The sequence below is a fragment of the Haemaphysalis longicornis genome, unplaced genomic scaffold (assembly GCF_048455015.1).
Source record: "Haemaphysalis longicornis isolate Haplotype H1 unplaced genomic scaffold, Haemaphysalis longicornis Haplotype H1 scaffold_1, whole genome shotgun sequence".
In the NCBI taxonomy this organism is placed as follows: Eukaryota; Metazoa; Arthropoda; class Arachnida; order Ixodida; family Ixodidae; genus Haemaphysalis; species Haemaphysalis longicornis.
The window spans coordinates 433,925,519-434,069,697 of NW_027526203.1; the positions used below are offsets into that span (position 1 = coordinate 433,925,519).

The 144,179-nt window shown below is 47.8% G+C and overlaps 2 long non-coding RNA genes across 6 annotated transcripts; one reads left to right on the forward strand and one right to left on the reverse strand.

The window, feature by feature from the left end:
• Positions 1-28,260: 28,260 nt before the first annotated feature.
• LOC144155752 (uncharacterized) lies at positions 28,261-113,475 on the reverse strand. 4 transcript variants are annotated; one of them, XR_013319626.1, is made up of 4 exons: positions 112,553-113,475; positions 97,494-97,592; positions 38,309-38,639; positions 28,261-29,014 (listed from the first exon to the last, which is right to left on the reverse strand). It is a non-coding gene; the product is annotated as an uncharacterized LOC144155752 (long non-coding RNA). The 4 variants fall into 4 exon arrangements; XR_013319624.1 differs by lacking the exon at positions 97,494-97,592 and having other exon boundaries at positions 112,553-113,474; XR_013319627.1 differs by lacking the exons at positions 97,494-97,592; positions 112,553-113,475 and adding an exon at positions 40,798-41,765.
• Positions 113,476-136,999: 23,524 nt separating this feature from the next.
• Positions 137,000-139,322, forward strand: LOC144172988 (uncharacterized). 2 transcript variants are annotated; one of them, XR_013323147.1, is made up of 3 exons: positions 137,000-137,111; positions 138,985-139,078; positions 139,162-139,322. It is a non-coding gene; the product is annotated as an uncharacterized LOC144172988 (long non-coding RNA). The 2 variants fall into 2 exon arrangements; XR_013323146.1 differs by lacking the exon at positions 137,000-137,111 and adding an exon at positions 138,631-138,772.
• The last annotated feature ends 4,857 nt before the right edge of the window (positions 139,323-144,179 follow it).

Here is a 144,179-nt window from a genome sequence, read left to right on the forward strand (position 1 = left end):
AGTACGTTCGTTACGTTCGTTACGTTCGTTCCGTTGCTACCGGGTTTACCGGGACCCGACTGCGCATGCGCGCGTACGTACCGGGTTCTTTCCGTAGAGTGAGACGGAAAACGTGTTTTAGCACTCCGTAGCGTCGTACCGTTCGTTCCGTGTGACGGCTGATTAGCCGAGTAGTTGCAAAAATCCGCACGCTAAAAATACGTAAATAAACAACGCAGTTTCCCCTAAAGCATTGCAAATCTAAAATAAATCGCGCTCGGCCGGACGCATTGTGAGGCAGGGGCTGCGGTGGCGGCGACGGCACCAGAGCGAGCGCAGGTGACGACATGGTCGCGCGCCGTTCACGTGGAGGAATGGCCTTGGCCTTGCCCGATTGAAGCGCTAGACACATGTACAATTGGTACACGCGATTCGTATGCGACTGATCGTTACGACTGTCACCACGACTAGTCGTACGCGTGAATTTGAGACACATGGCCCGATGCGGGTGTGCGATGCCTCGTCGGCGCCGCTCCGCCCACTGTTTTTGCACCATGGTCAACTACGACGATCGCTGAGCTGAATTTGTAGATTCCGCGGGTTTGTACGCAAGAAATGGATAAAGCAGGCAATCGTGAAGCGTTTTCTGCATCGGAAACAGTCCGCGCACACGCCGGTCGCGCCTGCCAGCTCGGCACACTCAGCGGCTCGAACCGGCGCAGACCACGGTAGCAACCGCTTGTGGCTGTTCTTCCAAATCAATCTGATCACTAAAACGAAGTTCCACCTGCGAGAAAGTAGGTGTTAGTGTGGTGAAAAATTGTGCTAGGGATTGTTCTCGGGGCTTATTTTAAAAGCGGCGATCAGATATATCTGCCGCGATGCAAGCATATGCTGACCGGCCATGGATGCCGCGGCGCGCGGTGCGGCGAGTGGCCGAGAGATGGCGATACCTGCCTCGGAAGCATCGAAACAGGCTACGCAGATGTCTCGGTCACCGGTCGCTCACGGCAGTTGTAGCTCAAATAAAGTTTCACATGCGAGAAAGGGGATGATAGTGAGGTGAAACGTTATGTTACGGAGTGTCATTCGCAGTTTCACAGATAGCGGCGATCAAATATTCGCCAGGACGCTAAGCCTAAAGTTTCTAACAGCCGAGCAAGCCGGTTGCGGGCTCAGGATACGGTAACACGGAAGCAGAGCGCCGGGAGAGACGCCGGTCGCGTACGGAACAAATGGCGCATGCGCAGTCGGGTCCCGGTAAACCCGGTAGCAACGTAACGAACGTAACGAACGGAGCATACGTACTGCTAAAACTCTCTAATAACGGCGGCAGGGCGTGTACACGTGATAACGGCGTGGTGGGTGCGTGGAAAGTTCGCGCGCTTGTGTACGGAAGTGTGCGCATGCGCGTCTCTCCCCCGTACTCCTCTCCCTCGAACGCGGGCGGTGTGTATATAAGCGGCGGAGCGCGCGTTCGGAATTCAGTCAAGGGCGTCTTTGCTTGGCTTTCGCTTGACGCCGGACCCCCGGATCTTGACCCCCCCCGACCCGGACCCGGACCTGGACCCGCTGCCGCCACCGTTCTTGGACCGGACCTGCTGCCTACCTCCGGGCCCGGGGAACACGCCTCGGGCCTGGAAAGTGGACCGCCAGCTGAAGCCCGAACCAGCGGGGAGCCGACCCCCGCGCGCGCGGTCGCCTTCCTGGCCCTCCTGTAGGGCCTCCCCGGCGCTTCCATGAAGTTCCGGGCCCCGCCTCCGAAGGAGCACTGTTTCGAGTTCAGTGCTCCGAAGGAGGCCACCGTCGACGACATTATCGACGGAATCTACATGACCGTCGGCCCTGAGGGCCTGCGGGCGCTCCAGCATCAGGGCGCATTTCGATTCTGCGCGGCCGTGGCCTCGGCTGCCGCCGCGGAGAAAGTCAACGTGGCCGGGGACTTCAAAATCCTCGGCAAAACCTGCCCGGTGACCTGCGTGGGGCCGCAGATCGTCTTTATGACGGCTCTGCGCCTCAAGCTTTTCATCAGCAACGACGACCTGGCCGCTGCGCTCACCCCCTACGGACGAGTCATCAGCGTGCACGACCAGACCTTCAAGGGCCACCCAAAGGTGGACAATGGCATCCGAGGCATCAAGATGGAAATGCGGAAGCCGGTGCCCAATTTCATCTTCGTGCGAGGGTGCAAGGTCCAGATGGAGTACCGGGGGGTGAAGCGGGTATGCTCGCGGTGCGGTCAGCCAGGCCACAACCGGGGCGACTGCCAAGCCCTCTGGTGCGACCGCTGCCAAGCCTTCGGGCACGAAGCGGAGCACTGCATCGCCGAGTGCCGCAAGTGCGGGGGCCACCACCCGACCGCAGACTGCCTGAAGCCCCGCTCCTACGCCGCAGCCCTGGACGAGTTCCCGGCCCTCCCAGGTGGTGCAGCGGAAAAGCCAGGAGTTAGCGACGACCCAGACAACGAGGTGGAGGGCTTCCAGGCAGGGCGCGAAAACCCAGACGACGACGACGACGACAACGAAGACGACGACGACAACTTCTCCTTCTCTCTGGACGACGTGTCTTCGCCACTCTCTCCCTTCGGGGAAAGTGACAGTGTCACTGAGAGCAGCGCGGAGCACACTGCCGAACCACCTGCAGTCCGAGAGCCCCAACCAACCAGCCAAGGACTTCAAACAACGGCCACGACAACTCCCCTTCCACCGAGGGGACGCGGGGTACCCAGCCGCATAAGCGCTAAGGCCGCCAAGCCGGCGTCGCCTGGCGCGAGTGCCTCCGGACTCCCTGCGACCCCGCCCTCAAAGGCCAATTCAGCCTCCCGCCCGTCAGAGACGCTCGCGACTGAGCCCCCGGACCCTGGCGCGCTGGCTCACGCCAGCGTGGTAGCCCCCACTGCCGACGTCCAAGACATGGACCTGAGCAAGGACCCTGCCAAACGCGGCCCGCCTTCGTCCGGCGAGTCGGACAGCGCAAAGGACTGTAGTAAGAAGCCCCGACCAACCTGATTTCTATTTTGTTTACAAGAAACAAATGTCAACGCAAGTAGCGTCATACCTTATAATAATGCTTGTGCATTTTATGTCTTTGAATGCCCAAGGCTTCCGCAGCCTGGACAAACAAAGGGAAATTATGCACTTCGCTCGAGCGCAAAACGTTGACATTTTGTTTCTTCAGGAGTGCAATTTTCATTCACCGCTCGATGTTTCCTTGTTTCGCACTCGGTTTTCCGTAGACGCTTTTTTCTCGCTTTCCAACTCAGTTGCCTGCGGTGTAGGTGTCGTTTTTTTGCGTTCAGCCTTTCGCCAGAAAGCGCATGTTATCTTCGGTTTAGACGGTCGTACGATCGCCGCCGAGTTTTATCTTGGTTCACGGCGTGTGCGCGCCGTAAATGTGTATGCGCCTGCGCAGCACAACCTTTCGTCTGATTTCTTTCGCTCGCTTGATGTTTATTTGCTTGATTCTTATGCTACGTTTTTGGTTGGGGACTTTAATTGCGTCCTGGACCCACAGCGAGACGTGAGAGGTCCAGGGCAGCGTAGGCCTTACTGGGGTGCGCGCGAGCTGCGCGAGCTCGTGTCTAACTTCCGCCTCACGGACGCGTGGGTTCACTTGCACGGCAGCCAATTTGCAGCCACGTGGGCGAGGGGGGCAGCGGGGAGCCGGCTTGATAAGTTTTTCTTTCCCCCTGAACTCATGCGCAGCGTGGTGGGCTGTGCGGTACTCGCGTTTCCGCCGGGGACGCCGCGCGTGTCTGACCACCTCCCGCTATCGTGTATGTTGCAGTGCGAAGCCAGGGTGCCTCGCCATGACGTGTGGCGTATGGACCTGGCCTTGGTGTCTGACCCCCTTAGCGCAGCAGGAATCAGCGCCTCGTTAGCTGCTGAGAACGCGAACTGGGTAAGGGGCGAAGGGTGGGACGCACTGAAGGCAAGGTGGCGTGAGTCGCTGGTGAACGCGGGGCGGGAACGTAAGGCTCGAATCACGGAGGAGCTCAACAACACGCTGAGGAGGCTGCGTATCGCCAAGGGCGGGGGCGACCTCACCTTCGCCATGCGCGATTATGTCAGCCTCCTTCAGGCCAGGTATGAGCGACTCCTGCGGCAGTCCTCACAGGCGGCTAGCCAGGCATACGTGCAGGGGCGACCTTTGTCGGACCCAGCGGTCCTACGGCACGTTAAGGCGGCCGCCACAGACAGGCAGGGTCACGCGTGGGTTCCACATGTCGAGCTCGAAAACGGGGAGCTCAGTGAGCATAGCGCGGACATTTCAAGGGTGTTTATGGGGTATTTTAAAAGCCTGTTCACGTCCGAGGTGTCCGCGCTTGACGAAGAGAGCTTTGAAAGGAGGATACGAAGCTTTTGCGGCAACCTACCGCGCGTGCCGAACGACTCTCTCGCGCAGCTGGTAGCGCCGGTTTCGGAGGACGAGTTGTGGGAGGCAGTAAATGGGGCGAATGCGGCTTCGGCTCCAGGTCCTGACGGCATCCCGGCGGCCTTCTATAAGGCGTTTTTTGTCGTAGTCCGCGACCCCCTGTTATACATGGTGAATCGGATTATCGCGGGAGGCGCGAAACCCACCAGTTTCTGTGAGGGCAAGGTCATCCTGCTCGCGAAAGAGGGAGGGGAGCCATCAAACCCCAAAGGTTACCGGCCGATAAGCCTGCTAAATGCAGACTACAAGCTGGTAGCCGCAATCATAGCGAAGCGGGTCAGTTGCGTGCTGCCTGACGTTGTCAGCCTTGCCCAAACGTGCTGCGTTCCGGGTCGAACGGTTTTCTCGTCTCTATCCCTGACAAGGGATCTTTTCACCTTTGCCTCACGATGTGGCATTGCCGGTTGCTTCGTCTCGGTCGATCAGGCGAAAGCCTTCGACCGGGTGGAGCACCGGTACTTGCTCGCCGTGCTGCGCTGTTTTGGGTTTCCGCAGGAGACAGTAACCCTAATTGGTGACCTTTACTCGGACCTGACAACTCGGTTGCTCGTGAACGGGCAGCTAAGCCCTCCCTTTGGCGTCACGCGCGGTATTCGGCAGGGCTGCCCTTTATCTCCCCTCCTGTTCGTCCTTTGCCTCGACCCGCTCCTTAGACGCGTCGCGGACAGCGCCGACATCCGCGGCTTCCCCCTACCCGGCCAGGGCCAGGTCAAGGTTTCGGCCTACGCGGACGACGTGTCCCTGTTTCTGCGGGACGAAGACAGCTTCGCAGCGTTTTTACGGCTTTTTGCGGAGTATAGCGAGCTGTCGGGTGCCCTGCTGAACAGGGGCAAAAGCAAGGCGCTACGCTTTGGCACGTTCGCGTCTGACCTGCCTGGTGGCGTCGACTGGGTAGCGGGCGTGAAAGTCCTGGGGGTCGTGTTCCACGCGTCGGGAGAGGTGGCGAGGAGGTCATGGAGGGAGATGTTAGCGGTCGCCGAAAAGAAACTCGCGGTGGCATCGGAGTTTCCCCTGTCTCTGACAGAACGGGCGTTTATTATTAAGTCGTCCGCGGCGTCGGCCTTTTTCTATGTTGCTCGCGTGGCGCGACCACCCGCGCGGGTAGCACGGAAACTTGCCACGCTTTTCGGTTCTTTCTTTTGGGAGGGAAAAAGTGAACGCGTTAAGCGTGCTTTCCTTCGCCTACCCCGCGACATGGGAGGCTTCGGCATTCCCTGCTTGCCGACCATGTTTAGAGTTTTGGCCCTCAGGGGCTTCTCGGACCTAGCAGCCGATGTCGACTACCGCGGAAGGGCTCTACTGCAGTATTTCCTGGGGACGGCGCGTCGCGATTTTTTTGACGAGAGAGTGGTAGGTCCCACCGCGGAGGAACCACCAGCCTTTTACAGGCACGTCACGAGCGCCCTCCGGATGCTGCGGGAGAGCGCACCGGAGTTAGATTGGAAGTCAATGCGACCAACGAAGGTATGCGAGGCACTGGCTATCAAGTCTATTGCAGAGGAGGAGGCCGAAAAGGCTCGGCGTATTCACTGGAGGCAACTCACCTCCCAGGTACTGCCCCCAGACGTAAGGGACTTTGGGTGGAGGAGGGGCTGGGGAGTACTCCCTACGGGAGATACGCTGGCTGCGTGGGGGGTGACGCGTAATGCGAGGTGCCCTCAATGCGGCCAGACAGAGACGATTGGGCACGCGCTCAAAGACTGTCGCGTTGCAAAAACGTTCTGGCGCTTGCTAACCCGTACCTTCGGCGTGGCGGTCGGCGCCGACACTCGTTCACGCGACGCCTTCACGGTGTTCCTAGTGTGCGTAGGGGCTTACCTAATATGGAAGAGACGGGGCGTGGCGGCGCTGCGCGCGCAGCCGCTGCGCGCTATGTTCCCACTTTTGTGGAAAATCCGATCGAGACTGATTGAGCACCTTGAAACCGAGTTCGCCACGCTGGGGGAACAGGCCTTTCTCCAGCGCTGGTCTACACGGTTTATTAGAATTAGCAATAAGCAACTGCAAGTAGGTATCGTGCCCTACTAACACACTGAGTGCGTAGAAGTGTAGGCCGAGAGGCCAGAAGGATGATCACTCCGCGAACATGTACTGAAGGAGCTGACTTTAAAAAAAAAGTGTGATGACTAGCGTGGACCAGTGGGTGCCATGTGTTAACACAAATCACTCACAGGTCGAGCGTGGTTTTGTTTGATACTTGAACGTAACTTTGATTACGTAAACGTGACAATGCGCGCCTCTGCCCGTCCTAGCGACGTCGCCAGAGCACCGATTCGGATTGTTTCCAGTCACTAGATGCAAGGTGTGCGAAAGTATTTGACACACACGACTTGGTTGCAATGCGTGTGAAGCGCGCGCACTTTTACTGGTTTTTGTAGTTGTCGGCTCGATTTAAAGACCTAACTCCGGTCTAAGCTCTGACGCGTAAAGCTAACGACGTGATTATGTTGGGCACATGGATCCATGTGTTCTCTGAGACTGCCGGAAAGTGTTAAGAAAAATTATTTCTTTGTGACAAGTGCTTGGAATGCATGTATATCTGTAACTTGGATTAATAAACTTCTCTTTAAGACTTGACGCTTTGCTTGACGGCACCAAGCAATAAAGACAGACTTTAACTTTACACTCCTTGCCTTCGCTTCTCCTTCATTCAATAAATAAGAATAATAAAGACGAAATAACAATTAAGCATTCCCAAACCATACCCAATTACGCAACATTCACGCGATACCCCCACCACTCTGCGACGCATTTACTCGAGTTCCCCCCGTGGGAAGATGCGGGCGGGTTTTTTTTCATTCAGTGCGGCCAACTATGTCCGGCAACTGGAGTGTTAAATAACACGAAGTTTCTGCAGCCCTAAACGTGCAAACGTCACTGATTACTTACGTTTCACCTACGAAAAAAAAATCAGTGATTTTCCACTATGTAAAGAACGATAAACAGCGAAGCTGTGGTGCGTAATGTTAGTCTTCGTATCGGCTAACTGTCGTATTGTTGTTTCTGAGTAGTTACGGTGAAACATCAGCTACAGCCGTTTTGTATAACCATATTCTCTCCGTAGATGGACATGCTTGAAAGCAAACAGTAATTATGTAACGTTTACAACTTCAGTATGAAGTATGTATCTAATAATGAGAACTAAATGAACCTTCGCGCAATGGCAGAGGTATGGTAGCGGGTAATTGTCATATAATTTGTTTCGGGATACTTGCGATAACACAAGAGTTAAAGCCGTTTTCTACAATGATATCCCATTTATAGTTGAACAAACGAATGACAATTTTTTTTCCAGCCCTGTTGCATGCATTCCACTACCATGACACACCTACCTTATGCCACAAGAAATTCCCACACTTTCGTGATGCCCCGATGCAGAAAGGATTATCGATTCTGTATGTTAAGATGCGTTGTGGCGATATTTTTGAACTTGCGTTTTGTCATGATTTCCGCACTGTCTTTTTATATGCTCCGTAGTCATTTGATTAACTCTTGATGCATTGTCATACCCCCCAAATAGATGTTTCAAATATATGTTCTACTCATTACGCTAAACCTTTTGTAATGTACTTGCATTTGTGCTGTGAATTGTGACCACATCCGGCAAGAAGGGGTGGCGAGGCCTGTGAAGCGGTGTCTTAACACTGCGTTTTTCTTGCTGCCCTGAGTTTTTTCGACGTGTTTGTTTGTAAAAAAAAACTGTAATAAAGAATTTCAATCCGCTGTGTTTCACGCAATATAGAAAAGCCAGCTTATGAAGACCAAGCTGACACCAGTTTCCATAAAGCGGCTTCACCCCCCAAAACACAAATGCATAGCTGAAAAGACATTACAGAAAAAAAGATGTAGCCCAGCGAAAGACACGGATGGTAAAAAGGACGGGACGGGCGCTATCCCGGGACGCTATCCCGACGGGTGCTATAGCGCCCGTCCCGTCCTTTTCGCCGTCCGTGTCTTTCGCTGCGCTAAATCTTTTTTCTATAATATGAACCAACTCGCCCAGCAACACGTATTACTGAAAAGACATCGTATTCAGGGGCAATATCACAATCACCGGTCTCATATCAAAATATTGTCACCAGTTCTTGGTACCTGCACTGCTCGCATTACAGTCATCATTATCATCGCACCACCACTATCACCATTATCATTACCATTATCATTATCATTACATTATCATAGTCATCATCAACCCGTCTACGCCCACTGCAGGGAAAAGGCTTCTTCCATAGGTCTCCAACTATCCCGGCCCTGTGCTAACTGCGACCAATTTATTCCGCAAACTTCTTGATCGCATCTGTCCACCTAACTTTCTTCCGCCCCCTGCCACGCTTGCCTTCTCTAGAGATCCACTCTGTTGCCCTTAATGACCAGCGGTTATCTTGCCTTCGCATTACATGCCCTGCCCACACCCATTTCTTCTTCCTAATCTCTACTAATACGTCCTTAACACGCGTTTGTTACCTGACCCACTCCGCTCTTTTCTTGACCTTTAACGCTACACTTATCTTCCGTTCCATTGCTCGCTGAGTCGTCCTCAGTTTAAGTTCAACCCTGTTACTTAGCCTCCAAGTTTCTGCCCCGTACGTGAGTACCTCCCATGAATACGTCAATTAACCGTCGGCATTACAATCGTCGATGACCAAATCCCTATTTTATTTCATGTCCTGCCAAACTGACCTCACGATACCATCCTTGGACTCGACTTGCTTTCTGAAACTTATGCGTTCATCGACGGGTGAAGTCCGACTTGCATTGCCAATTTCTCCCGATATCACTGATGAAGTGCAATGTCGTCTCCGCTCAGAGAAGTTCACCCGTTTGCCTCCCAAAACTGTCACATACGTTGTTTATTTTTCTACTCCTTCCGTTCCAGGTGGTTTGTACTTCCTTGCCCCTAGCCTTGACGTTCTACTGGTACGTCAAGCAGCGCGTAAAGGCTACTTGACGCCTGTAGCGGCTCAAGTAGAGGCCAAATAGAGACAAGGGCTCTCAATCCTCGATCGAATTCGGCCTCTGATCCAGAAAACCGGTTTTGGTGTGGAAGAAGCCCCTTTTGTATACGGCTTTCCGGAAATGGGCTGTAGAGAGCATGCACCGCTTTATATTACGTGACGGCCGCGATTTCGAGTCCGTCCTCGCTGTCATCGCGAGGGCCAAAGTGCCGCATCCCGTTAGAGTGCCTGGAGGAACATACAGGCAGCCTACTGGGAGCCCTGGAGACGGGCTTCCTGGAGCGTGAGTTCAAGCGGTTGCAGCCATTTTAGCGCGCTGGAGTTGGCGGCCCAATAGCTAGCACGCGCTTTGAATTACCGCATCCGTGAGGCGACGTAAACCGCCACGCGCTATAAGACATTGACCTGACGGGTACCAAAATGCTCCTTACATCTTCGTTGTGAAAAAAAAAAAACAGGGTTCGATATTATCATTGCAGAGAAATTTTAACTTTGTTAGAATGACGTTCTAAATACATCGGCGTCTATGGAAATTCCAAGGGGAACTACGATGAATTCGTTATATTCCGTTTCGCTATACAGAATTTTTACTGGAATGGCTAAACCGAGTGTTTTAAATGAACATTGGGGGGCATGTTGGAAATGTATGTCGCATCCGACCGTTCTAACTGGGTAAAATCCTTCTGTTTGTTACCAACGCATACGGCGATTGTCACTTAAAATGAAGGCAATTTCGTTTGTTTTTCTTTTGTTACACCGTTGAGGCTATTCCACGTTCATTTTCTGTTCTTTCGTTTGAAGAAGAGTATGTTCATTAGCCTCAGTTTATTTCTCTCCCAAAATCCAACCATGCAGTGTATCTCCTCTATTGCTGCGCGACTGCCTATTGAAATGTTTCCCCCTGACCCTTCTCCTACTCTTCTCACTTACCTTAGCGTTAGTCGCCCATCACGATCATGAACTGCGTTGTTCTCGCATTCACTGCTGGTTCGATGTCCTCGTGGAAACTGTCTCCTGCCTCTTCATCGTTGTGCATAGGATTGGTGCATAGAACTGTACTATCTTTAACTTGTATCGCTTGTTGAGCTTGATCACGACGACTCCGACTCTTTCGTTCATACTGAAGAACTATCCACGTTCCCGGCTATCTCTCTCCTTGTGGATCACGAATCCCACCCCGCTCTCTCTCTTTTTTGAGTTCCTCGATAGCACAGAATATGCCCGCTAGTGAACTCCAGAAGCCTTTTCCTATTCTTCTAACCTCGCTTTGCCCTATTATATCCCACTTGACGTCCGAAAGATCCTCTAATATACAGCTAAGCTTACCTCGCTACACAGAGTTAGCGCGTTGAGCGTTGCCAAGTTCAAGGTACAGAGGCGATCGTTACGGACCGAGAAATTCTTTGCACCCCTTGGTGTAGCGCTGGCCTGACCGCCGCCTTGGTCAGGTGGTGAACAGCTGTTGGGGACTGAGGTCCGAAAGAATTGTAGGCCAGTCATGAGAGGGGAGATGAGGGGTCAAAATACTACGCCAGAGTGCCCATATCCTTCCTTGGTGAAAGTAGTTTAGCCTCTGATAGTTACTTCCGTACCAGGCAGCACTCCATAGCTAGCGACATTCGAAGAAACTGAAGAAAATAAAAGCATTAAAAGCGTCGCTCGCGTACTTTTATACCATATCTGATCCACATCGGACGTTAAAATTGCTCACGATGCCTGTCCCTCCTTGCAGCCGGGCGACGTCTAGGTCTCCTAAAAAAACTGCGGATGAGTTTGTGATATTGTTTCAACATTCTACATGGTCTTAGAGCATGGCTAGGCTCCGCGAGAGAGCAAAAGAAGCGCGACCGTGGATCTTTTCCACGAGGGAAGTGAAGTGACATTTAGAAGCGATGCGTATCCCTTTTATAAAATAAAGGAGATCTGGCTCTTTCTTGTAAATTGGCGCTGTCCAGTTGAGAAAAACCACGGATGGATTGGCGATATCGCTTTAACATCCTACCCAGAATTTGAGCGAGCATAAGACCTGTAAGCAGGCTGTAGAAGCGCAACCGCGGCTGTTGCCCACGAACAATGCGAAGTGACCGCACAAGGACACAGTGATAAAAAAACTACCTGTCCGGATGTCAAGAACGCTTTTGTGTTGCAACGAAGAGCGGCGAAAAGACGGCGCCGATCGGCACACTACGAAGCACTGGCTATTGTGGCGACACAACCCCGCCCTTTACTATTGGTATCCTCCGCCGCGACTCTTCTAAGGAAAAGGTTAGGCTTCCACTCGTAATGCTAATGTGTGTGCAGCGAATGCGTAAAAAGACAAGAGATACAGTAAACAAAATACACGTCGGAAAGCAAGGTTGTCTTCTGGTGGCAACCAAGGCGGTGAAAAAGGCGGCGCCGATCGGCGAGCTGACGAAGCATGGCCACACGACTTAGCGGTGTACTGAAAAATGCCGGGCCCCTACTCGACGTCCGATTCCAGTTCTCCAAGGTCGGAATAGCAGATTATGTCCCCGCTGCGCAAAGATGTGTCCAGGACCATTGGAGCCTCGCCGGCTGATTATTGGCACTCTACGTCCCACTCGGGCGATACCGGTGTGGCCGCGGTAGCATTTATCGACGTTTCGGGAACGACGGGACACACACGGGCCAGCGAGGATGAAGGACTCGCGGCATGTTTGTCGGCGGTCAGGGGTTGGGGGACATCCTCGTTGGATTTAGATTCGTCGAAAACTTCCAAGTGTCGCCGAGGCTGAGTGTTTTCAGCCGATGCGCCTGATCGTGTTGACTGCCTGGTTGCTGTAGCATCTTGCTGGTTTTCGCAGCCTCGCGGGGCTAGCGTCCGGTCTGCGACGGGATTACATTGAAGATGTCCCAGTACTCGCCTCTTGCGAACGGTGCGCACAGCAGCACTTTCTGAATTTCGGGTAGGCAATTCAGTCTTATCGAGGTTCCTCGAGTTCTCGGTCGCGTTGCGCCTCGGCATAATCGAAGACTTTTTTCCGACCGCGAGGCTTGCCGCCTTGTGCAGGTATTATGTTTGCTGGGAGTCTTTCGTGGCCACCGTTCAGTTGATTTGCGTGACTAACTGCTCTACGAGCGGTCGTTGGCTTCTGGACCTTCTCCTGTGACTATTCAAGCCCCGAAAAAGCGATCTCGACGCAGCAGCCACCGCGGGATGGCCTGAAGTACGTCTGGGCTCGTGCCACATGCCACTGGCGATGCCGCTCACTCTTGCATCATTCGTCTTCCTCGCCGGTGCTGGTAGTTTAACTGGCACTGGAGATGCTACTCTCGCTAACAACCGCTTGTGGCGAACGCCTATTCCGCTGCGAGAGACAGAGAAGGAACTTTATTTGATCCCATACTGGAAGACGGAACGGGGCGAAAGGAAGGGAGGGAGGGAAAACGTTTATTTATATTTTTTATTTGTTGAGGGGCACTCCACCGAGGTCTATAGTGCCACGTGCGACAGTTCCCGACGGAGTCAGCAGGGGTGGTACCCTTGGTCCAGGGCTCCAACGGACTCTGCTGCTTTGCGTGCCCGCTGAATCAGACCGCTCTGGTCTTTACAGCAGGCGCTGGCCAGCAATGCCTCCCATTGCTCCGCATTAAGGTTTCTGATTTTGGTGTTGTGCTTTGGCAATCCCATGTAGTGTAGTAGAGGGTGGGCTTTTCTTGATGGCACAATGGGCATGCGTCTGCATATCGAGATGGATAAGGGGACAGGTCACCTGGACGTCTCCGTTAGATGGTGGCCATGAGCCCGCGTGCTCTGGCGGCATCTTCCGCCAGTCGGTCAAGCTGTTGCCGCCAGTCACGGTGAGAGCTGAGCAAAGCGGCTTCCCACTGCTCTTTCGTCCCGATGCCTAATGAACCAGGCGGCTGAGACTTGCTCTTGCACCGTTAGACATCCTTAACGTTTCCTCGGTACAAATAGGAGCCATCCTGGAGACGCAAGGGCAAGAGACGACAGCGGGATCGAGATGGGGCTTCAGACGTTGTACATGAACGGTGTCCTGGCCACGCAGCAGCGGCTGTCGGTGGATGAAGTCGCGAGCTCAACTAAATAATTGGTGGGCGACGTGCTCTCGATGACACGATAAGGTACTGATTGATTCATTGCGAGGTTTAACGCGCCGACGCTATACAGGTAATGTGGCGCGCTGTAGTGGATGGCTCCGGATTAATTTTGTCCACATGGGGATCTTTAACGTTGCGCGAAATCTCGAACCCACGGGTGTTTGCGCTTTTCCCCTCCATCAGTAGAGCGGCCGCCGCGTCCGGGAATCGAACCCGCGTCCATGGCTTCAGCAGCACAACGCCTTAGCCACTGAGCCATCGCGGCGGGTCACGAAAAGGTACGGAGTACCTTGAAAACAGTTTGCTGGACAACCCAGGATTGATGGAACTCAAAGCCAATGGAGGTCATTCGGCAAGAACACCGGAAAAGGATTGAATTTACCATGGCGAAACTTTTGACGCCTCTTTTCCTCTTATGTAAAGTATCAAAATAAAGCTTTACAACATTATGGGAATCCCAACTGTTTTTGCGACAAGTGGTTAATCGCTTTTTGTTTCTTTGACACGTGAGAGAGCCTGTCAGATGAAGTTGTCTAGGGTTCTCCCTGATGCGATAGTTACGTCTGCGTGTTTCTCTACTGGAGCACGTAGGGGTTATTTCGGTGAAATGGTACAGGCCACCAAGTTGTTACGTGCCCACTTCACGCCCGACTACTCGTCTGGCATGACGCGGAAAAGATTGTATCACGACCTTGCTGATAGTGTATTGTCTGTTCCGCTGTACAGATCAGTGTATCGTGCAGGGCCAGGACCAGATGTGCTGAAAAGAGTTAAAAGAATGGTGGTACCGCCTTGGGTAATCTAGGCGGTACCGATATCCTACCGGACAGCAGTCCCGGAAGACTTCTCGGTGAGGTCACAGACTCAGGCGGAAGAGCCGACCTTACAATCGCCAAAAATAAAAGGAAATGTTTAACCATTTGCCCACATCACGAAATGCCTAAACAAGAGAAGAGCAGGAATGAGAGAATAAACAATAATACTCATGCAGCCACCGATCATTAGCCGGATTTCACTGAGCCTATCGTACCACTTACTTGGCCACACCGAAGAAGATGGAACGAACACCAAAAGGCAGCCCTCCACCTCGCAATTTTTAACAGGGAAGCTTCTTTGCAAATCGTAATTTTTTTGTGTCCACAATTAAAAATACCCAGTGGTTGTTGTTGTTCCACGTCTTGTGGCGCATACCCACGCGGGGCAATGGCCAGGAATCGGGCAAGAAAGGGGCTAGTGCGCCCGCTAACAACTTAAAAGTAGATACCTATCCATTTGCATCCAGTGACAGCGCGATATTAGAAGAAAAAATTGGTTAAAAATTGAAAGTTACGGTTGAATTTGAGAAAACGTACCCGTAATACTTAAGGCTAACAGGGCAGACGCCTGGTATCGGACGCATATGCATGAATGGCTGCAGCCACCCTTCTGTGACAATATCCCAGTGATGTGGCCCCTTGCTTGAAGATAGGAAGCCCAATTCGTTGTAATGGCCTGGCAAAGGGACGCTGTCTGATTTACTGAAAAACCACGGCAATGTAATAGGAAGTGCTCTAGTGTCTTATGTTCACCTAGGGCGGAGGAGGCGAGACTAGACCCGTGCATATATAGTCAATGAGAGCTTGCTTCTGGGCTAGTTGGTACATTATTTTTTGTAAACACACAGCGCTAAATTGAAATTAACGAAGACGAAGGACGGCGGAACATAATATGCACACTTACGAAAGCGCAGCTATCAAGTGGCCTTTATTTTCCGACCCGAACGAAAAAAATTGGAAACATAAACATAGAAAGACAACCATTCAAACCCACCACACAAAACCCTATATGTGTCCAATTCTTGATAGTTGTTGTCGTCACCTCTTGTTCTCGCTGTCCCACTCTGAGCTGGCCAGACGCGCCGGCCTTCCCTTCTCTCCCGCTCACTGCCGCACGGGGAGCGTCTTTCTGCAAGAGGTTAATTTCCTTGTTGTTTAGAAGCACCGATGGCTGGCTGACGCATGCGCCATGGCTCCCCGATGCCATACTGAAGGCTTCTATAACCTCCCTGGTCGTTCTGCTGTGCGTTATAGAAGTTGGGTTATATAGAAGTTCAGCTGGGGAACCCTACATCTGAAGTTGGTTAATGTGACCTCGCATTGGCGAGATTCACACAAACGGGGATTCCAACTATGTTTTAAATGGGCATTATCTTCAAAATTAATGATGACCCCTTCCTGCGTTCTTGTTAGGCGTTGATACCTACGGAACCTTGCTCCTGCTGCAATAGCCGGAATAGGGCAAAGATTGATTGATTGTAGGGTTTAACGCGCCGGCGCAACGCAGGCGATGAGGCGCGCCGTAGTGGAGGGCTCCTGATTAATTTTGACCACCTGGGGATCTTTAACGTGCGCCGAAATCTCGTACACACGAGCGTTTTTGCTTTTCACCTCCATCAGAAAAGCGGCCGCCGCGGCCGGGAATCGAACCCGCGACCTCGTGCTCAGCAGCGCAACGCCTTAGCCACTGAGCCACCGCGGCGGGTAAGGGCAAAGATCAACCGAAGGGCCATACAAACACGATCGCGCCAAGGAGTCAGCCTCTTCACTAAGGAGTAAACCTTTGTGCCCGGGAACCCAAATGAGGCAGATGTCCCGCAAATGGGAAGGCACCAGAAAGTTGAATGCACGGATCAGGTGCGAATTTTCTGATGATGTCAAAGCGAAACCCACCGATAGAGTCCGTAATTAAAGCTATATTCAAGTGCTGCGGAGGTACTTCGTTTAAAGCCAGTACTACCGCTAGGAACTCGGCTTGAAATATTGGAGTGAAGTCTGGAAACAGGCAGCGAGACTGCCAAGTTAAACTGTGTGCTAAACATACCCACGCGTGCCCTCTCCTCACGTGGCGATGCATCAGTTTCCAAAATTACATAAACATTCAAACTTGCCAAATGGTCGTGCAGGAGTAATGTAAGTAGTCTGAACGAAAGCAAGAAATTGCCGAGCGCGCGAACGTGAGCGCGGGCCTCGCGGCGACCGCTTGGCAGTCAGCAAAACCAAGAAAATTCCTTGCGTTTCTGTGTGCGTGCCTCGCGGTGACCGCCCAGCGCCCCCGCCGCACATTTGTCAAGCCAAGCATACCGACTTACGGAGATTGACCAGGATTGCGGGGACCGCCCGGCAGTTAAACAAACCAAGAAAATGCCGAACGCTCGTGTGCGTGTGCCTCGTGGCGACCGCCAAGCGTCAACGGCGCGCGTTGGCAAGCCAAGCATACCCACTTAGGGAGATTGGCCAAGATTGCAAAAAAAAAAAATAAATAAATAAAAACTCCTCCGTTCGCCGTTATTGTGGCAACACGTGCTCGGAACGACAAAGGCAGGTGAAAGTGTACGCCCCTCCAAGGTGATATTCAATGATTATTACGTCAAAAAAATAAATGAAAGAAGTCCACACTTATAGCAATAATTATGGAATAAAGGTCGTTGCAGCAGAGAAGAAGAGGCAAATCGGCTGCAGTCATGGACTTAAACCGTTGTATTGGTCGTGAAGGTTGCGTACAGCTTCGCTACCTTCAGGTCTTACGCGTTAGTGTGAGCTTCCTTCATTTTTTTAGTGAGACGAGCAGACCACTGGCGGGCCAACCTGGTAACATAATGGACACCCAGAGACGGGTCTAGAAGAAGGGGAAGGTCTTTACCTGCATGGAAAAGCAAAATTCGGAGGAAAAGATAAAACTCAGGCAGCGCCACCCAGGGACGGCTGAAGGTGAGTTGTAGAGACCTTCGTCATGCCGTGGGCCTAATTTGGTTGTTCGTGATGTTGATGATGAATAGATCCTAAATTTGTGTCTTTCAAACACTTTTGAATAAATCCCAGAAACTGCTCTCCTGGCACCAAGAAATTGGGATGGCCATTATATAGAAGACAGGGTTGCTCCCCACAACCTGCCCGAACATTATCGACTGCCCGCCGTCACGGTCACGTCACCGATCTAGTGACTCCGCATAAAAACTTTCTACCAAAAACATGGATCCAAACTTACACATGGGGAACCGATATGACCGGATCAAGTTATTTCGAGAAAAGTCAAATAATATGAGGACGCGGACTCCGGGATGTGCAAAAGTGGGAGGCAGAAATTGTCGTAATTGACTACTCTGGCAATTTGTAGGGGCCAAGCACCTTAGGTGCTCGGGCTGCCGGCGTCTCCTGTCGTCACAGTAAATCAAGTTGTCAAACGATGTTCAAAAACAAGTGTGCAATTGATAAAACTGGTTGAAAATAAACTATCACGATTTAAACTAATTTCAAATACGGGAATAATCAGGATTTAATGGCATTTATAACAGGAATTTGTTAAATTAGGTCTCGAAATCGCTTTCAAACGCCAGGTATTCTCCTGTAAAGCATGCTTCTTAGCATGTTGCGCCATGTGACGTGAAGACAACTTACGGCCAGTTTGTCCTTCATTTAATTGCTTAAATCCGGATCAACGCTAGAGGGGCGCCACCGCCTTTGCAAGCGCGCGATTGGTCCTCCCACCGTTGCTTCTCCGGCACCCAATCAGCGTGCGCGATGTGGCGAGAGAGAGACTTACAATCTCTGAATGCACTTATACACTGCACGCTTCGCCTATCCCCAGGTTTCACGTTAATGCAGATGGCCCGGAATTTTTTGGGACTGCATGGCTTTGCTGCATACAGGGACAAAGAAGCGGAAGTTGGAGCCATCGTCTTCGCAGTCCGACTACCGAAGTGTCGAACAAAAGCGTAACATCATTACAGACACTCAAAGGGCATCAGACTGTTGGCTGCATACCGAATACTTAAACGCTATGTTAAGATACTCCCAGGCATAATGAAGAAGCTTTGCGATGTGACCAGGACACGGGGTACAAGGGTTTGAAGACATCGAGGCACCGACCAACAGACACGCGAAGTCACACTCCACGTTCCTTGCGACCACGACTACCGCACTCCCCTCCAAAAAAAGTTAGGACCGCCTCGTAATCATGCGCCTAGGGATACGATATTCCCCCGTGCAACAAGGGGGTGTCAATGCCGAATAATTGCAAAGTCTTTGGCGGATAAACCAACACAAGCATCTGGAAATAAATGCGGGCGAAGATGCTGGGTGGGAGCATCGTACTCCTCTCCCTCACAACCTAGGTATGTACGGGGGTATGTTCAGAGTTTAACAACTCTGCCCATTCCAATTCCATCCATCGAAACATGGAAGGCAGCTTTGACCAGCTCGTTACCTCAAGATTAGCGCGAGATGACAGGAAGGCAAGGAAAGGAGCTGCTGCATCCATGGCCCTAGACTTCAAGTTCCACGTTTAAGCTTTCTAACATCTCTTTGCCCCCATTTCCAAAACCCTAAGCATTTCGTCCTCATCAGAGACATTCTCTCTCTCTCTCTCTCTCTCTCTCTCTCTCTCTCTCTCTCTCTCTCTCTCTCTCTCTCTCTCTCTCTCTCTCTCTCTCTCTCTCTCTCTTCGCAAAAAAGCAAGAACGTTCAGTCCGGCACAGACAGAGAATAAACACTTTGTAAAACTGGCACTACAGCTTTTGACTAACACCCCGCAACCGCAACCTTTTACGTCTACATATTAAGCTACAGAAGTACAGATGGCCTCGGTCTCTCCTGGGCCACGACGATTAAACACCCTTGATGCTAGTTGACTTTCAGTGATCGTGAAGGATAGATCGTAAATGCAGCAATTCCGTTCCAAAACGCTCCCTGGGATTCCAAGTAACGCTATGGCGTCGGACATCCAAGACCAAAATGTAGATGTCATCTGCAACTATTTTTTTTAATTCAGTGCGGCCAACTATGTCAGGCAACTGGAGGGTTAAATTACACGAAGTTTCTGCAGCCCTAAACGTGCAAACGTCCCTGATTACTTACGTTTCACCTACGAAAAAAAAAAAAAAAAATCAGTGATTTTCCACTATGTGAAGAACGATAAACAGCCAAGCTGTGGTGCATAATGTTAGTCATCTTAGCAGCTAACTGTCGTATTGTTGTTTCTGAGTAGTTACGGTGAAACATCAGCTGCAGTCGTTTTGTATAACCATATTATCTCCGTAGATGGACATGCTTGAAAGCAAACAGTAATTGTGTGAAGTTTACAACTTCAGTGTGAAGTATCTAATAATGAGAGCTAAATGAACCTCCACGCAATGGTATAGGTATTGTGGCGGGTAATTGTCATATAATTTGTTTCGGGATACTTGCGATAACAGAAGAGTTAAAGCCGTTTTCTACAATCACATCCCATCTAGAGTTGCACAAAAGAATAAATTTTTTTTTCCAGCCTTGTTGCATGCACTCAACTACCATGACACACCTTATGACACAAGAAATCCCCACACTTTCGTGCTACCCCGATTTAGAAAGGATTATGGATTCTGTATGTTAATATGCGTTCGGGCTATATTTTTGAACGCCGCGTTTTGTCATGATTTGCACACTGTCTTTTTCTATGCTCCGCAGTCACTTGATTAAGTCTTGATGCCTTGTCATACCTCCCAAATAGATGTGTCAAATATATGTTCTACTCATTATGCTAAAATTTTTGTAATGTACTCGCATTTGTGCTGTGAATTGTGACCCCTTCTGACAAGAAGGGGTCACAAAAAAAAACTGCAATAAACAACTTGTTTATTGTTTGTTTGTAAAACTTTTGTAAACTTTTGTATTATTTGTTTGTAAAAAACTTGTTTGTAAAAAAAACGGCAATAAACAATTTCAATCTGTAGATGGACATGCTTGGCTGTGTTACACGCAATGTAGAAAAGCCAGCTTATGAAGAAAAAGCTGACACCGATTTCCATAAAGCGGCTTCACCTCCAAGCACAAGTACATAACTGAAAAGACATCGTATTCAGGGGCAATATCACAATCACCGGTCTCATATCGAAATATTGCCACCAGTTCTTGGTAGGTGCACTGCTCGCATTACAGTCATCATTATCATCGCACCACCACCATCACCATTATCATTATCATTATCATTACATTATCATCATCATCGTCAACCCGTCTACGCCCACTGCAGGGCAAAGGCCTCTTCCATAGGTCTCCAACTATCCCGGCCCTGTGCTAACTGCGACCAATTTATTTATCCCGCAAACTTCTTGATCACATCTGTCCACCTGACTTTCTTCCGCCCCCTGCCACGCTTGCCTTCTCTAGGGATCCACTCTGTTGCCCTTAATGACCAGCGGTTATCTTGCCTTCGCATTACATGCCCTGCCCACACCATTTCTTCTTCCTAATCTCTACTAATACGTCCTTAACACGCGTTTATTACCTGACCCACTCCGCTCTTTTCTGGACCTTTAACGCTACACTTATCTTCCGTTCCACTGATCGCTGAGTCGTGCTCAGTTTAAGTCAACCCTGTTAGTTAGCCTCCAAGTTTCTGCCCCGTACATGAGTACCTCCCATGAATACGCCAATCAACCCTCGGCATTACAATCGCCGATCACCAAATCCATGTTTTATTTCATGTCCTGCCGCACTGACCTCATGATACCATCCTTCGACTCGACTTGCTTTCTGAAACTTATGCGTTCATCGACGGGTGAAGTTCGACTTGCATTGCCAATTTCTCCCTATATCACTGATGAAGTGCAATTTCGTCTCCGCTCAGAGAAGTTCACCTGTTTGCCTCCCAAAAATGTCACATACGTTTTTTAATTTTCTACTCCTTCCGTTCCACGTGGTTCGTACGTCCTTGCCCCGAGACTTGACGTTCTGCTGATACGTCAAGCAGCGCGTAAAGGCTACTTGACGCCTGTGGCGGCTCAAGTAGAGGCCGAATAGAGACTAGGGCTATCAATTCTCGATCGAATTCGGCCTCTGATCCGGAAAACCGGTTTTGGTGTGGAAGAAGCCCCTTTTGTATACGGCTTTTCGGAACGGGGCTGTACAGAGCATGCACCGCTTTATCTTGCGTCACGGCGCGCCCCGTGAGCGGCTAAGTGATAGAGGGCATGTTGTCCTCTCGGGCGGAATAGAAGCGCTCCTCAAGCCAGGCATGCCGCACAGTCCACAGCCCTACTACTGCATACACCACAAAGTACAGTAAAACCTCGTTATAACGAAGTTGTAGGGGAAGTCGTAATTACTCCGCTATAGCCAATTAGCCAATGTCCACTTCTACAAGCAATTTACATGCAAAAGGGGATGTACCCACCACCGAAACTCACAGCATCCCTCGAAGACAAGGAAAACAAGCAAAAAAAAAAGCAGCAAAGAGTCGTTACTTTATTTACGCCAAACGGCTTATTCATGATCATTCGACAGCACACTAGATACGCAGAGAAACAGTTCTTGGTAAACTTTTTCCCCGTCTTCTTCAGACAAATGATGGCTTTTTGCTCCAGCCGCGATTTTGATTCCGTCCTCGCTGTCATCGCGAGCGCGAAAGTGCCGAATCCCGTAAGAGTGCCTGGAGGAACACCCTGGTAGCCTACCGGGAGCTCGGGAGACGCTCACCCTCGCGCGTGCGTCTAAGCGGTTGCAGCCATTTTAGCGCGCTGGAGTTGGCGGCCCAATAGCTATCCCGCGCTTTGGATTGCCACATCCGTGAGGCGACGTAAACCACCACGCGCTATAAGACATTGACCTGACTGGTACCAAAATGCTCCTTAAATGTTCGTTGTGGAAAAAAAAAGGTTCGATATTATCATTGCGGGGAATTTTAACATTGTTAGAAGGACGGCCTAAATACATCGGCGTCTATAAAATTTTAAGGGGAACTACGATTAATTCGTTATATTCATTGGTTCGTTATATCCCGTTTTGTTATAACGACTTTTTACTAGAATGGCTGAACCGAGTGTCCTAGCTGAACAAAGGGGGGCATGCTGGAAATGTATGTGGCATCCGACCGTTCCAACTTGGTAAAATCCTTCCGTTTGTTACGAACGCATACAGCGCCGCCATGATGGCTACCACGGGATTCTTTCCTTTTTACAGATGTATGAACGTGAGCCGTCGTGTGAACTCGGCCCTGTAATTCGGTGTGCACATCGGTCTTCGAAGCCCCACGACATGCAGACGAGTGACTGCAGCTGGCTCGATCGCTTACTTCGGTGGCCGTTTTTCTGATAGAGGGAAAAATGAAAACACCCGTGGGCCGTGATTTTGGCCCGCGTTAAACATCCCCAGGTGGTCAAAATAAATCCAGAGGCACAATAGGCCAGGTGTAGCTTCACCGCGTATGATTCCCATAATGTTATAAAGGTTAGATTTCAATATTTTACATAAGAGGAAATATGGCGTCAAAAGTTCCACCACGCTAAATCCAAGCCTTCTCTGGTGTTCTTGCCGAATGACCTCCTTTGGCTTTGAGTTCCATCAATCCTGGGTTGTCCAGCAAACTGTTTTCAAGGTACTCCGTACCTTTTCGTGACCCGCCGCGATGGCTCAGTGGCTAAGGCGTTGTGCTGCTGAAGCCATGGATGCGGGTTCGATTCCCGGACGCGGCGGCCGCTCTACTGATGGAGGGGAAAAGCGCAAACACCCGTGGGTTCGAGATTTCGCGCAACGTTAAAGATCCCCATGTGGACAAAATTAATCCGGAGCCATCCACTACAGCGCGCCACATTGCCTGTATAGCGTCGGCGCGTTAAACCTCGCAATGAATCAATCAGTACCTTATCGTGTCATCGAGAGCACGTCGCCCACCAATTATTTAGTGGAGCTCGCGACTTCATCCACCGACAGCCGCTGCTGCGTGGCCAGGACACCGTTCATGTACAACGTCTGAAACCCCATCTCGATCCCGCTGTCGTCTCTTGCTCTTGCGTCTCCAGGATGGCTCCTATTTGTACCGAGGAAACGTTAAGGATGTCTAACGGTGCAAGAGCAAGTCTCAGCCGCCTGGTTCATTAGGCATCGGGACGAAAGAGCAGTGGGAAGCCGCTTTGCTCAGCTCTCACCGTGACTGGCGGCAACAGCTTGACCGACTGGCGGAAGATGCCGCCAGAGCACGCGGGCTCATGGCCACCATCTAACGGAGACGTCCAGGTGACCTGTCCCCTTATCCATCTCGATATGCAGACGCATGCCCATTGTGCCACCAAGAAAAACCCACCCTCTACTACACCACATGGGAATGCCCAAGCACAACGGCTGTCACCAAAATCAGAAACCTTAATGCGGAGCAATGGGAGGCATTGCTGGCCAGCGCCTGCTGTAAAGACCAGAGCGGTCTGATTCAGCGGGCACGCAAAGCAGCAGAGTCCGTTGGAGCCCTGGACCAAGGGTACCACCCCTGCTGACTCCGTCGGGAACTGTCGCACGTGGCACTAGACCTCGGTGGAGTGCCCCTCAACAAATAAAAAATATAAATAAACGTTTTCCCTCCCTCCCTTCCTTTCGCCCCGTTCCGTCTTCCAGTATGGGATCAAGTAAAGTTCCTTCTCTGTCTCTCGCAGCGGAATAGGCGTTCGCCACAAGCGGTTGTTAGCGAGAGTAGCATCGCCAGTGCCAGTTAAACTACCAGCGCCGGCGAGGAAGACGAATGATGCAAGAGTGAGCGGCATCGCCAGTGGCATGTGGCACGAGCCCAGACGTGCTTCAGGCCATCCCGCGGTGGCTGCTGCGTCGAGATCGCTTTTTCGGGGCTGAAATAGTCACAGGAGAAGGTCCAGAAGCCAACGACCACTCGTAGAGCAGTTAGTCACGCAAATCAACTGAACGGTGGCCACGAAAGACTCCCAGCAAACATAATACCTTCACAAGGCGGCAAGCCTCGCGGTCAGAAAAAAAGTCTTCGATTATGCCGAGGCGCAACGCGACTGAGAACTCGAGGAACCTCGATAAGACCGATTTGCCTACCGGAAATTCAGAAAGTGCTGCTGGGCGCACCGTTCGCAAAAGGCGAGTACTGGGACATCTTCAAGGTAATCCCGTCGCAGACCGGACGCTAGCCCCGCGAGGCTGCGAAAACCAGCAAGATGCTACAGCAACCAGGCGGTCAACACGATCAGGCGCATCGGCTGAAAACGCTCTCCTTCGGCGACACTTCGACGTTTTTGACGACTTTAAATCAAACGAGGATGTCCCACAACCCCTGACCGCCGACAAACATGCCGCGAGTCCTTCATCCCCGCTGGCCCCTGTGTGTCCCGTCGTACCCGAAATGTCGATAAATGCTACCGCGGCCACACCGGTGTCGCCCGAGTGTGACGTAGAGTGCCAAGATTCAGCCGGCGAGGCTCCAATGATCCTGGACACATCTTTGCACAGCGGGGACATAATCTGCTATTCCGACCTTGGAGAACTGGAATCGGACGTCGAGTAGGCGCCCGACATTTTTCAGTACACCGCTAAGTCGCGTGGACACCCATGTTTCGTCATCTCGCCGATCGGTGCCGCCTTTTTCGCCGCCTTGGTTGCCACCAGAAGACAACCTTGCTTTCTGCAATACAACCTCCTTGGCTTTCCGACGTGTATTTTGTTTACTGTATCTGTGCGCGTTTGTGGTACACACATTAGCATTACGAGTGGAAGCGTAACCTTTTCGTTAGAAGAGTCGCGGTGGAGGATACCAATAGTAAAGGGCGGGGTTGTGTCGCCACAATAGCCAGCGCTTCGTAGTGTGCCGATCGGCGCCGTCTTTTCGCCGCTCTTCGTTGCAACACAAAATCGTTCTTGACATTCGGACAGGTAGTTTTTTTATCACTATGTTCTTGTACGGTCACTTCGCATTGTTCGTGGGCAACAGCCGCGGTTGCGCTTCTACAGCCTGCTTACAGGGCTTATGCTCGCTCAAATTCTGTGTAGGATGTTAAAGCGATATCGCCAATCCATCCGTGGTTTTTCTCAACTGGACAGCGCCAATTTACAAGAAAGAGCCAGATCTCCTTTATTTTATAAAAGGGATACACGCATCGCTTCTAAATGTCACTTCACTTCCCTCGTGGAAAAGATCCACGGTCGCGCTTCTTTAGCCCTCTCGCGGAGCCTAGCCATGCTCTAAGACCATGTAGAATGTTGAAACAATATCACAAACTCATCCGCAGTTTTTTTAGGAGACCTAGACGTCGCCCGGGTGCAAGGAGGGACAGGCATTGTGAGCAATTTTAACGGTCCGATGTGGATCAGATATGGTATAAAAGTACGCGAGCGACGCTTTTAATGCTTTTATTTTCTTCATTATCTTCGAATGTGGCTAGCTATGGAGTGCTGCCTGGTAAGGAAGTAACTATCAGATGCTCAACGTCTTTCACCAAGGAAGGATATGGGCACTCTGGCGTAGTATTTGGATCCCCCCTTCTCCACTCTCATGATTGACCTACCCAACTTTCGGCCCTCAGTCCCCAACAGCTCTTCACCACTTGACCAAGGCGGCGGTCATGTCAGCTCTACACCAGAGGGTGCTAAGAATCTCTGTGTCCGGTCAGACCACATCTGGAACTTGAACTTGACAACGCTCAACGCGCTAACTCTGTGTAGCGAGGTAAGCTTAGCTATATTAGAGGATCTCTCGGACGTCAAGTGGGATATAATAGGGCAAAGCGAGGTTAGAAGAATAGGAAAAGGCTTCTGGAGTTCACTAGCGGGCATATTCTGTGCTATCGAGGAACTCAAAAAGGAGAGAGAGCGGGGTGGGATTCGTGATCCACAAGGAGAGAGATAGCCGGGAACGTGGATAGTTCTTCAGTATTAACGAAAGAGTCGGAGTCGTCGTGATCAAGCTCAACAAGCGATACAAGTTAAAGATAGTACAATTCTATGCACCAATCCTATGCACAACGATGAAGAGGCAGGATACAGTTTCTACGAGAACATCGAACCAGCAGTGAATACGGGAACAACGCAGTTATTTAACGCAAAAGTAAGTGAGAAGAGAGTAGGAGAAGGATTAGTGGGGAACTTTGCAATAGTCAGTTGCAACTGTCCAGAAGATACGCGGCATGTTTGGATTTGCGGAGAAAAATAACCTGAGGGTAATGGAAATATTCGTCTGCAAACGAAAGAATAGAAAATGAACATCTTTTGTTACACAGCGGTGTAACAAAAGAAAAAAAAAAGCAAACGAAATTGTCTTCATTTTAGGTGACAATCCAGGTGTTGCGCAGGACGCAGAGGTGCTAGGCAAGATTCCTAGCAGCTATCAGAGAATGGTTAAGTGCAAAATGAGGCTGAATCCCAAAAGGGAAAGTGGGAAAGTAGCGAAAAGTGGACAACCAAACATGGAGTCAATTACAGGAAGGACGCAGGAGTTTAGAATAACCCTTCCGAACGGGTTCACAACTTTAACTGGTGAAAGAGAGGGAAGTGTGGACATGCTGAATGACAACTTAACTACGGCAATTCACAGAGCCAGCAGCAGATGTGGAAGAGGCAGCACGTAGGAAACAAACTGGCAAAATAACGCAGAAAACGACGAAACTTACTGTGAAACGTAAGGAAATGAAATTGAATCCGTTGAACTGTCAAAAGCGGTTAACAGAAATAAAACGACATTCGTGCGTACAACATGGCAGTAATAGAGGAAGTGCTGGAGAGGGGAGGAAGCTTAAAAGCAACTAATAAGCTAGCTGTTGGCAAATACAGAATGTGCTCACTCCGACGTGAATAAGGTAACCTTACGCACAGCATGGACAAGATAATAAATGTAGCGGAACGATTCTACACCAGGCTATAGGCTAGCGACGTTAAACCATGGGAAACTACAGAGTGTAGAAACTTAGGTTGCGACGTTCCACTTTTAACTAAAGAGAAAGTAGAAAAGGATGGACAGAAGGGTTCCTCGTTTAGTTGACGTAAAAAGTCTGCGCATTTAAAAAGGAGGAGGGGTATAGTAGTGTTGAAATATTACGGGGGTGCATAGAATAAAGCAGGAGAACCAGTCAAGGGATTGCACACCAGCCAATACATTGGGCATAGGGTGACGACGCAACAACGCAATATTGATGGCGAGGCAAGCTCATCTGAAAACCTTTGATAAGCTTTTCGCATCCTTGTAATGTGAGTCATGCAAAGTGGCCGTCATACGAGCCACAATATGCACTACCTGTACGAACGTCGCTGAGGAAATTGCCATTGGCCTAGCAGCCACAAAAAATAGCGGATACGCCACAGCCAGCACGAACTCGCAAGCCGCATGCCGCAACTACAAGCTCGGCCGTATATCAACTTTCGCCCTCAGGATCCTCAAGAAGATCCCGCGTTTTCCCGATCCAGTTTGGACTCCTCGACGCGAGCTGAAGGAGGCGGCACACGCCGCTGCCCGAGTACGTACCCTGCGGGTGATTCCCGGAGACAGCCAAAGAGAGTCGAAGAGAGACTATGTGTACACCAGTAGAAGAGTCCCCACACACTCAATGGTTGCGCGGACATCCTCTTCCACTGCATACCCGATCGTTAACGGTTCCCGCCACCCCATTCCCCCTTTTCCCGAGCCGAAGCGACGACACTCCGCCGGCTCAAAACCAAATCCTACCTCCACTCAATCCTCCTCCGCGATATCTACCCCCCCCCCTTCCTCTTTCTCACTATTATAGCACCTGCAACTTTTGCCCCCAGTCCGGCACCCTGTGCAATCTGGTATGGGAATGCCAGCAATCCCCATCCCACGTACGAGCATTGGATGAACCGGCTGCCCACCTCGGACGTCTCGCCCCCGCACATGCTGATAAGAGTGCACGAGCAGCCAGCAAGGGCCAGGGCATCCCGGAGTAGAGGACGCCCCCACAGGTCTGCTGCTCTCACCATCATGCACTTATGGGCTCGCAATTAAAGATGTTTATTCTCTCTCTGAACACAAGCGTCTTAGCCTATTTCAGCTGTTTCTATAGAGGAAATGCGTCTTGCGGGCATTATGTTATCATTAGATTGAGTTTAGGTGTACGGGGTTATGCGCTTTATGGATGGCAATCTTAACAAAAATCTAAGCCAGCTTGCACAGCGGTGCAAGCCAGATGTCACAGCAGAGCTGACTTCGTCTCAATGCATTAAGCTGGACAAGCGCCATATAAGTCACTAGAACCATTTCCCTGTGCTTATATATTTCACTCGTCACCAGTAGACCAAATCAAACGCAAATATAAGTCACAGAACATCTTGCACACTTTCATCTCCGTGATTCTCAGCGCACGGGAAGGCTTCGCGTAAAACAAGCGAGGCCACCTCCTTCTGCACAGCGTTGCGCACGGAGATCGTGGTTGACAGGTTCACGTCGAACGAAAGCCCGGCGCAGCCGCGTCAGCTGGGCCCAAAGTAGAAATTGTCACTCGCGTCGCCCAGGGATCGACGGATCTGACGCTGAAAGTTCTCCATGACTCGGTGGGCGGGGTCTTGTCGGCGACGCTGTTTGCTCAAAGGCACACTTACACGCACCCGTTCGGGGTCCTCGGCTCGCCTTTGCCGATTACTTTCTCCTCTCGCAGCGTGGTGCGCTTCCTGATAAGCCGCCTCTTCTTCGGGCGTCGGAGTCCGGATCTTTCATGGTCGCCGCATCCCTCATGTGCGCGGCACAGCGTCGGAGAGAGTTCTGTCGCCGCCAAATGGCACAAGAGGTGTTTCCCTGTTGAAGGAGCTTCTTCAAAAGCGAAGCTGCAAGTAGAAGAACCAGAAGGGAGAATAAGCCCGCACAGCTGAGTAGGCCGAACCGCTTCTATTTTAAACAGAAGGATCCGCTTGGCGGCAGTACCAACTAACGAGATCTCGGCCTTATTAGTGTGGCATGGGACGTCAGGAGAAGGTGACAGGCGGCGCGCGCGTTTCCGTTCATTGACGGCGCGACCAAAAGTCGCTTGTGATTGTATGATCTTTCTTAATTCAAATGCTTAAGTTTCTAATTTACAGTTTTGTGTAGCGGGCACATAGCCCTCCTAACGCCCGATTCCTGTCCAATTCCCCTAGTGGGTGCGTGCTATGTTACGAAGAACGTCACGAGACCCACGCTCACGTGCGCTCGGCATTTTTTTTTTTATTTTTTCTGCGTATGGACGGCGCAACCAAGAACTTAAATAGCTTTGCTGCTAACAGTTATAGTTGTTACACCAGGAGCAGAAAGGTAGCAGGGTTCGGAGTCATGGCTTACCGGTTCGGCGATGATGGTATTATTGACAAGTTTTTTTCACTGTGATGGTTGTTAGGCGCATACCCTCCATTCTCAGATACAACAATAATTATTTAGTTATACCTTTCAAGTGTTTGGAGATTATATGGGAACATTTACGTTTTCTTGAGTAAACAGCTGTCAATAGTTAATTATATACAGGACACGTTTAGTGGGGCTTTTTATTTAGGTGTATGTCTTTCTGGTCCCGTGGTCACGGTACCGTGCGTCCGTTGCCAGTATGACGACGCAAGTGGGGCTTCACATATATATCTCGAAAACAAAATTGTCTCGCCAATTCGGAAGTTTTTGGGGAATCGTAGCCAGAACCCATGGCTTCTGAGGCGAGAATTGTGACCACTCGTCCATGAGGCCTCCATGTTTTTAAAGAATTTAATGCCCGTACACGGAATAATATGTACAAGGTATGTTTACAAGGAGCGGTAGTTTGGATACAAGGTTAAACTCTATAGCTGAAATTAGCTGAACAAATTAAACTGGAAATAATTCCTCCCTGGGAGAGTAATGGGTAATGATAGATTATAAAAACACGCGCACGTTGGACAGACACGTTCAACCGATGGTATCCTTAAATTCTCACTTCACTCAAACGATAATTCATTTAAAGTTTTCTGATATCTAAGAGATTTCAGAGCCCATTGGTGTCCTGTTAAAGGGACACTGAAGTGAATTTGTCAAGCTCCCGTTTTTGCTTGCACTGCGTAGACTGGCTCAAATTAGCACACTTTTAATCGTTTATCCGGTTGAAAAGTCGGTAATTATTTTACAAAGAGCGAAAGAAGAAAAACTACCATGCACGGTTTGCGGCGGCCGCTCCAACTAAAGGCTGTGACGAACGGAGGAGATGCACCGTGATTGGACGATGCCCAAGGTTAGCAACCAAACAAGTTTCGGTTTCGGTTCTGTAAAACAACGTGCTTGACATCCGACGGCATCGTCGGATGGGCATTCTCAATACCTCAGTAATCGTCGTTCCGCGCTTCTAGATCTGCCATGTTGTCGGCTGTAAAATGCATAAGATAAGCCTCCCAGGACGGCTTGGAATCGTAGCAATCACTAGCCGAGGCCTACGCAGTGGATGAACGCCCTCCGCGTCCCCGCAGACGCTCAAATGCCATGCGATTTTCCCCCATATTTGGAGCTTACCTCACTCATGCCTGTATCGAAAAAGCGTGTTCGCACCAGACCAAGGGTCTATGGATTCTGGCCTGTGCCCACTGCCCGCAAGCAGTCGGTGCTTATGGCAACAGCGCGCCAACGAGAACTCGCAAGCGCGCCAGTGTCAGCCTGCGCGCGTTCTGTGAACTAGTTCGTGGAACAATGAACGTTGTGGCCCCAAAAAAGGTGAACTCAGCACAGAAAACATCGGCGAAAACGAAAGAGTTAACTTATAAAAGGGGATTCGAACTCGTGACTTGCAAAACACTTGCAATGACATACCTAGCGCTCGACCACTCAGCCACGGGCGAGCGCTGCCAACCTTGGGAACATAAGGTATATAATGTATAACCAGTTTACCCTTTTATTTAGTTTTTGCATTTCAAGCAGCTTAGGTGGCTATTTGTTGTATTGCGCTCGTGCAGTAAGCGTCCCCCAAGTTTCCACAATATTTAACGTCTAGCAAATACATTTCTTAGACGGAAAAGCGTTCGCAGATGCGTAGTCATGCTGCTGACCGTTGTGCTTGTTCGCCCAGCACAAGAAAGTGCTTCCCGCAACCTAGTTTTACGCTGTACGGTAAAAGTATCAGTTTATTTTACTTCCTTAGTACCTATATTGACTTCGCTGACTCTTCTCCCGCCTTCAAGAGGCCTTATATTTTCCTACTGGCGTACAAGTTAGCGAAACGTCGCATGTGCGCTTGTGCAGCGCTTGTGTGAAGCGACCTTGACTTGGCGCTAGATACAGTGTACAAACTAACGAAGTAAAGAAAGGTACATTCTTCCATTCACAAACGTGTCCTGGCTTCGTTTCAACTGAGCGAACGAATTGCGACGACCCATCGGCGACCGGCGGACGAAACGCTGGGCCGACTGACTCTGAAGGCCGGGGAGCCGTGCAGTAGCGCAGCCAATTGCCAGCTTATCCCCTCCTGACGTCACACAAAAACGCCACAGAAAATGGGCGAGGGTGGAGAGAGGAGGACAGCATTTTCGAATTGAATTTTCTACTAAATAAATTCGCGTAAACGCGCTAAGAGTGGTCGAAACAGGGCCTAGGGACTCCGGACTACAATTTGCTCTCGTACTCCCGCAATGTTTACAAATCACTTCAGTGTCCCTTTAAAGGGACCTTGCAACACGTTTTTAAACTTTTTTGAAATATTAAATGCTTGCAGAAAGTAGTCAACCAATCCATCCAGTACTTAGATAAGGGGGTCGCAAAGTGCCTCAGCCAAAAATTACTGCTATATGCACATCAGATAACTTAGAAACTTGCTCAAAACATTTTTCTCTCCTTCTCCCTCTTGGCATTCTTCGACCGCTGGAATTGCGTCATTACGGCGATGTAGCGGCCATTGGCCGGCTTTCCTTCAGTTGGAGCAATGAACGCATTCGATAGCCACTTTAAAAAGAAAGCCACGAAAGCAAAGCACAAACGGAAGGCGTATCTGCTGCGAGGAGCAAATCACGCACTGCCGCTAGACGCGAAGGAAAGAGTGAAAGCCCCTTTGATACAAGGTATAACTGCATTTTTTTTTTGTTCAATTTGTGCGGCCTGTTTTAAGTAACAGGAGGCAGAAAAAATGTTATCTGCAAATAAGAACACAAGAAATACACGCGGTCACTGCTATTCGCCCCGAGATCGAACACAGTCGGCCCCTGGCGGCGGCGGAACGAACCGCTCCTAGTGTGGATGGCGTTCTCGCGTCGTCTGCTCGTTCACGTTGAGCGGGGCGCAAGACGCGCGCTGCACAAATTAAAAAAAAAAAAAAAAGACACGAATATGTGAACTTGTTTGGCACTAAGCAGTGGCATAGTTACCTCTGCTTGCGGATTTTATCTAGAAGCGCAATAATCAGCGGCCGTTGCGGGATAATGCGCGACTTTAGTTCCACGAAACATCGTCGCCGTAGTCATCGCTTCAGCGTGAAACGTGTTACAAACATTGCTTCGCCAGATTGCACTTCTCTTTGATGAGTGCAGTCGTCGGCCGTTTCAGGAACGCCAAAGGGTGCTTTTTGAAGGTGGTGTGGGGGTTATTTAAAGGATAAACGTTTACTACATGTGCACGAAACGGGTAAGAAGAGACAAGGCCCATGCATAACCGTGGACATTTGCCACACCCGTGTACAATTGCGCTCTGTTTTTTAGAAAGAAAACAAACAAACAAAAACAATGACACCGTGCGCACGACCCGTGCGCTATCGCCCATACATTAACGGGGACGTATTTTACACACGCAAGCGCCTGTGTTATCGAATTCTTCCCGTACCTTGTTCGAAAATAAATACCATTTTTGGACAGTCCTTGCTTATACAATGTTGCTAATTTTATTTATTATTTAAAATACGTTTCTGTGGATGCGCAAAAGTATTTTAACGGGATATTTATCGGTAAAATTCAGCAGTTGTGAGTTTGCGTCTGTCCTGTGGCATTTCGCGTGTCATTTTTCCCGACATGGGTCACCTTGCCCAAAAAATGTTTCACTCAGCATAAGCAAATGACTAATATGGTCAGTTTTCAACCCCTTAAGATGTACCTAAGTTTAAAGAAGTAAAAATCGCGTAATTTATTGCACGGTGTTGCCTAAATGTGTGGAGGGCGTAGGCCACGACTTGCGGGATATTTTTTATTTTTCCTACAATGCCCGCTTCAAATAAAATTTTGAAAAAAAGGCGAACCACAATTCCTGGATAATATTGGGCCAAAAGGAAGGCTCATCAGTTTTCAAAATACTGGCGTTTGTTGAAATACTGCTTTTTCACCGCTACGAAACACGACGCCTAGCGTACTTCCAATTGCAAGTAGTACTGATCGCCAACGTTTGCTCTTTACCGTTACATGGTTTCTCTTCTCGCTGCGCTTGGAACGTTGGCAGAGCCGCCCCCCTCCCCTTCAAGAAAAGAAAACGAAAAGCACATAAAATCTTTATCCGTGCCCTTTTTAACCAATCCTCAAGAATTAAATGCCAAGACAAAGGCGAGGTTCAGTTTACAACACAAAGCAGTTACCGGGAACCCGTTGCGCTATTTCGTAACAATAAATAAAGACGAACGTTTTACTACATCTGCAACAGGGTAACTTTATTTGCCATATTTATAGTTCGTAAGCGAAATTACGCAAGAATGGAAACACGTCTCGCTCTTCTAGGCACCTGTTAAATTTTAAAAGGAACACGAATGGTCAACAGCGCAGCCGTAACAAAAAATTCTGTGCTCACTGTAAGGTCTCAGAAGCTTGGTTTACACACTGTAAACCTGCTTACTTTGCAAGTGTGGCTAAACATGAGGTGTTGATTGTACGCGTGTTAGCAATTTAATTCGTAAGGTAACTTGCGACGAAAGCCGTAAATAAGTGATCCGACACCGTTATTCATCAAACCTGCCTTGAGAGTCGCTAAAATTTAATTTAACAAAAACTTTACGCAAAAGACCCGTTTGAATGGTTGCATTAATATCTTTGCGCTGGTTTAAACTCAGTAATTTTATGTGCCTTTCGAACACAGAAGAAATATCGTTAGCTCTTAAAAAAATGCCGGGGCAGTTAAGTGGTGTTACCATTTCAGGGCATCTCACAAATGCAAGAATGCGTCATGCTACCAATGAAAGCGATCGAAACTGTTGTAAACTGAATTCCAGAGAACGAGGTTTCCTGATTCGTTTCTAATTATGCTTTTATTGAAGGCTCAAAGTCATAGTCGGGAAAGATCGAGCTTGCTACGAGCCACGGCGTACAAGTTTATTGTCATTACTTCGGCCGTCCTGAGATTTCCTATGGGTCGCCGCTTTTTCGGCGTAGTGATGAAAACTTATTGCCGCTTCCTTGCAATACATTGAACGTTGAGGAACCGAACTACAATATACCACTCTTGTCCGCGCTTTTCATGCTCACATACGGCGAGAGAAAGGCACGAAGCGCGCCCACAGTGTGCATTCTCCCGGGCGGCTCAGCGGAGCATCCACACTAGCAGCGCGACGCTGCCGCCACCTACATGTCCACCTCACGGCGAATAGTTGTTGCCGTCGTCGCACCTTCGTTTAAGGAACATACCAATGCCTACGGACATGCGACACATGGCGCGTGTCCACATGGGGGAAGGCGAAAAAGAAGCAGCGCCGATACGTAAATAGTATATCTGGAGGGGAATGTTTCCCGGGTCAATATCCGTACATGGACACAAAACACATGCCCACGCTCGGTTTTATTTTATCGTTTTAGAACTGCAAATGCAGGATGTACCGCATAAGTAATCGTCCTTGAAGAACCATTCTAGTCATGTAGGTCGTTTCACTCTACTACGATCGTATGCGAATATGTTTTTTTTTTCTTGCCAATTAGCATTGAAATATTCCTTAACCCTTCGTTCGGCTTCTATAGGAGCGGATTGTTTGTGAATGCTAAAACAGAAGTGGAACAACAGAATTTCTTTTTTCGAGAGTAATGACTAGCTAAAGATAATGCACAAACAGTAAAGAAAAAAATGAGATGTGGTATTGACTCCGCTGGAACGCCTGAGCTTGAAATAACTAAAACGGAGGATCGGGCGAGTTGGTACATATTCCTAGTAACAGCGCAAACAACACGAGACAACAAGACGAAGAGGGCATCGCTGTGTTTGTGCCCTCTTCTTTTTGTCTCGCTGTTCGCGCTGTTACTAGGGGTTGAGATAACTGTTGGACGAGGCGGGTTTTCTGCAAAGCTTGCGGAAGGGTCCAATGGAAATGATAAAGTATACACCCTATTTTTAGAGTAACGCCACAGCATACTAACAAAGTATTACCATTTAGTAATTACACGTGAAAGCTAATTTAGCGACTTACACCAAAACGCACTGCAGCAAAGCCAGCTTACAAAATGAGCGCCTCAAGAAAAAAAAAAAGAAACGCTTCCCGTCGTCGGAGTCAATCCTGGGTCTCTCGCGTTATGAAGCCGACGTCTATCCGATTTTGCCATTCCAACACGGTCGAAGCTGTTTGGAATTTTGACTTTGACTTTTACTCAGGTTGTATGGGAAAAAGATTGGCGTTTTGGCAATCTTTCTCTTCAGAAAGGGGCCTTGATTTGTTTTTGTTTTTTTCAGTCACGCGATTTCGGAGTTTACATATATTTTATTTTAAAATTCAGTTAAGTTTACAATGCCGTAAATTAAAATGAATACCACCAAATACATCTTTAGTGCATACAAACACGGGGTATTACGATGTCAACTTTTCGCGAAAAGAGTACGCTCAGTTTGTTTCATGTGCAGCTTTCCCGCTCATGGCATGCCCTTTCGTTCCAGAGCCATGAAAACTAACCCATACAAATGCATGGGGAGTAAGATTTGACAGCGAATTGCACCAAAAAATATTCAGAATCATGGAAACTTATTTTAGTGCTTCCATCTTCACGTTGGCTTCTTGCTGTATGCCAAATATCACTTTCCTGATGCCATTTTGCTAGGTTCCTGAGAGGTAGGAATTTTGTGCGAGAAAACTGGGTATGGTCAGCTGTCTGGGACGTAAGCTATGCTGTACCGTCGGCATAAATTCCTACAAATAAAGAAGCTTCAACTTATCGTCTGCCGCGCGAACATATCACAGCAGTAGCACACGTATTCTGATTCCAATCAGCCCTACTTTAGTTTAAGTTCGTTGCGTTTTCGAATTCGATATGCTGGTTCGCGACTGTTACACACCAGCTGCGATTTTTAATCAGTAAACGCGGAATCACGTAGTATTTTCGTAAATGCCAGTAAGTGATCTTGCTGTAAAGCTGCTATTAGCTTAGGCACACCTGGTACAGACTAAGTATCAATAAGATCATGCACCCCTCCGTCAAACGACGACGATAGTTGAACGTGAAGCTTTCTCGTGACGGATTCTTTGGTTGTCGTCTAAGTTTTCCATACCGCTTCGACCGAGCGTTTAATTTTCGGTGTGGACATAGCTATGCTATTCTGTACTATGAAGCCTTTGCAATCACTCCATGTGGCCCTGCATGTATATTTTTAAATAAAGTTGACCCAGGTTTGATTACGGCCCCGGGAAGCGTTTTATTTCTTTCCCTTCGGCGTTTTCGCGTTACAGACGCCATCAGTGAGAACACTACAGCTTCGTTTAAAAAAATTAAATTGTTCTCTTCTGTACTTTATTACGGCGAAAGGTTTACAACCAAATAAATAACAAACGGGCGCTAGACCCGTCGCACCGGAGCCTTTGTTCTTATCTCAGCTGCTTATTCATGATTAGCAGCTTTTTAAATTGGGGGGTAGAGGTGCGGAAAAGGACACTACGCAAGCAAGCGTATCCAGGTCCTGGAGTACGATCTTGAAGTTCTGCTTTGCTCGTGCTTCCGGTTCTCGATCTCGATTTAAGAAAAAAAATTCCTGCACATAATTACTATTGATATCATTATTACGATAATTGTTATTATTATATTATTTCTGAGATATTTGTGACCATTTTTTGCTTTGTTGTTTTTTCCCCCTATAGGTATGTGGTATTTTGTATGTTGTATCGTCTTGATTTTCGTTTGTTTTTAAGAATGTTTAGTGCATGGTGTACCTGCAGCAAGACCGAAGGGTTGTTCCTGGGCACCCGAAATTGATTGATTGATTATTATTATCGATTAGGTAGCGGTAACGTACGTGTGTATGTTACAAAACAACCCTTAAGTTGTCCATTTATTATGAAGGCAGAGGAAACCTTTGAGCCAGAAACTTCAATACCCTCAGAATGTTTGCTCTTCATTCAAAGGGCACACTTTTCGAAAACGATAAATGCCGAGCATGTACTCGGAGGCAATCTATACTCGGCTAAACACACACCGTCGGCGGGCGTATAACGGAAGAAGCAGTCCCATTAAATGGTGGAACCGCGGACACAGTGTGTGTCGCAACATTATCTATTATCATCAACTGGAGCCCCAGCAAACGTAACGGGGCTTCTGTAAGCCTTCTGTAAGCTTCTGTAAGCCAAACTCCGAGCCGAGTTCACACATTGAACCTGTACGTTTTAATTTCTGCTCCATGCCGGGCGCGCTGGCATTTCTAGAAATGCTGTGCCATTCTCACTGTGGCAGGAAATTGCGCGGTCGGCTTGGTAGTAGTATACAGACAGTTCCAAACGAGCCTGACCTTGCACTATAACAGTCACTGGGCCGCACCTGTGGCGCGCGGTCGAACAATGTCGGAAAATGTTCGAGGTCGCATGCGCGCAGGGTGTTATTTATATTATCAAACTCGATTCTCACTTGTTCGCTAACTCATCTTCGTCGCATGAGCGCTAAAACTCTTGTTCGGGCAAGCAAAAAACAAGGGGCCCTTCCCCCATCAGCCGTACGAGAGCGCTGGCTTTATTGGCTTTTCTTGTGCGCGTCTTGCGGCAGTGACAGTATTGAATGCAGAATTCTTTAAGAGATGGCAGCACGAGTCCTTGTCATAGGCAACAATACCAGAAATTACATGAAGGAAAGGAGGTTTGGCAGTCGACAACGCTTGGCCCCCGTTGCACACCCTAGGCGACGACGCGCCATCCGCGGCCGTTGACAAGTGCTGCTAGAGCCGCCTGGCAACCGCCGCTAAAAGGGCAGCCATGGGAAAGGCAAAAAACACAGACATACGCGGAGCCCGAGGGGCAGTGGCCTTGTTTTCGAGCTTGTCAAGTGCGTCGACGAGAATACAAAGCTTGCGTTCGTTTTTTTTTCCTCCGTCGTTCCCAGCAGCTGTCAAGGCTCGTCGCGTCGCAACACCCTTGCCCAGCAACCTGGCAACCTGGCGGGGCTGCCGCTCGAGCCCGCCTCCCGAGGAGTCGCCCCTTTGTCTACGCCAGCCGCTCCTCCTTGATGTACCAGGCAGACGCGATTCGCGCCGTCATCAGGTCGCTCGCCAATGGCGCATCGCCGGCTTGCTGCCATTGTGCGCCCGGGCCCTCCCCTTTACGCTGGAACGTTGCTAGAAATGGCAAGAAGAAAAAAGACAGAACCGAGTAAATACGAAAAACAGCATGGGGCTGCGTACGAAAACCATCATACCGCAAACTCCGAGCAAGCCAAGCGGGGGTGGCAGGGTTATGCCAACTGTTTCTCCCACTGACTGCCGACAATTTGTCATCATCAACGGCGCATTACTAGACCGGCCCAAAAGCATTGTCCCAGTATCGCGTATGGCCGGCTCTCTGTGGTCAGAAGAGTGTTTTAGCACGCTTGCATAAAATTTTTACACCTCAGCTAAATAGGGTGAATTTCTGTAACAAAGCAGTTATGGTCTGCGCTTTATGCGATTGATCTGGATACTTGATTTCGAGCTAATATGTGCCTCTAATAGTAACTGGAATCACATGATTCCTTAAAATAAAACAAGCTTAGTGGATGGTAATTAGGAAAGTAGGAATATTTGCCTTATACACCACGAAGTAAAGTAACCATATGAAGTAACCACATGTGCATGCTGGAAAGTGCCCCTAATGGCACTAGCGCGACAATAGTGGCAGAAGTAATGGGTTGATGGGTTGCAAGTTACAGCCTCTTGGGGCTTCTAATAATATTCATCGATGATCGTTCACAAGATCTTAATTGTTCTGCAAAGTTCTCTTGAAGGCATAACCTTGGTTTGGGTTCAACGCTACGGCTAGCGGTCCTACCAAGTTCCAAAGAAATGGAAGCCTTACGGGGAGCCATCGGTTTCTGACAATTTATTGAACAAAACTACTGAGTGCTTCTTTAACGTTTGTCTTGCTAAAAAATACTGTGTTTGAGCGCCGAAGCTACACCTGGGCTATGAGGTGCGCTGTAGTGGAGGGCTCCGAATTAATTTTGACCACCTGAGGATCTTTCACGCTTTGAAATCTCGACGCAGGGGTGTTTTCGCTTTTCGCGACCTTTATCTTGCTAGTTAGCACTCTAGGTAAAAGTTCGCCCAATGAAAAATTCCATCTTTGTAGAGCTGCGCTTCTTTGCGGATCCCAAAAACGCCGAAAAATCTGAGTTGCAGAGTTCGCAGCCTCTGTTAGTTCTTGCTTACCCCAAACGGAGTAGCCATGCAGTTCGCACGCTTGACTGGTTTCAGGTTGTGTGGCACCAATACCGCAAACACATCGAAGGCGCCTTTTCGAAATGGTAGTACGCAATTATTTGAAACCACAGGCACGTTGGAAGAGATCATCCGATGACCTATCTTTGAAAAATACCTGCTTAGGCCTGAATGCGCACCGAACAATGGCATTTTGTTTTTACGTCGTAGGTCGCGGTGCAGGTCCTAAGTCATGAAATAATGGCAAGTTTGCACAGAAATGTTACTGAGCTTTGTAAAGCTGCTTTACAGAGTAGATGAATGCACGAAATGATTATTTTCTGAGACGAGACCATGAGAGTGATGCATAAATTTCTTTTGCGCAAAACGCACAGAATTCATTACTACTCTGACCTTTTTAGCTGCAGACAGACATTAACATCTAATACGTTCGCGGCTTGAATAAAGCGCGTTGGTATAACGATGTTAAGGTCCCGATCTCAGAAACTGGAAAGAAACTGCGGGCAATATACGCAGTTTAGAAATCGAGCTTACCTTAATTAAACTTCGGGAAAAATAAATTAATAAAAATAACTGATGCATACAGGAACTGAAATCAAGTTAAAAGTTAGGGACACCTATCAGGTAACGGAAAGGGAAAGCGTCAAATTGTGTGGAACATGTACTCGCACGCGCGGTTACTTTATGTTACCACCTACCCGTCTTAGAGGACTTATAAAAAGAAAATACAACATATATAAAACAATACCAAAAGTCTCATTAGATATAACATTAAAGTGTAAAATACGAAGGCTGCGTTCTGTGTTTCTTTGGCCATTAACGCGAATTTTTGTCGAGAAAGGTGCGTTCGAAACGGCTGTTTCTCTCGCAAAATCTTTCCCGGAGATTTTCTGACTTCAACTATGACGACAAACAGGCAGGGAGGTTAACAGGGCTAAATAAACGGATTGTTGGATTATTTAACCTATATAGCTGCTGCGTGGACATAGTCGACTAATAATCGTAAAATGAGCGGAAATGAAACTTTTGAATGCTGAGATAGCATAGAACAGTGCAATGCACACAGTTGTGGCGTCCTTACCGTAGTTGGTGTGGCGTCCGCAAACAAATCATCGCGTTTTCTCTACTGCCTACCATTACAGAAGAACTGAGGATCTAGACTTTCGATATACACTGAAAAAAAAAAAATCATTACTTCAGTTATCCTGCTCAACGCAGCCACAAGACAGACTTCGACAAATTTTGCTCAGCGTACGTTTAAAGACGTTGTATACCTTCGAACGCTTTGTTGCTGCAAAGAATGTGTGCATTTTCCCCCTCAATCGTTCACACATTAAATCTAAAAAGACTAGTATTGCGTTTGTGAGGTCGATTCTCACCAAATGATTGTAACGGTTGAGCTGATAAGAAAGAAGCCTATTGCCGTTAAAAACGGTTTATAGGAAACTTGATCATGTACCCCTATTTACTCATGCGGTTGCAAACGAGGGCTCGAGAATCAGCAATCGATAACCTAGCTGACCTAGCGCATTTGAACCGCACTCGCTAATCGCTCGCAGCAACATCTGCCTCTCACAAAGCATGCTTTTTTTAGACAGACTGTTCGCCCACCCTGCTCTCTTACCTGAAAGTTAATCACATCCCGGTCTGCATGGGATCTTCCCAAATAGGTAGTGTTTTTGAGTGAGTAAGCTACTCGAACTAGCACCTTGTCAGGCTTTTGCTTGGCGTGCATATTTTTTCAGCTCCCCCTTGAGAACTTGTGCAACAGAAGGAATAAAATTCTGTTAGATGACATTATATGAAGAAATCACTTTTCGCAGCCTCAACGTCGGCAACTCCTATGATCGAAAACACACACAGACACAGAAACATTCAGACGCACATACACAGGCAAGCGGACACAGGCCCACACAGGCACGCGCACGCACACAGACATGCACACACAAGTGCGCCCACACGCACAGTCGCTCACACGCGCGTTCGCGCACGCACACGCGCGATCGCGCACACAGAGGCCGACACACACACCCACACAGCCGCACACGCAAACACACGAACACGTACACGCACCCACAAACATGTACAGACATGCAAGCACAGGCGGGAAAACACAGATACGCACTAACATGCACGCCCACGCACGCACACAGGCACACACAGACATGCAGACAAACAGGCACACAGACATGCGCACAATGCACGTACAGACGTGCACCAACAGGCACACAGAGACGCACACACACATGCACGCGCACGCACACACACACAATCACACGAACAAACAGCCATGCGCACCACACACAGACAAACACGCACACACGCACATGCACACGCAAATACGTAGGTGAACAGGCACGCGCACACACAGACACACCCATACAGACGCACGCACGCACACACACACACACCCGCACGCACGCACGCGCACACACACACACACACACACACACACTCACACACACACACACACACACACACACACACACACACACACACACACACACACACACACACACACACACACACACACACACTTGCCTGCATGCACACGCACATTCTGTAGATATAATTTCACCCTACATACCATGTTATTCATATTCATTCAGTAAGCAAAACACATTAATTTGAACAGGGGAATTTAAGGGAGATATCGAACAGCAGTGTCTTTCCGAGATTTAAGAGTGGAAATAAAGAAATGTAAGCCCAACGCACGCTCCACTGGTGGTTGTAAAGCGATATAAAATGGGGCCCTCAATTTGCGGAGATAAGCACTTTGACGATAGTTCAGCATATCTGTAGAGGGTAAGTGGTCGGCTCCTCCTCCTCAAGTTCTCCACTCACCGGAAATGCCGACATCACGCTAGCATTATGAGACTACTGTGAATGGTTATGAAGGGGCCACCGTTGGCACCTTCATCCTTTCTTTCAAGAGTCCGAGATGTCGGTATACTCCGGCCACCCCATTTTGCTGGGCGGAACACGCACAAAATTAAAGTCGGAATGCGGGAAAGCTATGCTTTTCTGTGTCCTAGAGAATCTGGCTTTTTTACCTAAAATAATAATGGTTGTATGGTAGGACTGAAAGAGGACCTGAAACTTAATTCTTCTCACTTGTACCAGGCGCATTCGAAAGTGCGCATGCCTACTCTGTTTTTGTGCTCCCGTTTTTTATTTAACTGGTTTTAATTTGTTGAAATAACAAACCAACTGGCCCAATTTTCAACACTGTTCGTGCTTTTCTATCAAACTCTGGAAGTTTTAAAAATCCGATATATTGAACTGGTATCCGCACTTACCAAAGGCCACCCTTCTCGCAAATTCCGGTGGGTGCTGGTGATTACATGAGTGGCTTGTAGTGTGGCCAATGAAAGGAAATAATGATGAAAAGGGAAAAGAAGAGCTTACATGCTACGCCGTAACGGATCTATCAATTTTGCCTTCTGTGTGCTGTATATATGAACTTACTAGCTTGAAATTAGCAAAGGCTTCGTTTATTTCATTCCCGGCCGGCCTCAACCTGTCTGCACGAACTACTGTTTTCTCCACTCACAGTGTCTCCTGAAAACAGCGCGCAAAAAAAGAAAAACTGTCCACGCATTGGTCCTCCAGAATTCGTTGTCGTTTAATCGTGTATAGCTGACCGCATTTCCCAATTTTACTCTGAATTCGCGAAAATTTGTAGTTTGCCTTAACATGTTACAATCTGCAGGTGGCAGTCCCTCTTCACAGGCGCTCGACGCTGTGCCGGGGTGTGTGCCCCTCGCATTGTGCCCATCCTCGGTGTATATACGTTACAGTATGTTCGCCGCCGGCGAGGCGGTGCATGGGCCGCCCAGCTCATGCCATGTTCAGACTACCGACGCAAAAGCCGTATCGGGAGCTATGGACGTAAAAAAACGGCGTGTCACGAAGTTCAGTCGGCTGAGACGTAAACTGACGTCATTCTTTAAAGATATTATGACAGTTGCGGCGACAGTCTGAACCCGGCCTCAGGTATGAAAAACGCGTGCTTTTGTCAGTAAGCAAGTTCTGCTTCCGGAGTGCGAATCATGCCCATAAGGTAACGGGAGGTATGTGATGTACCTATTGAAGTTAAAGTCCCATACTTTCTAATGAAATATTTTTCATCGCGTCTGATAACGGACACCAAAGCGTGAAAACAAGTTGGCCTTGGCCGATAGATTGCAGCGCTGGAAAATCAAACATACCATCGTGGAACAAAAATGACGATCATAGCGCCAAAAATGGCTTATCTGGGAAATAAATGCCATCGCCGTTCCAAGCACTTTTCCGCGCTGAGATTTTTGACGTCACCAAGCATGAGTACTGAAGCGCGATTGATGGTTTTTATGAAAAACAACAACGAAGTAGGGGCATGTAAATGTTATTAGACACGAAGTAGGGACGTTGAAATGTTATTACTGTTGTCATATAGAATGACGTGCCCTTTTTTCTTGGGCTATCTATGGTTCGCTGTATGTACTGAATACAAAATAAAAAATAAAATAATAAACGAAGTCTATGCCGCAACCTTCGCTGAACGCGCGTTAAGACAAATTTTAGCTATACTAAACATTACCAAGCAGGAAGCTTTCTTACCATAGCCGGTGTAAAATGTGTCACTTTAGTCTTTGGCCAAGTGGTTTTTCTTCTAGTATAACTGCTGCTAAACAGTTTATACGGATGAACGCTGGAGCTATAGTCCCCAGTGCTACGGCATGTGTGGCAGCCAGCGGTTGTAGTCGGAGATTATTACCGCCATCGACAATGGGACCTTGCTGGCAGCAATCGAGCTTTTCCGCTGCCAGTTTGAGATACTTCTACAAATTCTCTATGGTGATAGCACAACATAAGCCTGGTTGGGTTTTTCTGAGTTGGCTCGGAGCTCGGGGGCACTTACTGCAAATTGTCTTCGTGCTCCGCCGGCTTTATGCAGAAAATACGCCGCGATCTACGACGTGCTCATTTAAGCCGCACGAAAATAAAGGAATGCCAGACTGCATTACTTATTTCCGAGCAAACGCAGCCGCTTTTGTCGTCGAACAAGGCTCGAAAGAGGTACGAACGGCGTGATCTTTGAATCTAATTCAGCTTGTTTTTTTTTTCTAGAAAGGTCAAGACGAATTCCTGGGCAAAAAGCTGTACATGGCTGCTCGACTTAGTCCCAGCAACCGGTATACGTGGCATGAGACGAAGTAACATCACGATAGTTGGTCGTGAGTAACATATGTCGCTTGAAACACGTAAATAGGGGTTGATTATGAAAAGAAAAGGAAAACAAGCACAATAAATTTCGCTTATTTTACCATGATACCAAACAACAACACTTGTGACGAAGAAAATGCAAAAGAACCAACTAATATAAATGGTAATTTTCGTTTTAGAGAAGGACGTCAGGGCGCATGCGCCGCCGAAGCTGAAAACTCACTCGTGTGAATTCTGCTGATGCTTTCCTGCAATGAACTTATGTTTGCGATGGTGTGCACAGTCTTGGCACACTTCATTTCTCTTTTATTATTTGATGTTTATTTCTTCTTTTATATCTTGTAAGGCAAACAAATTTCCCATTCGATCCACAGAGTTAGCCTGTGTTGAAGCAACAATTTGAAAACCCATCCCATGGCAAATCGCCCTTGAGGAATCGCATAATCGCATAGCCGCACATCAACAGCGGTTGTTGCACGTTGTACGCCTTGGGGGTGATCCTCCGAGGGTGATCCTGTGACCCTGAGGCTAAATAAACAAATAAATAAATTTTGCTACATACTAACTTACCGATGCGTTTGAGCACTTTCGATGCCATTCGAGACTGATGCACTCTCTTTAAGGCTGCCAAATTTAATAAAGAGAATCAAGGATCTTAATTACTTTTCTGAACAGCATTTCTGTACGACCCGATGCATTTATCGCACACACGCAAAAAGCGTGATATCAGAACCATACATCAGGGAAGGCGCGACAAACTTCGAAACTTCCGGCATCTAAGCTTGCATTTTAAGTATTTGAAGAAGCGGCCCGTAAAAGCAGGCCATTTTGTGGAACAATGTCTTGGCGGCTGAGAAAGTATATCAGACGTTATGCTTTTCCTTTTCCCAGACTGAACTGTATCTTTCCGGTTGCACCCCAACCAAAAACAGTGCGTCAAGAGCAACAACACAAAACTTCTGTATGAATGCACTAATTTCTTTTTATTTTGTAATTATATTACGTATTCCCTTTTGTGTATTTATTTTTCATCTCAACCATGAATTTAGCTCTCTTTAGTTTTTAGTTGTATTCCAAACTGAAGCACGATTCCTCGCTGCCGAGAGATTGGCGACTAGAGTAGCCGACGTCCGTACATTCCAGATAAATACGTTGTTCGTGCCTTTTCAGGGAAGTGACATGCCAGGAAATATAGCATTATCGATTAAGCGAACGCGTTCTATGCTGAAAGACGAATTGCGTGCGAGTAGCAACAGGTATTTGCGGTTCATCCGTTTGGGTAACCAAGGGCGGCTGTAGAATGTAGATAATATCGTTGGTAATCATTTATTTGTCCCCTCTACGGGCAGTGAAGGAGCACTACAAATTTTAGGTCATTAATGTTGTACACATCACTGATATTCAAGGCCACTCAATAAATTCGTTTGGGCGAGCTTATTACCAGCGTAGGCAAGCCTATTTAAACGCGCAATAAGGATGAGGCAAAAGAAAGAAACCACACAGGACTAGTGCAAGTCAAGTAAGGAGCGGTTGTATAGTGCGAGGCCCTTGAAGTAAAACTAAGTGGTGAGAGAGGGGGAGGGGGAGATAGAGATAGAGAGAAGCAGAGTATTACACTTTAGGGGTGCCATGTAAATTTAAACGTCTCAATAGTAAGTATGCCTTCCTGGTATGTAAACAGGTTGCCAAAATGGCAATCTTCTTGAAAAAAGAATATTCTTAATGAGTTTTAATTTGGATAAAACTAAACAAATTTTAACTATGAAAGAAATTGACAGAAAAGGCCTGGGTCACTGCGTTTTAGCGCCTCCTGTGTGCTGTATATACTGTAAGCGGGCTGATGAGCCTGCGACGAAAAAAATAACAAAAACCAATTTGCGAGGCAAGTCGCGACCGACCCAATAGTGGATCATTGGTTTCCCGTTACGGGCTACGGTGCAAGCGTGGTGCTCGCCCATGAGTAACCCGAGCCCCGCTGATGTTTACCTTGGCCGCATCAAATGCTCACTATTGTTCACTTGTGTTACCACTGCGGTAACTATCGAATGCGTGGAACAGGACGCAGCAGAAAAGTAGAAAGGTGAGCCAAACGGGACAGAAGAAGAAGAAGAAGAAGAAGAAGAAGAAGAAGAAGAAGAAGAAGAAGAAGATAATGATGATGAATCGACTTTGTTGGTCTGAGTCGAGGTGCAGGCATTAGGGCACCCGCCCGATGAGACGCGCCCTTAGGCCGGGATGCCTTGGACCGTGCTGAACATCCATGCCCTTTCCCCCGATCGTCACTGGTAACAGAGGTCGGAACTGGTCAGTAGCTCCACCCACTGCTCATAGGTAAGGTTGGGGTTAGGGGTGAGGGTTGAGGATTGCTGGCACTCCCATACTACGGGGCACGGGGTGCCTGGTTGGGGGCAGAATTTGCATGTGGCGGTGTACAGCGAGCAATACATGGCATATAGAAGGGTTTTATGTGGGTAGAAGTTAGTCTGTTGTCGGTAATTTGCAAATTACCGCAAGTAAGTTGTGCTAACATTGCACAAACTAATGATATAAGAATGTTCTTTACCGTCTGCAATCTCTTTCACGAAATATGAACAGGCTGTGCGCAGCTAAATGAAATAAAATGGCTATTTCGAGGTGTTACTGGTGTCTCTATTTAGTTCACCCGGTTTGAAAGAAAGACACCAGGTAGAGCAAAAGGAGGCGACTCTCCATATTTATGCCCTCGACTCAAAATGCACCTTTAGTATGGCCGAAGGTCTACCCAGACGAAGCGAGGGTGTAATACGGCGCCTGCACCCCAGTGTTCCGTTCACAATAAGCTTCATATTCATTATCATCGAAGAAGCATCTCTCTCCCCTCCGGCGTAAATCAAGAAACCGGAGCGTATGTTTACAGAAGAGCCAATTTGAATGGTAATAGAGAGCTCCGCCACAGCCTTGGTCACCGTCCGCGTGTTTCGCGCTGAATGCACACATAGCCGGGCGCTCTTTCCCCCAAGTCCCCTCCCCTGTAGGCAGTACATTGCGAGTCATTTTACCTGGCTTGAGGTGACTTGTAGCCATTCTGTTTATCTCTTTGAATAAATACGCTTTACTGGTTGCCCTCCAAAAGGAGAAAAACAGGAGTATTTGAGCGTCTTTTTAGCTGAGCCTGCAAACAGCGATGTTCCGTATTAGGGAGAAAAATTCCAGTTTTTAATTCAGAAATTCCCTACTTCTAGCATTTTCCCCCGCAGGTTTCTCAAGAATTCCCTGCAAATTTCCCTCCATTCTCTTTTTCAGCTGATAGCATGGAGTAGGGCTGATAGATCTTTACGTGGATTCTTGTTCTATTTTGGGCGTTAGCCAACACCACTTATGTCTACTTTTCGTAGCCTTCCGGGCGCAGACGCCGTTCAGAAAATTTACCGCTCAGAAGCACTTGACTATGCATTTCAATTTTTGTACTAAACAGCATGCCTAGTTCGCATGTTTAAAGCCGTAAGTTAAAACTGTCCGTATGAAAAAGAACAAGAAATTGTTGGGTAATTGAGGTAACTTTAGCTCGACGTTGAGGCTGCTGGTGCCATGTCTTGTTGACAGTACGCGGACGAAGGCGCATCGGAAATACCTTTTTTGTATATTGCGCACGAATACATACGAACAGGCTCCAGCGCGACAACCGCCGCCGCTTCACGATTTACTAGCTTTCTCATGGAGTATTCTTTTCTCTATGCTTTCTCCTGTTACGGTCGCTGGAATAGTCTGGGGACCGTACTCCTGCTTTATGAACTGGCTTGGAAGCGGTATTGGATGCTTGTGGCTTGAGGGAACACGACAGCGGATATTTGAACATAAATTCAACGTGATATTGTGGAACGTTTTAAGAGAAAACAAAGTAATAAATGATGCGATGTGCGGTTTACTGACTTTTTTTTTTCATTTTACTCCACGACTCCTAAAACTCCCTGCATCTGTTAGATTCCTTTTTCCCTTTTGGCCATAATTACAGCCGAACATCCCCCGAAAAACCGAAAATTCCCCACACGGAACGTCACTGCCTGCAAGGAGCATTTTCCGTGCTTATGTCGTCTTTAAGCACTTTATCGTGTTGTTCAGTAAAACTGTGTCGCTTGAATTCGAACTAAGATTTGTAACGATGTCCTTAGCCCGAGCGTATTTAGGCATATACGCCAAAGCTGAGCGGCAACGTCGGACGCTTTCCAGTGCTTTCAGCATACCTTTGTCTCTCCAGTCTGTTCCATTAGCTTTATTTTGTATGTTCTGACAATTCCAGACGATAAGGCATTGTACTATGAATTTAGTAGCAAGAATACCTTTATAAACACGGATTTAATCCTTTTCGGTCGTGTGAATATCGTGTGTATGCCCATGTTTAGAGCTCAAATAAATTAAATTCTTCGTTGTAAAAAATAAGGCGAGAGACTGGAAACCTTCTACGAACTCTTCATAATGCACAAAGATGCTTGCTTGCTTGATTGATTGATTGATTTATTATGATGTTTAACGCGCAGACGCTACAGAGGCGATGAGGCGCGCGTAGTCGAGGGCTTCGGATTATTTTGACCACCTGGGGATCTTCAACGTGCGCCAAAATTGTACAAAGGTGTGTGTACAATATTCTTTTGGCTCAGCCGGCTTTCCTTCCTCCTCTGCATACCCTTAAGAAAATGGTGAACAACGTGGGGCATTATTGAATATTTCGTGATTGGCATGCACCGACCGATTTTTTTTTTTTACTTACACTTCGTTCACAAGTAAAGACTAATTTTACATCACTTGAAGCTAGAAGGCAAAAACACAGGCTGATGCACACAGTAAATACGCCTGGTACAGGCACTTTATTTCTCGTGAAGCATCGGTTGTATCAAGCAAAGGTCAAGTGATAAATCACTTTCATCCTGCTTTTTCCAGAATATCCGGATTATAAATCGAGCTTTCTACGCTGAGACAAGTAAAACAATTTTCAGCATAATCTGTACTGAAGATTGTCAGCACCTAGTAGGAAGGCAGTAGAGGCATTTTTTTTACCTGAACTGGTGCAGATTAGCGCAGTGTCGTGCAGACCAGTGCAAAGTGCTACTAGGAATATCAATTAGTAATATAAAATGAACATATGCTGCACTGCTTGCACCAGTGCAGCCAGTTCAGGTAAAAAAAATGCCTATTATCTCTTCGACAATTGTATTGCATGGAAGCCTAAAATCAGACTGCCAATGTAACTACTAAAGTTTCAGGGTTACTTCTGATTTTGAATGAATGGGTGAGCACACGGAATATCATGAGAGCCGATGGGTGCATTCACCTGTTTCTTGGTTCAGCTTCACCGCAATGCCTTCGACTGATTAATCCCTGCTGCGAAAAAAGCGAATTCGGCTAATGGCAGAAATGTGCATACCGTTTGACTCAAAACCATGGGCTGCGCTGTATCACTGCTGCGCAGTGCTGAACGTCATGCATGCATTGCGTAATGCCACATCGCAGAGAGAACGTTTGAGTTAAATCGTGGGCTCGACATCGTCATTCGCCAAAATTTTATTCTTGGGTGCGTGTATTGGTCAATTGAATGTGTAGTTGTGAAACTTAACCACAGGATTGTCTCAGAGTGTGCAACGTCTGGCGTGGAGCCAGGATTAAATCGTATTTTATAGTGAAAAGCCGCCAAGCACTAGGAAACCTAATGCATTTCAATGTCACTGCAGAGGTTCACTTGTGCTTAACTGTGATTTAGTTGCGGACGTACTTCTAAAAGAGAACGTTATACACACTGGTGCTTGACCATGATTCGGACGATAGCGATGGAGGGGATGAGGCGGACAGTAAGGGCTCTTGTACGTTGATCCTCGTTGACACTATTTGGTCAATTTAGCTCGTAAGTATCTTGTACAAAAAATGATTTCACTGCATTCATACTCCGCAGGAGCTGTTCTTTAATTTAATACAAGTAGCCATTGCTGCAATTCATCGGTTTGTATTTGGTTGAATAAACGTTTTTTTGTTTGTTCTGTTGGTGTTGTAGGATCCTGCTTTCAGGACACATTTTTAAGCTGCTTCGGCTGCACTAAAAGCCCTGTCCGGTATGCGTTTTTTGTACAGATGGCACAAGGAAACATGTTCGCGTGTTCGGCATTTCTTAACATCCCTTTCCTTCTGCGTACATTACGTACGCGACGGCATGCTCAGTATGCAGCGACCAACTTTTGATGGATTATGAAGGTGCGTTAAAAACGCGCTTGTGCTTAGTCACGAAATTTGCCTAATTTTTTCAGAAATAATTTCTCTAACGCCACGATTACGTCTCGTCGGCCCGTGTAACTTTCCATATGTGCTTTTGCAAATGTTGCAATGGGCCATCTAACTGGCTCCCTCTTTTGAACGCTTGTGTGTGTTTGTTTAAATTTTGATGTACTTGTTCTTGCCCTAATCTTCGTATCTGCCTCACTATGTAGTGTCCTCGTACTGTCGTTATGTTTGAGCGTATACACCAAAGAAATAAACAAAGGAAGAAGTGCGGAGTGAACTCAGTAATAACGCACCGGGATGCAGCTGTAGAGACCGAAGTTCAAATCCCATCGGATCCCACGTTTGTCTTTTATTTAGTTCGGCGACAATTTTCTTGGTTGGACAACAGCTAAAACAACAACGCAGACGACTGTTTTTCCCAGAATGGAGCACTTAAGGCTTTAGCATTAAAAAAAATTCTTTTAAGATATCCGACCACTGCTATTCTTTTACTGCAATTGCTTACACACTGTATTAGGACGTAAGTTTTTATGAAATAACGAGTGCACATTGAGGCAATGTCTTCCAGTAAGAAATTACGAATTATAGAGAATTCGTATAGGCATGTGCCTCTATGCATCAGGTTCAATGAATCTTCATTGTTTTTGTTACCGCATTGCATTACTCAGCATGAAATGCCGGATTTTATTAATGGTGTCGGCGGTGGTTCTGGTTTGCCTGATGGTAGTTGAAAGACGGAAACTATCGTGTCACGGGTGCAATTTGAGCCCACGTGAAAGATATCCAGGCGGGATAAATTAAACGTAGCCGCTCACTATATCATACATAGTACTTTTGCGTGTAAAACCGTATTTTGATTTATACTGAAGCTTGTTACTTTAGTGAAAAAGATCCCATTACGTTCCAGAATGGTTTTTGTTATTACCTACAACTAAGTAGACAAGAAAAAAAAAGTGACTTTACACTCTAAAAAATGTCCGTAGGTGTGCTTTTCTACAACGCACATGAGTCACCACTCACGGCACCCCCGGGGCCGGGAACGAATTGTGCAAATAAAGAGGCCCGGCCAATCATCTGACTCAAAGACGTGATCTGTGCGGTGATTTATAGCGCAATGCAAATCGTCATGCTTGCATTGGGCGGTTTTACAGCGCAGACCACATTTTTCGACTCAAATCCACCACGGCAACTTGCGCGCACTATACGGAGACAAAACGAATAAATACACAAAGACCAGCGCCGACCTTTTTCTTTGTCTTTTTTCGTTTTGTCCCCCGTTTAATAGGCGCAAGTTACCGCCATGAATGCTAACCAGCTATTCCGCGTTTGTGTGTTATTGCAGGGTGAAATCTTATACTGAGTGCCGTCATTGGCCTCTTTTACCGCCTTATCGCAGTGATTGGCCTTCTCTGTGCATTTTGGCGAAGCAGTCTCGCGGAATTTTTTTTGGATTTTATGCTGGCTTTCCAGTTTTGGTGCCCATGCTACTGGTTCCATTTGTGCCATTGACTTTTGCTATTTTTGTTTCAGTGAGCGTCTTCTTCCTGCCCAGCCGCAGATACCGACAAGCCCTGTTTGGGACCGATACTTGCATTTGACGATCACAAGTACAAGACGAACAGCACGCGTAGTGCGCACAATACGGCCAGTTCTACATTTCACCTGCCATTGGAAGCGTTTGCAGCGAAGTATTGGTGGCAAACAAGAATCGTGATAGCCAGAGCATTTCCGGTGGTTACTTACGCAATAGCAGTTGGCCGCCATCACTACCGAATGACCCAGGCTGTGTGCCTATCTGCTCCGTCTTCCCGACACGTTATAGTGCGTATCCCATGCGTTAACTTCATCCGAGTAGTTGACGACCGCCTTGTGCGGTGTCGTGTCAGTAACTAGCAAAAGGATTTGCCCGAAATTCGCGTTAAAAAAACGCGAAGTTCAGAGCCTCGAGAGCAGGGGGAAAAGGGTGCGGAACAATCGGCTTCTTCCTTCGGGGTCACCTGCGCCGGTATATCCTTATGCTTGAGTCAAAATGTGGTCGCGCTTAGTAGTGCATGGCTTTTCGTTCTTTGTATCATATGGCACGCGTTTATTCCGAGGGTTACCATTTGGCCGAGAGACCTCGATCTGCAGAACAAGCAAGGGCTCATGTCCTTATTCAACAGACCCCTCGAAAGTCACCACATTTCGTGTGTGTGCGCGCGCCTTTTTGTGTGCCTATAGGTAAATATGCTCTCATTTACAATATACCTGTAGTGGCGAGTCAGCGCTTGCGGCGGCTGTTCCACTGTTCGCATTTAACTCTAGTTTTACACTTTTTTGTAATAAAAATGCCAAGCAGCTTATAAATTAATATGCTATTAAGGGCAAGATTTTTGTTCATCGCTACTAGTTCTAAGCTGCCCGGCATTATATTTGCAGTAACTCAACCAAAAGTTGTTTATTGTTAATGACAATTTGGTACAGCTTGTGTTTTCGCTTGGGTCTCTCTCCGCCAACGTCTTTGGGCATTGCATCTGCAGCGATATTGTAAGTGTCCGGGAGATCGAAAGAAGGGTGAGTGGAGTCGGTCGGTGGAGTGGAGACCCTGCTTCCCCTTTTGCCTACGTACCCGTATATAGAACACAGAATTCCAACTACTTTTTGTGAGAATAAAATAATATGAGAATAAAACGCGCTCAAATATGAGAATAAAAGCTCATATTTGAGCGCATATGTAAATATATAGGCAAATTTGTCCAAGCCTGATGGCATGTCGAATTTACGTATAATGTACGCTGTATTCCCTTCTGTAAAAAAAAAATGCAATGCGTGCTTTTGGCTGACTTCACTCATTTGGATTGTGTGTGAAACGTGGAGGTAATATAAGCCCGGTTCCGGGAGATGGTACGGATCTTACCGCCGCGACTCTTGCATGCCGGCAACGTAAAGGCAGCCAGTGCAGAGCACCCCCCCCCCCCCCCTTTTTTTTTTTGTCCTGACATTATGGCTCGCAAAAACAAGCACTCACATTTCCTTAAGGTCTGCTGTGACGTCACTGTATAGGGTTACACTAGAGCTTCTGCTTGCATTGCGAAGTCATTGCTCTGCCAAAAATTCGCATGACATTCTTTATTCTCCCCAACAAATTTATTTGAGCAAAATATTCAGTAAAAAGGAATGAAAGCACGGAATAGCTTGCATTGGTCACTGCCACAGGGAGGTTTTGAACTGCCGGCGCACCCACAAAGCGCGGGCCTATCGTAGGCCGGCCACTTTCACGTCGGTCACATTCTCATGACCTACGTCATGACTCGCCGTTGCCTCTGAACAAATCCCGGTCGTCTGGCAATGATCGGTCAACAACGAGCGCTGAAAATGTCACTCCGAACTTTCTGTGAACTTCGCTAAGATGGGGAGAGTTCGAGGAGGTCCACGATCTCAGATAATGAAGAAAACATTTAACGTTTTTAACCTGTTTCTGTGCAGCGTACATACAAAAATAAAATATGTATGTTACAACTGGGTAAAACAAAAAGGTCGTGCTGCCGCATGAAAAAAAAAAAAACCAAGAAAAATGACTTGGTAGATGCACGACCATCTCACTACACGAGCGCCTTCTCACCTTGGCCCTTCACCCAACAATTTCTTTTAACGAAGCTATATATGGCGAGGGCACCGTGCATTCTTTCCTGTGCGCGCGCAAAGGTGCCTTGCGGCAAAGCCAACTTTATCGTGAACGATCAGCAGAAAACGGCTGTAACTCAAATTTTACCAGGACTTTTTAAAATAAATATATGACCATTGGCCGCTCAAACAACGTTATCATTATTCCCAGTTTTATTTACTTGTCATAATTAGTTACTTCGCAGTGAAGTTGTAAATGCTACAGATTTCGGTACATGAGCTTCTACAAGAGGGAAATGGACAGCACCATGTTTGCCTAATAGAATCCTTCCAAGTTTCGCTAAGTAATCACAAAGCCTTGCGCACTCCTATTATTAAATAATGAGAAACATAAATATGCGTACATTCTCTAACCACGTGAGTGATGTGCACTTTATACAGCTTCGATGGTTATCCACCTTCATCGAGTGGAATGGCTCAGAAATCATTTTTTCGCTTTCGAAGCTACCTCTGCAACTAGCACTGCGTAAAGGGTTAAAATATCCTAAAATACCAACGTGTTACTGCAGCGACACCAAATTAAATAAAAGTCTACAATGGCAATAAGCTTACACGATGCAACAGCGCCAAAAGAACTGTTGAGGACAGAGGTATCAATAGCCCACTTAATCCCGATTTAATCCCCCAGCGTGTCACTTTCGAGTGCGGGAGATCGCTTCATTGTTTCCTAACATTCATTTGACACTCGCGCATATAGGAAAAAAAGGCGGTCTTCACGTTGTTCGCAATATGGACAAAGCGGGAACAAACCGGGACATTTGGGGTATAGGCAGAAATGTTCCTGAAAAATGTTCCCGAAAATGATCCAAGCTTCAGGAACCCTGGACTGAGGTGTTCTCCCCTGTTGGAGCGTGAACCTTCTTCACATGAAATAGTTTCACCGCCCGCACCCGCTACATTCACGGGCAAGGAGCAAAAATGTGCTGTCGTGGCGTTGTCACTTCCCTCGTGCTGAAGCCATTTCGATGACGATTACGAGAATAGTGACGGATGTGCGCACGGAGAAATTTTATCGTAATGTATGATCCATGCCTGCAGGGAAATATTTGTCCCTACGTACCTACGCCGCGACGCTTCGTCATTGCCATCATCACTCGACCCATATCTCGCCAGCGTGAGGATCTGAGGGATCGTAGCGGTTCCTACCGGCCCACGCAAGGGCAGTAGCGGACGAGCACAGTCCAATGAGGAACGGGATCGGTGCAAGGAAGGACAGGGACAATGGTGTTGCGTAAGCTCCCCACGTTGGGAGGGAAGGGCGGGGTGGGAAGTGCGCACGAATACACCCATCGCTTATCATCACATTCTACGTTCATAGGAATTCCTTGGAGAGAGCAATTAACTTCGACTTTTTTTTTCTGTTACCCACACAGCTGTCAATAGTTCATTATTGAGGCGCTGTTATGGGAGGTACTCCTCTTCGGCATGTGTCTGTCACCGCGTGTCCGTCGGTGGTATCACGGTGCGTGCGCTGCCGTGCGTTCTCTGCTTCTGTGGCACCAGTCATAGCTCGTCGGCACCGAGTCTGGCCACCAACCACTTTTTTTCTTCTTGAATAATTCCCACCAACCAAAGAGATGTCAAAATAAACATGTACTCAAAGCTTAAATTAAGGCACACAAACACATTCGTCAGGCAGGTAAACATCAGGGCATGTTTCAGATGCGGCAACCACACTCGTTCTCGGAAAAACATTTCGTTATTCCCAAAAAGGATCTTACCATCACATCGCACGCGGTATAACAACACCCTCTGAAATCTTGAGCACTGTATCCCCCCACCCTTCTTCTTCCTTTAGGCCTTCTTTTTTTTTAGGTGCGAAGCCCCTTAGGGGCTTCGGCGTTTCCTGTCGCCGTCGTCGTTTCATCTATTCACGGTACTAAACACCGGTACACTCGTTTTCCAACGCCTCGCGCTAGAACGCTTCGTACTTCAAAGACACGAAAGTTTTGCAGCAAAGCTGTACACCTCTACCCCCCAAGGGTTTCATCTCCATGGGCAAAAACGCAAAGGCACCAAAGACACGTTTATACACTGCACGCTTTGCCTATCCCCAGGTTTCACGTTAGTGAAGATGATCCGGGATTTTTCGCCCGTGCTATTTGCACAGAGCATCGATATATTCAAATGTAAAAAAATAATGTAAAAAAGCGGGTGTTCTGGTTACATGCGGTATCAAAACACCCGCCGAAATTTTTTAAGAGCTGCATTCCACCCGTCCACCCTCCAGTAGGCTTTTTTTGCCCATGCTGTTTATACACCGCATCAGTATTTTCAAACGTAAAAAAACTAAAATAAAAGGAGTATTTATTTGTTGACAAAAATGGTTTCTGTTCTCAGTACCCTAACCCTAAATAAACTGTCCAGGTTCATTAAAGCATAAAAATGAGTAGAATGTTGTTTGAGCGCAGGCTCTCTTTCATTTTGGCTACGCAATTTCCCCAGGCTGTCCATAATTAATGCCGAGGTGAAAGACTGGAGAAAATGGAACACCATGCAAACAATATAACTGCAGGGATGTTCATAAAAAAATTCCAGTTGGTGTAATACCGATAGTCGAGAGCAGTGCGATATACTGAGGGTATACGATTAGCTTAAACCTATGCACCTTTATGAACTGGTAATATGAGGAGCCGTGAATTTATCTGGAACAGTTCGCAATGTCATGCGCCAAGCTTTTTTATTTCCTTCTTTTATTAAGCGGTGACACCAGGAAGAAGCAATTATACTGCACAAGTTCAGTCCCACATCCACTTATATATGGCCCTTTTTTGTTTAGCATAAAACACACCATACAATTTCTGTAGCTTTCTCAGCTCGTCCTATGGCCGCATAAATTTAAGATTGGTGATGCGTGCACATTTAGCGATGTCCCGACGTCTTCGAAGCGCCTCTCAGGAGCCTATACTCTGCTGAGTGCATAAAGAGTCTGTATAATACCATGCGTGTATCAGCCGTAAACCACCAATCGTTGTGCCGAAGGAAATGAATTTCAAAACAACGAGACCTTACGTGAAACTTCCTATTGAAAGTGTGATTTTCTCCGTGACATGATGCAGTGCAAAATGTCATTCTTTGATTGCGTAGTGCCATGACGCATGCCACATTCATTGAGCTAAACTGTATGCTGGGCTTCGACAGATCTATTGTGCTCGTTAATTCGAGAGCAATATTTAAGAACTCAGTGTTGCGGTGAAGCAGATCCATGGGGGTTTTTGCGAATGTGCCTCCCGTCACTCACTCACTCACTCACTCACTCACTCACTCACTCACTCACTCACTCACTCACTCACTCACTCACTCACTCACTCACTCACTCACTCACTCACTCACTCACTCACTCACTCACTCACTCACTCACTCACTCACTCTCACTCACTCACCGTTAGCCCTAGAGACGTGAAGTTTGGACATTTCTTCCATGAAATAGAAGTTTTATAGGGTTGTACTTATGCAATCCCAACCGTGACCAGTGTACTGTAAATTTGCTTAACAAAAGCGGCACAAATAGGCACTTTAAGTTTGGCTGTACCGCAAATCACTTTCTGCGCCATCATAACCATAACCAGCATCATAATCAGCTCATTTGTGCCCACTGCGGGACGAAGGCATGCTCCTAGATTTCCGGCCACTCCTATCTCTCTTTATCCGAATTAGTCTTTGTCCCGAATTTTCTCATCTCACCCATCCAGCGCATCATTTTTACAACGAAGCCGTCAGCCCCTATATAGGTAGGCGTTTTTGTTGTTGTCCGTATGCGAGCAAGGAAAGCACTGCACACCCAAAAGGAGCACATACCAGTATGAGTATATTGGCAAACGCTTTCCCGAGATTTTCCTTGATGTTAGGCCTAACGTTATGCTTCGAGGTGTAACGACGTTCATATGAGCTTTATGTACAATGAGATTAATTGAGACGTCGTTAGACCCATCGTTATGGCTCCCACCGTTAGGCCTGGCAAGGTACATGGCACATAATTGCATAGGTGTATTGTCCAAGGATTCCCCTGGTATATTCCGTTCGTGTGGGGGTTACAACTCGCGCAGTGTTGCATGCGCATGGAGGCGAAATACCCGCAGTCATGCATTGCCCAATGACTACTCCTGGGTTTTTACTATTTCTTGCAAGTCCGAAAACTCACATCGTGTTCCATACCCATAGAGCTGCACATAACTGCGCAGGTGTTTTGGCTGACGCTTTCCAGGGGATTTTCCATTTTTTGTTAATTTCAAAGCTCCAAGTGTGACCAACATAGCACTTCAAAATAGGCATTGAGAACCTTCTGCAAAATCACTTCGCATGGGTCACACAAGAAGATGACACAGCAAGGGTTATCGTCGGTGGCCGCAATCTTGAAATCGCGACACCCGACAAGCCGAACTCGTTCTTGACCTTTATTCAAGGTGAACCCTAAGCTAGAGGAGGCGTTGCATGGAGGTACGAGTTGGGAGTCCTAGGGCTAGATTGGTGGCTTGTTGAATAATTGCATCCATTTTGGTGCGTTCATGCTGTCGGATTGAGAGGGGTTGCGGCATGGCACAAGGCTGACGAGGAGGACGTGGGCAGTGTGTGAGGTGTCTTTTTCCTTGAGTACTCAGCATTATCTCCTTTTTCTGCGAATAAGGCAAGCCAGTTGTGAAACAGCGCGGTTGAGTTGATTGAGGATGTGTGCTCCGCCCCCGTCTTGTTGCAGTATTAGATCGAGGGCTCGTAAGGTTGTTACTTTAAGTGGCTTTATTTATCGTTGGAGACGGGTCGGGCGTAGGAGTAGTACGTCGCCCGGTAGTGTAGGTACGTTAGTGGTGTTGACAGCTTCTTGAAGTGTCTTATTGGTTTCCTGGACAGTCGGGCGGAAGCCTGAAGGTCAGGTCATCCGCGTATAGTGCTTGAGCACAAATAATCGCTTCAAAAGCATCAGCCAAAAAATTAGGGATCATAATTACACATAAGAAAACATAGTGGCTTCGCGTTGCAACAGTACAAAAACAATATGAAAGAAAAATAAAGAGCACCGAATCTGGCTCGGTAGAAGAGTTCTGAGGCGTCCTCCCAGACGAAAGATAAACACGAACCTTACCGTAAGCACGAGTTTTCGTGTAATGAGGTAGTGTGGCGAAAGGAACGCAAACATTTGGTTGCTAATACGTTCGCTGCAGCTTGGGCAATATTCTGGCTTTCTCAATGTGTACGTAAAGGTGGGAGTTACGCAGTAATTCGTGGAAGCGAAAAAGGGAAGGCGTACGATGAAATTCAACAAGTCAAAGGGTAACGAAAAAATTCAGAGACACCTAGGACTGCTTATGTGTTGTAATGCGAACGCATTACATTTTGGCTTAAGCAATTCGATGATGAAAGTATTTTCACTTTTACAATCATGGCGGGACGTCGAGAGTACATTGCAGTGGACACAGCATCGACGAAAGCATTTTGTGCTCTCATTATCATCGTGCTAATCCTTTCCCACTGGAGTCGTTTTCTTATATCTGCTAAATTAATAACATGGCCAATGGCCCTTGCGCGCCATACAAATAGGCTATCAGAGTAAACGTGCTTCATTACTTGCGTCATTAGCATGCGTAAGTTATTCCTGTAGCCCTTAGTACATGTAGTTACCCCACATGTTTCTAAATCAAAGTCCAGAACTCATTAACCAGGTCCACCCTTTGTCAGCAGCGCTCGAGGATAGGTCGGCTGAACAGTGACGTCCTACGGCGTAGGCATGAGCTCCCAATTCTTACTGACTCGAACGACGTTCTCTTCTGCTTTCACACAGGGGTTCTACCTACTAAGGCAAGACAGGGGGAGCGAGATTTCCTACTTCCTGGAGGGGCCATCTGTCTGCTGCGTGGAAGGCGGGAGACGCTCGAGCAGGCTTCTGTAGAGCTTAACACGGCGTTGTATTTCAGGGACGCTGGCAGCTCACCTGGATGAATTTGAGGTTCTCGGATGCGGACTCGGAGTGACCACTCTTCCATGACTGCGTTCATGTCACAGTTCTCGATGTTGCTAACTGTGATGGGCGCCCTTGGTAGGCGTGGAGAAATTTGGTATAGAAGGCGCAGTGGGAAGTGGCCGCCCTTGACCCGCCTGATTTAGATGCGAACTTCGTGACGCGCATCGCGGGGCTCGCGAGCTCTCATGGAGTTCAACGTATATTTGAAGGATACAGCGGGGAAAGCACCACACTTCATTTTTACCCTCCAACGACTGTCGCCAAGAGCCCGCTTTGCTATCCCTCAACTCATCTCCCAGACACTTCGAACTGTTCGCAAATGACATCGTCACCCATTTATCAATATTTCCAGCACAAATTTCGTCAGGAGTGCGGCTTTGTTACTGTTACCTCTGGACCATTTTACACTTCCTTGGCAAAACGTACTGTCTCTGGGCGCTCATACTTCCAGAAAGCGTGGATTGTTCTATCTGCGTAATTGTTTTTTGCCTACTGAAAGCTCTGCAATCGCTCTAAGAAGCTCTGTTACCTGTATTTTTAAGCAAAGTTATTGTTAAAAAAAAAAGAATCAGCTGTGGTGCAGAGGATGCATGTTAGCCTCATATTTCGAAGGCGGCTGACTCAAGCCCGACTACCAAACCTTTTTCACTTTAATTTTATTCTTCTTGCCATTTCGGCCATATTTAGGCTTATATTTCGGCCACACCGACACAGGACGTTAATTTTTCGCGTAACTCTGGATTTAAGGCTTTTGCCTTAAAATTCAGACTAAGTGCTGTGTCTTCCCTCTGGTTCAGGCTAGTAGGAAAAGTAAGAGATACGAGGCATCGACACACTTCAACGCGACCACTTCTAGTTCGAACGATGTGCACTGCTCGAAATCTGCCATTTCTGTGCAGTTAATACTCGCATTGACATTTACTCATATTACAAAGCAGCAAAGAATAAAGCGTTTTGGGAGAAGCAATGAAACCTGAAACAACCGTCATTGTATTTAACAATCCTCCGTACGTTAACTTGCTTGTCGGTTTCGAAGGATGTCTTGCGAACTATTGGCGCGCGCGTGGGCGTGCGTGCGTTCGTGAGTGTGTGCTTGAGTGAGTGAGTGAGTGAGTGAGTGAGTGAGTGAGTGAGTGAGTGAGTGAGTGAGTGAGTGAGTGAGTGAGTGAGTGAGTGAGTGAGTGAGTGAGTGAGTGAGTGAGTGAGTGAGTGAGTGAGTGAGTGAGCGTGTGCGTGTCTGTGTGTACACAGCACGCAGGCCGTGTGAAGACATACGAGGCATGTTATGGTGCTACACACTTCGCTCTTACGAAAGCACAATGCCATCAATTTGAAGATTTTACACCGTTAAAGCCTGTGGGCAGTTACTGGCCTACCTAGGGACACCCGCGTGTAAAAACTTTACCGTTATGCACAGCTGCCCTCACTCCAAGGCAAGGTATAACTTAGAAGGCCGATGGACACAACCGGAGACGGGCGGCCACCCGCTCCGGGTAGGTCGTTCGCAACTTCTTTTCGGGCAGGGAGCAAAAATATGTACCAAAACGGCCCATTGCGGCTGGCACGGGTGAGCGACCAGATAATGCCACAGTGAAAACCAATGCGGATTACAAAGCTTCGTAGCTGCGACGGCGATGGAGATGGTAGCGGCACCTGATGGACGAAATGATAGCGTCCATAGTTCATTTCGGGGCTACGCGGTAAAATTCGATACAGATGCGTCTGCCTCAACCTGGGCCAAGCACTTGTGACGTCATCTGGCCTCCCTGGAAAGCACCGCTTCCCCTCCTGTCTTGCTCTTGCTCCGTGTGTTCTGGTAATAGCGACTTGCTTCCCCCGCAACTGCCGCCTGTCAGAACCCCTTGGTAAGACATCTTGGCTCGTGTTTCAGAGCCTCTGTCACACCTATGCAGCCACCACCACCAAGAGCGCGCAGACGCGACCGCACGCGCCGACCTTCGAGGTGCCATCTTTACTGCTGCGCTCCTAAACGAAAGTATAGTGCGTGTCACACTGGCGTGTGTTCACGGACAAATGTGAACGTCTCCTAATATTCAATTTCTTAGCGCGCCAAGCACGTGCGTACAGAAGTCGTACTCGAAGCAAGTCTCTTCGCTGCAGAGCATGTCGATGCAACAACACACGGCGCGGACGAGAACCGGCAATTTACAATATTCACACACAACCAAGAAGCTCTTCATCGTGGTTCCCTCGCCAGACGCCATCCGTGTGAACCACGGGTGTCCTTGCAAAAACCATTCGCCGTAGAATTCAGGACACCCGCAATATATCCGTGCGGGTAGACTAGGTACTGGGACACGCATGTTGAATCGGCAACGAGACCGCTCAAGTGTTCGCGAACGAGCCCGTAGAACTCCGCTCCAACTTGGCATTCCCTGTCTCAATTGCATGATGCGACTCCGACCGCGCACAAGCCAAGGCCGAAGCTAAGTACGCGTATAGCTAGCGCTGCGGAATTTCAGACAACCATATTCCGCTTTATTGCCCGTTGGATTGCCACGTGGTGCTCAAGTGCTTGGGTACAAGGCACGGGCTGGCGCCGCGCCGCGCTCACCGAGGATGTGCTCGCCAAGGGGCGTGTCTATGTGCGGAGGCACCACCAGTATGTGCGCTAGGTTCGACAACCTGTGACCGGTGGTGCTTGCACCTCCTGCTCTCCTGGAGCTAAGCCTTGTGTGCATCACATTTATTTTTTCTTCGCTGCTTGAAATGATTGACTTGTTATTCAGCCGTTTTACAAAGCTTTGTCCAATACACGTACGCAAGTCAAGGGTTCCTGTAGATGCTTTCCCGCTGTAAAGCCAAGCCGACGGAGGTGCAGCCTTTCCAAGGGGTCAATTTTTTTAAAGGCTCACGTTTCGCATTGTCTGATAGACACTTCTTTCGTCACGTACTTCCTATGTTCCTCTCAATGACAGCGGTTTTCCAGAATGTGGCTACGTAAATGAAAATACACAGATACTTCGATGTGTTTTTGAAGTGTTTTAAGCATTGCAGATTTCTAACTTCTATTTCTAACACCGCTAATTTGCCAACTTGAAGGAAACTGAGCCTTAAACTAATTCTTAAATGCCGCATTAATGTAACTATCGAAACACACATTTGCATAGTTTTGTGTTTTTCAGTCGACAGAGAAGATAAAGGTTTCTAGTACTGAGGGAAGATTAAAAAAATGATTTTTTTTCCCCTGGCGTTTCGGAAGAACGCAGACCTTTATGACTTTTAACAATGTGCAGAAAGACGTTTTGAAAAGAATCTGCTTGGGCAGAGCGATAGCCGGCCAGCCTTGCAAGGCTAAGCCTCTCTGTTCTCTATTTTTCGATCGTCTGGAGAGCACAAAACAAATTCTCCCCCCATGTACCGTTTTTATTACGCTAGCCTTAGTGTCATTTCGCGAAAACCCGGCTGCATTCTCGTCGTTTGTGTGAAGCATCCACGCAATTGGGTGGGAGGAGGTAGTAACGAGGAGGCTGTAAGAACTTGAGGGGTAGTGGGAGGGAGGGGTAAGGGGTGGAGGGAATTTACTTGGTCAACAGCTATCTGTCACAACCGGAAGCACAATGCCAGCGAGAGCCAGCAGCATCAATCAAAACGATCGCCCATCTAATGTTCAAAGGTGTTTTCCCTCGCCTATTGCAGCTATCATAAGGAAGAGACGACTCACGAAAAGAAGGATGATTGAAGGAACGGTTGGATAAGCTCGGGTGGAAGACGTGCTAGCTTAGATTAAGAGTAAAAAGTGGGCTTGGGATGGACATGTACTGCAATGAAAAGACAACCGAGGGACCAGACTGGACTAGAAGAAGGAGAAGACACCTAACTCGATGGAGGGAAGAAATAAGGACATTCGGGAGCAGATGGAGGTCAATGGGCTGTTGGGCCTTCGTGTTGTTTTTGATTCAAGTTTTACTTGACACCGAAATAAATACCAACGAACTATTGCAGATTTATACTTTAGGAAAATCTTTAAAGGACGAATTTTATTTAGTTTATTAGAGGCAAATTTCATTTTACTGCGCTAGCAGCAGTAATGTGATTTCGTAAAAACCCCGTGGCGTCGGCGCGTTGTCTGTGTAAAGCCTGGGCAAAGGTGGACAGGAGAACAGACTCCCGTCTGTTCTCCTGTCCACCTTTGCCCAGGGTGGAGGAAATACGAGGACGTGGAAGGTAGGGGGATGTGGGAGAAGTGAATTCATTTTTTCTTGAACGCACAGATGTGCATACTTTGTTCAACATATTAGGCGTTGACAACGCGCCCTTGAATATTTCAGTGTCGTAGTACTCGTGATTTATTGTTTGTACTAGAGGTCACGTGCGTCTAGTCTACCTTCCTCTTATTACCGTTTGTTTCATATCATTGAAGACACCTCTGATGTGACTTCCTGTGGTTTCTCTCACATACAATAATGCTATAGAAAACAAACAAAGGGGCTGAACCGTTAGGCGGAGAAGCATTTTATGCACTGGCTTCTTGAAAGTGGGGCCAGATGTACGGTAGATTTTTAAGCAAACCATTATTAATTATCTTAGATCTTTCTGACGTTCACGTTGGCAACCTTGCGTGAAAAGGACTGAAAAGAAGAAACACTGATTGAAATTCCGTACCCGGATCTACTCGAGAAGAATACTGGAGTAAATTTATAAGCTGAAACAAGCCTCATCGTCACTGTGTTCAACGTGTGGTGTTCAGGCTGACGTCGGACATCTTAGTAGGGCGTGCCCAGGTATTGCGATGTAACATTCAGCCCCCCCCCCCCTTTCTTCTGCTTTGGCGGATATTACCGTATATACTCGATTGTAAGAACCCCTTGTTCCCCCGACAGCGATGCCCAAAGTGAGGGGGGTGGTTAGATTCGAAAAATATAAGATGACTCCCTCTCGCCCCTCCTACACACACACACACACACACACACACACACACACACACACCCCCGCACGCACACACACACACACACACACACACACGCACACACACACACCCGCACACGCGCGCGCACACGCACACACACACACCCGCACACGCGCGCACACACACACACGCGCGCGCGCACGCACACACACACACACACACACACACACACACACACACACACACACACACACACACACACACACACACACACACACACACACACACACACACACACACACACACACACACACTTTTCGCGGTGATATCTAGACGAGAGAGGTGCAAGGGGTAATTTTTACAGCCCATTAAAAAAAAGGTACGAACGTACAGTGAATTCACTGCTTACGTCTGATACTCAGTCACTCTTACTACCACTCGGGTATGTCGCTTGAGCCGCTGCCCTCAGTACCCCCACAGCAGGCCGTCTTCTTTTCCGTCTAATTTGTAATCTAAAATGTTTTAAAGGACTTGGCACAATGCCAACTTGAACCTGCGTCCACGCGTCTGAAATCAGCCTTTAGGTTTGACGGGTACCCTTTCTGCAGCTTTTCCGTCGTGTTAGAATGCAGGAGAAACACGAAACACTGCTGAGCTTGCCTCAGCGGGATAGAGTGCACGCCTCCAGCCTAGACTAGCCGTGCATGAAAAGACAGACTCGGCGCCACTCCGACAGGTCAGGCTAATAACTGAGCGTACAAGCGCGGTTGGCACCGTGGGCAACGAGCGCTTCTTCACAGAAAAGAGAGTGCTTAGACTCGCATGCTAACTTTGTTTCCATTTTTTTTTCTGAAAGTAAGAGAGGGTGCTAACAATCGGGCGGGGCTTAGAATCGCAAAAATATGGTATATATCCGAACGGATTCTTCATTCCTCAGCGAGATATCTCGCGCCTAGTACTCCAGTTTCACAGGGATACAAAAGCGCGTGACTCATGGTGATGTGCCGCGGGTAGTCTTGAAATGGTGCTGCTCGGGCCGTGTAGTTTCCGGCACACAGGGCGAGGCTTAAATAAGTCCGGCTGTTCATCTGCAACCCTCTCTCTCTCCCTCTTCTTATCTCTTTTTCAGTAGGCAGGGAACACTAAAAAATATACTCTGTATTTTTTTCTGTTTTATAATGTGTAGGTCGCTTTAACTAGCTGTGTACTGATACGCCTTCCTTTTGGCCGATCCTTATAACAAAATGACAATCAAAACCCGAGCTATACGTTTACGGTTGGATCGGTAGTACGCCGCACATTCCTACCCAATCTCTGAAGGAATCACCCAAAACCATTTTGAAAGTGGCACACTCCAGTCGCGATGACATCAATGATTATGTCGTACACCATTATTGAAGACCGTTAGCCTTGATTGTAGGAACCCACCGTGAACACTACACCCACAGCATGCACGAATAAAGCGTTTAATCAAATTAGGTCTGAGTTGCCAATCGCAAGAAAAAGGACAGGGATACCCATCCTTTTACAACGAGTGGAACCAACGTTGAGTGTATGGAGGAATAAAATGAACTGAAAATTAAAAAAAAAACAAAAAATGCGCCGTGTGCTCAGAGTAGGGGTTCCCGGAATTTATTTTTTCCTGGATGAGGGGGGGATGCGGTGCTTGTGCTTGCCTGTTGCGGTTCCTGTGTTGTTTTTGGTTTGGTTTTTTTTTACCACATGGATATTAATAAATGGATACTAACAAACGATCGCGAAACCATACTTCATGGAATTCTTTAGAGATTGTCGGGAAGAATTTTATTTTTTCTTAAGAGTACGTATCATCGGGGCAGATTTCTTGTGTATGCTTCCGCAACCGTCCTCAAGAAGACTAGGTTCAACATCTTAAGCATTGAAAACGCGCTCTGAATATTTCGTGACATTTACGCATATAACGGGGCTTGCTTTTTCTCCCATAATTAGGCGGCAAAGTGCTCGTATTTGGTTGTTTTGAGCAAGAGGGCGAAAACAACCAGTCCCTTCGCTCTCCTAAGACAATTTCTGTTACATCAAGCTCTAAAACCCTAGCCCAATAGCGCCACAAACGGCTACAGTTACCGCCACTCCATCCCAATCTATCCAGAGCCGAGGCGACGGCCTTTCGCCGGCTTCGGGCGAACTCCTATCCGCAAGGCACTCTCCTCCCTCTCATGTACCCCATCCTCTACTACACTACCTGCAATTTCTGTCCACAACCTGGCACCCTGTTCCACATGGTATGGGAGTGTCAGAAAGCCCCATCCCTCACCCCCAATCCCCACCCAACCTACGAGCAGTAGGCTGGCCAGCTGGCCAGCATCGACCTCTCGTTCCATCGAAGCCTGCTTGAGAGGGCATGGCCAGCCAGCGCGGACCAGAGCTTCCTGAATAATTAACATACCCCCCTCCCCCCCCCCCCCCCTAAAAAAAAAAAAAAAAACCCGTGCAGGCGCCCAACCATCAGCGTCTGGAGCTCGTCTAAATAAAATTTATTCACTCGCTCCCAGCCGCTTCCTTTATTTTATGAGTGTGGCTTCTTTAATTTTTTCCAAGGTGTTATGAAGACCCGATTTGAGGGCCTTTTTTGGTGACGGTAAAATTGCGAGGTTGAGGGCTACCTTCTATGCTCTCCTGATGTTGGGTTTATTTGGTTTTATGCGGTGTGGGTAAGTTTGTGTTTTGGCAGGCTGTAGGATACCCGGTCTGTGATCAGTGCCTGAAGTTGTCTTATCGCTCCTTCATCTTTAATTTTTTCTCTTCCCTTGGTTAGGCGTTTTATAATGTCTGCCAATCGGTTCTATATTTTTTGTATTTTCTGTATTTCCACAAGCGCAGAAATGATTGTGATATCGGCTCTGCCGCTTCTCTGTAGGGTCATGCCAATGATTCTTTCCTGGCAGTTCTCTGACAAGGCATTTTTACCAATTTTAGGGTGATCTTTTAACTTCAGAGTTCCTCTAAATAGTTCCCACAGGAACTCTACTAACGTGGCTTTGTGGCGCCATCTGTCGTTTTCCAGACAGAGTTTACTCTGCTGAAAGAAGCCCGGGAAACTGAAAAAAATATTTTAGACCTATTTTAAAAGTATTCTGTTTTATTTAGGCACACATTTTATATCTTTCCCGCTCATTATCTAGGTTGCCCTTGTTTTTTGTGAGTCTGGCGATCATTTGTCATCATTCCTATCATTCGTCTTTGGCTGAGCTTAATTAAATGCAAGCCGTGCTTTGCGCAGATTATATATCTTGGCAGAAGCGACAACACTGTGGGCCAGGAGTTTTTAGAAGCGTTGTATATAAATAGAAAGACCCAGCAACACCTTTCTATAGAATGGACACCGCTGTTCCCCTGCGTGACAGGGAAGTTTTTGTAAACTTCGCTCTCAGTGTGTCTGTTTCACCCTTTCGGTTGTGCATTTACACTGCCCATGCGCCTTCCTGTGAAGGTATATGAGGAGATGCTTCGAATAATCCAGCTGCGAGTGAGCGCTTGTCCTGTCGTCCTTTTACGTTGTCGTTGGGTTCTTCGGGCTCCAATTTTAAGAACACATCGTCCTTGATTAAGCAGTTTTAAGTTCTCCCCTGGCTCCTCATCGTCCGACCGGAGTAAACTCAGACGCAAGGACCACGCCAGTCACGCTACCACGACGCTAGCCGTCCACGGGAGGGCCAGGTCGAAACCTCCCCTTTGTTGTCGGTGTAGAAGCCCAGTCGAAGATGGGAGTGGCGATGGCTGGCGACTGCCCGGGCACGCAGCCGTGATTGTGCTCTTCCCGCATGGCCCAGTTGGCGATACAAGGCCACGCGTGCCTGATGATTAGGGCAGCCACGGTTCATGCTGATGGTAGCGAACGCTCCGTAGGGGGGCGATGGTGATGTTGCCGGAACAAGGCCATTATAGAAATGGCCGTGGGCGAGCCTGTGGCCTCGTACATTTATTACAGGTACTGAAGGTAGGTCGAAATGAGGAGCGACGATAGCCATCTACCCAAGCTCGAGGACATGATGTGTATGGTGTGCGCGTGGCTCGGCGCGTGCGCCAAACACGCGCGCGGTTAACGATGAACGAGAGGGCAGAGCACGATTCGGGTGGAATAGTTCAGGGTATGATGATGTTGCTGCTACAAGTAAAACAAGATTTACACATGTTTAAGGCTATCATAGGCATCTTTCATGTCAGAGCTTGCGGATGGGCTACAGCTGGTTCATGTTAATAGTTGTAGTAGCTTATAAACTTTCTTCATGTTTTTCATTAGAATCAGCGACTACAGGAAACTGGAGTCAGTTTTACTTATCTTTGGTAGGCTCTCTAACAGCTGTTCTGGATGCTTCACCGTGTAAAATTCACTCGTTAATCCTTACGGCAGTACACGTGTAGCCTACCATTGAACTGAGCACTGTGACTTCCTGAAAACAGCGGTTTCGCATGCAACGTGGAAGAAATAAAGAACTACTTTTTAGGACGTTGCCAGGCCGCGGTACCTCAGGAAGCCAGTCTACCTTTAGTGGAGCGTTTCACAGGATTTCTGGCCATTCCAGTATGCCCAGGGTCCTTTCCACTGCCGAGGTAAGAAAGATGGGACGGTAAAATGCAGCCAAACTCGGAAGTTTGCCAGCCTTCAGGACTGCTGTCATGATGGCCGTCTTCCACTCCTGGGGGATGAAGTCAGTCCTCCAGGCCTGGATGAGACGCCCATGAGGTACAGCTGCTGGTCGGCATCAAGAATCCTGGTGCAGATGGCATGCGTCATCTGCGGATGGCATGCGGAAGCACAGCAGTGTTTTCGGACTTTTTTTCGCGGGTGATGGGTTAATGTGTTATCGTTTGAAGTCTTCGGGACGGTGCACGAAACTACAACTGACCTTAGAGTTCCAGGAAACAGAACACATAGAAGTACCTATATTTTATGTCCGTTTCCTGCTAAGAAAAGAATCGCGGTGTTGAAGTTAGCTTAAAGATTTCATTTTAAAATATGAACAACCTTTTAACAACGCAGTTGAACCACGTAAACAAACAGTCGCGCTAGCAGTCCCGCCTAGGGAGAGGAATCGAGCATCTTGTATCAGAGAACTTAAACTGCGCTGGAATACAGTGTCTCAAATCAATGGGAAGAGGTGAATTTGGGCTGGGCATGTAATGGGGAGAACTAATAACCGTTGGACTATCAGTGTAACGGAGTGGCTACCGACTCCAAGAGGCGGCACTAGAAGTAGGGGGAGGCCTTTAACTGGATGGAGGGCCGAAATTATTATCCGCGCGCAGAATGAACTCGGGCAGCGCAGGGCAGAAATGGTAAGTCTAAACAAGCGGCCATCTAAAAAATCAGCAAGTGAACGCAGCATGCCACTGCGGTGGGACTGAGGGGCCGACTAGCGCTATTGGTTGAAGCGGCGCGGGCGTGTGTGGACACAGCTAAAGAATTGAGTGGCCTCTGTAAATCTCGCATGTAAAAAGGCTGCCAGTAACGCCGTAATCTGACATTGGGGAAATTTCCCTCCACCACACACCATTTATGCTTTTCCCATTGCTCCATGCGTGCGGAAGGCGCACGCCACAGATAAACAGTAGCGTGAAGGTAAGGCGAGGGGGGTTGGGGGGGGGGGGTATTTGTGTAAGACGGGAGCACTCTCCCTGCACACGGATCAGAGACTGCGCGGTAGCACTCCGTGCTGTACCTCAGCACCCACTGCTTTTCGTGGTGATGGACATACGAATCTACAGCCCGACCGAGAGAACCAGACATAGAGCTTCTTACAAAAATGTACGAGGAAACTAGCGTTGCAACGGCGTGTCATCGTGGGGATTATGGCTATAAATTTGCAAAAAGCTTCGTAACTGGCTTCACTTGTAACGTTTTAGGGAACGTGAAAATACCTGAAGTGCTGAGCAAATGATGAGGAAAGGTATCTGCTTACATAGCCTAAAAAACTGGTTGACGATTCCGATCCTCCTTAATGCGAAATTTGAGCGCAGCGTGAACTGAAGCGTCTTCTCGGCAACGGCGCATTGCTGCTGCTTTGGCGGCGCACACCTCTAGATTCTGGTGTCTGCGGGGCTGAACCTCCGCTTTGGCAGCATGTTTAGCTGCCGCGGCATACGAAGCACTTCCTTCGTCTCAGGAAGTGACCGCGTCATCGGTGAACGCACTGGGCGTGCGCTATCCTGGCGTTATGTTGTAGCGGGTCGCCGCTACGGAGCACAACGCGAAGGACACAGAAGAGACAATGGCGAAAGTATGAGGAGGAGGGCGGTATGCCGAGAGTTGCCGCTGCGGAGCACGTCTCGCGCGGCCCCCTCGGCATACCGCCCTCATCCTCCCATTTTCGCCCTACTGCCCTTCTCCACTTCCCTCTTCGCTCTCTCTTGGGTATCCTCTTCGTTCTCTCGGTTACACCGACGGGCGACGGCGAGGGACGACGCGAAACCACAGGAGCGGGCGCCTAGCTGCGCTCTAAAACACGCTGTAGCAATGAGAAATGAAATGAGGCACAATTTCTTTCGTTTTTTATATATAGCAGGAGGTTTACTAGAACATTTATCGTCTGCGATCCGTCTGCGATCGTCTGCCGAACCAACCGTTACAAATAACTTTTAACTTTGTCAATGTTGTATGATAAAGGTTTTAATCGTTCCACCATCAATTTAAAAAGAATAAATTACGAGAACATTCCGTAAAAACTTGCATATGTACGATAAAATATCTGAATTGTGGTCAACCTAAAGATAACCGATGCGCATTTACTGATGACAGACGAACTGCGTCAGGTGGGTTGACAGCAGTGTTGTCGTTTGTATGCAACTTTTGTGAAGCGTTCTGACAATTTATTCTCTAAAATATTAGGGAAACAATTAAATGGTGTTTTTTTTTTGGAGGGGGGCGGGGGCCTTGCGAAAGTTGGAAGTCCCTTGTTACGGCTGCTTTGGGCGGTCACATTCGCAGAAGAATCGCAGATGAGAAATGTTCACGTAGAACTCCTGCTAAAAAACAGTGAACCATAATAAAGGCGCCTTATTTCACTTTTTGATTTCACAGCGTGTTTTTATTTTTACAAGAGAGTGAAATGCTGGGCTTGTTGGTTCATAATGTTGCAAAAAAGAAACCAGCGGCAAGAACACACAGGACAAGAGAAGGAGGGACACAAACACAACGCTGGACTACCAACTGATTTAATCGGGAAAAAACGATACACTTATATGCAAAACCACGCGCACGCGCACACCATGACAGCATGAAGAAAAAACTTTATACAGCCGGGAGGTGAAATTCTTTATCTGTTAGAACCACCGAAGGAACGCTGACACATGTCTCCTTGTTTTTTATTATAAAAAACGCCTCAAGTAACTCACGCTCGCGTCTTGATTTGCCCCTCCCCACAGTTACGGCATGGTGAAATTTTGGAACACAATCCTGGCAGCTTTTTGTATGTAAAGCTAAATTGCTACCCGTGCCCGAACTCCTTTGCAACATTTTATTTTTACAATGTTAATAAAGACCTTTTCTCGTCATTTTGGGGTTCTTCACGTGTTTCCACACTCACTGAAACGTTACAAGCCAAGACAATAACGAAACTAGTGGAGGGAACGCTATGGATTCTTCGGCCTGCAAAACAGCGGAGGACAATTGACCCCGTAGACCTACGGTAGTAGTAAAACGTAGGCCCTCGAGGTAGACAAAAGCTGCAATGTGCTTGTATGGGCTGCGGGAGATAAGTGGCGTACGCAGGATTCAATTTGGGGGAGTGCCAGACACCCCGAAATAAGACAGGGATAATACGAAGGGAGAAAAAATAGGACAGAAATAAGCAGAATACAAAAACCCCAAACAAGAAAAAAATTCAGAACCAAAAAACTTTAAAAATGGGGATTCTGTGGGCGTACTCAACATGGCAATTCAACTGTGTCGTTCATTTTTTTTTTTTTTTGCCTCGGAGAATTCCAAAATGGCTGATCGTCGTTGAGAGCAGACACCGAAGCCGCGTAAGGTTGGTGCGTGTATACATAGTGCGTGCATTAAGGCAGAAAAATAATTACGAGTAGTCGTTATTTTAAGATAGGCATTTATAGTGATCTCGTACATTACCCCCCCTCCCCCTGACACACCCCCCGAAAAAATATGACCGGAACGTAGGAAATGTCCCCAGCCAAAACCTGAATATGTGTTATGACTACAAGTTGTTCAAATGAAATCGATTTTCGTTCTATCTTGGCGCGTTTCGTGAGTGAAAAGACTTAAGTAGACTTTGGGACCATTTAAAAAGCTTGTACAACTAACTTTTGTTCAGCCAAATGGGGACTGCATATATTTTTAGCAGTACATATCTGAAAGGTGGAAGGTTGGGGGATCCAACATGTGGCCTGGCATGCGCGATGCATTATCGTTCACCTCAACACTATACGACACTTACATGGGTTTGATTCGCTAGAACACACAGGAATGACGCATCACAGCGAATAAATGAGAAAATTCGGCGAACTGCGGGTGCCCTGTGTGTGATCGCAACATAAACAGGGCCGGTGGCATGGTAAGGCGAACGCAAAGCGTAGATTCTATTTTTGAGTCATACTCTACGCGAGGTTCACCTTTACCCGATTTTTTTTTCGCAATTCACTGTGATAATTCATTTTTCCGCACTTTGCGGAAGTAGGCCTACAAGAGTTCGTCGTAGGGTACCCAAAACAAATTTTACATGGCCACGTGTAGGCGTCTCCAAACAAAACTACAATATAAGAAGTGTTGTTGCACTCCGGTTCGCGTAGATTCGAAAACTATTTGCAGTATTTCTAATTAAAATTAAATACTTGTCTATAGCTAGGTTTCATGAAAATTCATTATCATTCCCCTTTCTGTATTTTCACAGTGGAGTATGACGCTGAGGTTCAGTGGTCTGCCCATGTCAGTATTATGGAGAAGGAAATTTATAACGTGTGCACTAAGCAGTATGGGTGGAAGATGTTTGTAAAATAATTAAACAGGCAAATTTCGATGGTTTGTGTAGCGGCGAAAATAGGCCTAAGTGCAATCATGTTTCTAGCAGGCTCAAAAGAAGGTCACTAGGGGGAACTACTTGTACTTTATAAGAGTCAACGGCTCACCGATATTCCCAAGCAGGAAAGTAAGAGCAGAAGTCAATGTACGATGGGTTTCCAAGCTCCCGCTCTTGTGGCCTTGTGTAGAAACGCAGCCGGAATACCATAATTATCGTTTAACCCTCATCAGCGAATACAAACTCTTTCTTTCCAGAAAAAGAACTAATGCTATTTAAAAGAATGTAGGTAAACATCAACAATCACACCGCGCAATGCAGGTGAGTGACCCCTAATTCCACATAAATTTCGCGACCAACATAAGTGATCGGAAGGCATGGTGGTAAATAACAGAACACACTTGTTTTACATATATTAAATGACAGTCATTCCCAGAAAAATTTTCCTAGCTCGGATTTTTTGACTGGCGGCACCGGTTCTTTAGCTGCGTCGGTCAGGGGCCGGGAAAGTGGCATTTTTGCCTTGTCTCAAACTTCTACTTCAACACTGTTCTCCGTCCACTACCTCCTCCCGCCTCCTCTCAACCCCATTTTATTCTTTATTTTTTTTTGTAATGGGATATCGTTAAAGTTCGGGTGCGTACAACGTATTTTTTGAAGGGCGCCATTAAGGCCACGCACTCTGAGGTAGTTGTCGTCGGTGTCAATGGCTCCTTGGAGGGCCCCATGTCGTTGACCAGTTAAACCATCGGTGGTCCTGATCGTGAAATTGTCACCGTGAAGTGCGCGTTGTATGTGTGGTATTCGTTGTAGAAAGGGCGCTTATTATACCATACGGTGAGATTAAAAAGGAGTGTGAAGATGACTGATCCCGGGAGAGAAGGGGAAAGTTGGGGGGGGGGGGGGGGGTGGACGTGTACTGCCTGTACCGAGGTGTCGGGCGCGAAAGGAGGCTGATCGGCTGGGAGGGCAGGGGTACGGTTAGTGAGAAAAGTTTGTACGGAATGGAGATAAAATGTGAAATACTCGTATAGTGACTACAACTGAAATCGCGCTTTTGTCTTGTGAGCTTTGTGGTTAGAGTATTTCGTCTTTTATGAGTAACCGGCCATCTTGTGAGGATACGTGCGCGCGGAAGCTAAACATGCTTCGGGGTATAGGCTGGGGTCTTAGAGGTACACGCTGTGACTCGATTGCGCATTAGATGTTCATATAGCTCGCCGGCACACGACATTATGGCGATGAGATTGATATCTTCGAAGGTGACAGGCTTGCCGTGGGCATGAGTGGGATTTCCTCCTGTTTCCATTTAAGGGGCACACAGTGGCCCAGCACTGATTGAAGTAGTCGAGCAGTGCGACTTGGTTTGCGGGGTCGAGGTTACGGAGCAGTTTGCTATGCAGTCGATCTTTACATGTTGTAGTAAGGTGGCGGAAGGCGAATTCGAGTTCGGTGAGGGGGAAAAAGGCGTCAAGGTCGGGCTTGTTTTTCTTGGTAGGGATCTGGTGGAGAGTTGGGTGGTTGCGTCACATGGCCTGCGCACTTTGTGAAGAATTGCGCGAGGAGCTGTGTTTAATTTAGGGGGTGATTGTGGATCAGGCGGCGGACGATGCGGATGGTGTATGCTTTGCCAGGCTTAGTACTCAGCAGAGAGCAGAGAATATTTCACGTAGATTTAATTCTGGGAGTGCCCTCAAAAGGCGGTTACAAACTTGTGTCCAGCTAGGGGGGTGGTGCGGGTGTGGGCTTCCAAGGTTTAACTGCTGCAAAATCTGGGCAGATAGCAGGGGTATGTAAATCACTGCGAAAACAAGGGATGGATTCCATGGAAAAATTTTGAAGTTTGTAACAGCATGCATGATGCATCCTTCATCTGTCTCTTAGTTAGCTTCAACATCAATAAAGATGCATCACTGAAGTTGGAGAGTTAAAATAACTTCAATGACCATCAAGCTTTGCTTCCTGGTATCCTATTGCACATCAGTGTGAAGTCGAATTCCTGAAGGACATCAACAAGCCTGCTCTAGTTTTAAGAAGAAAGGCGCGTTCGAAATATCTGTCCAACCGTGTACCCCTACACCGATTGAGGTAGTCTCTGCGAAGCCTCGGGAATCACAAAGACATTAGACCCGGTGTCATACAGACAACAACAGTTTCTCACTCAAAACCAAATTCCCATGCAAACCACCCTTTGCAGACTGTTCTTAACCCTGTTATTTTTGCGGGCTCAAGGAAGTACATTAAGGCACTGCACCATCCGCAAAGCAAGGCCCATTCCAAGTCGACATCCTTAAACCTAGCAAGCATTCACTATAAATCCGTTGGGCAAACTGCTCAAGAGGCCTCAGTGTGCTGACGGTATTGGGCGAAATTTGTGTGGCCTAACTACCAATCGAAAAGCCGATTTGTTTTAGTTTCCAGTGCTAGAAAGCAATACTCATGATGATGGTTTGCTGCACTTGCACCCGCGTTTTTTTAAGAATTGCAGAAATTTATTACACATAAATAAGTATTTGTGCAGCGCGCTCAGGAGACGTGCCTGTTGGCTGCATGGAGGAATTAAATTAGTTTCAAACAAATATATTTCTCCATCTGGCTACCAAAGAAACGCTAAAAAAAAGCTAGAAATTAAAACGTCACCAACAGACGTCACTAACAAACGTCACCAACACAACACGGCTCAATGTAAATGAATAACACATTGCATAGCGCTGACAGTGCGTTATTTTCTTCGCATTGTAAGAAGGAGCCGCGGACTCAGTGGTGTGATATGGCCTCCTACATTCATTGAGGGTGCGTAAGGCCCGGCCGGAACTGGCGAGCGGCGCTTACATGCGACCGCCCAGGCACACGGCCGTGTTCGATCTCTGATGTCGCGTGGCACCGCTGACGCAGGGGGCCATGCACCGCTGGTGATGTTGGTGGCTGGATGTGAATGATAATGGTAGTGGCGCTAAAGGCGGATGACGTTGATGCCACTACAGCATAAACAATTGGCTGCATTTCGTTGACAACTTTGATAGTCACAGGAGTCTAAATATGACAATATACAGACATACCAAGAAACGACTTATAGGTGATAATGTGCGACCATATGTGTACGTATACGTCCATATTTAGACCTCAGAAACAAAAACGTATCAACCAAATGCAGTTAAATGTTCATGCAAGGAAGGCAGGTGCACTGCTGTCACGTATCCAATATGTTAAACGTCTACATTCTTCGGTCTGAACGTTGTGCTAACGAATTTTCATTTTTAAAAGATACTTTGTGCCTCTCTTTCGCAGCCAGATGAAGAAATCATAATTAGTTACACCAGTTCACTTCCGTTTCCGAGCCAGTTGCAGCAAACATAATCTATTTACGCCAAATAATTTTCTGCCCTACTTGAAAAATTCAGGCACGAGTAAAATTAAATGCTGTTTTTCAAATCTGTAGTTTCTAATTTTAATGGGCAGAATTCCTCGGTTTTGGGGTTTTGCGCTTTTCCTGCTGCGTGAAACCGCTAATGCCACCTATCTACCTCCCGTTATAGCGAGCCTGAAGTGAAGACTAAGTATACATAGGTCACATTTTTCCAAACTGCTGCCACTGGTGGCGCGGTTCATGCATGCCAACATGGCTTAACACCTCGCATTGCGCCCATTTAGGGAAAAACGCAAGTACACAAACAAGCCTCACAGTGTTTCTTTTTAATATAAAAATTGGCATTAATTTCATTGTTACAGAAATATAATAAAAGGTGTTTGGCCGAAAGGGTCGTGGCGTCACATCTTGAGCGGCGAAAAATAAGTGAAACCCCCCAAAAATCAGCAAAATTACAAAGGTCTAACAATTCACCGCCCCCACGGAAGCAACCTTAAAAAAAAAAAAAAAAGGAACTGCCGATTCCTGCCGCGGCCGTTACTTGCTCGAGTATCGCTGCTGACGTGGCTGAGGCTACGTGTCTGACCTGGCTGCTACTAGTGATTTCGCACGTGTCGTGCAAATAATCGCGAACAAAAAGAGGAGGAAGCGCGACAACGATAATTCACCAAAGATACGCACTATATATGACTGACAATTCCGCTATAGGGAGTATCGGACACAATATTTATGACGAAAACTATTGTTTGATAGCATTTGTAACTACAGACAAGTTGGCGTATCTAATGATGCATTAGCCATGTATGTGGTGCAAACCGACGCGAAACAGCGGACACACAAACATCGTCCTAACCTGGCTGCGCATTCAGTGGGAGGGGGAGCGCCAGCTCAGCGGGGACAGATGCGGCATTCCGGCGTCCGACGAACAGCTGCCCTGGGAATGCCGGCGCTGCAGTGCCTTACGACAGCGACACCTCAAAGAAGTCCTTTCGCTGTGGCACATGGGCGAACTTCTATGTGCGGAGACGACATTGCACTTCATCAGTGATACGGGGAGAACGTGGCAGTCCAAGTCGAACCTCATCCGTGGAGCATTCGATGAGCGCAGAAGTTACAGATAGGAAGTCAAGTCCAAGGATGAGATAGTGAGGTCAATGCAGCAGAACATGAAGGTAGTTGGCGATCTGAAACTGTAATGCGAGCGGTGCACGTACCAAGAACGGGGGGTAATATTTTGATACAAGACGGCATATATTGCCCCTAAACAAACCTTTTTAGCAATGCATTTGTGTCTAACGGCGAAGCGGACTCCAAAAATATAGGAGTAAGTTTGGCTTCTGTAAGCTGGCTTTTTCACGCGGAGAGTTGCACAGTGAAGCACAGCCATCTACGGAGGAAGTGCGATTACAGAAAATGGCTCTAAGTTTCTAACGCTTGCTTTCACAAAAGTATCTCGAAACAAATTATGTGATACTTAGCCGCTAAGATGCCTCTACCGTTACGCCGAGTTTCATTTACTTGTTATATTTAGTTGAAAGTTAAGTTATAAATGCTACAGCATTACTGTCTGCTGACAATACATGGCCATGTACGGAGGGACTATGGTTCCCTAAAATGGCTGTAACTGTTGTTTCCCCGGAACTATCTGGAAATACATTGTATGACAATTAGCCGCTAAGACGACTCTGACATTACGCACCACAGCTTCGCTGGTCACCCTTCTTTTTTATTTAGCCACTTTTTGTGGGCGCGCAAAGAGTTCTCGAGCGAGCACCGCGATATACCAGCAGCAGTCCCCTTCTCTTAATGTTGCCGAAAGGCGTGGCCTTTCGCTTGCTGCGGAGAAGTTCACCGGTTCAAGAGCTTGATCATTCTGTTGATATCACGCACAAAATCGTTGACGTATACGTACATGCACGAGCGAGAGCTTCGAGTACATGCATGTCTGCCAAGACCCACCTTGTTGCTAGCGCACTTGAAAATGCCCGTGGAACTCCCAAACGCGGGTAAATGGCGACTGCAATAACACTTGAAAAGTATTCCAATGACAAGGCCCGCATACGTTCAAAAAATGACATAGCAGGAATGTCGATCTGAATCGGGCTATGTGACAGCGCAGATGATGTTTATGGGTCAACGCATGTGTTGGGGCTCCCTATTGGTAAAATGTGCTCTCTTGGGCACGGCTGTTTGACAGATAGGTGCATTATGGGAAGGGATACCGATATTCTACAATGCGGAATCCATATACCCGGCGTTGTCTCAGAAGTGGAACAATTCAAATTTATGTCAACAACATAGCGTAAAAATACACTCCTAGACGTATTAATTGTCCAGGATAATACATAAATGCGGGTAATGTCACAACTGCGACAAAATGTTTCATGTTGTTACACTACTAATGACGTAAAGCCTAACCAAGCCAGTTTTCATCGGTACTAAGTGTTTGGTTTGACATGCACGCAAATGTGTGGCAAAGCAACTGCATGCTGCGGGTGGCCCTTTAGAAGCAACGCAGGTCTGAAAGTTTACTTTACTATAGATTATCTGGACGGCGGTGTAGCTAAGCCAGTGTTCTTGCATGCCGCTTCAGCGGGAAGGTAGCTTCAAAAATCTCAACCAGTGAATTCGGCATGGTAACAACAATAACAGACTGCCTTTTTTTAGCTGAGCCTTCCAGCAGTTAGGTCGCTAGTCGTTATGATCACTAGTAAGAGTACTCGAGGGACTCGTCGAGCCATTGGGAGCATATACGTAGCGACCTAGTCCGTTGAAAATCAGGGTAGTTCCTGAAATTATCTCCGTTCCAAGATCACGTGAAGCTTGTTCCTGCGACTTCTGTGGGCATAAAATGACTTTTACACGAGGCTGGTAATATGGCTGACGTATCTTGTTAAAAGAACGTACTGAATGTGTTGCCCATCGCTTACACGGTCAAATGGAAGTTTTAGAGTCAGCGCCCCGCCACCCACCCCAAGAAAAAATAAACACTGTGGCTTCGCTTCTAATAAGACACCCTGTACGTTTAAAACAATATTCATCAAGTTGGTTTTTGATAATCGAGTTATTTTTATTAGCATGTTCAAATACAAATTTCAGCTGTTTTGATGGGTTGGCTGCAGTGCAGACTAGTGCGCATCAGGATTAAGCATGTTTATTGTGGGATTAAATTCAAAACAAATACAGCCTTCTTGCCTGTCTATCTCCCCTAAGGCAAGCGGATATCAAGACGACAACTTCTCCAAGTGTCTCCCTTGATTGATAGCCGCGGTGTGTATATGCGCATGTCTGAACACAATCGGGAGACTGCACCATCAAAACAAAGTTCAGCCCGATTGAGTTCAGTTTCTAGAAAATATGTGGGCGCGCGAGATGACAGATGCTGGCGCACGAGTTTGTCAAGGATCCCACTCCCGCGCATCTTGCGAGTAGCTGTTGAAAGCAACAGCATAGACAGAACATTTGACTATGGGCGGGTTCGAGCCTGGACGAGATTGGTCTTTGCGGGCGGTGACGGACACTTCGCCTTTGACGCCGCCTCCCGCTGGACACGCCGGCACTCCGACAAAAAGTCAAGGCTGTGCGAGAGGCGCGTGTTGTGGATGCAAAGTCGTCATAAGAGCAAAATGCCGCCATCCTTCTGTGAAACATACTATGACCGGGTGACTGGCATTTGCCGAGCATCCCGCTGGACATGCGCTGGCATTCGGTCGGCTGCCCTTCTGGAGCGCACGCGATGGACTGGCCAAGAACTGGTTGCCTGCCATTTTCTGGGGTGGTCTGCTCACTTTGTTGACAATAGTGTTATTTCCGGCTGGCGACAAGACGCGAACTTTTAGGGCTCAGACGATGTCACATCGGAAAAGACTAATGGGCGCCAACTAGATATGCAAGCGCGATTCTCCGAAGTATACAATGGCCAGTTTGATCCCAAACACAAAGCTCTATTATTCCCAGGCTTGTAAGAAGCACGTTTTTTTTTTTTTTTCATTTTCACGATAAATTATAGTTCAGTATTCTCAAAAACAAGCTTGTGACATGTGCGAGCGACTTTGTAAGTGCCTGTGTCCGGAATACCCAAACGTTCCTGTACTTTCGCGCTCGAGACTGTTTTGATCAAGTAGCAAAGCGACGAATAAAATACTAACGAAGTCCAAAACGGGGTTGGTGACGGCGTGCCAGTTTACAAAATATTATTTATGTGGGCATATCGCCGGGTTTTTTCGCGCAGCTTGGAAAGTAGCAACCATATCGAGATATGCGGTACGTGAAATAGGGCGTGCGGCGTTTCGGACGCTTGCTCTGCACTTCACGTTGCAAGTTGCTATGAGTCACGGAGCCACAACTTCAACGTCTCGGTAGCTAAATATCCACTATGTGATGTCCACACGCAGTTTTTTCGAAACGGCCGAAGCAAGTTTTTTTTTGGCAAGTTTAAGGAAAACCTTTTGGACCATGTGGTGTCCCATATGCTGCCCGCTAATGAAGAAGCTATTCGTGATCCGGCTGCTAGTACTTAGGTTGTATAAGAACAGCCACCCAGATCTAGGCCGTAAGGCATGCAAACTCAGGTTCTGGTGATGCGCAGAATCGATGCATTTTGAACGTAAACACAGGATTGGCGCAAATAAACGACGGACACAGAGGAAATACGAACGTGGAATTGCACTTCTCCAGTGTTTTCTTTTCTGTTCGGTCTTTCTTTGCACCAAGCCTCTGTTTACAGGTACCGCTGCCGCACCTAGGTCGACCACTTTCCTGGCCACCTTCGATATTTATTATTATTGAAGTTTATTGACTCCTACAAAAAATTAAGTTTACAGGAACAGATATCTCCGGACGAGGGTCTGCATGGGGACCCCCGACATTTGGGAGGGCACTCCAGGCAAACTAATAGTGCCACGACCGGAAACTCAAAATGCTATAGCTCTAGACTTAAAGCTTAAAAAAGAACCGGAAAGTTTGGTTGCTAACCTAAATAGTGGTCTCGTCGGCAAGTTACATGCCAAATGACGTTAAAGAACACTTACAGCGAACAGTTAGGCTCGCCGTAAACAGGTGGCGCTAGCGCTGCGCTCGCCATTAAAGGCTTTTAGCACGTGACAGTTTAGGTTTGAGGTCTTTTAGCCCGTGAAGTTTTAAGTGGCGTCGTTAGAAAAACGTGGAAGGCAATGGGGAAAACATGCGCGGTAATTGAGAATATGAACAGCGAACGCAACCTCAATGTGAGGTACAAATCACCACGCGAGCCTCATGGGCTCAAACTGCTAAAGATATGTTTGAAGCCATATGCAATGCATCGGTTTACTCGAGGTTTTCGCGCAACACGGAGACCCGGAATTTATCGATTGAATCCGTTGCTCAGACCACATGTTTCTCAGTCAGGTGCGTCCGCGAGCGTCACGTACATTACAAAGGCCACTTTCGCAAACACCAACATCTGTGAAATTTTGAGGGCAACATTTTGTTGCGCGAGTCTTGTTCCTGTTGGAACGTATTTGCGGTTCCATTTTCAGCGTAGTCCGACGTAGCGCCACAACTGAAGGGCTGCCACAAAAGGGAAGTTCGTCTCCTCAATTCTCAGTGAATAAATCATATGTGGGTTTCAGTCCGCGGCATGCATGGTTTGCCAGTGGGCCGGAAATGCTTTAAATTTATTATTACAAATCATAGCTATTACATTTGCGCACAACAAAAAAGCCCGCCTTTCAGTGTTATTGTTATTATTACAAATTTTGGAAAGATTACGACATGGATATTTGAAAAAAAGTGTTTTTTATTATATAATCAAAAATAAGTAAAGAAAAAGTAAGGACCGCCAAAAGTTGTCATCTCAAATGTGCAGCCGAACCAATTCTGTCATGCATAATACGAAGGTATTAAAAAGAAAGGTTCACGTCAACGAGCTCACACGTAGCTCTGCAAAAAAAATTCGCACTTGCTACCAAAGTATGATGTTTCGATTTGCGCTTTCAGAAACCTCACTGCACACGCAAAGTATTATTTCGAGATTTGCGCACACGTGCACCTTAGTGGCGAAGTAAGTTGATTGCCACACCTATCCAATTTTTTCGGCGACTACAGGCGATATGTGGCTGCTCAAACATGCATATTATATGCCGCAAGTTTTCACGCACGAACATGCAACAGCTGATAACGCGACACAGCTATCACACGTACGGATAGCTGGCCCGCGCCAGCTATTACAGTTATCTCACAATTAACGTTCAGTGCTGCAGGTTTATCATCCGACGTCGAAATATTACACAGGGCTCAAAAAGAAACGCACAACCGTTGTAGCCGTGCAGGATTATTTTTGTCTTACATCCTTTCAAATTCATAAAATCGTGCGATCACAGCCAAGCGTTTTTGCGTACACTGGAAAGAAACTTTATTAAAATAAGGCCTAGAAAATCATAAATCGTGAATAGTTGTGTCATAATTTATGATGTCACAGCCCCTTATTGTTTGCTGCTGTAAGTGAGCACGTGGAAATATTAAAAAAATATATGATCGAACCCGCCGCGGTGGCTCAGTGATTAGGCATTGCGCTGCTGAGCACGAGGACGCGGGTTCGATTCCCGGCCGCGGCGGCCGCTTTTCTGATGCAGGCGAAAAGCAAAAAACACCCGTGTGTACGAGATTTCGGCGCACGTTAAAGGGACACTGAAGTGATATGTAAACATTGCGGGATTACTTGCGCAAATTGTAGTCCGGAGTCCCCAGGCCATGTTTCGACCACCCTGGGCGCGTTTACGCGATTTTATTTAGTAGAAAAATTAATTCGAAAATGCTGTCCTCCTCTCTTTACGCTCGCCCATTTTCTGCGGCGTTTTTGTGTGACGTCAGGAGGGGATAAGCTGGCAATTGGCTGCGCTACTGCACGGCTCCCCGGCCTTCAGACAGAGTCAGTCGGCCCAGCGTTTCGTCCGCCGGCCGCCGACGGGTCGTCGCAATTCGTTCGCTCAGTTGAAACGAAGCCAGGACACGTTTGTGAATGGTAGGATTTGCCTTTCTTTACTTGGTTAGTTCGTACACTGTATCTAGCTCCAAGTCAAGGTCGCTTCACGACGCTTCGCTGACTGGTATGCCAGTAGGAAAATATAAGGCCTGTTGAAGGCGGGAGAAGAGTCAGCGAAGTCAATATAGGTACTAAGGAAATAAAATCAACTGATATTTTTACCGTACAGTGTAAAACTAGGGTGCGGAAAGCACTTTTTTGCGCTGGGCGAACATGAACAGCGGTCAGCAGCACGGCTACGCATCTGCGAACGCTTTTCCGTCTATGAAATGCAATTGCTAGACGTGAGCTATTGTGGAAACTCGGGCGACGCTTACTGCACGAGCGCAATACAACAAATAGTCACCTAAGCTGCTTGAAATGCCAAAACTAAAGAAAAGTGTAAACTGGTTGTACAATATATACCCTATATTACCAATACCAGCGGAGCCCGCTCCGTGGTCAAGTGGTCTGGGTTGCTAGGTATGCCACCGCGAGTATTTTGCAAGTCGCGAGTTCGAATCCCCGCGGGTACGTGCTTTTTTTTTTTTTTTGTAAGTAAACTTTTTCGTTTTTCGTCGATGTTTTCTATATTTCGTTCACCTTTTTTTGGGCCGCAACGTTCATGGCTCCACGAACTAGTTCACAAAACGCGCGCAGGCTGGCACTGGCGCGCTAGCGCGAGTTCTCGTTGGCGTGCTGTTGCCATAACCACCGACTGCTTGCAGGCAGTGGGCACAGGCCAGAATGAACAGACCCTTGGCCTAGTGCGAACACGCTTTTTGCGACACAGGCATGAGGGAGGCAAGCTCCGGGGGAAAAGCGCATGACATTTGGGCGTCTGCGGGTACGCGGAGGGCGTTCATGCACTGCGTAGGTTTCGGCTAGTGAATGCTACGATTCCAATCCGTCCTAGGAGGCTTATCTTTATGCATTTTTACAGCTTACAACATGGCAGAAGCGCGGTACGATGATTACTGAGTTATTGAGAAGGCCCATCCAACAACGCCAACGGTTGTGTTTTACAGAACCGAAACCGAAACACCTTGGGCATCGTCCAATCACGGTGCCCGCTCCTCCTAACGCCACAGCTTTAGTTGGTGCGGCCGCCGCAAACCGCGCATGGTAGTTTTTCTTCTTTCACGCTTTGTAAAATAATTACCGATTTGTCAACCGAATAAACGATGAAAAGTGTGCTAATTTGAGCCAGTCTACGCAGTGCAAGCAAAAACGGGAGCTTGACAAATTCACTTCAGTGTCCCTTTAAAGATCCCCACGTGGTCGAAATTAATTCGGACACCTTCACTACGGCGCGCCTCATTGCCTGCGTTGCATCGGCGCGTAAAATCCTACAATCAATCAACCCCCCAAAAAAAGGCAGCATTTCCACTCCGTGGATGATGGCGAGGGTGCGGAGTACGGGTACTCCAAATGACATCCAAGTTGCACGCCGAGTGACATCCGATTTCCGCCCCGACCGTCATTTGATTTAAGCCGTGAGTTGCACCTTGATTATTCCCTAAACGAAACTGCAACTCACGGCTCAAATCCAATTTCGTTTGACCTTCGCTTGATGGTGGTGTACGCACGGATGGACGCGGACGGACATTGGGAGGTGCTCCGCACCGTTACAGGCGGTGGAGTAAGCCGTTTGACTCTCGTGTACTAACTCACAGTCGTAGCCCAATAGGTAAGACGACTGACACGAACTATGTCTGGTCTACCAGACGCAGGCTCGAATCCTGCCGGTGCCTGTGGGATTTTTTCCGATTGTAAATGCTATGCGCACGGACTCGGACGGACATTGTGCGGTCCTACGGTGCCCCGCACCTAATACGAGCGAACAGCTTCATGGTGAAATAAAGGCGTGAACAGAGAAGTATGCGACGCGTGCCAATGAAAACAGCGCTTAAGCAAGCTTTATGTGCAACGTTTGGTGACTTTGATGTAGTCTATGAAGCTTGGCCCACAACATATAGTCGCTCGCTAAATCAGCGTTCACAGGGACAGCGAAAAAAAAAAAGGTAAAATTCGCCCCTCAAGCTGCGTCGAGGCTCGCCGATGCGCGCGGGCACCAGCGAAGGCAGCGGCAAGAAACGCCTTCCAAAAGGCCTCCATGGCGAATGACGTCACGGCGTCCGATGCTGCTGCGCTGTAAACGGCCTATACACGTTTCGCAGAAACTAGGCAAATTTCCTTATACAAATATACGTCACTGTTCTGGACTTTGAGGCTCAGTTTTAGAACCACAGTACACTTGGGGTCATTCACTCTTAAAACAGCTCTTCGGCATCTCTCAAGCGCATTTAAGCCGGCTGAAATGAGCAAAGTATATATCTATTTGCAGGCACAGTGGTATTCAAATGTGGCAGGCCGCTACCTATTTTTTGCAACCGCTGGTTGGCGATCTTTGCTGAGGCTCCATGTGCAGCTTTCCCGCTCATGGCAGTCCTTTCAACAGTGATTACTCTGCAATTTTTTAGCGAAATAAAAAGTTATTTTGCACAGCTAATATTTGGGCTGAATACTTGCTTTGTGCACAGTTTCAAGTCGCGCACGTTGCACGACTGGGTTCCTGAGCCATGGGAACTATCCCATAGAAATGCATGGGGAGTTAGATTTGACAGCGAATTACACAAAAAAATATAGAAACCTGAAATGTTCTTTTAGCGTTGTAATCTTCACGTCGACTTCTAGCTTTATGCCAAATATCATTTTCCTAAAGTGGTTTTTCTACGTTCCCGATAGGTTGTAATTTTGAGCGAGAAAGCTGGGTATGCATAGTCTCTCTCTCTCTTTCACTAACGGTCACATTTCCTTTTATTACCGCGTCATTTATTTAGGCCCCCAATACGACTGCACACAAAGCTATTCACCGTGCGGTTGGTTCTTCGTGTCATCCAGCGCAAGAAACTGTCTTGTCGTGTTTAGAGTCTTGGAGAGGATAACGTCCCACGAAAGGCGAGAACAATGTAGAAGAAATAGATAGAAGAGATGTTAAGAAAGTATTTTTCATGGTCTCTGTTTTAGGCTCTTACAGTTTTTCTCTACGATGCAAACACGTGCAAGGGCACACATTTTAATCATGAAAAGCCTTCAGAGGTACCGAAACTATCATCAAGTTTCGTGCTGGCCTGCGTACATGCGTGCTGGCGGGCGGGCGTGCCCGTCTTCAACCCATATGTCATAAATAAGCTTCACAGCCCAAATCCTGAGTCTTAACTGTTTGCAACCACGTGTGTGTTTTTTTGGTTACGATTCACAGTCGTATCTCATCACCCACAATCCCCAGAGGAAGTTCTACTGGGGAAGTCCCAGAGGAAGTTCTTCTGAAGTTGTCCGTAGGGAAAGTGGAATCCGGAGCCCACAGTTTCAGAAGTGAAAACCACAAGCTGTGTGCTACGAGTCTCTTCGGTTTCCTTCGCAGTATTTTTGACATGTTGAAGTGCATTATATTTGCTAGAGCTAATTGCAAAACAATACGGATCCGGCAGTGACCACTCGGTGCAAAAGCGTGCAAGTGCTAATAATCATGAACGGCCCACACACACAAAAAAAACACACACACACACACAAAACACAAAATTAGAAAAAGGTATAAGCAGCGAAAAGAGGCTAATTAAAGAGAAGAGTCTGTCTTTTTCCACTTCCTCCGCGCAAATTTGCGAAAGCTCTCGTCTCTCTGCTTTAATGCCTACGCACCGGTTAACTGCATGAACGCCAACGCTACCCTCTTTCCCTGTCCACTGATCCCTTCGCTGTGCCAGAAAACATAGAGCCCATCTCGAAAACAGGCGCGGAAAGACGTAGACTAAGAAGAGAAATACACAGGACGACGCGCCTCTTCTTAGTCTACGTCTTTCCGCGCCTGTTTTCGAGATGAATCAGCTCCAACTCGCCCAACTTGCCATCCTGTTATAGAGCCCATCTTCGTTGTGTGCCCATTACAAAGTGAAAGGCGTTAGGGCTTTTACGGTTCCTCTCAATGCTCCAAGTTTCCGAGGCGCATTATCATTTGTTCCCACCTGGAGTCAGGAGCCTCACTATTTAAAACGTGTCCTGGCTCTCCTGCACAGCACCTACACGGCATTTCGATTTTAGCAATGTTATGGCCCTACTACTATTTTACCTGTAAAGGCGCTAGAAGCGCAATGAGCGAGAAATACGCCCCCTGCAGAAATACATTCTCTCCTGAAAGAACGCCGGGCAAGAAAGAGCTTATGCATCTTTGTTTCTGGGAAAAGCTGGGCGCAAGAATGGCGAGACAGCAACAAATACAGAGCGGCGTATTGGGACTGCACCCCGCCATGTCTTTCCCCATCCCTCGCCTCCATCACCTCCTGGGAGCTCTGGCTGTCTCCCCCGCCGACAGTAAACATCCAGGCTGCCCAGGAAGCTCTCTACAAACACGTGCACCGGATCCGCACGGACATTCTGGAGTACTACGTGGATCCGGTGAATTGAACTTTCAAATTAGTACCTGGACTTAGGTTCATGCGGAAAATAAAAGCTTGTTCTCTCTCTTTCTCTCTCTCCACGTTTGTGGGTAACGCCCAGGCAAAGTTCACGGTAGGAGCACGTTCGTCCACTATAGAGGAAGAGGAAGCGCTCTGTGGTGCATAGTTCGTGCTGCCATGGCCACTCGTTAAATCATCGCTACACCCGTGGCCCCTGGCACAGAACGTACTTGATTAGTACCTAGACCGCACTGATAGGTTTCAATCCGCTCCTTCAGTATACGGACATCATAGCAAACAAATGAAGGGCACTGGCACCACATCCGGCCGCTCAAACTCGTACCGCAACCCCGTTTGCAGCTTCCCGATTTAGCCCTAATCTCAAACTCACCGCATGAAACTACGCTTTTAAGCGGAGCTTATATGGCTCGGGTTGTGGGTATTTTTGACGTCCGGGAATGAACACTAGGCGAGGTCCCACGTGTCTTTGAAACACGAGGCGTTGTAAAACGAACGTTGCAGTGTGGGTGCTATGGTTTCGACCTAACGGTATGAACCTTAAGCTTCTACGTCTTATAACTTGGATATGCATAACTTGGATAGGCACCATTTGCAAGATCAATAAATGGCTCCTACTTCAAGATTGTGCGTTTCTCGAATATGCATTCTGAGTTGATTAGTTATCATTAATATGCAACATTAGCAAGATCACTATAGTCGAAATAAAATTTCGTGTGCGTCTATGTATGTGTCTTTCTTGGGGATGGCAACCGTCAACGCTCAGGAGAAATAAAATTTGGTCATACCTATCACCTAAATTTCGTGTGCTATAAAGCTTCGCTGGTCGTCCACTTTCAGAGAGTGGAATGTGTCCTGATGTTAAGTGCAGAGCACTTTAGGGGCTCGCCTTGTCGTCGTAGCTGGCTCTCTGGACCCAAGTAGAGCGACACGGTGTTCCGTTGTAGCGGCTGTCGTCGCGACGTAACCCAAGAAGCTTCGAAAGCCAAGCGGTTTATATAGTCATAAACGTTAGAAACTCGTGAACCGCTAGCGCTTGTCATACATCTACCCGTTGTTTAGCGCAAAGAAAACTGTGCGTACATTTGAGGCAAAATATACGTAATTAACCCGCAGCGCCTGGCGTTCATTTAGTTAGGAACGCTCGTTGGGTTGGTTTTTACGATTAAGCGAAAAAAAAAAAATGTGGCAGTGCAACGTCGGCACGTGCGGGAGGAAAAGCAAGCACACAAAGAACAGAACTCCCGCTGGCTCAGTTTCAGGCAGGGGGCGTGCGAGCACTGCGAAGGCGGGAAATTTGATTTGTATTGGGTGGTAACAGTGAGCGGATAACGGCGCCACAGCCCATTATGACGAATCACTGCTCTGCACTTCCGGCAGCTTTCACATTGAGTCGAACGGCTTTAATTTTTTTTCTCCCATCCTCTTCTTTCTATTCGTCCTTCTTCCCAAAATTGGGGTGCTTGTACTTACTATGTGTCTTTTCTGTCCCACAGGCTTTGAATTTCTGCACTACGCATTCAAAGGCACATTACTTCATTATCTTTACTCTGGCGCACAGAGTAGGCCATGGTGCCAACTGTTAGATACAGTCGCTTGTGTCGAGACCTTTGTTATTCATAGGTGTTCAGCAGAACCAGTGCGTACTAACTAACGGGATATTTGTTGGGCTCAACAGAATTAAAAATTCGGACAGCACAATTTTATGTCCGGCCCTGAATTATCTTAACCCGCCTATCGAAATCGTGAACTTTTGCCATCAGCACTTAAGCTCAATAAATGTTTATTCTCCTCCTCCTCCTCCTTTATGGTCGCGCAATGCAAATTTCGCCAAGCTTCAGCTTCGAGAAACGAAAAAAAAAAAGAAGGAAACGGAGACAAAATGCCAATCAAATTTTACTAAAGTCATTCATTAGGTGTTTGAGGCGGCTGAAGGGCATATCTTGACTGGCATCGCACCATGCCCCGTCAAATTAACATTGAGGCGTTTCAAAGGGCTCTTAAACGAAATGAATACTTGTAAGCAAGGAATAATTGAAAAAAAAAAAGCCAAGAAGGGCGTCATTAGAAATAAGAAACTGCCCATTCCATGAGCTGTGGGGCAATAGCCAAAATATGCGAGGGATGGATCATGGGCTAGCAGAACGCGTGTAATATTTGATCGAGCTTCGGGAAAAAGAAAACCTTGGCTCTGCACATCCGAAGGTCATGAGAGTCTAAAAGATTGGGAGAATCCGCCTTTTTCTCGAGGGACTGCGCATGCGCGTGACCCTAGCGGACGAAGCCAGAAATAGTTTGGTATAGGGATCGGTGTCGCGGTGACCTCATTGCTGCCACTGAGCTTGTGTAGTTCGGCAGCCATTGAGAATACACCTATAGGTGGTTCCTCGCAGTAGTGGGATGCCCCTGCCTAGAACGTTCTATAAATGCGACTGTCACGCAAATCATAACATAAAGGGTGAAAATTTCGTTACTGTCGACAGAAATCTAAAGCCAAAACATGAATGAACGGATCGGTAGCTGTCGCTCACGGCACCATGCATGGGCGCGCGTTCTTCGTACCGCTGATCGATAGAAAAGTATTTTGGGGATTTCTTGTAAAAACACTGCGCTAAATTGAAATTACGAGGACGAAGGACGGCGGAACACACGATGCAGACTTACGAAAGTGCGCTTTCGTAAGTCTGCATCGTGTGTTCCGCCGTCCTTCGTCTTCGTAATTTCAATTTAGCGCAGTGTTTTTACAAGAAATAATGTACCAACTAGCCCAGAAGCAAGCTATCATTTATTTTGGGGAGACTGTAAGCCTCTTAACCGCAAAAATCATGATTTCTTTTACTTATTGCAGTTACTAAACTTATACGCGCTCGTATAAGAAAGTGATCACTTTTTGTTCAATACAAGCGTTCAGTTGACCTTGATACAGTGGAAGCGTTTTGATCCGTTTGGTCCATGTGTTTGAATGGGTTGGCGAGTGATAGCTTGCTTGACGGAACTGCGGCTGCATTTAGGTTCACTTTGTTTACCCAACCCTTGGTACTAATATCTTAAAAAACGCAAAACACATTAACTGCTCAGATGTCCCAATAACGACCCTCATTTCCCGTAAATCACTGCTCAGTCAGGGCTTTAAATGTTTGCAGAATTGTAGCGTCACGCCTCACGTCCTCACGTGTTCGGCGCTGTGTCCGCCGTTAACGATACGTGGGTGTGATGTTCATTGTGTTTATAATAGTTTAAATGACTGAACTCACATAAGTTTTCACCGCCGTGTCTTTTTATGTATTGTTCTAATAAAATGTTTTTCTTTTCCTCGTGATGGTCTAGCTAGAGCCCGACAGCAGCATTGCAGTCTCTCAAGGCGAAATGCAGGCAATGCTAGAATACCCACCTACGTGAGCACAAGAACAACCTAGGAGTGACACATGTGTACGCATCTGTCCCCGCACTGCCTCGCGTGTTGATGCTTTCCGAGCTCCAATGTAACAGAGCTTGTTTTGCAGCGAAGCCCCCAGTGATTAAATCGCACTTGCCGACAGAGACTGCTTTCTGCGGAGGAACGTTTGACATCCACCTCAATGCAGCCATACGGCTACAAATTAAAGCTATACAGCTTTCACAGAAACTTCGCAGTTGAAGAAAATTCGTCTTGGTCCAACATTTGAACCCGGGACCACCGCTCAACCGGAGCAGTCACTCTACCAACTGAGCTAACCAGGAGGCTGGTCATTTGTAGCGCGAGAGCGAATTGATCAACAACTCGACGTGATGGACAGGTGTTAATCGACCAGATTTAGGGGAAATCCCCAAGGTGGAGTAAGTTTCTGCGAAGGAACGTTTGACTGCTTTGCGACGAGTCAAATTTCCGGCGGATGCTCTGTATCTCTCAATATAATGCAGATTTCTATAAACAAATTATGTGACAAGTTGCAGCTAAGACGACTCTATCATTACGCCGACCGATTTTCATTTACTGGTCCCAATTGGCTACTTCAGGATAGAGTTGGAAATAATTAGGAATTCCCATCTACTGTCAATACGTGGGCTTCTTTTAGGCGGGAGTATATACTAATTACCGGAAACGGTCGTAACACTTGTTTTACCAGGACGATCTCGGAACACGTTATATGACGCTGAACTGCCCGCACGACTACATACCCGTGGGAAGTTTTATCTCAACTTACAAAGAGCATAAAGGCGCTGCTTCTAAGCCATTTCAGCAGCATCGAAAAGCCACCGCGAACCGGCCAGACCCATGTTTGTCGGCTACGATAAAAATGCAGTACTTCCGAGTTTCATTACCCGAAGTAACTCGCAAGTACGCCAAATATAAAATTACAGCAGGTGAAAAGCGAAAACGCCCGTGTGTCGAGATTTCGGGGCACGCTGAAGATCCCCAGGTGGTCGAAATTATTCGGGAGCCCTCCACTACGGCACGCCTCATTGCACAGGGCTAGCTTCCGTGCGTTCAACCCCATAATCAATCAACCAATCAAATCAAATTACAAACAATCGTGTTTCGTTTCTTGTGCTCGCCTTTAACCATTACCAACCATACTGCGCTCACTGCGACCGGCCACCCTCCACCGGTATCCACTCATTGGTTATACTGCTTGAAAAAAAAAAAAAAAAAGAACTGCGAATCTAGTCCCCCTCTCAATTATTTTTTTTTTCACAGCCAGAACCTAGCGCCCATTACCGCATAAATTTCGACGTTGCTTCTAATTAATTAGTGACCAAATCATCGCAGGCCTTACTTAGTCCCCACAGAGAGTTTTCTGTGGCATTTGTGCACCCCACAAACGGTATCAAACAACGGCGGATTTTTCACCTATTGTTATAAATTTGGCATAACAAACCGTTTAACGTACATGGGAGCAGCCGAAGCAAAGAATACAAACTACCCCGCGCACTTGCAGAATTGCATTTACGATGTCAAGAGAAGTGAGAAGTTTTCTGTAGCTGGGTGCGGATAGATTTGTCTGCGATGACATGGGAAAACGCAGGCGACATTTGTCGCCAGCAATCTAGGACAGGTTATTAGGTAATACTGGCAAAAAAAAAAAAAAAAAACCCGAAATGGTTGGATGACAGTAAAATAAATAATAACAAGAACGCATTTGAAGCTGGAAACCGTGTTTTAAGTTATTTTTTGATGCTTACTTAAATTAGTCGCTTAAATTAGTTCGGAACGAAAGAAAATAAACTGTCAACAACAGACGCTAATATGTTTCCGACATCACTAAGCGGAACGTAATGAATTTATAGGAAAGAAAATGGTGGTTGCAAAATAAAAAGCTGCTGGTAAATTTCGTAAAATAGCGGAGCTTGGCAGAATTAAGCGAATAATTCGAGTAGATCTAGGGGTCAAGAAACCGACTGTAACCCTTGTCGCCATCGATGCATCGGGAAAGGTACGATATTATGTTAACGAGTTTGACAGCCCTCCCCGAAATACATGCTAAATCTAGCGTATTGATTTGGGGCACGCAAAAGGCCACCTCGGACGGTGTATTTGTTTGTTTATTATTATTTTTTTGACAGAAAGCATGCTGCTGATTGCTGAACTGATGCATTCAGTTAAAGGCTGCCGCATTCTGCACGTCAATACAGGGCTCGGGACTCGTTCGATACGTATCGAGGAAGACAAACGACTTGTACGACCACCGTCTTCGCAGAAGAGTGTGAATAACTGAACTTAAGCCTTACGAACAGTCGCCGAAATTTGAATGATTTCATCTCGTCTGTGTCGTGACAAGTGCCGGCTTTTCGTCAGAGAATGGAGCTCCCGGACTCTGGTCGTTCGACGGGCATTCTGTCATCTGGATACATCCACAGTAATCATCAAAGCCGTAGCCGGTTGCGAACGAGCGCTATAGCAGCCAGTCGGACCCCTAGTGCCTCGAAGCAGTCACCTGAGTGACAGACGAGGGGCAAGCGAACCCATTGGGCGCTGCGCGACAATCGCGACGCTCCGGGCGGCTGCTGCGATCTTGACGTCCTCCACTGCGGTCATTCAGCCCACAGTTACGGAGGCGCTCCGAAATGTGACAAGCCGACGACAGCCTCGACAAAGCGTCCGATGGCGTCGGGATATAATTTTTCAACGCTGACAATCATTGTTTGGCTCCGCTGCCGCGGCCCGGTAAGGTGCCGGTTTATTGGCTCTTGACGGATGCTGCGATTACTTTGTCACCGAGGAGCTTGATTTGTCATCGCAATGGCCTCGCTAACTCGCCTGTAGGAGTCCCTGGCTGAACTACTTGCGTGCGAGATCTCGAGATCATTGCTAGCTAAAGAAACTGCGGAGACGCGTTTGTTTCACCTGCGATCGGCTTCGAACGGTGTAGTGAGATGCCCTAAAGTAGCGATCAACGTCCACGGATCTAAACAAGCACTTTCATGCGCGACAGCGCTGAATCAACATACTTTTGGAGTTTTTATTTGTCAATTTGGACCGCATTGCTAACCATTTGTCGTTGCTCAAGTAGGCCACACTTTATTGCCAATTTGCACTTGGTGTAGCAATGCCGTACTACGCTCCTCGTGGCTAGATTTAGAGCACGACGCAGGACCCTCCTACAACTCCCCTAACGCGACGCCGGTTTGCATCGACCGAGCGAGGGTACTAAGCTCACAGAGGGAGCGTTGCACAACTTCACCCTCGTTGGAGCCTCTCAATGTAAACTGTTTATGACAGTGATTCTTCCCTTTTCGTTTTTGTTTTAGTTTGAATAATATTCGCACCTTTTCGTGTAATTTTTACGTGCAACACATTCACTGCGCGCTTGGAGGACCTTTCAACCGGAAGATTCTGTAACTACTCGCGCATATCAAGTACGTCGCGTAGATGTTCCCAAACCATGCTGCAAAGCTTGTTCGCCTCTCCCCCTACACCTGCTAGAGGGAGACAAAACTCACATCACGAGCATAATGGTACGGCCGCCATTGTATCCTTTAAATCACTCGTCATCTTCTTTTCGATTTTTCGAGTTACTTTTCGATTTTTTGTGTGCGCCGTTGTGTCCTTTCAGTCATTCGCCATCACTTTTCGTGTGACGCACCACGAATAGACACAAGGCGTACGATTATCCCGTGCCTCCTTTACGCTTGTATCAAATGGCACATCACAAGCCAGAAATTTAAAACCCCATTTTATCCGAGCAACAAATTTTACTCGCCATGCACAGATTGGCAGCGGTTCAGTAATTATCTTAATTCTTGGCTCTTTGAATGTTGCCATGCCGTTTTTACGAACTCAGTTAGCCTGAATACTTTAGCTTTCCTCCCACTTTCTTTAAAATTCAGCTTTCGCGTAAAGCCCCGACGACCACAGTGCCTCCACCATCATAGCGAAGCTCAATTCGGCAACCGATATCTCTATCTTCCTGATAAAACAACGTTTTTAGTTACCAACGAAGTATGTAACGGCTACCATTACTGTTTTATGATCGCAAGCTATTAGCTTATTTTTTGGCTATAACCCAACAGCAAAAGACATTCTCCTGTTACTATAATCAGTAAAACAAATTGCGTGCAAAGGTTGGAGAACGCAGTGTGCTTCTTATGTTCTTTGGGAGATCATAAGCTCGAGAAAGATGGACCGGAAAAAGAATTAATCATGCCGTATCGGTACACAGAACAAGCAACCTGAGTGTGTTCCGAGCATGGGCATTGCACATGTGTCTAAGGGGTGGGAGGAGATGGAGGGGGGGGGGGGGGGGGGGGGAGGTACTGGCTTAGGACGGATCACCCTCCTACTAGTGAGGAACTTTGCCATTTTTGATTAATCCCCTTTGGGAATGTGCGTGGTGCGGCATTTGTTCGTAGGCAACCGCCTGGAACTGCAACGACATGTAGTTTTCGTGTTATTTAGAGTTGGGGCGGAATCTACAAACGATTAATTCTAAGTCGGCCCCTAGAATTTAAAGCTGGCGACGAAACTTATGTAGGAAACCCACATTATGACCTGATATCAGCAAATACTCACGGCCGAGTTGGAAAAAAGAAAAAAAAAGGTTCGCCAGGTCCCAACGCCCAGCTTATGCCGGTATTCCGAGCACGGCGAGCAGCAGGATACCACGATTTCCTGCAATAAGGAAACCACGTATCTGGTACTAAGGCAACGCCTGGCTATTAAATAAAGTTTACACCTCCTCTCCCTTCTCATCGTGGTAGATTAACTATGGCTTAATAAAACTTTCTGCTGAGCTATTTGGCTCCTAGAATTCGCAAGAAAATGTTAGCACAGAAAAGACAAAACACAGGAAAGACGGAAACAACTTGGCGCTAACATTTTGTGCGAGTGGTTATTATTTTCACGTCAGGGTCACAGGGGCCTGGGTTTGATGCTGAGATCTTTCGTGGCTGGCAAAAGCATTGTTTTTACCTCGGGTGTGCATGCATCGTGGTACCACCGACGGACACACGACGATGCATATGGTGCTACAGACATACGTCGACGCGGTCCCCCTTATAGCAACGCATTGGCAACTGCTGCTGTTTAGCGGGGAATTGTGTGGTGCAGTTTGCAAGCTAAAATAACAAGTGTTGTATCCGTCAGAGCCACATTACCTCGATCGCAAGATTATTTTTGCTAGTTATCTGTATTCACTTTTGGGGGATTTCTTGCTACAGCGTACTCGGCACTTCAGCGAAAACTCTATCGGTTATTCCCATTATTTCCCAGCCGACCACTCCAAGTGAGTCGCACACAGAGTTACTGGCATTTCGGCTTTTTGACATTTTAAAAGCTTGAGTACGAACCACTCGCTTAAAGCCCTCGGCAAATTCGTTGGCGTGTGTCAGATGAAGCAACCGTGGTATCGATGCGCGTGCTAAGGGGCACCTTGGATCCTGATGACGCTTCGCGAGCGTAAATGTTAAATTGTGGTAAATGTCGACGCTACCCCACGCCGAGAACAGCGACCACAACGAACCGCCTCTAGTCGGCACCTTGTAGGCCCTCTTTCCCTCATCCTCCGATGACCCTTCACACTCGCCTGTAGCTCGACGTATAGTTGCTGTAGGGCTAGAGGGGATTGTTTCTGCATTTCCTTTCTTTTTCAATTTGTTTACAGCCTAAAAGAATACTCCCCCCCTCTTCTCCCTCCCTCCCTCCCTCCCTCCCTCCCTCCCTCCCTCCCTCCCTCCCTCCCTCCCTCCCTCTCTTTCTTTCTCTCTCTCTCTTGTTCCCACATCCCGGTCCAATGAGGCTGACCGCTTTCGTTTTTGTCCTAACCTTTGAAAAAGTTCGCGGGCCCCACTGAAGTCACTAGGGCACTTGCGAAAATACCGCAGCCATGGCGCCTTTCACAGGCTACAACTCTTTCCTGCGCAACTGGCCTATCCACCACATTTGTCGATGTCGCCACAGCACTCGTGTGCGATATCTGCAGTTGGTTGGCGTCTGGTTGGTATTCCAAAACGCTGAACAAGAGTTTGATCGAAAGGGTCAACCATGTCTCTAATCAGATCTCCATTCAACCCGGTGGAAAAGGTAATATTACTTGAAGGAAGGATGTTGCCATTAAACTAGAAAGCTTCACGTATCACGGCCGTAACTCTATTTTATTTCATGCACGGGCTGCAGTGGCCTTAGGGTTCCCTGAGGTAAGAACATGGCGGCGTTCAAACGATTTCTTACGCCCTAAAACAAGAATGTCTGTTGTTGCTCGTCTTGTTGGGAATTACAGCCTACAAAGGCCTTCCTCCTGTAAAAAGAGGCTGTTCATCGTCATTTATTCGCACAGCATCCACCCACAGTAGCGACAGACGTGGTTAGTATGAACAATGACAAGCGCAAATAAAAAATACACCCTCAACGCATCATTTCGCGTGTTTATTCTAAGCATTAGTTGTCGTCACGTTTTCGAATAACAGATATTTACTTCCGTACGCTTAGAAAACCACTTTCCTGCTTTCGCGCGCTTCATTTACCGGACATACGTAACTCTGCATAAAGTTGTAACCTTCCTGTTATATTTATTTCAAACTTCAAAGAGAAGGTTGCTTTGTTTATATTTTCGCCCCAAGCCAGACATATCCATAAAAAATGCCCTTGGATCTGCTCCAGTGACCATGCCACTGCGGTGTCGATGTCTAATGAAAATTTTGTCACATCAGCTTCCGTTAGTTCCACATCAGTGCTGCAAAAAGTGTATGGGAGGTGTAGTTTGTAGCGGCCGCGAAGATAAATGCCAAAGAAAGACCACGGTTCTTGTAATCCCGCAGCATTCTGCAGCAACAACCAGTAAGCGCGCTTGCCACTTTGGGTACCTACTAATTTCTTGTCTAGCCATGCTACCATACCGATCAAATTAAAACTTCAGCAAGGAGCAGCCCTTCCCGGTTAAAGCAACGCCATCTTCGTTGCAGCAAATCTGTTTTGGTAAAAAGCCAAACTTCCCTCATCAGGATCACCCGGCAACTATGCCAGGTGAGCTATCTGGAAGATATACCGTGAAGAAAATAATCCGTCAGCTGGTCGCTGCATTTAAGCACAAAATAAATGCCTGCCAACCCCCCAGAAAGCAAAAATAATTAAGCTTGCATAGTTGTACGCAAGAAAATGCTCTCTGCTTAAATAGAGTCTTACAGAACATGTATAATGTAATTGTTTGTCTGAAAACTTAAGGGAGCGAGCGTTAACGCACGTGGGTTCACCATTATGAACCATGAAGGGTTCAATCACTAGTCCTGTATCATGTCAGAGAGGTAGGTTGGTCTGAATTGCGAATAAGAATCTTCACATTGACGTGTTAGAATCTGTATTGTTTTTGCTGCTTTTTTTTTTAGTGCGTCTTGGGAAGTATGCGCGTTCCACCCTTCAAACACAGCAATAAGGCTGTCTGCGCGTGTGTGTTCTCCTGTACCGTTCCTTGCACACCTTTTATCGAATTATGCAAGGGGGCAGGGCAATCACTCCTTTACTCCCACGCTCGTTTTGATCCACAGCACTGTGGCCGAGGCCGCAGCGCCCGCCCTTTTCCCTTCACTTCCGATTGTGCCCTAAGGTAACCACCACGCCCACTCGCAGAGGGCCCCAATGGATCCGCAAGTGCTCCGAGCACTCGGTCTTTCCACTGAAAACCATTGAATTCAAGAAATTGGACTCCAAATGTTATCGCCGAAGTCATCTTAAGCCAAATCGTGTTGTCTGCATCCTCATTCGCGAGATTAACTCCCCCAGTCTGAGTGATTGGTCATTCGGGGTGTTGGGCGGAACCCAGAGCGGAATTCTAAGAATGCGTACAAGCATGCGCAAACCATTTCACCGCATCACACCCACGCCGCACTAGCGCTTGCAAAGTTCCGTCTAAGCCGATATACTACGGCTGCATTAAGCAGCCATCGACTGTTTTCTTTCATCAAACGCGGCGGTAGAATTCCAAGCCCAAAAAATAGTGACCGAAGATGGGACTATTCTTTCTCGCTATATGGCAGCGGCGTGCCCTCTGGTCAAAGGAATTAAAATGACAAGGCGGACGACGATGAACCCTGAAGCCCCCTGATTGAGAGGTCAAAGCCCGTGCTTTTTCCACTCAATGGATTCCCTCTTTTATTTTTCGACGGTGCTTCGAGCAGAATATGAGACTTTGTGGTATACGCAAGAGTGTGCGCGCGGCCGAGGCGTGATTGAAATTGGTTTTTGCGAACCTGAGCGCACCGTATGCTTCAACTGAACCCAATCGTGGCTCTTTCTGTTTCGTACGGAGTTGTTGCATTTTCTATGGTCGCCTTTAGCCGAGCATTGCGCCCACAACGGCGTCGGCGCTCCAAACTAATCCGCTGGCGTACCTATTGAACGGTGTGCGCCCACGGCGCTCCTCTGAACTTTGCGCAAAACAAGGTGCGACGGATTAAGCCGCCTGCTCGGTTGTCGTCCTACACAGGCTGCCATAAGTAACCTTCCCCTTTTGTCTATTCTCGACAAAACGATGAATAAAGGGCGAAGGGGTTAACCGACGGCGCTCGTCTTGGTCTGCGCTCCATTTGGCCGCAAGGATTTTTAAATTAATGCAAGAAATAAGGAAGCGGGGAAAAAATAGAAGCTGCAATTACTTATCTAAACAAAGCACCCGCTTTGACTGACCAGTTGCCGGATCGTATACCTTCAAAAGGAGGCTTCTTCCTCCCGCTAAGGTTGCCGTGCGTAGTTCTGGCAATTCCTCTTTTCGGCACTATGACGAAATACTGGGTGTCCGTAAAAAAAGTTCATTTTAATTTTGCCGCTTCTTTCTACAAACAAACCACCACTTTCTTGAAATTTTGCATTCAGTGTGTGGGATAAATCCTACTTGTCGACAACGCAAACTTATTTTAAGATGCCTCAGAATTAAAAGCTGGAGACCGGTGAAACGCAGAAGGTTTTTCCACGAACAAGTGTATTTGTCTTGTCCCTTATCTAAATGCGATTCAGCGGGCGGCTGCATTTTTCGCAGAAAATGTTGACACCGAGTTCCTACCCGAGCATTTGGCGCGAGAAAATACCGCGCTGTGGAGGTATTCTAAGCCCTCGCAACTCCCCCTCCCCCTGAATTCGAAAAAAAAAAAAAGTCTAAACGTGCCTGTATTTGCATTTTAGCGGGTTTCGAGGCCCCTCTTATTCTTTCTAACCATTTTTTATTGTTCGCACTTTGTGCATGAAATGATTATTTTGACAATGTTTCGTAGCTAGTTAGCGCTACGGTTTACACAATATCCCGGTAAGTTGCGTTATTCAAGTGAATTTTTTCGTCTAAATGCGCCACGATGCCCGTTAAGCACAGCTTTTCTTTTTGCAAATTCAGCATCAGATAATAATTAAACAAATTAATTAAGCCGGCAGCAATGTCTCCTCAGAGCAAATATTTTCCTGATTGCAACGTACGCTTGAACAAAACCTAAGACGCGGTACCTAGAGAACATAAGCTGGCTGTCCGGTGGCGCAAAGCTTAGACGTCAAAGTCAACTCTCAATATTCTAGAGTAACTTACTGGGTGCGGCCACAGAGGGCTGATATCAGCTGGCTGCTCTACTCTTTAAATAAATTTATTTGACGGTAGAGATGCAACCAGTATATGCGGCCGTTAGGCTGCAATTAATGGCCCCATTTGCTGAGTTTAATTGCGGCCTATATATATTATCCACAGGAAGTACGGTATGGATTTCTCTTGGTTCAGTCACTGTGAGGTAACACGCAGGTCTTGCCTTCCGAGACGAAAAGATACTTATGTACGGATTCACTCGTGATTGTAACAACACTTCCTCGAAAGGATAACTGAAATGAATTATTCGCAACCTGAAAAACCCGCCAATGTTCTTTCAGACCTCCACTGATATATCAAAATAGACAAATTCAGAGATTGGTGTCTACGCAATGTAAGGTATATATGTAGCCCTGTATTAAGCCCGAGTGTGCCTGTCACTACTGATAAGTTAATGGCGTGATAAGCGAATGGCGTGGACTGTTGCTTGCTCTGAACGGGCAGTGGCGTTTGAAAATGTATTGCATAACGCGTACCGGCTGTGCGAAGCGGTGATGTGCTCGTGTCAGAAACTCGACGGCAGATTTCGGGGCACACTGAATTCTACCTCGCTCCTGTTCAGCAGGATACAAAAAAACGGTCAACTGAAACAGTCTAATCAAGTGTTTACATGGCAGTTAGCATTCAAAATGCTATACTTAGCGTATTTATCCCCTTCGTCTTCCTTTCTAATCTCACCTTCGTAAGAGCTGATATTACCGTATCACTGCTTGTGCCACTTGAATTTTTCATATAGGCATTTTGATCAAATTCTCCATGTTGTATAGGCATTACGCATGGCCGTAGCTAGAACTTCTTCTCTGGTGGGGTGCGGGTCATGGGAAGGGAGGAGTTTTGCTGCAAGGAACACTGGCGATCGCTTAGACGGTGCCGGGTACGTCCCTGGCATTACGACCAAATCCTCCATGTTGTAAAAACGTGCTGCCGCTACGCATTAAATCCCTTATTTGAAACTAAGTCATGGTGGTTGGGTTTCTATTGGAAGTGAAAAGGAACAACGCCCCTGTACAGATGCCGTCAGTAGTAATTAGAACACGGGAGCTGTGGCCGAACCGCATAGGAGCGCCGTGTAGCTGCACCGCCGGCCAACGAAAGGACGAGAACTTGCATTCGCGCCTGGCGACGCCGATAGCCCACCTATAAATCTCAAAACCCTTCTCTTAACCTGGCTTCGAGCATTCTTTGCAGAATACTGGTCTCGGCGATGACGCTGATAGCAGAGGCACATCTGACAACGTCTTTGACACATTTACAGCGCACGCGAGCTGCTGGAGAAGCGGCGCTCTCGCAGGGATCAGCAGTGACAGGTTTTTTTTTTTTTTTCATCAAATATTTTTATGTGTGTATGCTGTCAGCGCCATCGCCGAGACCAGTATGTTGTGAAGAATGCTCGAAGCGAGGTTAAGAGAAGGGTCTTGAGATTTATAGGTGGGCTATCACCGTCGCCAGGCGCGCATGCGTGGTCTCGTCCTTTCGTTTGACGCCGGTGCAGCTACACGGCGCTCCTTTGCGGTTCGGCCACAGCTCCCGTGCTCCTATTGCTTCTGACGGCACTTGTGCGTGAAACGTAAGGCATGGATATCTCCCGCGTCGGATAACTTAGGCTAGAGCTGTTAAATGCAGTTGGCCGTATGGCTGAGTTGCTTCTGGAGTTTTGTCCAAGAGCACAAAACCTACGACCACCGTGCTTTGTAGGAAGATGAAGGGGAACCTTTACAGCAATTTGAGTCGCTTTCACTCCCGTAATGTTATCGCTAATGAAAGGCCTGTCATTAGAACAACTTCTGTAAGGAAATACACGGTTCAAAAGTTGATTGAACAGTTTTTCTGGGTTCACAGTAAGACAAAAAAAAATACTGAAATTCTATTTGGACGCAGTTTTGTGTCTTAACACGGAGCGACACAGTAAAGCTCGACTGACCGAGAAACGAAGCCGGACAGGAAGCTCCTGCTTCATTTCTGGGACGTGTCAGCTAAAACTACTGCGTAGCCGCGACCGTGCGCCGCGGGCGTCGGGCTTGAGGGTGCCTGCGGCCACGCCAGCTCTGGCGTGGAGACAATCGGTGCACAGGAATAAAACAGGCTCGCAGTTTATAACACTCTTGTTTTTATAATAAGCACAAAGTACCTTGCGAAATTTTTTTGCGAAGACCCCATTGGAGCAACGACCGCATGCACCTTATCTACGTCTCATTCGAGGCGGTCAACCTGCACTAGACAAGATGCAGCGCGCACAAATTTACCTGCTCGCTGGTACATCCGGGAGGTCCGACCAGAGTGAATTTCCTCTTTCAACCACTGCTGGGAGTGTTTGGCAGTGCATACGAGGGCCACAAGAAATGGCGAACGTCTCTTTCACCGCGACGGCAGGGGGCCATCAAATATCTAGTCCAACACACGAGGCGGGCGCTCCTAAGAACACGGGCACTCGCTGCTGAAACGAAAGCAGAGTCAGGTGTGCGTTTTGGTGGCCCCTCCCCCCCAACCCAACCGTGTGCCGAGAACTCGCGAAACGTCGGTACATTCATCAGCTCAGCTTCCAGTTGTCCTTTCCCACCTGTCGAGGGCTGTACCTTCTTCACCGCCAACTAGTGAACCAGGTGCGTGCCGGGGATTCAAGTGAGCGCCACCCTTGCTTCATCTTGGTAATCATTTTGAAAATGTTGCATACACAATGGGGGGGGGGGGGGGGGGGGGGGGAAGGGGGGATGGCGTGAAAGTGTACGTGCACTTGTATACAATCCTGTAGATCAGCTTGACCAAAATGCGTTTGATTGACCAATTCACGCCGCCAGCAATTAAATTTCGGCGAATGATGATGTCGAGCGTACGATTTGACACAAAACTGCGCGCTGCGCTGAGGCACCACGCAACGCAGGAGTGACGTACCTCATTGCATATACATAGTGTCACAGCGCAGATGATATTCTCTCGTCAAATCGTACGCAGGTTGTTGTCATTCTGGAACTCGAGTGCATTGTAGTTAAGCCTAACCTTGAAAGAGCGCAATTTTCGAACTTGCAAATCCTAAAGGGACCCTGCAACACTTTCTTCGTAGTCACCCACACATCTAGTACTTTGATTAGGGGGTCGCAAAGTACCTCAGCCAAAAATTACTGCCCTATGCCCATCAGATAACTTGTAAACTCGCTCAAAAGATTTTTCTCTCTTTACCGGTCTTGGCGTTCTTTGACGGCCGGAATTACGTCACTAAGGCCATGAAGCGGCTGTTGGCCGGTTTTCCTTCAGTTGCAGCAATGAACGCTTTTCGATAGCAACTTAGAAAAAAAGCAACAAAAACAAAGCAGAAATGGAAGGCGTATCTGGTGAGACGAGCAAATCACTCCGTGCTGGCGATAACTACAGCTTTCGCACTAGTTCCAGACGCGAAAGGAAGAGTGAAAGAGCTTATCGAAAGTGTTGCAGGGTCCCTTTAAAACAACGCAGTTCCGTTCGTTGAACCTCTTTCTGCGTGGGTACTTGAAGTTCAGCTTGGCTCTGCATTTGGCTCTCGCGTTTGAGGAATTCGTCTACGTTTCAAGTCCGTTAGGAGGCGTGACATTAGCTTTTTTCGTACGATATGGTCCCGTGGTTCAACTTCACCACCAGGCACCCAAGTTACCAGTCCATAACGCCAGACAAAGTGAATTCGGCGAATATCAGCAACGTGAGCACATTTGACTCAAAGGTGGAAACTGCGCTGTGGCACTGCGCAATGCAGAACGTCATGCCGGCATTGCGTTACGCCGCAGCGTTGACCGATCTTTCAACGAGCACGCGATGTCAAATCGTATGCTAGACATCGTCATTCGCCGAAATTGCCTTGCTGGCTGCACGAGCTGGTCAACCAAACGCATTTTAGTCGAGGTGAAAGGGACCCTGCAACACTGCCGAAAAACGCTTCCACTCTTTCCTTCGCGTCTGGAAGCACTGCGAAAGCCATATTTTTCGCCAGCACGTAGCGGCACGAGATTTTCTCGTCGCAGCAGATGCGCATTCCTTTTCCGCTTCGCTTTTGTGGATTTTTTAAAAGTCGCTTCCGGATGAATTCATTGCTGCTACTGAAGCAAAGCCGGAAAATAGCCGCTACACTTCTATAATGACGTTTAATTCCAGCGTTCGAAGAACGCTAAGACCGGGAAAGAGAGAAAAATATTTTGAGCGAGTGTGTAAGTTATTTGACGGCCATAGAGCAGTAATTTTTTCCTTTGGCACTTTGCGACCCCCTGATCTAAGTACTGTATGTGTTGGTTCACTACGTTTTGCAAGCATTTAAGATTTCGGAAATGGTTGAAAAAGGTATTACAGAGTCCCTTGAACCACCGGATATCCTTCAGTGCATCTCGACTGCACCTGTCAGCCTTCATCTCTGTGCACCATTCGTTTCATGCTGGACGTTAAGCTGCTCGTGCACAAACTTCAAATTCTGCTACACCTTTAGCCGACCATTTGTATGCTGGAAGTAAATGCAACCGCAGTGTTCGCGAGCGACCGTTGGTCGTCAAGTGGGGTAACTGTTGGGGCGTGTATGCCGTGTGTATAACTGGCGGAGTAAACGTTCCTCCCCATCGATCTAGAGCCCAACAGGAGCGCAGCATTCAGTCTCCCGTTGCTGTGCCGTTGGTCCCGCTGTAACGTCGTCGCTGCTATATTCGGCGCCTATGTGTGTTGACGGCTTCATAATTGGCAAATAGAAACAGCTAGTTTTTATGTTGTTGCTTATCAGTAAATCTTCATTTACTGTGGTTTTTGGTTCCTTTTTTTTGTGCTGTCTTTTGCGCTGTTTTTCTTCGTATTACAATGTACCAACTGGCTCTTCAGCAAGCCCTTTTGCAAATCTCCATTGCTAAGTGTAGCGACTATGCATATATTTAACAGACGAGAGGAATGCATTAGTAGATGACAACAACGACAAATTAAAAACGCACGTATAGCCGAACGCATTGCTCTTAGTATTCATTACTTGAACATAAATGCCTTGTGTGCAAAAATAGTCAGCAACATCTGTTAAACCCGCCTGCTGTTTCCCGCACCGACCGTCTATTAATGCCAAGTTAAATAAGTCAGGCTAAGCAGCTCCCAACTTGGTTATGTCTCTGCAGAAAAATAAGGCCTATTTCCCTATTATTTCACTCACACGGATGACCACGCACACATTCGGGACCGAAGACAACCAAGATACGTAGCGAACACCTAAAAACTGCTTAGTAGGCGCTTATTTGGGCCGAAACAGGTGAGTCGCTAGATCACCCAACCTCCTGTCATAACTAGGGCGATATTTGTACGAGGGAAACTACGCTTGTGACGGAAACTGTGCTTGTGAAGAATTCCCAGAGTTACTTTATGTATATCGGAGAAGAGGAGTAGTGCTATATGCAACATTCCTCAAAATTATCATCCCGTGCAGGGCATCGAACGAGTAATGTCGTCGTAGAGCCTTTAATACTTTCTTTCCTGGGGCGGTATTCCCGTGTTTTGTCCCTTTTGTGTCCCTTTCAAAAGTGTCCCTTTTGAGCGAGCCCTGATTTGCTAAAAGCGAACACCCGGATGTGACGCCATGCAAGCACGGCGGAGCTATGAGCCGTGGCTACTCGGAGCAGACGATTTGGAGCAGACGATTTTTCGTCGCCTTATTGTTGGTTCGCTCGCGGAACGATAAACACATAAAAGATACTCTGATACGGTTTCAGTTCTTTAAAATGCGTTTGCAAGAACAGTTACGGTATTTGAATCAAAGGCCCACTGCTTAACCGGAAGTACGTCACGATGAGAGGGACGCAAAAGGGACGTTTTCAAAAGGGACAGTTACGAGAATACCGCCCCAGAGCTGGTATTTCACTGCGGCTGGCAGTGGGAGCATAGAGTTTTGTACGTTCGGACAAACGCTTTCTAGAGCTGGGAATATATGTCTCGTATGTATGCCCGACATGCAAAAGAAAGATAATTACATTCAAAATACCCCTCTCGGTATAGACCTTACTATTCATGAAAAGGTGAAATCCGACAGCCTAGGGTACCGGACCGTTCTCCATTTAGAGCTTGCCTGTGTACCGTACCAGAAACGTTACGTGCTTTCGGCTGTTCACGCTACAGGGCCTTTTCCATTGAACACCGATGCAGATGCCTGAGCTGACAGTGTGCGAGTATGACGTACCACTGAGGTTGCGTATTAATTTAGTCTTGGCTATAGCGCGTATGACGTATGTCTATGGTCGAAGGACTACAATGAGTCTAATCGAAGGAACGTGTCAGCGAGTGCTAAATACAAAGACGTTCAATAAAGTATGTTCGGTTTTTTCTGGCCTGCATAACTGGTTCAGCAGGCATAACCAGTGTACAGCATGAAACTAGCAGAATGGAACTGGTGAATTCTGATTCCGGGAGGGTTTGAACATCACTAAAGACCTCCTGAGTATCCACCACTTAGGGGTATAGCGTAAGCATGCGTCAGTTCTTAACTGTCGCGGAGGAGAAAAAGATGATATTAACCACCATCGCCGGCACAACGGGTTTCAAGGCACCCGCATTGAAGTGACGAATGTTTTTAAACTTGAGACTTATAAGTCTATAGGTACCTATAGGTACCATCATGGCAGTGCGACAGGCTTGGTTCGACAGTTCTGCTTCGCTATAACCTAACCCAATGAGGCTTGAGACAACTTGGACAAACTGTTCGCCCCAGGAAACATGTTGCGATGACGCCTGTATCACCCCATCCTCAAGATATGAACTCATCAGGGAAGGTCGCAGGTGACCTTCATTTACTCTCACCAAGGGTTCAATGATCTGGTATTCCGTCACCACTACAAATTTTTCCGCACATTCTACTAAAGAAGTGAGGCACATGTGCTCGGATAAAACAAAACGCCAGGAAACGTCACGTTCGACAAGAAGGTAAGTACAGTACCTATAAATACGGTTATCTGCCTCCAAGCTGACTCACCCGTTAATTGCTGCAGCAGCGACGGATTTCAAGAGCGTTACGCCTTTTCGAGCAGTGCTTAAGCATTTCTCAATGACGTTTGTCGAGAAACAGCCACTGACACAGGCATCCTTCGTGGCAGACGCTCAAAGAGAAGACTAAAAAGATTATTATTGATCCCTCTTAAATTCCGCCGGGACTCATTCCCTTCCCCGCAATACTGGTCAAATCGCGACCACTTACTTACTACCCCAGCCTGGTAGGCCAGCGCGGCCCTTTCTACGCACAGCACGCCAAGTCCGCCTCCCCTTTTTGGATGATCTAGGCAGCGCGTTCCGTGGACGCAGCCCCTAAAGGTAGCCAGGTAGTATACATATCTTATTCAAGCCGAGCTTGGCTCACCTTGGAAAGACTTAGCTCGGGTATCGCTGACGTAGTTGCTACCGGGCCACTTGCAAACAAAATAAAACAGAACGACAATTTTAACGTTTGTAGTCTCGGTTATTGTAAAATAGGAGATAAAGTTCAGAAATAACGTTGCCAATTAAGAAAAAACACCCCGAAATCCGGAATTTCGAAGGATGATGAAAGCAAGGTCCCAACATTTTGCTCCAAACAATTGAGAGGAAAATGGTAGTGTTTAAAAAAGCGACAACTCAGCGAACCTAAGGAATTGCGAGGGAGCTGTGAGAACTTTTTATACGTCTTTTTATTTTCTTGGAAGACAAATTTCTACTAAGAATTCCTAGCGAAGACGGTAGCCTGCAAATAGAAGACCCCCCCCCCCCCTCCCCCTCGGAAAAGAAAAAAAAAACGATGAACAAGAGCAGCGTTTTCCGTTGCTGTTGTCAACTGCATACTATATAGTGCTATGCTATTAGCAGGGGATTACAGGTGAAGGCGTAACATGTTCTTTCGAAATGTAGGTGAAGGAGTGGTCGTTTTCAGTAGTCACATCTTGAGTAAAAGGTACAAAAGAACACAGTATAAGAATTCCTTTTCCATTTTTTTTTTGAAGATAAACAGACGAGGTATAGGGCTGGTCACAGGTTTGCTTCCGTGGGAAGCGCTGCTGTTTAATTTTAATCTTTCGCGCCACATTGCACATCATACGCCAGACACGAACCTATCTGACTGCAAGAACTGGCACACGAGTAGGAGCGAGTCAGTACAATAACTTATCGAACTAACTTTAAATTTAGTTCGTGAATAAAAATAACTAGCCAGAAGGTTCCGCAGCTGTCTTGGTAATACCAACATCGTAGAAGATATAACGTAGTTGCCAGATATCCTGCTTGTATACGTCCCGAGGTTAGCTAATCGTTAAACCCTGATTAATAGCTCACAAACATTAGAGGTCACTTGCGAGCGTTTTTACGCAATCGCAATGTAAAATTGGCGCAATATACAGAAGCCAAGTGATCGGGCGGCCAATAAGCATAAGTACAAGGCGCCACACCCGTACTTTTCAAGTTCTCTTGTCGGGAGCACTCCTAGTTCTTGTTTACAGTTCTTAGTGTTAATAACGTCCATTCGCATTTACCCCTCGAAGTGGAAAACAGTCAAGAAGCATAGCCGCAAATGTTGACGTTGTCCGCGCAGCCAAATGTGAGCACCAAAGGCCACTGGGCCTCCCTTTTAAAATACCACCTACTTAACGGCGTTATCATACCGCCCGTCGATGTTGACTTTCTTGAAGCTAAACCCCCTTAAAGAAACAAACTCGGGTCACTCTCATGGTTTTTTGTATCGTGGCAAACAATAAAGTGATGCGTGTCCGACTCTATGCAAAATGTTCGCCCTTGCGTACGTACGGCGTCAGGCACGCGAACCACACCACACCGAAATGAACAGAACCATAATTTTGTGCCTGTTATAGTAATTTCACGTGTGTCTCCAGAGCTCCTTCATCTCCTTCTTCTCGTTACAAGCGAATCGATAATCAAACAGGCCACGACGTAGTTGACAGAAGGAAGCTGTTCGCCTTCCTGTTTCGGTCCTGTGTGGGTGAGGGCAATGGGGCCGGGCTAGAGACGGAGGAAAGGCAGGGGAGTAACGGTGGGATAGTTAGAGGTTTCAATGCGCCTTGGATTCTGCCACGACCCTTCTGTCGCGGTCGCACTGACAGGAGTAGAGCAGGCAGCGGCGCCCACACTGCCCCGTAAGAGCGAATAGATAATAATAAGAGGCGAAACGCGGTCGTAACGTTACTTATTTTAACCCCTGCGAAGGCAACAGCGTGCGTCGTTCCCCGCGATTCGCTGGCGACTGCTTTTCATTGAAGTCACATAATTTTTTGTTTGCACTCGCAGCTTCCTTTGATGTCTAGGCACCAACGATACTAGAAAGGGAACAAAATCAACCCTGCCACGGGGATCCGAACGGCAGTAGTGATCGGGTATTGCCTCGCTCTCAATCTACTTTTAGTTTTTTGTTCTTCCCCTGTGTTGGAACAGAGCGCAGCTTTCGTGAGCCAATGCGGGGTCGCACTAAGGGTCTGCTTTGTGGCCTCGTGTTTTTCGGAGTACACACACAAAAAAAAAAACAGAAATAAAAAGTTAAGTTGCGGAAAACCTATATAGCACGCATGTTGTCACTCTGGGCGGTGGCAGTTTCCCACTGCTCAAATCCGACGAAAACGGCTTTGTTTTGCTGACCACGTACAAGAAAAAAAGGTGAGTAGCGGCCACAGACTGCGGTGCCTTTGTCCAACGCGCACGTGGAAGCTCCCACGCGGAAAGCACAGCTCCGCCTAAACTCTGGCAGTAGCGCTCAGCGCTGCTGCACTGGTGTTATTCTACGGACCCCCTGCTCGCCTAACTGCGCGCTAGCCAGCGAGGTGGGATGTTTCGGCGCTGTGGCCGGCCTATCCGCGCGGACACAGCTGGTGGCAACGGTCAGCGTGCCCAGCGTGACGTGCGCGGCGGAAAACCGGCACGCCGCCATCCACTCCCATCTGGATATTGGCCCTTGACCGTTATTCAAGAAAAGTCGAAGGAAAAGTCAAAGTTCGAGAGCAATGATGACCGTTGCTGCTAGCGGCCGAGGCGCGACGTTGGTTCTGCGTCAATTAACCTTTTTCGGCGCAAAACAACTCACCGGCGTGCGTGGCGAGCGGTCGGGGAGCGGGCATATTGTCCACTCATTCGGTTGGTCAGCTCCAACGGCGTGTCACGCTTCACGTGGTCCCTCCCCACTGGGTCGGGCCATCACTCTTGAGCTGAGCGACGGACGCGTCAGCATACTGCGGGACACGAAGCTGTGTTCTGGTCGGAGATGTGACGTGGTCCGATGGATCGCCGACTCGCGGGAAGAAAAGATGAAACGTGGTAAACATGGCGTGGCTGAAACGTTCCATCGAACTGGCCTGACGCCATCGTGCCCTTGAAAGTCTGTCTGGCGCAAAATTGCTAAAAAAAATCTACCGGTTGGCCTGCACGGTGCATTCAGGAGTTCAGGCTTTGAAGGAGCTATTGGGTGAGGTGACATGCTTTTTTCACAGAGAGGAGGGGCGACAAAAAAAGAGCGCCTTCCGCTTCCTCACGCTCGAGCGAGGGCACGAACCACAAGCTGCAAGCTACACGCTGACCTTTCGCGCCCACCCTCCTCATCAGCCACTCGCTTCCTTCCGGTGCATGGCTTCGCTTGCAGCCAAAATAAAGGTCAAGCTAGACCAGCAATATAATTATACAGGGAGAATAGGTTCCAAGATTCAAGTATGCAAGCTCTCATGCAGCAGTTAGGATAATGCCGCGGAAATGCGAGCAGGTTCGATGTTAGAGAAAGGCCCAAACAATGTATTGCCTATACCTTATTTGTCGAGGCAAATCGCAGCCACGTACGGTGAACGAAATTCATACTCATCCATTTTGGAATATAATCCCTGTCCTGAATGGGTAACAAAAAATTCCTACATCAGAACAGTCAGCGGGCTTCGGGCTATAGAGGTCTAGCCTTTCTGAAGCAAGGATCATCAGATGTGGGCTCCGTTTCTGCCTTCCTGCGCCTAGTACCACGGAAGTGGGGGCCAGCGCTGCGCGAGCATGGTGGCTACGTGCAGCTGCCCTCCTGTAGCAAAAGTGCGAGCGAGTGCAAAACCTATACGTAAACTGTGAGCAAAGGTCTTCCTCGAGAAGGCTCCACTGACTCGCAGAGCCTAGCCATGTTGGTGCATTACAAGGAAGACAACTATAGTGGACACGCCGTGGACACGCCCATAGACACGCAGGGGCTAAAACAGATGGCTACCGATAAAATGTGCAAAAAAAGCGGTGAATCAAAACCAGCCCAGCCGAACCAAAAAAGGAGCAACACAAGCAGAAACGAATAAACTAAGCGGGGGGGGGGGGGGGGGGGTGAAATCGAAAATGGTTTTAGAAGGGTGCAGGGTAGATAAATTTGATATCAGGAAGAAAAACATTTACGATAATTCCAAGGGCAACTGCTTTGCTTTTTGAGGCTAGAGCAGGTCGCTTGAGAACGAAGAGCTTTGTGAGAAAGTATGCCCAAAACGATGGGTATGCGTGGTCTACGGAAAGGAAACAAACGATTCGGCGCATTGTGTTCGAATGGGATTGTACCCGAGGAAAGCATTCGGCTTACCCGAAGCCTCAGAGTTCAAAGGTAGCACAGAAACAATAAACTAAAAGGCTGTAGAGAAGACTAAAAGAAGGTTCGAATGCTGGTGGGGGAGGAGCAGAGAAGGAATTTAGCTTAGGACATCTTTCACCTGTACCGGGCAAAATTTAATTTGAGCCTGCAGCTAATACCAGCTGTAAATCAGAAGAGTAGCAGAACACTTATGCATTAGATACTCTCGTCAGATAACGCGTGTCATCACCCTGTTACAAAGGAAATACAATTAACAATCAATCAATCAGAAACTGCGCCCCACCATCAATTGCCTAGACCCGCATCGTTATGAACTTTTAGCAGCAACGAGTGACGTTAAATATTTTCTTTTCAGGACAGGAGAACAGCGGCCCGGCATTCCTCCGCAAGTGCATCCTCTGAAAGGATTTCAATATAAAAAAAACGCTGTAGAAATGTTTCTTTCCCAGCAATAAAACGTTTGTCTTCGTTTCCGTTTATTGGTTTGATTCTACTCTGTTTAGGTACGCCTTGAACGCGTGCGGTGGTTGCACAAATGTGCACCATAGATTTGATTGATTGATTGTAGGGTTTAACGCGCCGACGCAATGTAGGCGATGAGGCACGCCCTAGTGGGGGGCTCCAGATTAATTTTGACCACGTGGAGATCTTTGACGTGCACCGAAATCTCGCACACCCGGGCGTTTTTGCTTTTCGCCTCCATCAGAAAAGCGGCCGCCGCGGCAGGGAAAATGTGGACCATAGTACGGTTTCATTTGCAACAACGTCAGGCAGTTGCAGTTCCAAGGGAACAGAAATAATTGATGATCAAACCTTGAAGCATTGGAAACAAAGCTCTAACCTGAAAACTCGAATGCGTTACCCCTGCTTTGAGGCAGGAAAAACAAGCCCATGCATGGTTGACAGCGATCGACTGAAGTTTCTTGGATCACTTATTTTAACTGGAAATAGTATAGGAAAAATTATCGCCGCTATTTTTAATATTATTATCCCCACAATGAGACTATTTTATGACATCTGCAAGACAAAGGCCTGGCGAATAGACTCCACAATTCCTATCCTGCGCTGTACGACTACATTATTCGACACCAAATTTTCTGCACTAGGGTGTCTTCCACCCAAGCTTGTTTCCTAACCCAAGACACTCGTTTATATCCCTAAGCGCCACTACCGTCAGCCTTCTTTCGGTGGCTGATTAGGGTGACACAAGTTTTTTTCAAGATGTTTTTTTTTAGGAAGTCCGGGCCCAGTTTCTTCACCGTTAGCCATGAACTGTCGCGGTTGCATAACATTCCTTTCAGTCACACAGGTGAGTAAAAGTGACAGAGGTCACTACTATTCATTAAAGGGACTCTGCAACACTTCCGATACACGCTTTCACTCTTTCCTTCGCGATTGGACGCATTGTATCAACAGCACGGAGCGGGGCTGCGTGCTTTGCTCATCGCAGCAGAACTATCCGCCTTCAATTTCTGCTTTGTTTTGTGGCATTTTCTGCTTAAACGGTTATCAAATGCATTTATCGCTGCAACACAGAGGAAACGGCCAATAGCCGCAACTTTGCTGTAATGACAAAATTCGAGCGCTCAAAGAACGCCTAGAACCGGGAAAGAGAAAAACATATTTTTAGCAGGTTTCCGAGTTATCTCATGGGTATAGAGCAGTAATTTCTGGCTGAGGTACTTTACAACCCCTTAATCTAAGTAGTGAATGTGTTTGTCGACTACGTACTGAAAGCATTCCAAATTTTTAAAAAAAGTTGAAAAAAGTGTTGCAGGCTCCCTTTAATTGAGGGTGCTTGCCGAATGCACCCTAGCCCAGAGTAATGCTACGGCAGATTTCCTTCTCGTAGTTTGTATCTGTGCTGTGTGTTTACGCCGAGACGCAAGGGAAACCCGAGCCGACGGCGCGCAGCCGGCGGCTCGGCCCGCCCGACGAAGGAATTACGAGGGCGCGACCCGGGGAGGGGAACCGAAAAATAAAGGCACTCTCAGACTGAACGCCAGACGTGTCGGCTGTATGTTTCTCGCGCTCCGCGAACACTACATGGTGGCAGCGGTGGGATTCGAACCCACGGACAGAGTCGGCCAGACTCGTAAAATGACTGTACCTCCAAGAAATCGGAAGGGGTCTGCAACACGAGACAAGAAGCCGCCTGAATGCGAAGCAACGCAGTGAATGTTCTGTGGCTACTCGCAGCACACTACAGGGAAGTGCCCTGCACAAACCGCGACGTGCAACAAGTGCCGCAAAAAGGGACATTTTGACCGTGTCTGCAAAGGAGGAGCATCAGTCCGCGAGATCGTCGGTAGCAACGATGAATTTCTCGGAGCCGTCTCATCCAGCCGCGACGACAAGTGGATGGCTACTGTGGACATCAATGGGTCGCCCGTCACCTTCAAAGTGGACACTGGAGCTGATGTGACTGTAATTCCTGTGAAAACGCACCGGAGATATTTCAAAGATCTTCATCTCCAGAAGCCAGACAAGGTTTTGAAGGGACCCAATGAGCGACAACTTCCTGTTTCCGGCATGATAACGGCAGACATGTCATACCGCGACACGTCGATGAAAGGAAGCATCTACGTTGTGGATGGTCTTCAGATGCCTCTCCTGTCAAGGAAAGCTAGCGAAGAACTAGGCATTGTAAAACGTCTTGATCAAGTCATCATTCAGAAAAGCGAAGCTGTCAACCCACAGGGTGAGTTTCCCAAGCTGTTCTCCGGTCTTGGTAAAATTAAGCTCGCATACAAGATCAAGCTTAAAGAAGATGCTGTACCGTTAGCGTTCACCACTCCTCGAAAAGTTGCCATACCATTAATGTCGAAGGCCAAAGCAAAACTTCAAGAGATGGTTCAGCTTGATGTTATCGAGCCAGTTGAGAATGGTGTTCTGGAATGGTCATTGTTCAGAAACCTGACGGAGATGTACGCATATGCGTAGACCTGACTGAGCTAAACAAGTTTGTAGAGCGAGAAGTTCACCCTCTGCCTGTCAGTGAACATGTCCTTGCGCAACTTGCCGGGGCCCAGTACTTCTCCAAAGTCGACGCCAATTCAGGATTTTGGCAGTTTGAGCTTGCGGAAGAGTCTCGAAGCATGACCACGTTCATAACGCCATTTGGCAGGTACCGGTTCAAGAGACTACCGTTCGGAATCAGTTCAGCGCCTGAATTCTTCCAAAGGAAGATGTCACAGTTTTTGGATAACCTGGAAGGCGCCGTGTGTAACATGGATGATATCCTGATCTACGGCAGGACACAAGCAGAGCACAACGCCCGTCCCAGAGTGGTTCTGGAAAGGTTACAGAAACATGGCATCACGTTGAACCGTGAAAAGTGCGAGTTCAATGTTCAAAGGGTAAAGTTCTTGGGACACATCGTTGATAACCAAGGAATTCATGCCGACCCGTCAAAAGTGCAGGCTATCATTGACATGAGACCACCATCAAACACTCAGGAGCTGAGAAGGTTTCTCGGAATGGCAAACTACCTGATGAAGTTTGTCCCGAACATGTCAGAAATAGCTCACCCCATGAACGCTCTTCTGAACGCGAAAAGCGAGTGGGTATGGACCTCAGCCCAACAGAAAAGCTTCGAACTGCTGAAGAAAAAGCTCTCTGAAAGTCCAGTTCTATCAGTATTCGACCCAGAGAACATGACTGTAGTTTCAGCAGATGCCTCATCGTTCGGGTTAGGTGCAGTTCTGCGACAGAAGCAGAAAGATGGAGTCTATCGACCTGTAGCGTACGCATCCCGTAGCCTGTCAGAGACAGAAAGGAGGTACGCTCAGATTGAGAAAGAAGGCCTTGCTGTGACCTGGGCATGTGAGAAGTTTCAGGAGTATGTCACTGGATTACAGTTTACCATTGAAACTGACCATAAGCCGTTAGTTCCGATTTTCATGTCGAAACATTCGTCGGATATCACTCCCAGGCTACAAAGGCTAAAAATGCGCATGATGCGTTTTTCCTATAAAATGACACATGTGCCGGGCAAGGACCTTGTTGCTGCTGACGCTCTGTCTCGACAGCCGCTACCTCACTGAGATAGCACTGAGCTTGAAGAAGAAGTTGCATGCTACGTTAGAAGCGTAATTGCCAATCTTCCGTCAACTGACAAGAGACTTGCGGAAATTCGACGAGAGCAAGCGGCAGATCCAATTTGCAGCAAGTTGAGCAGCTACTGCAATGATGGATGGCCAGACCGCAAACAGCTCCCTTTCGAATGTAAAGATTATTGGCAGCACAGGTCAGACATAGCTGTTCAAGATGGTCTTCTCATGAAAGGATCAAGGATTATAATTCCTGGGCCCATGCGCAAAGAAATACTCGCGAAGATACACCAGGGAAATCAAGGAGTTGTTAAGTGTCGAGCAAGAGCCCGAGAGTCGGTATGGTGGCCGGGTGTATCGACAGAAATCGAAGAGCTTGTTCGCCGATGTACACAGTGCGTTAAAGAACAGGGATACAGACATGAGCCGTTGATGCCATCTGATTTTCCCGATCGACCATGGCAGAAAGTTGCCATGGATATGTTTCAATATGGAGGGAATAACTACTTGCTTGTGACCGATTATTATTCAAGGTATCCCGAGATCGCCCTGCTTCCGAGTATGACAGCGCAAGAAGTTATCAAGCACGTGAAGTCTATTTTCGCAAGGCATGGCACGCCTGAGACAGTTTTCAACGACAGTGGACCTCAGTTCAAAAAACTTGATGGCTCTGCTTTCCGCCAGTTCGCGGAAGAATGGGGCTTCGAACACGTAAAATCAAGCCCCAGGTTTTCGCAAAGCAATGGCTTCGTGGAGGCAGCCGTGCGGATCATAAAGAAGAGCCTACAAAAAACGGGGGACAGTAATGTTGCTTTTCAGGCGTACAGAGCCACGCTACTTCCAAATGGCTTTAGCCCTGCGGAGTTGTTAATGGGACGGCGTCTGAGAACGCCTGTTCCGGCAGTGTCTAGTTCGCTAGATCCCGCTGTGGTCGACAATACAGCGCTCCGGGCGTGGGAACTGCGCCGAGCAGCCCAGCAGAAGAGAAACCACGACAGAAGGCACGGGGCTCGGATCCTCCGTGATTTAGAGCCGGGAGAAACTGTGTGGATAAAGAACCAGAACAAGACTGGAACGGTGCTTTCATCGGCGGGGTCTCCGAGGTCTTACATCGTGGAGACAGACACAGACCAACTGAGAAGGAACCGAATCCACTTAGCCCCAGTCCCTGAAGTTGAGGTTCCAGACTCATCGAATGAATCAACGCCTGGGAGAAACGCGCCAGCTTCGCAAGATGCCAAGAGACGTGAGGTGGGAGAAGCGCCGGTTTACGACGACCAAAAGCCGCCAGAAACAAATGAACCCCAGGAGAGCTCATCCGCCCCACAAGGCTACAAGACACGGAGTGGACGTGTAGTCAAGCCTGTCCAACGCTTGTAAAAGGGAAGGCTGAGAGGGGAAGATGTGCTGTGTGTTTACGCCGAGACGCAAGGGAAACCCGAGCCGACGGCGCGCAGCCGGCGGCTCGGCCCGCCCGACGAAGGAATTACGAGGGCGCGACCCGGGGAGGGGAACCGAAAAATAAAGGCACTCTCAGACTGAACGCCAGACGTGTCGGCTGTATGTTTCTCGCGCTCCGCGAACACTACAGTATCGGCGCTGATAGCTTGTCGAAAATAGTTTTATTCATCCACCTCTTTACAGTGCTCCGTTACCTAGGCTGAAGGTACGCTTCCTGCATGTCCGGCTACCATTACTTTCTATTTATTCATGTTCATATTTATCCCTACGATAAGGCTTTCTGCGTCCCGTTCCTGAAGCATTCTTTGCAGGTTTTCTTCAGAATCAGCCAACAGGACGATGTTATCTGGAAACGTCAAGTGGCTCAAATATTTTCCATCTGTTGAATGCCAGGCTTCTCCCGTCAAGCTTTTTAATACCCCCTTAGACATTCTGTAAATACTTTCGCTGAGTTACTGTTTCGTTGTCTGACGCACTCCGTAATTCGGTATTTGCCACTGTACTTATGAAGCGACATCGAGATTTCGGCGCACGTTAACGAAGCCCAGAATGTCAAAATTAATTCGGCGCCCTCCACTACTCCGCGCCTCACATCCATGGTGTAGCTTCTTCGCGTAAAAGGCACAAAAAAGTATCGTGCCCATATATTCGTTGTATGTGTCCTCCGAAAGCCCTGTGTACATCCCCTCTACTATTCACTCCCTGAATGCCTGCCTCCATCACTGTGGTGGTGTCTGCTGAATCAAACCCTTTTTTCATAACCTACAAGTACCTTGTAAAGGGGATTATTAAACTCCACTGACTTCTCTATTACCAGGTTGACATCCTGAACGTAGGTATCTAACAGTGTGCGGGTATCTAAAACTTCACAAAACTGCATGGACATGCGACACTGGGCCAAGCTTTAAAGTATTGCTGGGCATAGAGGTGAGGAAGTTCGCGAGGACCTGAAACACGTTCTCTGCGCATGTCCTCGCTACGAACTTGAGCGTACCACGGCAAAGCTTTCTCTGGGCCTGCCCGCGTCCGCCCAGATCTCTTCGAGTCACCTCCTTGGCCCTGGCTTACAACCGGCATGGCAAGTCGCGCAACAAAAGTGCTCTTAACGTTCCTCCGGAGCACTGGACTTGTGAGTGAGCTATGAACTCTCAGACAAATGACTATATCGCCTGAGTGTGTGTGTGTGCTTTTTGTGTGCGTCTGTGTGTTTGAGTATTCATGGGTAAGTGAGAGTTTTCATATATTTTCATCACACCTTCACCCCCATTTGGTGTAGCAAGTCGGGTGCCCAGCCTGGGCTGACCTCACTTGCCCATTAAAGATGTTTCTCTCTCTCTCTCTCTCTCTCTCTCTCTCTCTCTCTCTCTCTCTCTCTCTCTCTCTCTCTCTCTCTCTCTCTCTCTCTCTCTCTCTCTCTCTCTCTCTCTCTCTCTCTCTCTCTCTCTCTCTCTCTCTCTCTCTCTCTCTCTCTCTCTCTCTCTCTCTCTCTCTCTCTCTCTCTCTCTCTGTCTTACAGTATGCACTCACATATCTCGTGGTTGACTTCCCCACGCTTCCGTACTTTATTTATTTATTTATTTATTTATTTATTCAAATTAGGAAAACATGGCCTCAACAGCTTCACACAATGAAACGCATAAGCAACCGCGTAGTAGGGGCTACAATGGAGACACTCAAACTTTAGACCCAGGCTGTCCTTACGAGCAAAGTAATATATGGGGCAGTACGCTTCGACTTCACTAAGAGCCAGTTGCAGCAGCTGGATGTATTACATCGCGCGAGCCTACGATTTACCACTGGCCTTCCTAAACATGCAAAGGTTGCGAAGCTATACAAATACGCCCAACTCCCGTATACGGAGACCATTCGAACCCGTCAGGAAGGCCACGACTTCCGACGAGCATCCACTCTCGCCGTCCGTGCGCTTCTGCCACCCATCAGTGCACCACAACATCCCACTTCTTTGCCGCTGCCGCCATGGGACGTCTTGATCGCCGTTAACCCAAAGCCACCCCCGTTTGCTTTCCTAAGCTTCGCCATAATAACAAACACAGACGCACGGCTCAAATGACCGCGTGGATTCCGCATAGCGCTATTTATACCGATGCCACTTGGGACCCAACCACGGATATGGCCGGATTAGCGGCCGTTCACTCGACATTTCGTCTCACCTGTCTACACAAATACCCAACCGCGCCTTCGTCTACCCACCTCCAACTCGAAGATTCGCTGTCTGTCAACTTGAATTTTCAGACTCGTCTGTCAACCAGCCACATGCAACTATTTCCACAGCGATCCATGGGAAGCGCCCCACGCACTGGTGCCTTATGAGAATTCCATCAGCGCTTCCATCAAGATGCTTGCGAAGAGGCTATAAAAATACTGAAGACTATACTAAAGCTATACTAATTCGGGAAGACTGGGTGCCAGGACACTGGGTTAACTTTTTCAAAGAGACGGCGCGCACTGGCGAGCGATGTTATTTGCACCCGCTCCCGCCCAGTTTTACCTCATCACGACTCCAGTTTGGACCCCTTAAAGCCCGTGCCCCCAACAAGCAATGTGCTAGAGCTCGACTCCGCAGCCACGTCCCTACCAACGACTACCATTTACCTCCAGGATTGCCACGTGACCTTCAGGTTCTCAGCCACAAGGCTCGTGCTAGGGCGGCGCTTACAGTGGACATCCCTTTCAGGTGGCGCTCTTACATTCCCAAGAAAGGGCGGCCACCCATTCTCAGAAGAAATACCGCTAACAATTCCCTCCCGCCGGCCATGACCACCACCCACGTGCCTGACGTACTCTGCAGGAGACACACCAAACATTGACCATCTATTCTGGACGTGCACGGGACTGCACGCAGAGCGCACCTCTTGCAAAGTAAGCAGCGTCACGTGTTTGCAGGACTGGCTTCACCCACCCGCAGCCACAGCCAAGCAGGTGTTCGCCTCTTTGTGGGACTTCGCTCCCGCCACCGGTCTCCATTTGCGCACTGTCAACTTGTCCTGACATCCTTGACGCCACCCTCCCCACCCTCCCCCGCTTAGGCCAAGTCGCCATCCTTACGTTAATAAAGTTTCTTCATTCATTCATTCATCCATTCATTCATTCATTCATTCATTCATTCATTCATTCATTCATTCATTCATTCATTCATTCATCCATTCATTGGACTTGCTTTATAAAGAGTGGTCTCTAATACGTTTCTACCGGTACAAGTCACTGCGTAGATATATAATCCTGTGCTGAGCTTCAGAGCCCGCGCACATATTTGTTGTGCTCGACCCTCCAATGCTTGCGCAGTAATTAAATTATGAATTCATATTAATTTATACTCAGGCCATAGTGACTGGTCTTGCAAAGAAAGTACACTGAGATCGATGCGCTCCAAAGCTGCAACAACAAACCGACTACCAGAAACTTCTCGCAGCACGTTTCTACCGTCGACGGTAGCAGGAGGCAGCATATTCCACCTCTTGGGGTATGATACCACACGACTAGCTCCCCTACTATATTGTACACCTCCCTTGGCAACTTAACCCCTAATGAACCTAATTCTTGTTGGGAATACGACTATATATTCGTAGTATATCCTGCGATGCTTCCTAGGTTTGAGAGGTGGCTACGAGCTCGCCAAAGGCCATTTCCGTCAGGAAATGTGTTGCTGCAATTGAGCCGTTGGATAGCTCGCGCCTCGCGGGTCACTTAGTGCTTGGCCTGTTATGAACGTATCAAGCGACGTTGAGCTTGCTGCATCTCGTCTTCATTAAGGGGTCCCCATAACCATGTGACGCTTTCGGTGCAGAATCTCATAACTTACGTCTTCATCGTGCCGTACTTTTTGATGGCCGGAATACCTGTTTGTTTTTGCAGCACATGAGTATCATCTCATTGCAACAGCTGGCGGAACATTCAGTGTGTAAGAAATGTTCTTCGGCTAGGCATGCTGAGGAAGTTTGAGGTAGCTTGGGCCTTCCCACGAGCCTGCGCTTTCATTAAAATCTTCCACTGAGCTTCCAAATGGAAGCTCATTAGCTGGATTGCTGTTGTTTACGAAGGGCTCCTTATTTTTTACAGAAGAGCCGTTATAGGCCAACTCCCCATTGTTTTGCTTACGTAGACCGAGAAAAGGCACTCCCTTCCTCCTCACTTCGGAACGTCCTTTCTCTTTGGCCACCGGTGTTCGCCTCCGGTGCTTCATATTTTGGTATAAGATGGCGTATATTTCCCCTGGAAAGGTTTCTTCTGAGCAGAGCATTTGTGTTTAGAAGTGAGGCCGACTTTAGCAAGCTCACTGTAAGCTTGGTCTTCGGAAAGCATTCTTTTCCACATGGTGTGCTGCACAGTGACGCCTACTTTCATGAAGACGAAAAAAAAAAAAAAACGAATAGGCGCCAATGGGCTTGACCTCAGCGGAAGGAGACCACCGGACTGCGGACGCCAAGCGTAAGCGCGATGCCCGTCGGGACCACTGGATACCACGAGGAGGAAAACGCAAGACGTCGGCGGGGCTATAGTCCTGCTGAACGCTTCCGCGGCGCAACGGCGCGGTTTGAGCGGGAGTTTGTAGAAAACCAATGACCCACAAACAGCTCCGCTGGTCATCCACCTTCACAGAATGGAATGGCAGCGACCTCTTTTTCCATTTCTCGCAATTCTCTCAAAAGGCAACCTTTGTCTTTGCGCCGGAGACGTCGAGTTGTGCATATTTAACCATTACGGGTGAAAATATCGCCCCTATTAGCTGTACATTTGGAAACAATTTTTTCTTCCTCTAATCGGAGCAACTCGTGTTTTTGCGAACCGGACCTTGGTTGATGGTGAACTGATACTGCCGTCGGAACGGACATACGCCGCCATAATTACAAGCTTGGAGGCTTGCATCCGGAAAAATGTGAAGCTCCAAATTCCGTGGCGGGCTTTCAAGGTGCGAAAAGGCGTAGCATCAAAACGTTAAGCGGCCCAGCTTCACAAGATTTGCTCACCACGCGGCCCAGTCATTTCGCAGTGCCTGTGGCAAATACTGTTCCAACCTACCTTCCTGAGCTGCGAGAAAATTACCTTCTCTCTTATTACAAATGAAAACATCACTCCCGATGTATCAAAACTCTTGCGATTCTCTGACAAATTGTTCTCTTTATGGGTAGTGTTGTGCCTGGAGTGACCAGAGGCGATTTCATTCCGAAAGAAAATGTATAATCGTCACCCCAAGGGATCTCGAAAATCTTGCGTCGCCTTGAAGGAATTATCACTACTTGGCCGACGTAGTGATATGACGCATACTCAGCACCATCAAACTGTTCGGGTAAGTAAAGGGTACCTTTTTTGTAGCTTTGTACCTTTTTTTTTAAGATAATGACTGCTTCAGACATGATGTCACTGGCTCGCCAATAAATCGGGTTGGCCTGTTCTTTAGCTCCCAATCCTGAGGTGGTCAACACAAAACGAAGTTTAGAGCAATTAAGTGTTGGTTTTGTAGTCTTCTGAAACGTTGTTAAGTTGTGCTGGATCGTGGCAGACAGAAGAAACAAACTTGAGGTAGCTACAAAAGCCCTTTCGTAGCCATGAAAGTTTTTTTAGTGACACGCGTTGCGCATGTCATGTGCCGTTCTGCCGGGGGATGAAAGGGTGTCCAAATCTTGAATACGAAAAAAACTGGAAAGCTTTGCGGTGCTTTTGTTGCGCCGAATCCGGAAAAATCCCTTATAGACATCACCAGTCACTGCTATGCGGTATAAAGAGAACCTCAAAAAAACTTCCACGCTTCGGGGTTTAGGTTTATTCCTATACCGAGGCACTCGTTCAACGAGGTGCTAAGCCGCACTCGTTCAACGACCGAGGCACTCGTTCTATGCCGTTCTTTTCAAGTATCTTTAAAAAATGATGTATTCAAGAATCAACATGCATTTTGATTTTTCCACAAATGCCAGCAATTTCCACTGATTCCAAGATTCCTTCAGAGTTGTTTAACTCGCTCTGTATCTCTATTCGAACAATGACCTTTCTTGAGCCAGGTATTACTGAAGGTATTTATTAACAGTCACTTTTTTTTAGCAACGACAAGTTTCATTCTGTGGGCGATGTCTTTTCGCAAGAAGCTCTTTGGCTGCCACTGCCGTCGACGAGTGCACAAGAAAACAGCGGGGATGTGCAGAAAGTGTGCGGTAGCACCGTCTTGTATCTTTCGACCCTCTCGTGCGACTGGGCTTCTTAATAGCACGTATTCGTGGAGAGAGAGGGCGAACGTCCGTTGGTAGGGGCTGAGCGCAAACGGTGTATCTGCGTGTGTTAACGTTGGAAAATTCTGCGTGCAGTGCGCCTCCGGCAGTCCCGCGAACGGAGCCCTTCCGAAAGAATTCGGAGCCCAGACACTTTATTACATAATACTTCCAAAACATTTAAGGACACTCCGCCTCGCGAAGCTTATGACCAGCGGCGCGTGCACGCACGCCGATGGGCCGTCGGTTGGGCCTAATCTGCGTGGCATCGTAAGCCAAATCTACCCGACACGAAACGCATGATCCACTCCCTTTTCGGTCCCTACACATACACATTGAAATCACCGTTTACGACCGCAGGAGTAGTGTCATTGTATACCTAACCCACGAAAAGTGAGTAGCCATGAACCTTTCGACCTCGCCGTATAGCGCTGAACCTGATCGCTGAACTTCGATCGAAACATGTCGATAACATTTGTATAGCATGCCTCAGTGGACGATAAATGAGCAATGGCTGACGCACCTCTCCGTACGTATAATGCCGCAGGTAATTCATCTATTCTGTTTTGGTTAGAGTAGAATTCTTGCCAATCGTGGCTCCGTATTGTTCCCAAACGGGGAACCATTTGCTGACGCGTCCTCAAAATGCTGGTATCTCTAGCTGGAGATGCCTTGGTCCGAATTGGAGGTAGAATGTCTATAGCCCATCCCCGAAAATTCTGCCCGCTGGAAGTGGTGAGAACAGCGTTGTTTGGATGGAATGGATGGCAGTCTTCAAGCTGGAAAATGTGTTGAGCGCTTCAGCTTGGTTTGCGGAATCATTTCAAGCTTTGTCTCGCGAATGGAGCCGGCATGAGCTAGCGATTCATTTTCTGCGTTTAGTGTATGAGATGAGGCTCCAGTCACACACCGTCACACTGTAGAATCCCTTCCAAGCCCACCCTGATTACAAGTTGAAACCTGCCCCACAGCCTTTTCCTCGTTCACGAGTTTCGCGAGAATTCGCTGGGTCATCCGTTGGATCTTCCAACCCTCAGGCATAGGAGGCGTTCGCCGTCGGACGAGGTCAGAAAACGTCGCACCAAGGAATTTCGGCACCAATAGTCGCAAAAAGTGTACCCACGAAACGAGATGTCCTGGAAAAGCAGAACTGGTACTTCTTTTCTTTATTGGTTCACGAGGCAATTGCACGACCTCTTTTTTTTTTTTCTACAACAGTACAATTTTATTATAACAACCAAAAACCAATGAGGACACGAGACGGCACAATTCAGGACCACAAGCACATTAAGAATTTATTTTGCTAGAAAAAAAATCAGAGTCATTTCACCCTTTGAAGGTGGAGGGCCTGCGGAGCTGTTTGTGGGTTATTGGTTGGCCAAAGACTCCCGCTCAAACCTCGCCGTCGCGCCGGGGAAGCGTTCAGCGGTATTGTATCCACTCCGACGTCTTGCGTTTTCCACCTCGCGGTATTCGGGATTCCGAAGAGCATCCCGCTAATGCTTGGCTTCTGCGGCCCGATCGTCATCGGTAGTCTCTTTTCGCCGCGTTCGCGCCCATTCCCGCCTGTTTTTATCTTTATTAATAAACTTGAAACACATTGTGCAAGGCTCTGCGCAACCCACAAAGTGGGAAAGCCAAGCTCACAAAGACCAATCTCGCACCGATGTTCTTAAAGTCCCCTTTACTTTTAAACACGAACACATTGCCGGGAGGGCATTTTTCCAGATGCAAAATACGCCATCCTATATCGAAATATGAAGCACCTGAGGCGTACAGGTGGCCGAAGGGACAGGGTGGGCCGAGCTAAAGAGGATGGGAGCGGCTTTTCTCTCCACGCAGGCAAGAAAAAAAAACCGGCAGTTAGCCTATAGCAGCTCCGCTTAAAAGCAGAAAATATATAGTAGTTCCATGTCACGTTCCCTTGATTTACTTTCTTACAGGCTTGGAGAGGTAGCAGAAGGTTTGCTCCCACACGTGGCGACAGCCCGGTCTATCAAATACTCACCCGTGTATGGCGCAATCTTGGAAAATACGGTGCGATTCCTAAATATTCGCAGCAGGTGGAAATATCCGACAAGGGCAGCGCGTTTCCGGGCGAATCGTTATGTTCACGTGTATGTACATTCATTCACGCACCGCCCTGACTATCCCACACATCCACCACCGCAGTACAGTAAAAGTCCCTAAATTGCCACTTTTTTACAATCTACAATACTGTTACCATGTGGCACCGCACACTCGGTCCCAACGTCACGCCAAGTTTACCTTCGACGCAGTATTACTGTGAGCTTCCCGTTTGCCGAAAACATCATCTTAGTGTTACACCTTGCTACACCCTCTTCCCCTACTCTTGTTTTTTTATCGGTACGAAAGGCCGAACTACACATAGGTAACAGTAACAGCCTTTTCCCGCGCACTATCAGCGTTCGAATCTGACCTTCGTTCCACGCAGTAGGCACTACCGAACCAGGAGCAAGGCCCGTGTCCCTCCGGGCCTGAGCAAAGCCAGGGCCCTCGACCTCCACACCACAAGCCCTTGCGACATAGGAAGTGCTCTTGTTGGTGTAAAACAGCCCGAGGCTACACCAGTCAGCTTTAGGCCTTACGACCGACATGGAACCGCAGTCTCCTAAATATCAGCGTTGCCCTTCTAAAGGCTGCAAATCCCATTCCCTACACCTACTCTGTGCTCCACATGTGTCAGAAGGCACATACTATGTGCGATAAACTGCGTCTCCGATTTATCAATCCTTTCCGCTCAATTCCTGCTTTGAGTTCCGGTAGGAGCCAAGTGCTGAAACAAGACAGTTGTGCGGCTCTAGAACAGTTTAAAACCAATATTTCGTCGACAGAGTCAAAGTTTCTCCCTTACAAAACCAGTGGTATTCTTGGTTCCATGTTGTTCATTGATTGCTTTCGTTCCGCATAAAGACTGCGATGGGTACAATTACTACGAACAACAACACAAAACTGAATGGAAAATCAATAACTGCAGGTAACGAAGCGCCAGCTCCCAGTCTGTCGACTGGCGCCTCCAAACCAGCCCCTGCTGTCTACCTGCCGAGTGCATATCGGGAGAGCAAGGTGCGCTCTCGCTGAGCGACGGCGAGTGGCCCAAAGCGGAAGCGCACGCCGAGCGCCATCTCGTGGCTGGCGCTTAACCACTTCGCCCTGAATGTGTGACGTGTTTCCTCCCGAAGTGGGATATCGAACCGGCCGCGTCACGAGTTGCCCGGGAGACTCGTTGTTATGGGGAATGAGACGTCAGGCGATGACGTCGAGTTGCGTCACCGAAGACCCACACAGAGCGTCGAGTTTTACAAGCGCGTAGCGTAGCTTCGTGCGCGCTGCTCTCCTTCCGTTCTTGGCCCATTTTTTCGAGGGGAGAGCGGCGAAACGCAAATAACAGGGAGGACAAAAAGAAAAAGGCGGCGAGGAAGACGGGGGGCGCCACTTATAATTCGTAAAATGACCTATTTTTGGGACGGCGACGTTTTCTCTCCTTCCGGAATATTTTTTTTCCGAACCTCTTTCGGGTGGGCAGATATCGTGTGCTCTAAAACAGACTACGGCGCTTCTTTGTGTTGGCTTCTACTCTCTCTTTTCCTTACCCTTCCATGTACGTCTCTGCAGGTTACAGGCGCGCTGATTCTAAATTTATTTACCGCCTGTTTGGAAGAAGCCCGAACCGCTGTGTTCCCTATTTAGGCGAAGGCCGATACGAAAATAGCCCAAAATTACTCGCAGACTTGAAATCTGATAGACGGGACGCTTGTGACGCACGACTCAAAACATTAGCGTAGCAAGCTGCTTACCTCGTTACATTTTTTTTTTTCGCATTGATTGCTAGACCGTAGCGTAGCTCACAGGTGTGCGCTGCTTTATGCCTTTCCCTCCCAACGGATTAAAGGGTTGTATAGAACGTGTCACCGGTAATTCTGGACAAACGATAATCAGAGACTGCACCCGTACTGCCACTTTTAAAACCTCGTAGCGGTTTCGTAGGTTAATTTTGTTCCGGGGCCCGAATGTTTCGGAATCATTTTTTCTTCTTCTGTCAAATACGTAGAATGCCAATGCAAACACAAAGAGCATGTTTGCACCACAATAAATGGTATCGGTTGGCTGCGCAATCCCGCTGGCAAAGAGCCAAATCCGACCAAAGTTTAGTGCATTGCTGAAGCTAGAAGAATGTCTATATAAAGGGAGAGAGAAAAAAAAATTGCTGAAAGGAAAAACACACAAAGGTCGCCCTGATGCCATACCTGCTCTGGCCAGCTTTTTTGTGTGTGGGAATGGGAAGAAAGAGCGCAGATTGAGGATAGGAATAAAGGTGGTGGGGGAGAAATAAAAAAAAGGCTATATACAAATACAGTTCATCAAGACGGGCCTCAACATTAGTCTCGTTGCCACGCCACTGCTTCGTAGAAATGTCAGCGCTGCTTTAAATGCACTGGGGGTACGCGGCGCGTCTGGCCAAGGAGCCAGCAGTACTTCTTCAGACAATCTGATAGTGATCTGGCTAATGCTGCTCGAGTATGGGCGTATACATAGCAAGCACAGCTCCAGAGAACATGCAGGTTAGTCTCTGGTACACGCCATGTTTCACCAGAAGGGTCACTTCTTCACTCGCATCGTCGATTATTTGCTGGTAGCGACAGGTAAAGGCTACGTCGAGGGGTAGTTAGCGAAATAGCGTCGCGTGGCTTCGCTGAATACCAGGAGGTAACCGAAACTTACGGTCCGGGTCAAGCCGGGGCAGAGTTCTACGACGGTTGTCAGAGTGGGATCAGTATAGTCGTGGCGAGGCGTCGAATGGTAGACCGAAGAGTGGTCGTGCGCGGCCTTGCAAAGGGCAGACGTTGCAGGTCTGGGGGAAAAATAAACGTTCAGCAACATCACAAATGGACTGTATAAGCGGGAAAACTGTGGTTAAAATAACTGAGCAGTTCATCGCCGTAATGTTTTAGCACATAAGTGCGGAAGGTGTTTGCGTCACTTTTTTCTCGACCTTACCCCGACTACATTATTTTAATTAGGATACATGAATATGCTCGTATTGAATTCCACTGTTTTACTAGCGAACGGATTCACGAAATCATTTCGCTTGCGCTTCCACGAGAGCGCCTTCTTAAGCGGTACACAGAAGCAGGCAGTCCGTGTGTACAGCTGTATTTCATATGCTATTACACCGCCAATGCTCATTTATCATGAAATTCGCTTAAAACACCGCTGCGGACAGCTACTGCGCAGCACAGCCAAAAATCGGGGGTGTGCAAGCAAGTGGGCGGTACCTCTCTGTGCTCTGCGGGGAAGTCACCTGCGCAAAACACCTAGCTGCTCTGGGCGCCGTAGTTCCAGAGAGGGCTCATAGATGGCGACACGGTTGGTGTACTGCCGATACTACGCGCTGCCGGGCCGGCAACCGGGTTCAGCCGCCGGGCTCCGCCGCCGGGCTGAACGGCTGTGGCAACTCGTGGGCAGCGTACCCAAGATTTCGTTTTGAAACAGGGGGACGGAGGAGAGAGAGGAGGAGGTGATCTACGTTTTACGTAAAAGAGCAAAATGGAGGGAGCTGTAGAGAGAGATAGATAGAGAGCTACAGAGAAAGAGAAAAAAAAAAAACATCAGGAGAAAGAAGCATAAACAAAACATCATGAGGGAGAAAAATTAAGAAAGAAACAAAAATATAAATTAAGAATGCCGGGATATGTAACATCTTGAATGTCATCTCGCCTTTGGTTCTTTTAGCCTAATTGTAACAGAAAACCGTAGCTTAGTGAATCGCACACAACAGAAAAAAAAAATAATTGTTGGTTTCTTATCGCAGGAAGCGAAAAGTCTTTGAAATTACATAAAGCAACAAATAAAAAAGAATGACAGTGGACCGAAAATTTTCATAACAGCAAACCAGAAATTGCAGCAAATATATGAAGCTCGTCTAATAAAGTTTATTCACTCACTCACTTACTCTTTATGAGGAGGCTTCACTGTGCAACCATTTGTGTGAGAAAGCCATCTTACAAAACCCAAGCGCTCACCGATCTCCTGAAGGGACACTGAAGAAAATTTGTCAACCTCCTGTTTTTGCTTGCACTGCGTCGACTGGCTCAAATAAACACACTTTTCGTAGTTTATCCGGACGATAAGGCGGTATTCATTTTATAAAGCCCGCAAGAAGAAAAACTACTATGCGCGGTTTGCGGCGGCCGCGCCGACCAATAGCAGTGACGTAAATAGAAGGGGCTACTTGATTGGGCGTTGTCGAAGGTTACAATTCAAACCAGTTTCGATTTCGTTTCTGTGAAACATCAAGCAATTGGCATCCGACGTTATCGTTGCATATCTCAGTAATCGGCATACCGCACTTCTGCCATGTTGTCGGCTGTAAAATGCGTCAGATAAGCCTATCAGCACTGCTTGGAATCCTAACAATCACTAGCTGAGGCGTACGCAGTGGACGAACAACCTCCGCGTCATCACAGACTCTCAAATGAGATGCGCTTTTCCCCCATCTTTGGAGCCTGCCTGGCTCGTGCCTGTACGTAAAAGGCGTGTTCGCGCCAGGTCAAGGGTCGGCTGATCAGGGACTGTGCCTGAAAGCAGTCGGTACTTATGGCAACCCCAAGCCAACAAGAACTCGCCAGCGCGTGATGCAGTGTCGGTCTGCACGCGTTCAGCGAACTCGCTCGTGTAGCAACGAACCTTACAGCGCAAAGTGGTAAATTCGGTATGGAAAACATTGCCCCAAAACAAATAAGTCAACTTAAAAAAAAAACATGCACTAGCGGGGATTCGAACATGTGACTTGCAAAACAACATACCTAGTGTTCCAGACCCCTCGGCCGTAAGCCCTTTGTTTTTCACATGGTATTTATTGCACAAATTTTACAACTATGTACACATACAATGAGTCGACTACAAGATGAAAAACAAAACTAAACAAAATAAACAATTATGTACTTTGAGCATCAGGAATGTGCATTGAGAATATTCCCCGTGAACCCGGCATCATCATCATCCATTGTGGTCACCAAGGGGTACGCGCCTCGATCACTCATAGCCAGCCGCCCACCGTCATTATCATCTGTGGATAATCATCATCATCGTGCGTTCCGCCTCCTGGGAACGTTCGAAATCAGCAAGCTAATAAACGTGGTCTCCAGGAACAACCCGTCTCTCTCAAGTGGTCGAGGTGCTTTTCATCCCGCTGTCTACCTCTCGCGGTCGCACCACTGGAGCTCCGTTAAGGTCGGAGGTTGCGTCTGCCCCCACCCCCATGCAGCACGAGAGCAGCCAGTCGGGCAGCAACGCTGCGGCCCCGGTCCAGCCTGTTTTTGCCCTCACCGGCCGCGAGCGCGATCCTCCGTTTTTTCTCTGGTCTCCGCGGTAACGATGTTGAAGACTGGCTCGATAAGTTTAATCGGGTAAGCGCATTCAACCGATGGGACGATAAATTCAAACTTCAGAACTTCTCATTTTCTCTTACCGAAGCGGCGAAGACCTGGTTCCGCAACAATGAGAAAGACATCTCTGATTGGGCCTACTTTGTCGAAGAGCTGCGTCGTAATTTTGGGACGTCCTCAAACCGGTCGGATGGAGCCAAAAGGCAACTGGCGGTCCGTGTGCACCTCCCGAACGAGGCGTACGCGTCGTGCATCGAAGATGTCATCGCACTGTGCCGTCGGGCTGACAAGTACATGTCGGAAACCGACCAAGTGCAGCACATCATGAAAGGGATCGCCTCTTTCGCCTTTAATGCTCTGGCGGTTCAGAACCCTACCACCACTGCGGATGTACGCACGATCTGTCAGCGTTTGGACCACCTGCAGTCCATTCGCCTCCAACATGATTGTTCGCGTTCCTGCTCCCTTCCGGATTCAGAGCTCCGTACTCTGATCCGAACAATAATACGAGAGGAGCTACAGCAGCGTGACACTACCTGCTACCAGAACTCCCACGTACACGCCCATGGGCTGCGTGACTTAATCAAAGAGGAGCTAGCGTGCATGACCGACGTTCCACAGCCTTGTAGTCCGGCTCCTACGCACGTCCATTCGTACTCCGAAGCTGTTACGAGACCATCCCTGCCCATGGAGCGAATTGTTCCTCCGACTACTCATGGCCACTTGACGGCTATTTCTGCGCCTTCCCCTTCACCGCCTCCATTCCCAGCGTGGCGAGCACCGCGTCCAGCAAGCGACCGACCAGTGTGTTGTTACTGTGGCATCAGAGGGCACATTTCGAGGTTTTGTCGGCGACGCCAGCTGGACGAACGCCGAGGCTGCGCACCGTATGAGCGCGACAACTATTACGCCCCTCGTCTGCGCCTGTACTCGCCACCTCCGCGCCAATCTTCGCCCTTTCATGACCCCAGAAACTTCCCTCGCTATTCCCGCCCGACACGACGTCGTTCCCCTTCACCGTTCCATGGTGCTTTGTCGCCTCTCCGTCCTGTCTCCAACTCCAATGTTCCAACCAACAGCAGGAAAACTAGGCGATGCAGTTTTTGGAGAGAAAACTGCATTTTGTGGGGTGATTACAACTCCTCCCGAACTTCCGTGTAACCTGTTATCTGTTCTCGTCGACGGAATTGAAGTGGAAGCGTTAGTGGATCCTGAAGCTAGTATTTCTGTGATTCATGCTTATCTGTGTTCCCGTCTGCGAAAGGTTAAGACTCCGAATGGCGGTCCATATTTACATGGCGCAAATATTCAAGACATCAGGCCCTCCGCTTATTGTACCATGCGCGTATTAATAGGAGAACTCCGCCATTCTATTCAATGTGCTGTTCTTTCGCCCTGTGCTCGCCAGCTTATCCTCGGTTGGGACTTTCTTTCCTCTGCCTCTGCCGTTATTTCCTGCCGTGAACCCTCCATCCGTATTGACGATACTGAAAATTCCAGTTGTCTAGATTCGCCACAGCACCCACTCAAGCTGAAAGCTGATCATGTTTTGGAAGCTGGTTGTGAGGGAATTCTGTCGGTCTCCTCGGACGAAATTAACGCTGGCGATGTTGTGGTGGCGCCCTCTACCCGGTTCATACAGGAATCGCCATCCCAACCTTCCTTGTTCGGTTTGTGCGCGGGTGTGCGGTGCTTGCTGCGCTGAACACTACGAGTGAGGCGATCTTACTGGCCGAAGGAACCACTATAGCTTCAGTTGCCGACCATGCCCCTGCATCAGTAGTTACCGGTGACATGCCCCCTTCGAACCCGAACTTATTTGGCTCCCTTAATAATATGTCGGCTCTTGCGTCCACTATTAGTCATGACCTGGCGCCTAATCAGAGAAAGTTATTATTGGACGTCCTAACAAAGCACCAAGCGTCTTTCGACGCACACTCATGTAGCCTCCCACAAACATTTGCAGCGGAGCACATAATTAAAAAGGATGGGTAAGCCGTGATCCGCCGCAGGCCATATCGCGTCTGCTCGCCTGAACGGAAAATCATCGAAGACAACGTGGCTGACATGCTCAAGCGTAATATTATTCGGTTGTCGACGAGCTCCTCGTCTTCCCCAGTGGTACTCGTCGAGAAGAAAGACGGTTCTGTACGGTTCTGCGTCGACTACAGGACACTCAATAAGATCACTGAGTAAGACGTGTATCCTTTGCCCCGTATAGACGATGCCTTAGATTGTCTGCAAGGGGCCGAGTACTTCTCTAGTCTTGACCTTCGGTCGGGGTACTGGCAAATCCCGATGCATTAAGCTGACAAAGAAAAATCGCATTTACCACCCCCGGTGGTCTTTACAAATTTAATGTAATGCCATTTGCCCTTTGCAATGCTCCGGCTACATTCGAACGGATGATGGACACTGTGCTTCGTGGCCTAAAATGGAAAACTTGTTTATGCTATCTAGACGGTGTTGTTTTTTTTTTTTCGTCCACGTTGTCTCAGCCATAGGTCGGCAAAACAGAAAGAACTCACTCAAACTCAATCACAATTTTTTTCATTCACGCTGTACTCAATCAAACTCAGACTCAAAAAGCTGGTCTGTTCACAAAATCACTCGTACTCACTCATCAAATACTCATTTGTAATCATACTCACTTGTACTCAAACTCATTTGTCCTCACGAGTATTCGTACTCAATCTGTACTCATGAGTACTCACCCAGTACTCATGAGTACTCAATCTGTACTCATGAGTACTCAATCTTCTGTACTCATGAGTACTACTCATTCTGCAATCATGAGTACTACTCATTCTGCAATCACGAGTACTACTCATTCTGCAATCATGAGTACTACTCATTATGCACTCATAGTACTCAATCTGTACTCATGAGTACTTAATTTGTATTACTCACGAATAATCAACTTATCTGCACTGTTAGCTAGGTCGTATCTTGAATGAAAGACTAAATAGAAAAAAATAAAATGTTTAATTGATTAGAAAAACACAGGATCGGGCTCAGGGGAGCTCGGGGCTTGTCGGTGCGGCCGTGGCCGTAAACTGCTGTTTTCTGCGTGTCTTCGGGTGGCAGCTTTTGTCGTCCGTTTTCGTTTCCAGGCGCGCTGATACTCTCCTAATCGTGCTCCAAATCAGAATTGTGCCTTCCCCCAGGCACAATGAAGCGTTTCTGTAGATTAACGTCCGTTCGTATCGAGATCACTGTCCGCTTATTCACAGATGCTCGATGCTGGCGTTTGTTTTTTGTTGTTCCGGATACTAGAAACTTCATTAGGAGGGTGTTCGTCTCATTGAGCTTCGGTGAATTTCAAATCTGCTTTCTTTTATTGTGTGTGTGCCGTGGGATTCACTTCGTCAAACCTGAACTTGACAGTGTTTACGGCGTTGCGTTAGTCGCGCCGCTTCCGTCGGCGATTGTGTTCGTGTAACTCGTCGCGTGCTTGATGCATGTGCACCCAGGTAGCACAGAATGTCTAGAAAACGTCGTATTTATGGAGGAAACGTCAGAAAGGGATTTCAGACAGGAAAAGATGGCTTCTAGAAGTCAATCATTGTAAGGATAATATCCCTCAGACAATGACGTCTTTAAAACGTATTTCTGATAACTGCTGTTAGCAGTTCTTCCTCTAGCCTTCTTGTAGCCGGCCGTACAGTCCCGCGCTTGGGCACGCGCTGGTTTGAGAGTAATCAGGTTTGGCGCCAACGGTATGGCCTGATGTGACTCCATGGACTGGGAAAACAGTGGCTTTCCTCTCTGCCTCTACCGCCTCCGCAGCGTTCGCATGAGCTTGGGCGTGCGCTGGGTTGAAGAGTAATCATTTTGGCGCCAACCCCAACGGTCAGTTTGCGGCTGGGCGCCGATCTTCGAGCTTCTTTGTGTAGCCCTCATTTTTGTAAGTATTTGCTATTTGTGCCGTTTTCATTGGTCACATATTGTTCCGCCCGTTGATACCGCCGCGCTGTGACATGATTCTGTTGTATTTGTGACAGTGATTCTGAAAAAAGCTTTATTTCCAGCCACAAACGCCCGTTAAGTTGTCTTGATGTGTGCAGTTTCGCGATGTTGTCAAACACGAGTGTTGTATACGTAATACCGTGGTTAGTTTTAAGCGAGAAGTATTTGGTTAAGCAGCTGCTCCTGGAATATATTGTTGGCATTGTAACATTTATTAAATGTTTTGGTTTACTTGCGCGACAACTTGTGCTGCATCTTGGCATCCTTGGTCGGAAACGCTGAGCTGTGCTTTCACCGTAATTTTTAAGAAAGCCGGCGTCAAAATTTTGCGGCATCTTTTTTGCACTAACCCAGGAGGGCCGTAAGCGAACAAGTGGGTTTGTTTCACTCCTTATGAGAGAATTCTTTCGTCCCATGCCATGACGCAGTGCCTGCCTGACAGGGCGTCGTGGGTGAACGTTTAGCCAGCCGCAGCGCCTGAGATATCCGTGTTTTGATGCCGATAAAGCTCTGCAAACCGCCTTCAACACGGGTGCCTCTGCTCGAAGCGGCACTGCGATTTTACTGGCGCCTGTTTATTTTTTTTTTCACAGCAATTAATATCAACGTATTGCCGCAATTAAAATCCACGTAGGTTCAAATCGCGATCTGTTTCGGAACCGACCCGACTGTTGCCATCGCAACATGCCGCCCCAACCAGATGATAGACGTGGTAAGCGTCGCAAGATGTTAAATCCTGATTAGAGATAAGGCTCTTTAGGCCATGTTAAATTAAAGTAGTGCAAAAATGTCGCGCGATGGTTAGTTTTGCATATTTTAAGCAAATTTTAAAATATATCAGCTTGAAACATCAATTCTTGGGAGTGGATATTCGGCCGGCAGCCGGCCTACCCGCGCGAGCGGAAGTTTGCCGGCAGTCTCCCCTTATTGGCTTGCTGCGGTCACATGATTAGTGCCGGCATGCTGTATGAGAACGCGCTTTGCCGGCAGACAGCTGGAGAGTTTTCTTTCGCAAGCTGCCGTGAAGCGAAGAGTGCCGGTCTTCCGCGCTGTAAGCTGTTATTAGCCGGCAGCTTTCTTGGCAGTTTTCTGTCGGAGCTGCCTAATTATTTGCCGGCTCCTTGCCTTAGCCGCGACACATCGATGATCCGTTAGGTGAAGGGTGCATGCCTTTTGCGCTAGGATAATTATTTGCCGGCAGCTTGGTTTAACTAAAGGTCATATTCTAGGCCCGATTTTAACGCACTGTGGCGGCGCAAATAACCGAAATAAGCCACCCGGCCGTGCTCTCACGGCAAATAATTATTCTGACATGAAATGCCGGCACTCCTTGCTCGCGAAGGACAACTTCCGTGACAGTACGACCACGTGGGTTATTTCGGTCATTTGCACCGTCACATCGCTTTTAAAATGGACCTAGAATAGGACCTTTACTTAAACCAAGCTGCCGGCAAATAATTTCCTAGCCCAAAAGGCCTGCACCCTTCACCTGACGGAAGATCGCTGTGCCGTGGCTCAGCGAAGCAGCTGGCAAATAATTAGGCAGCTCGCGACAGAAAACTCGGGCCAGAAAAACAAGCTTGTGCCACCTCGTCAGAGGTTAGTCAATAGGTAGTCAACTCTTTTTTGGGCTGTGAAGCCTGCAGTGTTAAATGAAATAGCACCATGCTTGCTGCTTCAGCTTGCCCTGGTTCAACTTTTTATTATCGTATTGCAACTGCTCAGTTCAGTTAAATTTATGTAGTACGTACAATAGGCCGTAAAAAAGGGATGTTCTCTGAAATATGCGTGCGTGTACAACTCTTTTTAAGAGGCTGTGAGAGCGAATATGCAAACACGAGGAGCCACGGACGCAGAAATGAAGACAGTCATCATGATCCAGCTCAAGAATGCAAAGGCGCGAACGTAAGACCCACATTGACTAACACATAACAGGGTATTTTAAACGGATTACACACCTAGGGTTTTTATTGGCTTTTTTTCTGCAGTTCATCCAGACAACCTGAACAGCTGGAGGTACGACCAGTACAGCACAGCTAATTAAGGAAAGTGCAAGAAATGGGAAAGGCGTCGTCGACAGAAAGGTCACAGAGGATTTGCCCCTCATCAGTGCAGACAAGAGGACCCCATTATCTGTTGTGGTTGCTGAGGGTATTTTTTTTTTTTTTCAAGCATGTATGAACCATGACTATTGATGAAACGTTTTGGCATTTAGGATAAGTTTACTACTACTGGTGATATTTGCTAGTCGTGCCGCACATGGCTTTTTATTTGTTTAGAAAAATTGTGCATTGTTTTCTTTTTTTTTCAACCATGTATGAACCATGTGTATTGAAGAAAAGCTTTGCATTTAAGATATGTTCACTCCCGCTGGTGATGCTCTGTTAGTCATGCTGCACGTGGCTTTTTATTTGGAAGAAAGTATTTAACACATTTTGTGGTACATTTTTACAATGTGATCTTTCAGATAAACGCAGTTCAATTGTTTCACTTTCCTAAGTGACTATCATTTTTTGTAGAACAAGTTGTCCTTGCATCTTATTGTTTAAGTTTAAAAACAAATGTACAAAGTTGTGGACCTGATGGTACAATTTTCTTCTATTTATATTTTTTTAAAGTTTTATTTGTGCTGCATACTTACTTTCAAATAATCATACACAACTGTACAAGTTGTGGACGTGATGGTGAGAGTTTCTTGCGTGTGCCTTTTTTGTAGTGTTTTATTTGTGCTGCATTCGTACCTTCCAATATCCATAAGCAAGTTCACAGAGTTATGGACCTGATTTTACAAGTTTCTTGCATTGATTTATTTTGTTTTTGTTTTCAGAGTTCTGCATGCCCTCCATCCTTTGTTTAAAAATAAGAAAGTGTAGAGTTCTGGACTTGTTGATACAAGTTTGTTGCATTGCTCTTATCTTGTTAAGTGCTTTATTTGGACGTTTTTATATAAGATGCTTCTGGCAGGTGGAAAGGACGCTTTCACCGCAATGTTTTCTGAATTGCCACGGTATTTTTCTCCTCAGCACATTACCCACATTGCTTGGTCTCAATAAAATGTTTGCTCGAGCCAAATGGCTTTTAATGGCGAATGCATGCAGCAAAGCCGCTGCATTCGCCCCCAGCATCACCTCCGGGGGAGGGGGGTATGGCAGGGGGGTTCATAAAGCCGTATTTCATACGTCTAAAAAGCGGCTCTAAATATCCAAAGAAAGGGATTTTTAGCATCTTTCTAAAGCCCTTTGCTAGACCAGAATTATCAGAACGTCTTCTAACCATCTAAAATGCGGATTGAAAAGTCGCATTGACAGACTTATACAGCTCTTGTAAAATCCAACTTCTAAACCGATTTTTGAGGATGTTTTAAAGATAGTAAATAAATCGTCTAGAAATAGTAATACCCGCTGGACATTAGACGCGATTTAAGACCTTTCGAAAACGTCGCGAATGCGTGATCGGATTGTCTGGGATGTTTGCAAGCCGTTTCTTTCGTCCTGAAAAATCGCGGTAGTAGACGTATTTAAGCTCTTTTGTGCTACCTGGGTGGGGGCGTAGACGTCCGGTGGCGAGCTGCGCTGTGTAGGGATGGCATAGTTCGGCGTGTTGAGGACATTGCTTGAATTGACGTGTGCGTTGCGTATGATGCGGGAGCCGATTGGCTTTTCGTTTAGTGTGCGGTAGCGTGGCGTTTTCGTAGGGTGGCATGGCTGATCGGTCAAAGTCTTTGCGGCTCCGTGCTCGCAGTTGCCGTGGTTGTTTCGGAAGTGAAACCGTTGTGGTGGGGAAGCGGGGGTAGTTCGTGCCGTCCGTTCGGTCCCACATTCCTTGGCGTCGCAAGCGTGACTTCATTGTTAGGGCATTCGATGCCTTCGTCTGGATCGGGTTCATTCGTTGTCGTTTTTGTTGTGTCCGTGTCGTCGCTCAAGCCCTCGTTTTTTGCCCGTTGTTTCGAGAATGCTATAATCGCTATCTCTCCCATACAAGCAGGCTCCGTTCGTCCCGAGTCCGCTTGCTCGCGGTTGCGTCCTCTTGTACGAAATAGTGTTTATCGTGTGAGTCTCGGTCGGAGCGCGGATGCCGGGGATCTTGTTCTTTCTGGCTCGGACATGCCGCATGCGCTGGCCGTGTCGTTGCTCGTCGACGGACCTACCTGCACGAGTGTGATGTCGTTCGTCCGCTGGACTCGGGCTGAAGCAGCGGGTGTCGGAGAGCTCGTACGTTCCGGTAGGGTTGAACCGCGTGCGCTGGGTCTTTTGTTGCTTGTGGCCACGTGATTTCGGAGGTTGTAACATTCGCTGGCCAAGTCGGGATAGCAGCAGCACGAGCGGAGGATGTCGCGAACAGCAGTTTCTTCTGTGTGTGCTGGCTTGGCGGCGTTTCATGCGCTGTGCATTTCGTTCGCCGTGGTCAGCTCGACTGGTTCAAGTTGGATGTCGTTCGTCACCTCTGGTGCGTTTCGTGCGCTGTGCGCCTCGTTTTATCTAGGACACTACACTATAATTGGTGTGCGGTCGTTCGGCACGTATGGTGCATTTCGGGCGCCGTGCGTCTTGCTCGCTTGTCGGGGCCATATCTAAAAATCCGGATGTGATGTCTTTGGTTGCGTGGACCGGCGCCGGTACAGCACGAAAGAGGAACGGGCGAAAGAGGAACGGACGACACTGCAATACCTCGCGCTACGCAGCGCGAAGTTGCAAGTTTCACGGCGCAACCGCCACAAGTACTCCCTCCCTGATGTGTTTACCTCTTGGCTAAGGCTTGCGTGTTCGCCGATCCACACGGCGGACCAAAACGATTATTTGGACCGCGGTCCGCGCATCCCGTGATAAGACGTCACCAGTTCGCGCGCCGCCGTTGGACCGCGCAGGACCACGGCCTTCGCGGTCCAGATATTCGCCGAGGCTTTTCGGCCCGCAGTCTCGACGGGCGTGGGCGGAGCCGCATCCAGTTGCGCCAATAGAGAATAGCGCGGGCAGCGCGGCTGTTTCGAAGCGCTCGAAGGAGCCTGTCAATCACCCGCGGTTGGATAAGCGACGGGCTAGGCTTACAATCGCGACGCATACTTCATTCGCGCTTTTTCTTGCGAGTCCTGACTCTTACTAGTGCGATGTTAGCTATGATTATCACTTTGTTTCACGCATGTGGACCTCAATTTAGGGAAGAGTTCGGTTCCAGCGAGCGGTGACGAGCCGTATGCAGCCCGGATCACCCTGCCGTCGCCGCTCGTCGTGTCGCCTTCATGCGAACGACGGCGGCGGCTGCGTGAGCACGCCCGCCCGGCTTGCATGCGGGTGGCCGTTATTGTGGGGATGAAAGGTTTCGTGCAGGCTCGTGCTTTACAACATGTTGTCGCGGCCAAACGGCGCCTGTGTTCACCCTTCTGGCTTGTGAGTTCAGACGGTCGGCCATTCGCAGTCCGCTCAGCCGGCCCGCCGTGTGGATGCGCTCTGCTTTGGATCGGACCGCGGCGGACCGTGACGTCTCATCACGCGACCGATTGGACGGCGGACTCGGTCCGTCGTGTGTTCGGGACACAGGGAAAGGCGTCAGGGTGGCGCGTCGCTTCTTTCTTTTTCTCCAGGGATGCTATCACGGTGCCAGGAAAGGAGCTGAGGGCAACAGGCAATGGGATGCCTCTCATTGGTCGATTGCATGAGTTAACCGAGGTCAGCAAAACAAACAAACAAAAAAGCGGATTTTTCGCCGCCTTGTGCCACCGGTTGCACACTCTTTCTTTGTACTTTCACGCTCGCGCTCCCGGTGCCGGCGCGCCAACGAGGCGGCTCAGCGAAGAGGGAAAAAAAAATCGCCCTTCAGATGCATTTCTGACTCCGTGCTCTGGTGTTTATTTTTTTTTTCTTAGTTTTATGACGTACAGTTCCCGTAATAGCTCGAAAGCGCGGCAACGTTTAGTCGTTGTGTGCTCCATTGTACATATAAATAATGCACTGTCGACGCCCGTAGCGTCAGAAAGCGCACGGCTGTTAGCCAAGCTTGTATGGCTACTGTTCCGTGTATAATTCATGTCTGTAAATAAGAACTCCCGAGACTCCATGTGTCTTCGAAGCGCGCGGGGTTGTAGCCTGAGACTTTCACTTTCATATCACTTTCGTATTTATGTCTGGGTTCAAATATCCCTGTTTTATTTTTGTTGAACAAAGCTGATAAATAGGAAGCATGGTACCAGCTTTAGTAGCGAGGGAATATTTTGCCAATATGAAGCCCTCGATTAAGGATTCTTTTAACTTTTGGCCGAGCGGCTGAATGGCGGGGCAGTTGGCCAGTTGTAGAGAGGGCACATTATGTACATAAAGCTACTTAACGGTGACCCCAGTAGCTCCCATGTATACAGCGGGGCGTGATATTAAGTTGCAATAATAAATTATCTTTATGACAGACACAGACAGACAGACTGACAGGCCAACATTGTCCCGCTCAAGTGGCCAAAGAAAGGCTATCGTCTTTAAAACCAGCTGGAAAGAGACGCTGCCGCCACTGTTCCGCATTCAGCGAACATTGCGCAACCGTACCCCTCGCAAGCGCCGCCAGCCCGCAATGTAACAGATAAACAGAAAGACGAAAACCGGCTACCGCGCGAAAAGCCAAAGAGGGAAGTCCCGCCGCGAGAAAGGGACAGTACAGGGGCGCTACGCGTCGTTGTGTCTATTTCCGTTAACAGCACGGTCAAAACCCCCAGGGGTCTGACCTTAATCACTAATTTTTGTGTGCGTGTGTGTGCGGTTAACCAGAGCGCCCGACACAAATTTGCTGCACCTGGCGACACGCCGACGGTGGGCCAGATTCGCGCCTCGGTCAAACAGCTCGCGGCAGACGTGCTGCGACTTGGCGGCACACAGCGCCGCCGAGTCTACTCTCCTTTTCCCATCGAGACGGCCGCACCAAATCATGCCTGGGACGACCGGCCCGAAAAAGACATGCAGCAAGTAGACCCTGGAGACGGCGCCGCTGAGTAGCCTTCCCTTTCTTGTCGTGGCTCGACTGACGCAAT